General features: G+C 40.6%; 8 protein-coding genes across 9 annotated transcripts in view; 6 read left to right on the top strand and 2 right to left on the bottom strand.

Moving 5' to 3' along the window:
• The window catches only part of UBR2 (ubiquitin protein ligase E3 component n-recognin 2), a 31,012-nt gene extending 30,310 nt beyond the window's left edge, over window positions 1–702 (top strand). Inside the window, 2 exon segments of the mRNA XM_053460964.1 lie at window positions 165–266; window positions 409–702. Of these exon segments, the coding sequence (XP_053316939.1) occupies window positions 165–266; window positions 409–550 (244 nt within the window). The 3' untranslated portion in view covers window positions 551–702.
• A 4,004-nt stretch (window positions 703–4,706) lies between these two features.
• Window positions 4,707–10,420, bottom strand: PRPH2 (peripherin 2). Its single transcript, XM_053460967.1, has 3 exons — window positions 9,585–10,420; window positions 6,481–6,727; window positions 4,707–5,220 (listed from the first exon to the last, which is right to left on the bottom strand). The coding sequence occupies exons 1-3, from the start codon at window positions 10,163–10,165 to the stop codon at window positions 5,008–5,010; spliced, it is 1,041 nt and encodes a 346-aa protein (XP_053316942.1). The 5' UTR covers window positions 10,166–10,420; the 3' UTR covers window positions 4,707–5,007.
• A 4,584-nt stretch (window positions 10,421–15,004) lies between these two features.
• Window positions 15,005–16,519, bottom strand: TBCC (tubulin folding cofactor C). The gene has a single exon (XM_053460968.1). It carries the CDS (start codon window positions 16,448–16,450, stop codon window positions 15,425–15,427), a length of 1,026 nt encoding a protein of 341 aa, XP_053316943.1. The 5' UTR covers window positions 16,451–16,519; the 3' UTR covers window positions 15,005–15,424.
• A 1,847-nt stretch (window positions 16,520–18,366) lies between these two features.
• On the top strand, window positions 18,367–26,514 carry UTP25 (UTP25 small subunit processome component). Its single transcript, XM_053460965.1, has 12 exons — window positions 18,367–18,558; window positions 19,543–19,582; window positions 19,902–20,193; window positions 20,388–20,552; window positions 20,737–20,825; window positions 21,370–21,771; window positions 22,948–23,164; window positions 23,854–24,056; window positions 24,240–24,422; window positions 25,020–25,132; window positions 25,685–25,930; window positions 26,033–26,514. Exons 1-12 carry the CDS (start codon window positions 18,452–18,454, stop codon window positions 26,277–26,279), a joined length of 2,304 nt encoding a protein of 767 aa, XP_053316940.1. The 5' UTR covers window positions 18,367–18,451; the 3' UTR covers window positions 26,280–26,514.
• An 8,797-nt stretch (window positions 26,515–35,311) lies between these two features.
• Window positions 35,312–58,200, top strand: LOC128483121 (synaptotagmin-14-like). The gene is made up of 5 exons (XM_053459180.1): window positions 35,312–35,486; window positions 43,307–43,354; window positions 54,309–54,443; window positions 57,642–57,836; window positions 58,127–58,200. The coding sequence occupies exons 1-5, from the start codon at window positions 35,474–35,476 to the stop codon at window positions 58,198–58,200; spliced, it is 465 nt and encodes a 154-aa protein (XP_053315155.1). The 5' UTR covers window positions 35,312–35,473.
• Window positions 58,201–59,765: 1,565 nt separating this feature from the next.
• LOC128484551 (uncharacterized protein DDB_G0290685-like) lies at window positions 59,766–62,285 on the top strand. Its single transcript, XM_053460971.1, has 3 exons — window positions 59,766–59,969; window positions 60,663–60,743; window positions 61,965–62,285. The coding sequence occupies exons 1-3, from the start codon at window positions 59,894–59,896 to the stop codon at window positions 62,165–62,167; spliced, it is 360 nt and encodes a 119-aa protein (XP_053316946.1). The 5' UTR covers window positions 59,766–59,893; the 3' UTR covers window positions 62,168–62,285.
• Window positions 62,286–79,868: 17,583 nt separating this feature from the next.
• SYT14 (synaptotagmin 14) lies at window positions 79,869–96,237 on the top strand. The gene is made up of 5 exons (XM_053459168.1): window positions 79,869–79,896; window positions 81,212–81,492; window positions 83,181–83,603; window positions 92,650–92,839; window positions 95,545–96,237. The coding sequence occupies exons 1-5, from the start codon at window positions 79,869–79,871 to the stop codon at window positions 95,856–95,858; spliced, it is 1,236 nt and encodes a 411-aa protein (XP_053315143.1). The 3' UTR covers window positions 95,859–96,237.
• Window positions 96,238–122,164: 25,927 nt separating this feature from the next.
• SERTAD4 (SERTA domain containing 4) lies at window positions 122,165–138,372 on the top strand. 2 transcript variants are annotated; one of them, XM_053460969.1, is made up of 4 exons: window positions 122,165–122,389; window positions 129,523–129,714; window positions 133,199–133,314; window positions 137,240–138,372. In XM_053460969.1, the coding sequence occupies exons 2-4, from the start codon at window positions 129,540–129,542 to the stop codon at window positions 137,966–137,968; spliced, it is 1,020 nt and encodes a 339-aa protein (XP_053316944.1). In that variant the 5' UTR covers window positions 122,165–122,389; window positions 129,523–129,539; the 3' UTR covers window positions 137,969–138,372. The 2 variants fall into 2 exon arrangements, with proteins under 2 accessions (XP_053316944.1, XP_053316945.1); XM_053460970.1 differs by lacking the exon at window positions 122,165–122,389 and adding an exon at window positions 129,161–129,231.
• Window positions 138,373–144,179: the final 5,807 nt, after the last annotated feature.

Below are 144,179 nucleotides of genomic sequence, written 5' to 3'. Positions count from 1 at the left end.
TTACGTACAGGCTGGACTAGCCGGCTTCTCCGGTTTTTGGCATGTCCATGGGATACTGTATGCAAGTCAACGCTTATGTAGTGTGTTATGTCACAGTATATAGGACGATGTATATGCTTTCCATACGGCTCCTTCATCCATATATTGTATGCCAATATTTACAGGGTCCGGGAATGCCAGGTCCTCTTCTTAGCTGGAAAAACCAAGGGATGCTTCTACGCGCCCCCTTACCTCGATGACTATGGAGAAACAGACCAAGGACTACGGTACCCGAACTTTATACGTTTTTCTCTGTTTCGTGTTTATTGAATATTTCTATGGTTATCTTTAAGATCCAAAACGCCAACTTAACGGCATATTTCAGGAAGACTAAACAATGTGTAATAATACATTTTAACAATATTTTAGGCGTGGAAACCCTCTGCATCTCTGCAAGGAGCGCTTTAAAAAGATCCAGAAGCTTTGGCAGCAGCACAGCATAACGGAGGAAATCGGACATGCGCAGGAAGCCAACCAGTCTCTAGCTGGCATCGAATGGCAACATTTATAATGACTGGTCATTTTTTTTTTATTTTATAGCTGTTCACTTTTTCTAAAACAGAAAAAAAAAACTGTGACGGAAAACAGCGTATTGTATAAACAATGCAAATTTTTAATTTATATTTCATTGTTTAGTTTCTGAATAAATGTGGCGTTTCCCTAGAGGCAGTGCAAACATCGCCAGTAAGTCGGATCTCCTTAGTATTTGTCCCCCCCCCCTCCCCGTGCTTCCTTTAAACAGGGGAACCGTAGCTTGGAACTCACAGCACATCTTTTCAGTAGTAAGCATGGCTGCCCTTCTCATAACGTGGCTGAAAATGGCAATAGTTTGCTTGAGGACACAATGACTCGGGCGACAGCTTCAGCCAGAACAATCCGAGCTTCACTTATGAGATAATCGCTCTTTTTGCAGGTCTCCCGTGATTAATGATGTCATTGGCAGCAGTGGCTCTTGGGAGTTGTAGTTTAATGGAGAACTCTGGTCACTTGCCTCCTTTCTAGTCAATTTTGTTACCCAATTAAACTGGCAGCAGGTGGGTTTCCTCTCTCCTGCTTATTAATCGTCTCGAGGAGAACTGCGATCTAATGCAACTTATAAACGTACACTCGCAGGTGCCCATCACTCTCATCCATCCCCTTGAGTTATCACATAAGCTGTTCCACTCCGCTTTAAGAACGAGTATCTTTTATTTGCACTCTTTATATAAAAACACCATGGATTTTGGAAATATGCATAAGAAACTGATCCTGTGCGTTTAAAGCAGGGATGTACAGAGTCCGGTAGTCGGTTTGGGTCGGAACCGAAGGCGGTGGAAATATTTTAACTTCCTTCTACTGTTTGGGGGTGCGTGAAATGTTCCTTCCATGAGAAATACGAGAAATTGCTGTTTCAGTTCAGTTTATATTTTGGAAAATTGTCATGGTATAAATACAGGTCTTACCGGCGGCACGTTCCTTCATTAACATCTTCACTGCCGGATTAACTGTTTATAGCAGGGTCTCAGTTGGGGCAGTGAAGTCGTTGTAGAGACCGAAATCCCGTTGGTTGCGTCGCTATTTGATGATTACAGATATGGTATAGTTTTGTTGGGGTGAACTCCTATCGCGTTAGCGGACGGCAGGCAGTAATTGGCAGGACCCCGTTTATTGAGGGAGGGCAAAGCTTGCGATGGATCATCAGTAAGGAGCGGGCATTCGGGTATTTCATGGTCAAGAAAGCGGACCTCCGTGTGATTGCCCTAATAATGACCCCTTAGTCAATAAGCAAGACTTTTCTGGAACATGCGCGCAGCACCTCCGACTACCCGGTAGTTTGTACCATCGCCATTTGTAACAATCTAAACAGGGTCACTTTTCACTAAATTCATTAAACCCTACAGTCTGATAATTACGTGATTAGGAATATTTCCTTTTTCTGTTACATTTAGGGTTCTTGAGTTAATCGCTATTTCAATTTGGCCCAATCAAATTTGAATGTTCGAGATAATTTTGGTTCATTCCAGATATTGCGGCGGATTAACTTCTTGAGTGCTGCCGGAATGCCACAAATTCCAAAGCAAGCGATCTGATGCCCTGGGGTGGGGGTGGGGTGGTTGGGGTAGTGTAGATTTAGGCCACAAGGAGTCATTTAGTAAGTGAACTGGCCGTTTTAGGATAGACTCTCATTAATCTCTCATTAAGCAGTCCTCTTGCCACGCTCGGTTTCTTCGCATGTATTTATGTTCCATGTAGAAAGTGACTATGTAAGAGACATGTATGAACGGAAGTCTATTTGAAAGGATTTTACTTCATCTTTAATATACATGAAATTCTTGTAATATTTGAATGTAACATATGTATAAAATATACAACTTATGGAGAATAAATGCTTTAGCTGTCCTTGCCGGTGTCCTTTGTGTTATTTATGCTGTCGTGGCACCGTGTCTCCGGATTACCCGGACGCCTGCAGCGTCTGCACTCACCTGAGCGCAAAGGTGATTATGATATTAGTGCTGATGAGGGCACGGCCGAGCTTGCTCATCAGTTCAGCGGATTACACCAGGTAGGGGGTGACTTTAAAGTGAACGAGGCATTTACCTCCTGGGAATTGAGAGCAATGTTTCATAACCGCTTTAGTGAACCGAGATGTGTTTTCATGGAACCTGTTAGAATTACATATACTGTTTTTACAGATCCAACAATAATATTCATGATCTGTGTTGTTTCAAATATATTGACCATTTACCAATATTTTTTAAAGGGTATTCGTTTAAGGGAACCAGCATTAACTAATCACTTTCCTGCCGTGAAGTTAACTCCCGTCTCCCCCGGGGTGGATTTTCATAATCTATCATGAATAAAGGGTCTGAAACCACAGCTCTCCATTTAGTGAATAGACCCCTATGTCTAAGTATCGGGGCTTATTGACTATATTGCCATTAGAGAAAATGAAAGCTGACGTTATAAATTAAATTAAATAAATGGTTATTACAGGGTTAGGTTTTCAATATGTTAAGAAAATGGTTAAATGTCAGTAACTCGGATGTATACCGCAACCGCGAAGCTTTGTTCTTGCTAAAACAGCACGTTAATTAACATGTTAACCCCTTAAGGACAATGGGTTGTCCTTAAACCCATTAAAAACAATGCATTGTCAGCCTGTACATGTATAGGCTTTGTCATGAAGGGGTTAATATGGGTATATATATATATATATATATATATATATATATTTATATGTATATATATATGTATGTATATGCATATGTACACAATTTGTGGGATACATGAACGTGGCGAAGAACACATCAACAAAATCACAAGTGTAAGTATTTTAACAAGAATGTCTTGCAATATATTTTTAATGTCTGGTCCTATTTTAGCAAACAGCATATAGTGAATGTTACAGTAACACACGGTTTGTAGATCAAACTCCGGCTGAATTTTACCTTTAAATGTAACTTTTTTTTAATTTTTTTTATCTCGTTCCCCTCCGGAGACGCGTAACTCATTGCTTGGCAAGATATTAATATGTAGGTATTTTGGTTTATTCAACATACGTGATTATTATTTTAACATTTCAATGGTAAAATCCAGTAACGGCCTCCATCGTGTGGAAACGCTAACTAAGGATGGTTAAATTCACTTTCACTATTCTCTTATCGTTTAACACGGGTTTTCTCCGTAATAATGCGCAAGCGCCAACTAGAGTTCTCAGGTTCTCCCTGCATGAACACAGGTGGACCATTCGGGGTCAGTCTGTGCATGTTTGGAGAAAACAGAGAAACTCCCCAAAGCCGCTAACCAAATGGGGTTTTATTCATATTTCTGGCAGTTGTCAGATTATGGGTAATAGGTTTAACATTTTACAGGCCTACTCATAATTACTGTTATGTTGTAATTTAGAAAGGAGGTATAGATGAGCTGTGTGTAATATATATATAGAATATATATATATATATATGTATATGTGTGTGTATATATATGCGTGCACACACACTACCATTCAAAAGTTTGGGGTCATTTAGCTGTTTTCATGGAAATGAACAATTAGCCTTTTAAACCTTCATCAGCGAGCACAGGAGTGATGGGAGTGATAAAGTTCTCTGTACACCTATGAAGAGATTCCATAAAAAAATCAGCCGTTTCCAGCTATAATAGTCATTTTACAACATTAACCCCATCTGCGCTGGATTTTGGATCCGTTTCATGTTATTTTAATGGACAAAATTAGCTTTTCCTTTAAAAATAAAAACTAGGAAGTTTCTAAGTGACCCCAAACATTTGAACAATAGTGTATGTATATATAATATATAATGTGTATATATATATATATATATATATATTTATTTATTTATATATATATATATATACACACACACCTTAAGTCGTCCATTGTTTTTGCTTTGAGTATAGATGTTAAACTGAGCTGAACATGATATTTAATTGTTCCTATAAAAGCCCCTAAAATTCAGAGCCTCCACTAAGTGAAATAAATATCAACGTGGTCTGTTATAGCATTAATAATAAACTGGGACTAAACCTTAAAAAGATTGTCAGTAGCTAAATTCTGATTTGCTAATATTCACTTTTATTTGAGCTTCATTTTCCGCCATGAATTGCATGTGGCGGACGGAGTCTCTCCTGTAACCAGACTGATGATGTCGCAAATGGGTAACTGCATACTAACAGCATTTAATACATCATTATACTTGGTTTTAAATTACAGTACGTGATGTCATTGCAACAGCTTACTGAAAAGAAAAACTGTAAAAACAGGCTCATTTTTTTTTTACAAATTAAAATATTAAGCAAAGCTAACTTATATATGTACTTGTTTTACGTTAGAAATGTATAGGCTGCATTGTGTTAATGTAACCTGTTATTTGTTGACGTCACATTGGTTTTCCTTGGCTTTTTTTATGGAGTGATTAATATTCACATCAAAAGATGGCTTGGTTTTAGAAACGTCCTGATAAGCCTCGGTGTTCAGCTGACCGTGGTGACTCCCGGTGATTCCCCTTCGCTGCTCTCCACCTGGTTCCCCTTACCGAGACTTTTCAGAAAGTTCCAGAAAGAACTGACGGTCTCTTTCATGCTCTTCTCCAGCAACCAGCCCTCGCTCTCACACTCGGGGTCTTCAGGGTTTGAAATGCTCTCCAGACATGTGTGCAGATACCGCAGCCCGATCATGACCGTCATCTGTGTAACAGAAAGCGATGGGTAGGTCAGAGGCAGAAGATGTCTAAAAGCAGGAGCGTTGTCTATCTGATCTGATCGATCTCTTGTCCTTCATATACACTTGTGCTTACATTGCAAATTAATCTATTAACAAGTGAATAGGTTTATTTAATGATCTTCTTAGACTTCCAACATCCACCAATGCAAATTTGTTTGTTTCATATGATTCCTGAGTGAGTGATTATACTCATACATACACACACATACACACTCGCACTCCCCCTCTCCCTCCCGTCATTCATGGAGTCACATAGCTGTGATGGGAGCGATAAAGGGCCATTGGAACACGGGTGTGATGGGAGTGATAAAGGGCCATTGGAACACGGGCGTGATGGGAGTGATAAAGAGCCTCTGTACGCCTATGAAGATATTCCATTAAAAATCAGTTGGTTCCAGCTACAATAGTCATTTACGACATTAACCCCATGTGCGCTGGATTTACGATCCATTTCATGTTATTTTAATGGACAAAATTTGCTTTTCTTTGAAAAACATGGGCATTTCTTCTGCAGTACAGTATAACTAGATTAAGTGCAAAAGAAAGATCTGATTTTATACAGTTGCCCCTTGGTATATAGCTATTTATTACCGGGTTATCTCTTTGCTTGTTGCTTTATTTAAATGAATATAAATTCTGTGAATGCTGTTTTGTGCTTCGTTGATGAGACTGGGATCAGTCTCCAAGCCCAAAGTAGATGCCAGGTGTAATAAGGACGCTTCTGGGGGTATTATAGAATGTATACATTCAAAGAATTCATCTGAAGATGTGCACTGCTACTCTCAGGATACTTAGCCATCTCTCCCAAAGGACAGGTGTTCTGTGATCCCGAATGTTATAAATGCCCCGTTTAGCTGTATGATGCAGTAACGGGTGAGACACTGTCTGTTACATCTGCCACCTGACATCACTGGGGTTTTAACTCGGGGGCATCTGCAGCCAATTTGTTTTCAGGCTTTGACATTAAATCAACATTGAAGTTGCCTATTGTCACAAAGGCCAGAGGGGACAACCAAAGCAATGACCACCAGCAATGACCTGATGGCAGATCAGGGGCGAGACCAACACTTGGAGCAAGATAAGAGGGGCCGAGTGATCTAGTGCCCCTTTGTGTCATTCTCTGTCATGGTTTTAGCTACTTAAATCGGTAGCAGAAGTTCTGCCTTTAAGGGGATCATCATCTGGCCTGGTGCTGTATAAATAAGTGGATAACTCAGTGTTACCTCCAAGATCCAGACCAGTAGCACCAGAGCCCCCATGGTGCTCATCATGTTGGTGTAGTAATTCAGCAATGCGTCCTTGCAGCCCCTGTTCCACAGGTTCAGCTCCTCCGTCTGGTGGTCGTAGCTGTAGTGGGCCGAGTTGTTGGTCACTTGCATTTGGATGCAGGGTCTGGGGGAACTCGGGTTGCAGCAGCTGAAGGGAACTCCATCGATCAAGTACTTGCCATCCACATTGCTTTTAATCCGGCTGCGTGAAGGTAAAAGGAGAGGTTAAACGCAAAGGGAGAAGAAGTAACCCAGGCGGCTCATCACTCGAACGTTGGCCAACTTCTGGTACCATGAAAGATAAAGTCTATGTTTCCATTTTGCTGACCTGTCTGGGGTTACCGGATATCTTCAATGTCTTCATGTCCATGGCTCAATGTGAGCACTAAGACTAGTGGGGTCTTTATTTAAAATAAGGATTTGTAGATAGAGCATAGTCTGAACTTGGAAAGTGGTGAAGAGGAGAGAGCGGTGCTGCACTCAACCCCATCTCCCTTCCATGGGGCACCTAGAATAGCGGTGCTCTGAGCATATATTATACATATTTTAGATTAAAACATAGGCGCTGGTGTTTAAAAACCTACCTAAGGTATATACCATATGGAAAGGTATCAACTTCCTTTTTTAAATCAAGTTATCTCTCCCCTATTAAGTTTCTGATTGTTATTGATTGGTTCAGGCGGCCGTTCAGGACAGACAATAGATAACGTTGGCCGTACCCCAAGACACCATGTTTCTTTGGTTCATAGGGTTAGATGGTGTCCTATCCTCTGTACAAATAAAATAATACATTTTAATTATTGGCCGTGTATCGTTTCTGTGAAATAAAATTGAGGAATAGAATAAAAAAACAAGAGATTATTATGTGGGAGCGCCGCCAAAATACATTAACCCCGCTGTAACTGATTGGGAGCTTTTGGGTTTGTACATCCAAGCTCATGTAAACCATTGTGACCCCCGTATATGTATCCCCTTAAACATTTACATGTATATTCTTAACGATGCTTCTAACTGCATAAAGAATATTTTTATGATTAATAAATGGTTTTCATTTTCTTTTCTAATTTTTTTAATTCTGTTGTTCCAGCCGGTTTGGTGCGTCAGGACAACACATTCTATGTATTTATGTGAAGGTGTGGAGAATAAATCTCCGTCCCGTTATGTATCTCATGACCCTGCAGGTTATGGATCTGGCGTGCGATGCTTTATGGGAATTATTTCTCAGTTCCACTGGATTACAGAAAGGCTTCCAGTCTTTAAACGTGGATAACACTGATCTAATCGCCCTCCTGCGTACAGCTATTTATGTCTCAGAATAGCTTTTGCATACACAGCGTTTCTTAAGTAGAATGAGTTAAGTAGATAATTACCCTAGGAGGATACAGAACCTTAAATAATATATCGGTCATATGAAAAAAATATTTCATCAGTTGCTATCTGCCCATGATTGGTTAAGTAATACGTGCAGAATGTAACACGTGGCCGGTAACATCTCCTCCACACGCCTGCGTTCTATCGGAGAGAGAATCTACTCGATAAAACATAAAAGATGTGAAATGATTTTGCTTAAGTTTAGAACATCAATAGCACAGACGGGTCATGGCTGGGACACTTAATTACTGCATAATGATTTTAAATGGCAGTTAATTAGGGCCGGACTGCGAATGAAAAGCAGCCCTGGAAATATTTAGACACCAGCCCCATATATTTTACCGCATGGTCGAGCTCATGTGCCAACACGCCACACCAGGGGCATAACTAGAAATCACAGGGCCCCTGGTGTGAAAATTGCCCAGGGCACCCCAACTTTATAAGCATGTGCCACCTGTGCCCCAAACAGCTTGTTTGTGCCATCTTTTCCCCCCAAACAGCATGTCTCTGCCACCTCTGTCCTATTTCTGCCCCAAATCATTTATACATTGATTCATTCATTCATTCACCCATTTAAAGCTCCAGGCCATTGAGAGGCTGCAGACTGTGTTATTCCTGCAAGTCTTCTCCTTAGCTTGAGGTCATAGGGTTAGCCTTCAGGTTATCCTGGACATAAACAGCCACACACACACAGCTCCCAGCATTCCAAAGCAAAGACGGCCACTCGTTTATGTAATTGAATGAGGAATTTAAAGGAATGGCCTATTTTATTCACATAGTTTCATTTATGAATGAATGAATATTCGGTAATTTAATATTTAAGGATATAGAACACTGTATGCTACCGGATGGTTCACCCAATATTGTCAGTACCGTGCCCATTTTCAGCCTATGCATCACCTACAAAACCTTTTTTGTTTATTGTTTTTTTTCTAGATAACAGGGTTGGGGGCACCTGGAATGTAAATCTGGCTCTTAAATCTGCTGCCATTCATACAAGTCATAAATATACATTACCATGCTTTTGGCATAATGTTTGTTTATTACATGTTATGCTTACATCCATTTAATATAAAATAATAATAATATATGTATGTGCTCTCATTTAACCCTTTAACAGCCCGTTGTGAAATTTCTAAGTAGTGAGTCATATGTGTTAACCAAATGGCTCTAATACTGGTCCTATGGAAACTTTGACTTGTTATTATTTAAAAATACACTTAATTGGGTCACCTGCATTCAAGCAAGGATATCAAACATATAATACTAATAGCAAAAGCATCAGTATGAGTCTTATATATGATTACAGCAGTGTAGATTCAGACTGTATGACCCTGAGACCCCACTCTGACTCGAACCCTGTGAAATCTTGGGTACATGGGTAGGATCTGGTTATGCAGCAGTCAATGAGTTAAATCCCTGCTTAGTCAGGTCTTTTGAGGCCTCTGCATGACTTGGAATCAGAGCTGGGTTGTAATGGCATTACCGATTCATGCTGGAGAGCTAGACGTTGGTGAGGCTGAGAGGGGGTCTGTTTATGGTCCTCTGACTCTGTAGAGCAAGGAGTTTGTCTGCTCCCCTTCCTACCTCAGTGTAAGCAGCATGTCGTAATATGCACCCATGCCGTATCTGTACTGTAGGGTCTAACCGTGTACTCGTGTCTGGAATAACACTCAGAACCTACTCACTCTTTGACCTCCTTGGAGCTGAAGTCCAGGTAGCGGTTGCTGATCCATTGAATCTCGAACCAATCTCTGTACCCCTTGTTCCCGCAGCATTTAAACTCGATCTGCAGCAGATCAATGGTCCTTTTCATGAAGCATCTCCCAGGGGTGTCGGTGTCCTTGTAGTATCTCATTCCGTTCTTCAGCCCCTGAGCCAGGGTGCTCTCGAGAGACCCCCTTGTCACCAAGCATACCACGGCAATGAAAAAAACGAAGATGTTGAAAAGCAGACAGATGACCAGATAGGGTTTCAGCATTGGTTTCCACTTCGCAAACTTTGCAGGATCCAGGGAGTCGTAACAGATTTTTCCAGCAAATGCATTCAGAGCGCACCCCATCGCACCCATAAAAATCAAGGAATTGGGCACAAAATGGCTTTCTGCGTTATCCATGACCTCGCTTCGCTTCCTCAGCTCGATTTTAAGAAATATGCCCATGCTGAAAAGGACAATGCCGGCCAGCACACCGCACCAGTTCATCAGCCACAGCCCCTGGGCCAATTTAACCCTTTTCTTCATATTAAATTTCACCTTCATCATTGCCATTTTAGCAGCGCGATTTCTGTGGGACTGATTCCGCTATGTTCTTGATATGATTAAGATATCACTGAATTTACCATTCAGTCCTTGAAAAGCGACTGTAGTAAGTGTGGATCTTCCATAATTACCATCCAAATCTAAACGTGGATCAAGGGTATTCTGAAATGAATGTTATTAATTCCACAATCGTTAAAGGTAATTGGCAAAGCGAGCCTACACCTCGCCTGTTCCTGGTGGCCCTGTCCCACAGAAGAAGAAACAGCTTCCAAGTTTCAGCAGATTAAACCTACATTTGCAAGACGTCATCTTAATGCCTCTAAAGCTCCTTCATCCCATTTGCAAGAATCTCTGTCAACCCGATAAGCAGCAGATGTAATCCTCACTTTACTGGTTACTGCGTTCCTCTTATCACACGCTACGATGCATTCTACTCAACCGGAATAACATGGGAGAAACCCGTCCCAACCTCCAAAAACGATGAAACTTATACAATAGCATGTGATCAGTAGAACCGACAAAAGATCTCAATATACTTCTGAGGTCGGGGTCATAAAAGAACTACTGTGGCCACAAGCACTTCCTGGTGGCTGTCCGCTTAAGAATTTGGAAAGTTAGAGAACAAACACATTATATTATATTAAGTTAGAATGCTTTCAAAATAATAATAGTTTATTTTTATAATTTAACAAAATGCAAAGTGAGTGAACAGAAGGTTCCTCTAGGTTTCGGGCTCTATCACCTACCTGATGCAGCTTTGGCTCCACAATGTTACAGTTGGAAGCATTATTAGTTATGATTAGTTATTGTGTGACGAGCTGCTCCCAAAACGATGACCAAAGATTTCTATCATAATGCAGGACAAGTTTTTTCATGACAGCTAACTGTATATCCACACGTATCCGAGTGGCCATCAGGCAAATCAGTGTAAAATAAATCTTTACATATGTCCTTGTGTTGTATGTGTATATGTGTGTTTATGAGCAGGTGTGTGTAAGGGCAGTGCATATGTATATGTGTGTCTATGGGCAGGTGTGTATAAAAGCAGTGTGTATGGACAGGTGTGTGTAAGGGCAGTGTATGTGTATATGTGTGTTTATGAGAAGGTGTGTGTGTAAAGGCAGTTTGTAAGGGTCCTGCTGCTGTGGACTACTCTTCCAATGATACTCAGCCAGCATTATAGTGGACATCTGGCTGGCTGAGAATCATGGGAATTGTCACAGCTAGCATCTGCAGCTTTACTGTTGATTGCACTTCCCATGGTGCTCAGCCAGCATCATGGAAGCAGTATGTCTGGCTGAGCCTCATGTGAACTGTAGTTAACAGCAGATGATGTGACAGGTGTTAGTTGTGGATTACAACTCCTATGATGCCTAGTCATGGTGGACACCTGGCTGCCTGAGCATCATGGGAATTGTAGTTCACAGCTAACATCTGCAGCTTTATGTACTGTTAACTGCACTTCCCATGATGCTCAGCCAGCATCATGGAAGTAGTATGTCTGGCTGAGCCTCATGGGAATTGAATTCAATGTGTTGGTTATTTTTAATATGCATGACTGTGCTGACAAAATGAAGCGTGTTTTAAGTAGCGATGCAAGCGCGATATTGTAAAGTGCAATTGCTTGTATTGGTGAGTTCCAGGAGAGCAATTAAAAAAAAAAAGTGTCCCTCTTTCACATTTTGAAATGTTGGGAGGTATGATTATTATTATATAATTATATAATATAATTATACAATGATATTGGTTGCTATGGAGATAAACACACATTCTGAATATTGCCGCAGCCCCAGTGACTCCATGGCTGCGTTACCGGCAGCACTCAAAGCCTTAAATAAAAAAAAATCCACTTTTATTTTTTGTGTCCAAATCAGCATAAGGTTCTAAAAGCTGTAACTTCAGCCCAAAATGTGTGCCTGCTGCTCCGTCAGAATACATCCTAAAAAAGGGTCCGCTCCTGTGATGACCCCTTCCACTGTACCCACAGCATAACGTGTTTTATTGTGTATAACCGTCACGCAAATTAAATAATAATACCTATAATCAATGGGGAAAAGAAAATTCTTTAAAAAACGTACAATATATATTGGTAAATAAAACATTTTTACGCAGGTTGATGCAGACATTCGAAGTGTTGTCTCGAAGCCTCGAGGAGGTTAAGTTTGTAAAACCCTTTGCTCAGGATATCCTTAAGCTAACCCTGTAAACTGCGTTAAGCCTGTGACCCGGAGTAAATGGACGTGCACGGGAATTAGCTGGTCGTAGGCAGTTCACAGAGAGTTCTGAAACTCGTAAATACCGGAATAACTTACATAATCTAGTAATGTACCAAAATGTGACATTTACACTACAGATGGTGATATTTACAAACATGCTTTGGCTTTATCTAGAACCCGAGCACTGCCCAAAGCATCATGGAGGATCCAGAACCCCAAACCCAAGAACAAGAATTATCCTGCAAATGATTCTCTGTAGCATTTTGGATTTATTATTACATGTTATGGTTTCAGTAAGTTTCAGCTCAGCAGCACGTTTATTAAATATATAAATTGCGTTTTGCCATTACGTTCCGTGGGGGAGTATCCGTATTTTTGGCCAGAAAAGGGGGTTTGTGAACAGTTCTTGCTATAATTCTGCCAACAGCGAATAAACCCGGGTGTTTTAGACCCACGGAGTCAGGTTACTGTGGATTGCTCCATCGAGCGACGGCAGAGGCTCCCACAGACATTGCCAGTGCCACATGTTAAGGGTTAATGGATCTGAAAAAAATATATATATATAAATACTCAAACTGCATGTTTCTTATTAACGCTCTGCGTATGCTTTCTTGCTATTAAACATAAAATGAAAGGGAAATTCAGACGCAAAGGTCACCTTCTTCCAATCCTTGTTTCGCTCTAGCGGTGCCACCTGCTGGAAAAGCTATAACGGCTCTAGTAACCGGGAAATGGATGCAGCCCTATTGGTCGGCGGAAAGGAGATTTTTTTGTTTTTTTAGCAGAGAAAAATGTCACATATGTTTTCAGGATCTCAGGTGTCTCTTATTCAGATGGAATCAAGAGACCTCTGAGGTCCAGAAAGAAGGTTCCTAATACCCCTACTGTAAATGGAAAGCAAGCCGGTCAAACGATTGTTCTTGATAACCTTGTAGATGACTGGGAACGTTTCAGCTCATAAAATTCACTATGGGTTATGAAGAGCTTCTCCTGATTGAAAGGCTCGTCCGGCCATCTGTAATAAATGTCGGGCATTGTCTGGAAATCCGTCTCACTAAATGCATCGCGTGCGCTCAGCTCATCTTGCAGATGCCGAGGTTGGCCTCTAATAATGTATTATGAAGTTGAAATGTTCTCCTAGCCTGCAGACTTCTAGCTTCCATACTAGATTATGTACATGTCCTCCTACTGCAGCGCATGAACGGTGCGCCATGTGTTCTGGATTAAGCTGGAACGGCAGTAACTATACCCACGGATCGTTTCCTGAAACATCAAGTTTATTGTGACGCCCCAGGTTGTCAGATGATGTAAATGCTCATACCCAAAATTACCAGGGGCACTCAGACACAGAAGCACGATGATTTCCAGTAGGTGAGAGGTGCTATTTTTGCAATTTTCTTGTTTTTGGGATATGGGCAAAACTTCTCACCCACGATGTGGTCGCAGCAGGGTTCAATGTTTACACCGAGCACACGTAAAAATAATAAGTGATCATTTTAAATCCGCCTATAAAGAAGATCCCTCCCCTGGACGCTCTGGCAGCAACTAGCTTGTGGTAACCAATATTAAGAGACAGATTTCTCTGGAGGGTTTACGCTTTAACTGCTACAAATACATCGTGAATCAGATTTTTAAAACAAATTGCCCTTCTCTGTGCAGCGTTATATGTAGGAGGCGTTTTTGGGGGTGCTGTGTAAGAACTATGTAATGAATGAAAGAATTGTACAGAGTTTCACCAGCGGTACTACACGGACGTCATAAAACACTGTAGTCCGGTGTTTGGTGTCACAGACAGAAGGCTGAGGGTATAAAGGTGGCATTAAGGTGATGACATTCCTTACAACAGACGATCTACTGTTCAGCGCCTTTTCATTCATTGAGCTAGTCGGTTGCAGTTGCCACCTCTCTCTGCTGGCTTCATTTAACATTTTCCCCAGGGACACTTGTTGAAGAAATAAAGCATCTTACAAGATGCTGTGTTTTTATGTTATTAAACCTTTAAATTAAATAATTAACAAACCCGCTAAGCTTTTTTTGCTTGTCATGATAAAGCGTGCCTTTGATGTCTTGCGTAAGTGGGACACCCCATTTAAGTGAGAGTGGTCCCCACTTAATTCCGGCATGTCAAGGTAATTTTCACTAAACCACAAATTAGCAGGAGAGCTGAATATTCAGCATATATAAAGAAAGACTAATCAAAGCTCCCTTCTCCTGCATGGCTGAGATAGCTCTACATATAATAAAGAATTGACGTGGGGAGAATTCTAGGTCATCTTGCGGCATTATATATACGTTACACAGGAGTGGCTCAGATCTCCTTGGAAGACAGGCTCAATTGTGTTAGGCTAGTGAAATCAGGGAGTTAAAGTGTCTCACTCTCCGGCAAACACCAGGTTAGCGAATACAGCCCTAAGGAAGATTGCCTGAACGTGCTGCACACTAATGGTGTCCAAGCAAAGCCTATTTAACCCGATGCAGACACATACTCAGTGAGTAGGATGGAGCCAACTACTAGGAATTCAGTAGAAATCTGTTTGCAACTGAATAATAACTGAAACACAAAAGAAATCTGATGAAGCCAACAGCATATAATATTGGGTGTATGTTCAAAGAGTGAATGAAAAAACAGACATTTCATAAATCCTATTATGGGGCTGCTATATTTCCTATTATACGCAACGTTTTACAGTCACTGAACACATGATCCGGCATAACATGAATAACAACAACTAATACAGACAATTATTATTAGTTAGAAGAAGTGCGATAAACATATACACGAGACCCGAGAATACAGAACAGTAACGTTGTGTGCCATAGACACAGGGCCACAGCTCTCCACTGACTCCCTGGACCATTCTACATGGAAGCAACAAGGGAAGCATCAAAGTGCATCAGTCACAGACATCATCAGCTGTAAGATGCTGGGTGTGATGGGGGTTGTCTTGTCCTGCTCGCTGTAAAAACAATGCGAATAGATTATTTCACAATATAATGCATTTTCTGAAGGCCATCGTGTTGGCGTCGTGTCTGCCACAGTAAACCGGACCAATCAGTTCCAGTGGGTTAGCCGGTCCTCCTCGGGAATGATCTCCCAGTTTGGGGACTGCACCCCATGGGCGAGCCAGTTGAAGTCATCCACCAGCTGCCAGTTGTTTCTGGCCCGGTCCAGACCGGAGACTTGGTAGTCCTTTTCGATCCCTTCGTAGGTCCAGGTGAAGGGAGCGAAGTGCAGGTCGTGGCAGTCCTCGATGATGGCCCGGCTGGTGACGTGCAGGTAGAAGCGGGTGTCCGAGGTGCTGTGGGTGCGGAGCTGTTGGCACGAGAAGGAGAACAGGCAGCCGGTGCAGCTATCCACGAACACGGAGGAGGAGACGGGGCCGCACAGTACCCGGCAGCCGTGCAGGCCTCGCAGGTGCAGAGTGGCTGGGCTGCCGTGCAGGGTAACGGAGCAGTCCCGCAGCTGGCTCAGCAGCACGTCCTTCTGCTGGATCTCCGCGGCCTCCATGAACAGCACCTGGGAGGTGAGGCCCTGGACGCCGCATGCAAACGGGGCCTGGGTGGGAGGGTCGGCAGGAGGCTGCTGGAAGGCTGGAAGCTGCGGGGCCCCTTCCCCAGGAGTCTGGTCGGCCGAGGCCGCGGGCGCATCCTTTTTGCGGTTTTTGAAGGCAAACTTCTTCTTGGGCTGCAGCAGCTGCCGCTTCTCCTCCAGGATCTCCTGCAGCCGCCCGAGCGCCTCCTGAGCCTGCCGGATGTCGTAGGACGGCAGGAACCTCATGGAGTCGTTGAGCAGCTTGTGCAGGCGCTGCAGGCGTTCAGCTACCTCCTCCAACACACCGCGGTCATTACCGGCCAGCAGTTGCTCTATAGCCGCCCGCTCCGGACCGAAGCTGGCACTGAAGTGACTGCTCTTCTCCTCCAGCACGGAAAGGCCCTCCTTCTCTAGCTTCTTCCTCTCCACTTCCCGCTGCCGCTCCTGCTCCCTCTTTTGCAGCCTCTCCGGTAACCGGCTGAGGCGCTCCAGCGAATCATCGTCCGTCTGTGTTACCGTTCGCGGGACCTCCGCCGCGGTCTCCATGGAGCTGTGTCACTCAGGTCTGCCAAGCAGAATTTCCGGAGACTTCCCGTCCACTGTCACTGACGTCAGCGGATCATGTGAGCGGTCACGTGGTGAAAGAAACATAGTTGCCTGGATACAGGAGGGCTGGGGGGACGACGTTAATAATGTTCCTGCCGCAAACTGAGCTCTTTCTCCATCAGGCCTAGCGCGACTAATGGCAGCAGCGGCAGCCCCCCCACCCCATAACAAGCGGGTGACCCATGCTGGACGACCCCCGAATTATGGCCCTGGTGATAATCATTTGGTTTAAATGTCTTTATACAACTGATATAAAATAGTTTTTTTCTGCATTCTTGGGGTGTTCCCGGTCTCCTCCTACTATTACTGTTACTATTACTTCTGTTATGCACCCATATGTAAACAGAGGTGGGCTTCCATACAGCTTAGGGCCTCTAATAATTGTTTGAATGGTCTTGGAGGATGGGGACACGGTGGGACTGGTTCCTCAAAAGATTATTACATCATATCGTATCGTATCACATCGTATCTGATGAGGTCATCCCAAAGACTTTCCTTAAGGCCGCCTAAAACCCAGAGATGCCTCTGTCTGCAAGCACACAGATGTTACATACATGATGTAACGTCCAATGAAAAAATGCCATGTTAATTATATTCAATATGATGCTAAAATGAATAAACATGCACTCTCGCCCAACCAGCTGTCACTGTTGGGAGGCACCTCTAACCCCTGGGGGTATACAAGCGCATAGCCTCAAATATTTGGGATAATGATGGCGGGTACAGGATGATGACCATGGGTTGATGATGATGGGTAGAGGATGATAATGGTGGGTACAGGATGATGATGAGTACAAAGTGATAATGGCGGGTACAGAGTGATGATGATGAGTATAGGATGATGATGATGAGTGCAGAGTGATGACGGTGGGTACATAGTGATGACGGTGGGTACAGGATGATGACAGTGGGTACCGGATGATGATGATGATGATGAGTACAGCGTGATGACGGTGAGTACAGCGTGATGACGGTGAGTACAGCGTGATGACGGTGAGTACAGAGTGATGATGGTGAGTACAGAGTGATGATGGTGGGTACAGGATGATGATGAGTACAGAGTGATGACGTTCGGTACAGAGTGATGATGGTGGGTACAGGGTGATAATGAGTACGAGTGATGACGGCGGATACAGGATGATGCGTGCGGATGGTGGGTACAGGGTGATAATGAGTGATGACGGTGGGTACAGGATGATGACGGTGGGTACAGGTTGATGACGGTGGGTACAGGTTGATGATGGTGGGTACAGGATGATGACGGTGGGTACAGGATGATGATGGTGGGTACTGGATGATGACGGTGGGTACAGGATGTTGATGGTGGGTACAGGGGGATGATGGTGGATACAGTATGATGAGCATGAGTACAGGGTGATGAGTGCTGAGTGATGACGGTGGGCACGGGATGATGACGGTGGGTACAGAGTGATGACAGCGGGTACAGGATGATGATGGGTACAGAGGGATGTGGGCGGGTACAGGATGATGATAGTGGGTATAGAGTGATGACGGCGGGTACAATGTGATGACGGCGGGTACAAATAAAATATGTAAAACCCAGATGACTAAATGTGCAGTGATGTGGATCATGCTATCTGTATACAAATCAACACGTAATCATGAATCAATATTTTCCTTTTAATGTAAAATAATAAATTCTGATGATATTTTACAAGTAAGCGGCTCACACAATAAATGGGGTTCTTCTGATGGTATTGGATATGACGCACTAGTTGCTGTAAAGCGATGTAAATGTGTAAGTTGACGCACGATGCATGGTACAAGCGGACACAGGAGTCTATGGTTCCAATACTGCCCTTCTCTATGGTTCCTTCAATGACGTCATTATACCGCGCCCCCCTCACCCGGAAGCGGCGCTGTGGTGTGGGCAGCTCACGTGGGCTGCAGACGGTGTTTGGCAGAACCTGTTGAAGAAAGATGGGAAAGAGAAGGAAGCAAAGGAGAGCGGAGGACACGAGCGCCCTGACTAAAAAACAGAAGAAGCACCTGAAGGAGTTCGGGGAGCAGCATCCTTTCCATGACGTGTAAGAAAGCGCCAAGCACGGCTGTACCGGCAGGAGGCTGGGAGCACGGTGTGCATGGCCTCTTATTACTCTTATACCGTGTATGGGAACTCCATGGGCCACACACATACTGCTCACCAGCACATGCAGAGTGAACCCTGCGACATGTGGGATGAATAACAGAAGCTCATTCACTTCAGAGTTTATACACCTCACATGTTGCAGGTTGGGATACACGATCACCCCTTAGCTTCTTACTCCCATTAGTTCATTAAAAAGTAGCTGTTTTTGATGAGCTTTGCAGGAAAATGCCACTTTGGGAGAAGCCGATCTTTATTTGAGTGGCTAGTGACTTAATAAGGTTAAGCAATAGATTGGGGGTTCTGCAGCATGGGCTGTATCTTTTTTTTCTTCTTCCATTAGACACAAATTCCATCTATGAAGTGTCTTATTTTTTGTACGCACCCAGCTGTTTGGACAGGCAACATTTACACAATTTTGTGAAAACATCGTACAAGAATATGAATTGCATCAGGCGATGGGTTTTGTGATAATCCGTTTGAGTGCAAATACATCAAAGTATGTTTTTAATGCCCTGTTTGTATTTTTGCCCCGGGTTGTGGCTGAAGCATAACGTGTGTATGTGTCACTGAATGACAAGACGTAGAACCTCAATAGTTCATTATTATTGTTACCTTTTATTTATTATGCGCCAACAAATTACGCAGTGCTGTACAATTTAATTGGGACAGTTAACACCCGCATAACAAATATACATTAATACTCATCGGGTGTTGAGAACCCGGACCGTGAGTATCTAGCCTTATGATACTTTTACACAAAGTTCCTGGCTTTGAGCGCCCCGCTCTTGAGCTTACGATCTCCCTAAAGGGAATAGCAGGGAGAATTGAAACAAATGAAAGCTATTCTTGAAATAATCAGTCTCTGAACTGCTAAGCTGTGTGTTCTGAAAATAATCACATTTACATACTGTCTCCGATGCAGAGTTTCCAGCAGAGGAGAGAGGACTCAGGTAGTCGAGCTGGTAAGTGGTTTTGGAAAGCATTTATCCTTTTATGTTTCTATTATGTCTCCTATCCCTTTATTATTAAAAGCAACGTATGACATTTATAAATATATGTACTACAGAGTTACACGTCTATTAGTAACTACCACAAAGATATCACTGTGGAGCTCTTCCTCTGTGCTTTTGCTCTCGGTGTTAGAAGTAAGACGAGTAGTATAACTAGTAATAACGTGGACGTGGTTCTTTTAAATCTTTCATATAAATGTCTTTTGTTTTGCGCCATTCAAAGCGCCTGCGTAATCTTTTGGGTCCTTAAAATCTTTGTGTTTCTGGGCAGCCTGATAGCACGGAGGATGAGTTAAGCTCTGCCAGTGAGCCAGAGAGTGAACCAGAGACTGTCAATATGTATCAGAAGTTGTTGGCCACATTCAGAACAGTCTCAGATGATGATGATGATGACGACGATGATGATGATGAAGAAGTAGTAGAAGAGGATGGTGGTGAAGAAGTAGAAGAAGAGGATGAGGAAGGAGAGGAGTCTGAAGGAGAAAATGGAAATAGTGAAGATGAAAGTGATACCGTTGGTGATGATAAAGTGCAGAACGTAGATGCCAATGCTGAGGAAAATGGTAAGTTTCTGTGTTTGTCCTATATGCGTCTACAAGGTGAATACTAACTCTGCCAAATCAGTCACACGCATTCTGTATATGAATTGTTTGAGTCTAGAAGAGGTAGGACTTTCAGTGCTGCTAACGAACGCTTCTTCTACCGGCTACTGTTGTATGTTCTGTATGTAAGAGAGATTTATTTATTTTTTTCCTAGACAAAACGGGTGATGCCGCTAAGCTTGAAGGCGATGATGGAGATGGAAATCCTACAGAAGAATTCACTGATGTAAAGCACGAGTCGAAGTTCAGCTTGGAAACAAATTACGATGAAGATGATAACAAGAACATAACCATACTTTCCTCCAAGACTTCATCAGATGGTAGTCATTTTGCCAAACACATGTCCTGCCCTGAAAATGGTTGGGGAAAGGGGCAAAGTTATATGGGGTGGGGGCTGCATTAAAGTGCCTGTGATGGCTGGAGTGTCCCTTTAATGAAATGTTCTTCCCTGCTTTGCGCCTCGAAATGAACAGCAGAAGTCTGAAATATCCCTTCTAATTCTAGATCCATATACAAAGCATATTTACAAAGAACTAGAAGAACAAGACATTGACCAAATTGCAGCAAATCTAAAAACGAATGTATCATTAAAGGTATAGTATTTTTATAGTCGCCTGATAAATGGAAAGCATTGTGAAGAAAATATCCTCTTACACTTTCCACACTATTTCATACTTTATATTGTATTTCATTGCTTTGCATTTTGGGACTTTTGCTGCTTGGGCTAGTGGATTGTCCTCATCATATTATTTATAAGGGGTAATATGGCTTTAAAGAGATGGCCTAGTGTCCCTTACAGCCCCGATACTTTAAGCATTATTTCATGTAGGATTAAACAATTAAGCAACTTAATACCTCTCTGTTCAGTCCCCACTCCACTGGTAACTTTCTGTTCTCCCCTTTATTGTAATGGTGCTACGGAGTCTGCTGGCACTCTCTAATTAACACGTGCAGCCAGCCATGCCCTGACCAATCATAGAACAAGCAATCTTATAACGAGAGAACGAAAGTTCTGCATCAATGTTTTACAGAGGCTGCATTGCAAAATGTGAAATACCACATTTAGATTACTCTGAATATGGTAATCCAATTTGGTATTAATTTTACTTTTTTAAATATATTTTTATTCTTTTCTAGTGGCCAGTCCTGGGTCCGCTGACCTTTTCATCCAAATATCAGAAGGCTGAGCCCCTGAAATCCGAGAAGGAGACTGATTTAAAGAACCTGTCTCTCCACAAGCCTCTGGATGCTACTTGGCCCAAAGTGAACAGTACTTTCCTCTCAGGCCAACATGATCAGACCTTCACCTTTCTTCAGAGGGAACTTTTCAGCATCATGAATTCATACAAGGACTTGTTTTATCCATCGCGGATGGCGACCGGTCAAGGGGAGGAAATCAGACACGTGTACTGCCTGCATGCCCTGAACCACGTCCTAAAAGCGAACGCCCAGGTTTTGAACAATAACGCCAGGAAGAGGGATGCAAGTTCTGCAGTCGATGAAGACGAACTTAGGGACCAAGGTCTAACCAGACCCAAGGTATGTCACCATGGATTAAACAAATTAGGGCCTGGTCTCGTGGCTGCCAGAATCTCACAAGATGTGTGCGTGTGCGTGTGCAGTGACAGGGCCAATCTCATTTGCAAGCATGTGGTCTTGATATATGAATGATCCAAGAGGAACGGGAAGGCATTCCCACAAGAAAATGTCTAGTGTAGAATTCTGGGTGCGATGCTAAAGGTTAATTGTATGTATTGGTTTCAAACACTAAGGATTACCACCTAAAAAATGCATTCATAGATAGAAAAGTTAGCTTGCAGAAGCTGAAATTCAAGAGAGTATAATAGAAATCCACAGTTAGATCCATTGTAAGGGCCACGCACATGCTGTCCATATACTATACTATACTGTGAATAAACCCCCTATGGAGTTATGTGAAACAGAGAGGTGATCCTAGAAAAAGGTCCTTTCTTTCAGGGCATTCTGCCAGTTCTGTATTTCTTGTTGTCTTTGATGGGTTGAACCTTATGGATTTTTGGCTTAGGTCAAATGCGCCCTCTGTGGGGCAGGCAGGGGGGCTCTCTTCTTTTCCCTTTCCACCACATTGTGGCACGTTCCCATTGTGGCTGTTTGAATTACCCGTGGGGTTATGCACTTGCACCGATTTTGCTTTTTGTGATGATTCTTTCATTCCATCTGGTCTGGCTGAAATAATTGTTATAATGCCAGACCAGTGCCTTCTATGTTCAGTTATTTATTAATTGTGAATGCACTGTTGACCACTGAAGTTTGGAAAGTCCTATTTTTGTTTCTTTTTCTGCTGAAAACATGAGTGGGTTTGGGTCTCGGGTTAATAGCCTGACGATTATGTGATTTTTGGTGGGGAATGGGATTCCGTCAATTGTATCGGACCTTTATCAATGGATCGCAAGCCGGGTACAGGACACAAATCTTCTCATAGAAATAAATTCCTGCTATGTGTTTTCTCTCATGAGTCCTTATTCTTTTCATGTGTGATCCGATAACTTGCGGAATGCAGTTGAGATGCTGACGTTTCTGCTATATCTTGCTGGAAGCCATGATACTATAGAAAAGCAATCAATCATTCGTATTCGTTACGTTTGTTTGAATAAAAAGGCAATGGTTTCATTGAGAAGACGTGTAGACACGTCTGTAAAATGATTTCAGTACTGATAGATGCTCTGTTGCATGCAGGTCCTCATCGTTGTTCCGTTCCGGGAATCTGCCTTGCGTGTGGTACAGATTCTAATCAGTCTGATGGAAGTTCTTGGTAGAAAGGTGGATGTAAGTAATAAGAAGAGATTCAAAGATGAGTATGGATCGGAACCTGAAGACAAGCCTCCAAACCTGAAAAGACCAGAAGATTATGAAGCCGTGTTTGCAGGAAACATTGATGATCATTTCAGGATAGGTGGGCTGTACTTCTTGTTGCCGTTTACTCTTTGATCCGGTCATTACATAGATATTCACACTTCTTGTTCCTAATACTTGGGAGCTTTTACTCCTTTCGTTGACAAAGTACTTACGTGTGAACTGTGGCAGCTTCCTTCACAATATATAATAAAATAAACGCACAGCATTGTCTATTATGTAAAGAGAGGTGGCGGAAGAGTCTACAGGAGAGCTGTGGTTTCCACTTCACTATGCATTGCACAATTCAAACACTGGCAAGTTTCTCCAGCTAGAAGGGCTGAGCCGGCCCTGAATGTTGCATAATTCAATGAATGAGATGACTCCCACTCATTGAACTATACATTATAAAGGGCCAGCAAAGATCTTCCTGCACCAAAGCGGGATGAGCCTTCATCATGTATAATATGGTCGAAGAGCTCAATCACAACGCTACCTTTAGTGAAGAAACCTCATTATGACGTCCCAGACACCTTTCCTATCAAATGTAAATAGTTCTGTAAGGCACTTAGCTTCCGATATTAATTAGATGCATAAAAAGCAGTGCATATTTTGTATGAATATTTAACGTTTTTGCCCCCGGGTAAATTGCGTGGAAGTACGGCATCTGTGTGTTTAGAGGCCGGCATTGCCGTTTATATACACCGTCGTGTTGCACGTCTTCATTCCGTTTTAATGTCTGTTGAACAGGAGTAGCCATTCTGCAGAAGAGCATGCGCCTGTACTCTCCTTTCTACTCCTCGGACATCATTATCGCGTCTCCTCTTGGCCTGCGGACTATCATTGGTACCGAGGGGGAGAAGAAACGGGACTTTGATTTCCTTTCTTCCATAGAGGTTCTTATCATCGACCAGGCTGATATTTATCTGATGCAGAACTGGGAACACATGCTGGTAAGTGCTTTTAGACGTATGTTTTACTTGTCCATGGTTGTTTTAGTTTTGTTCCAGATCATATTTCTAGCTCTGTAAAGCAGGAGTATGCATAAAAGCTTTCACCATGCAGTTTATTCTTTTGGGGACTAATTCACGATCCATTTCACTCATATTTTTCATTGTTTTTTTTTTTATATTTAGCATATGATGAATCACCTTAATCTGCAGCCGACCGAGTCCCACGGTGTTGACTTCTCCCGTGTGCGCATGTGGAACCTCAGCAACTGGGCCAAGTTCTTCCGGCAGACGCTCCTGTTCAGTGCGCTGCAGGAACCGCAGATCAACTCCATTTTTAATAAGCATTGCTTCAATTACTCTGGGCAGGTGTGTTCAGGGGCAATGGGTATTATATGGGAATATCTGGAAGTGGTAATTTATTTTCCATTTAAATGTGCAGTTGGATTGAACACTTGATTTTCTAATGGACAACTGAATTATTTGTAGAGATCCAACACACATTTTCAGAGTGATACACAAGTTCAGATTCAGTGCAGGCATGTACATCCCTACGATATGCTGCGATAATGCTTCATAGGGTAGCCGGTGATGCACACCGTGGCACAGATTAAAGCTTTTAGAATTCAATAGGAGCTTTTTATATATTTATAATCAATTTCTCTGTTACTGCCAGACTGTTACTATATGAAATATATAATATTCCTGGAGTTTATTTGAAAACCTCATTGATTGTGTTAAATTACATCATTTGCAATATAGGCCCTACAGCCTAAACATCTCAATGGTATACAGCCCATTTCATTGAAAGCGATGCGAGAAATAACCCCGGCAGCCGCTCGTCTTTGGGCAACAGGTCCAGGTTTAGCCCTTTAATCAGCTGGTAGAACGCTGGTGTGATCACTTTTTGTACCAGTAATGTAACGAGTGGATCAGATGGGTCAGCATGCCGTGGTTCTCTTCTAGGTGTCCGTGAAGAGCATGCCCGCGACGGGTTCCATTTGTCATGTGGTGGTGCAGCTTCCGCATGTGTTCCAGAGACTAGAGGCAGACAGCTCCCTCTCTGTGATCGATGCCAGGTAATATTGGCTGTTACACGATGTATTATACCAGTGTTGCCCTGTACGTGAATATAAAGACTGGAGTTTCATAGCTGTGTGGTCAGTTTTGCGAATGCATTGGGGGATTTTGCTGTGCGGGAGATGAATTCAGTGGAATGCATCTCCCCGGACGTGATGTGCCCCCTTCAGTCAGCTCCAGCACGGTTCTGCTGAATGCTGAGTGCGGGGTTTGTTCGGACCCCAGTCCTTCTATTAATCTCAGTGGGGAGCACTTTCCTGCCACTGATTGGCTATATGAAGCTGTCAATCAGTGACAATAAAAGTTTGATCATGGAGGAAGAAGGCAGCTGTTGCAGCATGGTGCTTTATTTTGCAAAGATTTTTTTTTCTGTTCTGGAGGAATACATATTAAAGTACTCACTGATGGTGAGTTACTCAGAGTACTTTAATATGAATTCTCCTATAGTGTTGGGGATATTAGACTGTCCATTGAGGGGAAACTCCTTGCTTTTTAAGCTGAAATATTCACTGCTTTTAAATGGAAGATAACTAGTGTTATTTCTCGATTAGGTTCCAGTTCTTCACAGATAAGATTCTGCCGCAGTATCGAGATGCCATCATGTCGCACACGCTCATTTACATCCCTTCCTACTTTGATTACGTGCGTCTCCGAAATTACTTCAAGAAAGAGGAGCTGAACTTCACGCACATCTGTGAATACACGGACAAGCCGGGGATCTCCAGGGCCCGTCAGTTCTTCCTGAAGGGAGAGAGACAATTCCTTCTGGTTACAGAGAGATTTCATTTCTACAAGAGGTGACTATGACGGATATCTGTAGATGCCTCCCCTCCGATAACATTCTCCAGGCCTAATCGTGCCGGTCTTATTTTTATGCCTTTGTTTTTTTTTCCCTCCAGGTATACTTTGAAGGGCATCAGGAACCTGATTTTTTATGAACTGCCTACTTACCCTAATTTCTACAGCGAGGTATGTAATATGATGAAGGCCTGGAGTCGTGGGGAGGAAGCAACGTGGACCTGCACAGCTCTGTACTCCAAGTATGATGTGCAGAGGTTGGCGGCGGTGGTTGGGACGGAGCGAGCGGCACAGATGCTGCACTCAAAAAAGAACGTGCACCTTTTCGTTACGGGAGAAAGTAATTAAACGAGCGCGAGAGGACTAATTAAACCTACCGGTGAACTTTTATACGTGTAACTCGCAATTCTGCAAAGTAACTCGGAATTCTGCAGTCACAGAAGGATTGGACTGTTTGCCTATAAACGTGTATTTAATAACGTAAAAGGTACGTTGTGTAATATGAATATGTGCCCGAATTTACCATTATAAGAGCAATTGCCCCATTGAATAAAAGGGAGCTGTATTTCAGTGCCTTCCGTCATGTTTTAGCATTTTAATATATGCTGTATTGGCCCGATTATAGGCCGCAATTTCCCCCCATAATTTAAATCTTTAAAGTGGGGGTGCGACCTATAATCAGGGTTTAGCATTTTTACCTTCTCCAGGGTGTCTGGAAGACTGAATCAGAAGACTGCAGAGCGTTTTCGGCAGTGAGGTCCGGTCAAAATGTGGTCCCCCTTCAACGCGAGCAAAAACTTTAGTTCCCCCCCTGATTCTTGAGTCTCAAGTTGATGCAGATAAGGCAGACTGGTGCGGGAAGTGGAGGTCACGTCTGCCGCATCTACATCAACGTGCAAAACTAAAGTTTAGGTAAGGAAGGACCTCCTACCATACATTAAATGCAAAAAAAAAAAATATACCGTATATTCCGGCGTATAAGACGACTTTTTAACCCCCAAAAATCTTCTTAAAAGTGGGGGGTCGTCTTATACGCCGGGTACTTACCAAGCCGGAGGTTCCCACGAAGCCACCAATCTCTCTAATCACTACGCGCCGGCTATTGATCCCGAGCGCAGGGATGACGTCATGTCCCGGCGCCCGGCATCAATTGCCGGCGCGTAGTGATGAGGGAGCAGGGAAGCCCGAGGTCTGGCACTTGAGACCTCGGCTTCCCTGCTCTCTAATCACTAGGCGCCGGCTATTGATGTCGAGCGCAGGGATGACGTCATGTCCCGGCGCCCGGCATCAATAGCCGGCGCGTAGTGATTAGAGAGCAGGGAAGCCGAGGTCTCAAGTGCCAGACATCGGGCTCCCACAACTGGATGGAAGAAAGAAGACAGAAGATAAGGTAAGAGATGGGGAGAAAGGGACAAAGGGGGGAGAAATATATATATATATATATATATATATATATATATATATATATATATATATATATATATATATATATATATATATATATATATATATATATATATATATATACACACACACACACATACACACACACACTGGTGTGTATATATATATATATATATATATATATACACACACACACGTGTGTGTGTGTATATATAAATATATACATACACACACACACGTGTGTGTGTGTATATATAAATATATACATACGTGTGTGTGTGTGTATATATATATATATATATATATATATATATATATATACACATATACATGTGTGTGTAAAGGCAGGGGTGTGTGGTGAGGGCAGTGTATAAATGTGTATGTATGGACAGGCATATGTGTAGATATATATATAGATATATATATTATATATGTGTGTGTGTGTGTGTGTAAGGGCAGTGCATGTATGTATATGTCAGCAAATCAACCAGCCAATCACCGGTAAGGTACATCGCTTGCCGTGATTGGCTGGTTGTTGTACGCTGGGTAGAGGGGTAGTCTTATACGGCGAGTATAGTCCAAACTCTATATTTGGACTGTAAAAGTTGGGGGTCGTCTTATACGCCCAGTCGTCTTATACGCCGGAATATACGGTATTTTTTTTTTCTTTAACATAGCACCAAACTATGAGGGTGCGGCCTATGTTCGAGCCAAGGCGGTACGTAGAGGTCATGGTCTGTGTGGCTAATGAACACCAGATCAATTGCTGATAATAGTCGGTGACCACAGCCCGATGTCAGACCTAAACAGTATTGTTTCGTATCGTGTTTATGAAAACATTCTTTCCTAAAAAAAAAAAAAAAAAAAAAAAATTTGAAACATTAATATGATTTTTTACCTCTTGTGTTTCCAGCCACGTAGAATTAAATATTCTAATGCATGTTAACCATTTCCAGCAGTTTTACTTGACAGGAACAAGAAAAATGTTAAATGCTCTGGAAGGTGGTATACACTCCCTGTAGTTAGGGGATGGTATATGCTACCATAGTTACGGGATAGTATACAGTATTGCAGGGGCGTCCAACCTGCTGCCCTTCAGCTGCTGCAGGATTACATCTCCCATGCTCCTCAGCCAGCCCCTGAAAATGCTGAAAGAGCATTATGGGAGATGTAGTCCTGCAGCAGCTGGAGGGCAGCAGGTTGGACGCCCCTGTGCTATTGTATGGATATTGACCACAAGGCGGAGCACTGAGATTTGGGATACTTAAAGGTGATTAAAGAATTAAAGTATAAAGAAACCCTTTATTAACACAAGATTCAGGGTTTACTTCTCAGGCTTTTCTCCTATTACCGTGCCCAGGCTGATGATCAAACAGAAAAAAAATCAAGTAAGATGACCGTTTTGGTGCATGTGTAAGCATTTACTGTCACATGCGTCCTCCATTCATTTATGTGTGTATATGCGAAATTAATGTTTCTTTTTTTTTTACGTATGAGTCTCTGGCCAACCTAAGGTTTAGGTTGCTGCGAGAGACTGCTTTTAAAATGAACCATGACTGTTGAATTGCTGTGCTGTCATGTATTGGGGACTTTTATCTGTAAAAGAATAATAGTGAGGAGATGGAATCACTGTATCTTATAGGGACCTGCTTGGAATATCGTGCTTGACGTGGGAGCTGCAGCCATATTTACCTCTATTAGGAGGGGTAGTGCTGTATACATAGCTCACCTATGGCTGACCCTGGATGGGATCATTGCCACGGTCACACAATCGTATTGTGGTCTTGCTCAACGGGGGAAGGACGGGCTGACGTGCAATGGTCATACTGGTGTGTTAGTGGAATGGGCTCCTACAGTGTGGGCCAGAATTTTGACTTTGTTTTATTCATTAGTGCGCCCAGAAGGTGGAACATGTGAAAATGTATTCTAGTTTTTTTTTAAGAGGCAGCCCAACGATATAAAAGTCAGGTTAAAAGGACTGTCTGGTCACCCAAACTGTAGGTGACGCTGCGGCTCGTTCCATTAGAGCGACTTGGTGAGGCAGCAGAATTAACCATGCGTTGTGTTTCAGAAGGTATCTGGCTTGGATGTGAACAATGACTACAGAGCTTCTATTGAAGGGTCCTTTCATCGAACCGCCTCTGTCTGTCTGTGCCAGTCCTAATGCTTGTCTGTTATTACACAATGGCTCTACACGGTCACCTTACCTAAGGCTTTAGACTAAGCACGATTACCTGCGGCTAATAAAATCTGACCTAATTGCCTCTGTCATGTGAAATAACCCGCTTAACCCACTTCATTTAAATACATCTAACTAATGGTAAAGATTTGGGCTTGGATAGCGCTGTTTTATATAAATTATGGATGCAAAACAGATCAATACCTGCCAAGTGCTCATAGAAATGGAATATGCGATTGAATGACGGCAATAAAGATTCCCCAGAAAACCACAAGGCTGCTTGGAGCATATTAACAACGGGGTTATTCTGCTTCTTGTTTAAAGGGATCGTCTTTTCCTTATTGCCTCCCTGAGCCAAGACTTTTATGTTCTAAACAGAGTTTCTATAGCAAACGCAACTGCATGTGATAAGTAGGCGGATATTGATTAAAAATAATATGCAAGGCATATGATCTATAATACAGTTTTAATAAAGACTAAAGTAATATATATCTATATCTATATATATATATATATATATATATATATATATATATATATATATATATATATATATATATATATATATATATATATATATATATATATATATACACAGTTGTAGTTCCTAATCCCTCATGAATACCTGGCTCAGTGAGAGTTATAGTTGACAGCAGGACAGCTACCCCTTTCCCAACCTAATAGCTTTTTTTATTCCCTATTGAGGAAGGCAAAGTATTTTTTAGGTAAGATCATGTATGTTTAATTAAAATGTTTCAGATCTTGCTTTGATTCATCAGACCATTCCTAGACAATTTAAAGCATGAGTTCTTAATACATATATTATGTGGGTCCAGCTTCCAAATGCTTTTGTCCTGTGGAGGAATCTGCTCCTCCGCTTTTTCAGAGACTACTCCATCATTGACCATCTGGAGGAGGGGGATCGATCCCAGCCCTCGCTTCCCCCTCACCCCTTGGACCTTTGCCATATCCCTCTCCGCTTGACCCAATCGTTATTCCCTGCTGCATATCTGTTATTTCTGCGACCCTTCAACTGTCAAGTGTTCTTTACTGTAGGATGGGATTACTGTTGCTTCTTTGCATGCTGTGTGACAGTTTCAGGTGTTTTGTTATTGGCACTACACACATGCTATTGCGTTATGTATTTGTTTAGTCCCTTAAGGACCAGGCTCTTTATATTTTTGTAACCTGTGGGACCAAGGCTATTAACCCTTTTGCGTTGCTCGTGTTTAACTGTAAGTCTCTCCTCTCCCGTTTAGTGAACCCACACAAGTTATATATGTTTTTTCCAGGATACCCTTATTTAGAACATACCATCTAATTTCCTATAAAAAAAAAATATATGAAAAACTGAAAAAAAAAAATCTTACTCCTAATTTCGGGTATCTTTGAAGCCGGGCAATGCGATTTACCCCGTCAAACCATATATTTTTGAAGACTAGATACCTCAAGGAATTTCAAATGCTGGTATTTTAACCCTTTCCATGTACTAATTCTACTACCACCCTTTGTAGTAGTAATTTATTTTGTGTTTATCACACAAATTGTACCTTGGGTATGATTTTACTGCTCCTGGTATACGTAACTGTCAAACACCCCAATATGTGTTGAGCAACATCTCCCGAGTACAGCGATACCCCTCATGCATGGGTTTGTCTGCTTATTTGGGGGCTAAAAGGCGACATTTGGGAAGTGTGCCCCCCATTTTGGTCAGTCTGTGCCTATGCCCTATCTTTGCACCCGAAATGCTAGTATTTTAACTCTTTCCATGTCAGGATTTTTGGGAAGATACATTTTGCTGGAACTGGATGGTTCCCCTGATGGTGACATCACTGCATAATTTTTAAATGTTAATTTTATTTCAATGTTTTTCATTATTGTAATATTTTACTAATCACTTTCATGGTTGAATGCGGTACCTGTATTCAACCTGCAAGGGGAGCCAGAGTTCTCAGGTGGTTCTGTAGAGACCCTCTTGGAACTTTTTTTTTCGGACATCTCTCGCAGTGGCGTTTGTGACTGCTGTCCGGAGCGGTCGCAGTGCGTCCTGGAGTGGGTGTTCGGTGCCATACAGTGTATGGCAGATTCTGATGGCCTGGGGAGGGGCCCCTGCTGCTGATCTCAGTGTTGCTTAATGTCGCAACATTGAGGCATTACAGCAACACAGTTTATGCGAAGAAAGTGATCATAGATAGATCGCAGACTGCTTTCTGAGCTTGTTTAATGCTATGACGTGCCAGGCATGTCATTGGTCGTTAACTGACCCTTTTTGTGTGACGTGTTGCTTCCACTTCTGTGTCTTGCAGTGCTGCTTCCTCTCTAGCATCTTCTTCATATTCTGTCTTCCAAATGAAGAGGATGCAAGAGAAGGAGCTGTGAGACATGAAAGTGATCGGCAGAGGAGGTAGGGAGAGTAAATATGGGCATTGGTCAACAAGGTTTGTTTCCGAACTTCCGAAAGCTTGCTGTTTTTGGCTGAAACAAATGGGCACGGAATTTGCATGTCATGTTTAAGAATTGTACAGCACCGTTGCTCTATATAAAACAATAATCAAATAATAATCTGATATCTGGAAATATTTCCTGTATAAAATATATTTTCTTAACATTTCCCATAACTCATTTATAATTGGGTTTATTGTGCCACAATAGACGATTGTCCAGATCTAAGGAATGATTGAAGGTATAAGTGGGTTCCCCCCGGATCATCTGTGCAGTAAAAGCCCTTTTATCACTTATGTCTCCTACTGCGACCTCCTGGTATTTAACCCAGATGATTATTCACCTTCCTTTATGTTTCGTTACTCACTAAGCCCAACATTTAATGAGTATGTAGCAACAGTTTGCAGCTTGGTGGCTTTTCAGCCTGACAGCTTCGCCGTGAAAACAAAGACAACTAAAATTCCGATTGTCGTGAGAAGGTTTCGACAATTTGCTCTTTGTGGAGCTGTCTGATATAAAAATTAATAATCGCGTAGGTTTAACCTTAACCCAGAGCTGGCGCTCACCAGCTGCATTCGATGATCTCTCAAAGGAGTGCAGAGGGTTGGATGTGAAAAAAAAAAATCATTTCTTAAAAATAAGCCTGATTGTACAAAAGAATGAAAAATGTATTTGAACTGCGCAGAATAACAATTGCTGGTAATTTCTCAAATTATTAGGCCCTTTTATCATGGAAAGAATTTCTTTTAAATTAGGAGCTGATTTCTAAGCAATTCTTTTTTTTAAGAATGGAAAAACTGTTTTATTGTGTAGTAATTGTAGTGCGGGTATTTATGAATTTAGCTGCCTTTGCAGGCTTCTAATAGGTGGTGAAATAAAATTATTAAAAATGTAAAAAAAAAGAGGGAAAAATTCAGAAAAAGCTACATTTCCATGGTTTCACCTATAAATATATATATATACATACATACATACATACATACATATACATAGTCTGTTCAAATGAACCAAAAACCCCAATATATTTAGTTATTTGTCCCGATTTTGGAAATACTTCATATGCTGGGTATTTCCATTTATTTGGGTAGTTGCGAGGCTATATATGCCATCACTGTTTCAAAATTCAAATTCTATAAAGAAAATTACTGTGATATGATGGGAGTTTGGCCCCAGCTTTTGGTTCTCTGCTCAAGCACAACACTGAGCCGATTCTTTATGGCAATGCTAATGTCCGTTACTTCATAGACTCTAATTAGCGTGTCCCTCTGCGAGATTATTATATATGATACCGTAAGTTTAGATGCACCATATGACCAAAAGTATGAAAAGAGCTTAGGTGTTAATAACAGGTATATAAAGTGAAGCATCTCCATAGACAAATCCTGGCAGTAGAATGGGCCGTACCGAAGAACTGCTTGACTTGCAACCTGCCAAGGTAAGAATTCCAATTTGATTTGGTGTCCGTCAGGTGGAGAGAAAATACCACCAAATACCTGGGTGTTGGCAAATCACTCCAGTGGAAACATATAGCACAGGACACAACAGTTGGACCTGTCGGGAACCATTTATGATATCGCAGGTAGTGGAGAGGAACCGTACGTTGGCCGAGGATTTCAACTGCTATGAGTTGGAAAGGTAAGTGTTTAAGGGCATAAAGTGCTATTAGAGGGTTTGAATATGTTAAAGGAGAGGGGAAGGGAAGGAGACACAATACTAGTAAACCTAAACATACTAATAGAGGGTCTGCTGTCTTTTATGAACCCAACTCGGTCTGGCTGAGCAACGCTCAGTAACAGCAGGGATTGCGGACGGGCTATACTCTGAATGGTCTAGATAGAACTTTGGTTCGTCTCAGGTTGAGAAACAGCCATCACTGTCTCCATAAACATTTTCTTACAGATCACTGTGTTTTGGAGGTATAAGTTAAAATTGTGTAGTTACGTGAGGTGAGACAATACTATATATGGGGGTCCATCAGGACCTGGAGCCTTACAGGTTTGGTAAATGTGTTGGGAAGACCCTTCTTGTACAGGGACATTAACACAAAAAAGGGAAAGTAGCAGCATTTGGGGTGAGGGGGTGAAATCCTTCTCTGTACTGTGAGTATACTTCCGACAATTATATAGTAGCATAGGGTAAGATTTGGGAGCATTGATCTTAGCATATTAAGGGTTATTAAATAATGTCCAATAACATATCTACCAAGTGGCTCCTAATGTTTAGTTACAACAGAAAGAAACGTATGATGAGATGGAACTTCCTGCCACTTTTGGATATGAAACTCTGGATTCCCCCATATTTGATTGTTGGATGAGAATACAGAATGAGATACAGAATGAGACTGGGGAGAAGACATCAGGCGCTGACCTGCACCCCTCCCCCTTTATTACATAGCTCAACCAGGTATGGTATAGGAATGCCTGTGTATAGTGCGTAATACGTCAGGTAACGTCACCATGATAAAAAAGCAGTGTGCCCGTTACTCATAACATTCAACATTAGGGAGGAATGATCCCGAGTGGATCACAGCAAGCCTTCCAATAAAAAAAAGGGAATGCTGCTGATTGGTCGGCGACCAATTGGCTGTATCCCTCCAGTAGTATAATAAAACCCTTCAAACCGGCAGCTTGGCATAGTTTCCATGGCAATGTGTAAATAAATAGAATAGTGAGTGCTGGCAGTTGGTCTCATTTGATCAGCATGTAGGAGCAAAAGTCCAATTCCTGGCATCCCAGATACCCGCTTCCTGCCCATCAATAAACGGAAATATACATAATTTATAGCATTACACGTATTTATTGGTTTTAATGAATAAAAGGACGCCTGAGCTCTTCTGGGCAGTGTTACTATATAATATAGTCGTTTATATACAATATCATGTCCTGCTGTGTCTGTATACATTACTGTGACTTTAGGGCTGTAGAACCCCGACATACCCAGCAAACATCCCGAGAGAACAGAAAAGAGGGGCATCAGGGGAGGAAAAATGTTGCAGATATGTTGATAAATAGAATTCCCCATTATGGACTGATGTGTATCATCACATCGGAATCTGACAGCAGATCAGACCGGTTCGGCCCATCGAGTCTGCCTATTTTCTGTAAACACTCGGACCTTACTCAGTCCTGGTCTTGTATTGTATTCAGGAGTCATATGCCTTTGACATGCATGCTGACGGGGCACACGGCGTATGCCTCAGGGAGCCCCTCTCGCGTTCCGTGACGGTTACAAGTGTTCACGGGCACTGCCCGCCTCCCGCTACCCAGCAGCAGCCCAACGTTTCCCGCCGCCCGGATTTAAACGACGAGCACCAACCGTCGCCTTCAGCGCGTGCCGCCTCGGAACAGTCCACCCCAGACACCGCCACCGCCGCCGCCCAGTTCACGTCCCCGCTGGAAACTAGTGAAAGCAAAGCCTGCCGCTGCGTGTGGTTTATTCCTGCTACCTTGTCACTCACAGCCCAGCTGCCACCCCCTCCCCGACCTGTTTCCTTGGTACGCTCCGTCTTGGAAGCATCATGGCGATTGATGGTAAGTAGGCCAATAACCGTATGATGATCGGCTCATTAGCAACTTCTCAGCCGGCTAAGAGTCTCTGCAACCGCCTCAGGGTGAGGCACTACCCGGGCTTCGTACGCCCGCTATATACAGGCAGTTATATATATAGATACACACACATATATACATAGGGGTATGTGTGTGACTGGAAGTATAAACAGTAGGATAACGTATTCCCACACACATTAATGCATGCGCTGACACACAGGCTGTGCCTCGGTACATGTCATTGACGTATTGCTAATTTGTGTTAGTATATTGTATACATTTACTGTAGAAAATTCAGTGTTATAGTGCTGGAGAACAGTCACACCTTGTAATCAGATGTATATATCCATATATTAAGGGCAGGGGGATCAGTAACTGCCAAAGTGGACTAATATCCATACGTGATGGCAGGTAATGCCTGCGTGATGTATATGAGTGGATTATTTGGCGGGAGTTAATGGGTTTAATGTGTGGTGTATGTCCAGTGACAGTTTATGTTTATAATACATTCTGTATGTGTGGAAAATATCCGTTTGCTTGGGGTCTGTAGCCTTAGAGAGACCCTAACGACGCACTCTATCCAAATGAAGTGGTTTTCCTTCACATCTCCTTGTTTTGTGGTAAATACAAGATTTTTGTGCCGAATAAAAATTGAGTTTTTCTGAATCCGAATGACCTGGTGCTGCACCTGGTACAAACACGGCTGAACTTATTGGATCGGTTCTGAAAATGCAGTCCGGAGTCATGAGAAACGTTGCTACTACATGTCAGCTTGGGCCAGGTAAAGGTACGGACTCCCCACATCCATTGCCTTTATATCTGAACCCCCCATATATATAACACATAACATGCCTGCGGGGGGGGGGTAATGGCTGATCCTGACTCACTGAGCACTGGTGGGGCGGCTGCTCTGTGGTGCTGAAAGGACAGCTCCTCATTCAGTTATGAAGGGAGAGGATTCATGTCTGTACTGGATGGACAAGAAACCATTAGCCAGGGGACCACAGACACAGGCAATGGATGCAGGGAGTCCGAAACTTCTTACAGCCCGAGCTTACATGGCAGTAGCGCAGGGAGGGACGCATTTGGTTTGGATCTAGGAGCTAGACAAACATTTAGGAGACAGCATTGTCGACTTTTTCGTCTTCGTTTTATGTAGCGCCAACAATGTGACTTACAGAACAACAGGTGAGAAGGGCCCGGCTCAGACGAGCTTACAATCTTCTCTCTGGTTTTTATGTTTTTATTTTCATATACTACCCCCCAGGTCTGCAGTTTGAGGATGTTTGTTGGGGAAACAGACCTTTCTTCAGTGCTGCACCATTTTACAGTGCGGCAGTTAACTCCTTCGTGACAAGGGCTATTTTACACCATAAAGATTCAAACTTGTATGTCTAACCATTATTCTCACACTTACACGCTCTAACACCATACAGTAACTGACACAGGCTAATGTCATAGGCTCACAAACACTAATACCTTACAGTAACACACACGCTAACATTTTACACTCATGTACACACAACTAACACCATACACTAATACAGCATATACAGACATACACACTCATGCTAATGCCATACTGTAACATATACAACACCATACACGCTAACACCACACTCTTATGCAGATGCACGCACAATCCAGCAACATACACCCACTGACTAACACTAGACATATATAGGAATACGCTAACGCTATGCACACGTACACACTGGATCTGGCACTACAATACAGTAGACATTGACTCTGACACTATACATTTACACACACACACTGACTCTTACACTATGGTTATACAAATACACACACTGACTCCAGCACTATACACTTACACATAGTTACACAAATCCTTGTACTTCTCTTTATGTAATGGCCTTTATTCTTTGCTGGCATTCAGTAGTTTTGCCCTCATTCACCAAAATCTGCAACACCATATTGATACCCGAGTCACTAAGTTCAGAGCGTGTAATGGAATTTGCCACATTGGTTATCATCAACGCTAAAGACCCCAAGCAAAATGTTATTTTCCACCCTGTATTGTGTTATTTTGTGGTTGTGATAATAATTGTGTCAACAAGCAATGATACATCAGCAGTTTGGACATATAACACACTTCACAGTCTTTCACATTGGGGTAATTGGATGTTAAATGGAAACTGTCTCTGTCACAGCATAGTTCTAATGTAAAGAACTGTAAGATATGATATTTGGTGACAGATCCGCTTTCATTTCCGTGCCGAGTGCTTAAACACGCATTCTTTAAAATGTAAAAATAATTAAAAAAATCACCTTATGGAAAAGCAGCAGCTCCAGAGCCGTCATAGAATATTTCCTCTATAATCTTACCACACTCGTCACTAATTGGTTGCTTGAAGTAGCCAATCACTGGCAAGAAAGTACATTCATTAAAATGAATGGGAGCACTTTCCACACACAGTCCCCATCATCGCTCGCCAATCCAGCGCTGCAGCTGCCTAGCAGTAAGTCTATCACGTGGCAGGAGACGCGTTTGGCTGAATACATCGCCTGCAACGCCAATAGCTGGGGGTGTGGAAAGGGACAAAATGCGTATACATTTTGGATTTTACATATGATGGCTGGAGTGTCCCTTTAAAATCAGTAACATGGTCTTTATGTTGAAATGCATTCCATAATAATTCTTACCATTAATCAGTTATTCTTATTTATAATTATAATTGGCAGTCAGTATAGACTGCTTACAGCATTTTTCTAGCTTTGCAGTGAATATTGTTACTTCCGAAGGAAATGAGGATAATTATTTTATTTGTATAAATATTGCCCTTAATTACACAATTGTCGTTGGCAAAAGTGACTCTTAAAACCACTAACAGGGTGACTAGCGGTAAACGAGAAATTTAATATCATTTTAAATGATTCAATGTTCATGTTGTTCGGGAGGTTTTAGAAGCTCGTTTTGCTGGTGATCGGGGCAGTTTAGTTTAAATATTTTAGCTTTGCCGTACGAAAGTCTGATTTTTAAAAATTAAGGAAAACATTTGCAAGTTTGTAATATTTTTTTTAATATATACAAACAATGCATTCGATTTTTTTGGTGACAGAACATGTGTTTATCTCCTCAGTTGTTGATCCCATCATTTTTTTAAGCTGCTTATATCATTGCGAATATTATGAACAGATCCAGAAGACTTGGTTTTGCCGAGCGTGGCTTTGTGTATAATACAGGTTTTCATGGTTAAAAATAGAACGAGTCAATAATAGAAAACATCTGATGTGGGTGAACAAGATGAGTAATTTTATTGAACTTAATACATAGGTCTGTAACCAGTTGCCGGAGGCTGTTTTTACTCAATATGTTAAAGGGACAGTCTAATGCCGAAAACAGCCTTAGCAAACATGAATGCAGGTTAAATTACCGGTGCGTTTTAAGTGCTTTAATATGCTTTCAAGACTTCTTATCAAATATAGTGCTTACCTGTGTGTGCGTGCATGGACAGTCTGGGTGTGTGTGTGTATGTGTGCGTACATGGACAGTCTGTGTGTCTGTGTGCATGGACAGTCTGTGTGTGTGTGTGTGTGTGTGTGCGTGCGTGCGTGCATGGACAGTCTGTGTGTGTGTGCGTGCGTGCATGGACAGTCTGTGTGTGTGTGTGTGTGTGTGTGCATGCATACATGGACAGTCTGTGTGTGTGTGTGTGTGTATGTGTGTGTGTGTGTGAATGGGCAGTGCGTGTGTGACTCTCATTAGAATTAGAGTCTGATGAGGCCCTCTATGTGTTTTGAAAACCCAATTTTTTTTACATTTTATTGGCTATGTTAATATTTAAAGTGCCCCTGATGGCTGAGGTGTCCGGTGGGGCAAGCAGAGCAGATCCTCTGCTAGTCATTATCTTTGGTAGCTTGCGTACAAAAAAGGTAAAAATAATGAAGCGTTAGAAATGTCTTGCTTAATATCATATGGAAAAGATTCGGCAAACGCACGAGTAGTGCCATCTTTAGAGTTTATTCATAAGCTATGTGAATTCACCATCAGTCCACCAAGCCCTGGCTAGACCAACCTCACACTAGCTTAGTCTACTAGATTACAATAGGGGCTAAACTCAGGAGTACTAATCACACAAACCTCTGTTTTTTGGGGGGGCTTACCTGTCTCAGGTAGCGAGGGACCCCAAACTGATATAGTCCCTCGGATCCCTTTGAGCTTGGTTTTATAGTTTTAACAATGCAGACAGGTAGATAAACCAGTGTTTGTTTTTCAGATCTTCATTGGAGGTTAGTTACAGGTTTATGTAGCGACATCATATTCTGTAGCACAGTACAATGGGACGCGTGAAGAGAAAAAGAAAACCTGCCCTGATGGAGAGAGATTATGACTGAGATGAAGAAAAATATGAGAGTAGCCATATTAGTCCAGTAATGTAGATGTAAAGTAACAGTATTTTGTAATTTAGTCCACTAAAAAAACATTCACACGAATCTGCAACATTCTGTTACTTTGCATCTCTCTATATATTAGGTTACGGTAAAGAAAGGGATTATTGAATGCATTATATGAGGGATACCAGGCCTCTTCCATTGCAGCCGCCTATAAAGCTGCGGACGTGTTGTGATGGCGCACATCGTTGCATGTACATGCACTTAGCTTATCGATCAGGAAGATCATAAATTCTAATGTACAATATTTAACATGGCAGCCGAGTTGTTGTAAATATCAGCGATTGCCGTTAGTGGTGGGTCCACGGAGCGCCGTGTGCTCAGCTTTCACATTATAATCCATGTCGTATTTTTGTAAGCAGGCTGTTATATTCCGTGCGGTGGTACAGGAGCGCCAGCTGCCGGTATGTGACGGTAATCACTTATTTATAAGGCATTTTATTTATCTATGAGACATCATCTCGAGGCTTGGTGCACTTTCTTAAATAATACAAAGTGAATGTTTCACAGGAGCTCAATAACATCATTGTGACTGTTGTAAAAGAAGGCTATGGAGGCTCCGCAGCCGCGTGCTTCTGCGAGAATCTTAACGAATGATCAAAGAGGAACAGTCAGTGTTTGAAAAAATTGAGTTATTTCTGGTTGAAATTAATTTGACTTTTCACATAAAATAATGTTTTTGACAGCTTGATATTTCGTGTTCTAGCTCTATTATGTTAGCCAAGTCTACTAGACTCCTGGCTCCTTATACTGCCTTGTATAATAGAATGACTCTGTCTTAATCACCCTGAGAGACCCTCTGATTCATGAAAGAGGAAAGGGCTTTAGATACACCAGACCTCATTAGCATTGCCATAAAGAATCCGCTCCGTGTGGCGATTGAACAGAGAAAGTGACCCCAAATATCACATGAGTGACAGCAATGGCCGCCTCCAGGTCTGCGGATAAAGGGAGTTAATCGGAACGCAATTAAATAAAACCCTGTTTTATTGTCAATGCTAAATTGCCTTGCTGTAAAGTGCACTGTATTTCATTATTTTTCCACCCCAGTAATCAATATTGTTTATTGTAGAATTATGATATGCATCCAGTACTTTCTTTTCGTTCCTTATTCTTTGACTCCAAGGGACTTGTTTGCCACCAAGCTTTAGGCTCCTAATCAAAACACTCTTACTGGAGTACTAACCAAACTAATGAGACTCCATGCGAATGCGTTGGAGACCCAATGTGTTTATCCTCAGCGCAGCTAAAAGCCCTGGTGGGAAAGGTTACGTACCTGGCCGGAGCTTTGAGTTTCCCATTGAGATGGCAGATTCTCTGCGCTGCTCAGCAGCAAATGAGCTCTCTCGTGAGCTGTCTATAAAGTTACTTATTAATCCATAGCCTCGACGAGTCTGTAGGTGAAGCTTAAAGAAAAGAGCGCGTTGAACATACGGGGTGCAGGTATCTACCTGCCTTGACTGCTTTAGGTGAGAGAAGAATCAGTGACGAGTAACCCTGAAAATCACCCGCTACCCAGAAACTGTACACCCCCTAAAACAAAAAATGATTTAACCCGCGCTAATTCCAGATTCTCAAAACGTATTTAACCAAAAAACTTGCATGATCACATGATCGCTTTGTATTGACATTCAGGTGGTCACTAATGTCAGTATCGGTTCCTTCAGAGCTTAGTGAGACAGAAATCTCATTCCAGTAATGAAGGAATGGGTTATTCAGTTTGCTTTAAAGTGCGTTACTGCCGGATATACATTTAACATGAAAATAGTGCCGGAGGAGACCTTTAACATTTTGTGCCTTATATTGATTTTAAGGCATCAAGGGAGAAAGAGCACCTGGGCTTATGAGTAAGTGGCCACTCCAGCCATCATGGCCACTCCAGCCATCATGACCACTCCAGCCTAACGCATTCTTGTACACATGATATACTAGCGCTGGCTGAGAAAACCCATGTGTGGATGCATGTAAAGCACTCCTATTCATTTCAGTGGCTTTGCTTTTCTGCCACAGGCTGCCAATCAGAGGCACTGAATGTTGGGACACACAGGGGGTGAGGAGCTGCAGCTCCACAGCTGCAGTTTCTCCCTAAGGTAAGTACCATTTTATGTAGTGAGTGTACACTCGGGCTTCACATTGCTCAACACCCAAGATCCTCCTATATAATAAAATATATATAACTCAGAGCTCTTTGAAATCTAACTTTCCGCATATCAAGATGTATTCAAAGTAGTATAAATATTGATAAATCTTATGATTATTGGGGATGGTAGTAAACTATTACCTTGCAAATGGTTTTGATCCACATGAAAGAAAAGGATTAATAAACCTTTGGCTGCCAGAAGGTTAATTTCTGATGGGGGGGCATTTTCATTGGTTCTCAATAAAGAGGCTATAATGTTTTAGGATCAGACAAGCCAAGCGTAATGCTTTCACTGATCCCCTCTTTCAGCTAAACAAGCAGTTTCTCAATCAGCGTTATTGGGTATCTGCGCATGGAGAAGACTGGTTCTATGCCCAGTTCCTTATAGATTGTTATACTGTATATCTATGGCCCGATAACAGAAAAGCAGAAGGTACCCAGTGTGATGGAGAGAGAAGACCCGTATAATGAATGGGTGAGATTTTGTTTGACATTCGCAGTGACCGATGACCCGTAAAGTTTATGAGGTCACCGCATGCTGTAGAGGTAATTAAAAATCAATAAGCACACGCTTGCCTTTTCTTTCTTCTTAATTACGGTTTCCGCGTACTTTATTCATGCAAGGTGCCCTAGAAAGATGACAGCAGAGCACAATTCTTATCAAATGATTTGTTGTGAACCATGCTAATTTATCAAGTCGATGCAACTCCGTGGGCTTTGAGTCGGTAATCTTTTTATCTTATTAGAGCGTAACTAGATTCACTGAATCTGATCCTGCAAAATAGATTTCAATGCATATTAAAGTACTCACTACTGTATATATAACAAACATGACATGGTATATATATATATATATATATATATATATATATATATATAAAACATAGTTGTTCTAGTGATCGGTCATGCTAAGTTAGACACGTGTACCAGAATGTGTTGCCTAATCGGAGTTGAGATTTTTGTTTGGATGCTGTGATGTTTTTGTGGATTGGGTGTCTTTCACAGATCTTGTATTTTTTACTTGGCTAGTTGAAAATGCCTTGTGGCTGACTGCACATGGCGGAAATCATGCGCAACCGTGACTGTGCTAGTGGCCACCTGCGTTAAACATGCCCCATATAGCTGGGTGACAAGCGACATATTCCAGAACGTGATGTATCTCAGTATTAAGAAGGGACTCACCGTCGGTAAAAGTTACACGTGCCATAACCTAAAATGTGTTAATCATGCTTCCCGTATGCCTTTACAGGTGGAGAGCGAACCTGTGGAGTCCACGAACTTATCTGCATTAGAAAAGGTAGGAACGCTTTATTTTAACTTTAATTCTGCTAACACACGGCGGACCTGTGATCAATCAACCTGTAATGGAAACAGAACGACCCGTCAAAGGTTCTGCTATAGATAAAATAATGTTTTAATTATACAGCATGCGATGATGTTTGTCAGATCTGTTTTTTTATTATAAAACAATAATGTCCGTCTTTTGGCACGAGAACGTATTACTGTGGGTTCTATGTTTTGTCCAACATGGCGCTGAAATCTCACAAATGCATTCAACCCACCCCCTAATTCAATGATCGCATATGAGAATTCCTGGTTTATGGGATCTTTTTCCTCCCCTTTCCGATGCAGGAAATGTGCTTACTGTAGGTATGGCGCATGCTCTGTAGCGCATCAGCCGAACTTGCATGCGCGAGCATTGAGTGGCAACTCAAGTATGTCAGTTGAAGACCTATTGACTTCCATGTCTGCATTCAGCTCACGTAATTGCAAGGGGGCTGCTGCTCAAAACACGTGTGATCACCTAGAGACCCCTTTTTTTTTTCTTTCGGAAAGGTATATTTGGGCCAGGGGTTCTGTAACGCTGCGGACTACTGAAAACCATCGATATTATTTTAACTAGAGAAGATAATGCATTTCTAAAAAAATACTGCGTGGCTAGTTATTTGTAGTATTCGGATAAACTCTCTGCAAGCATTATTCTATGTTTATTCATTTACCTGTTTGTGAACTGAATTAATGTGATTTCTAGCCTTTTTGTGGCCCCAAAAAGCCAGATATAATTACCAGCGCATTATCCCGATGCCTTGAAAATGATGCCGCGGAGCTGAGTTTAGCTGCACAATGGATTCTCTGTAATTGAGGCGATGAGTGACCCGAGGGCTCTGGGCTATGAGCCAGGTCTGTCCGTTTAAATGATCCGAGTAGAACACTTCATCACCTGAATATTTTGGGTGATTATGAGGCATTCCTCCATCCTACATTTTTTTTTTATTAGGCAGATTTACAATGAATCTCTACAGAGACCAGTTTGGTTTGAGTATCTGCTCTAAGATTCTGTGTGATCTTTCTATATGTTTTATATGTTGTTTTAATCTTAGTAGGCCGTGACACACAGATCGGTCTGCGTGTACTCCAAGCATCAGGCTAGTCTCTGTTGTTAACGATGGACGTTCTGTTTAGTGAACGTGCCCCACACCCTGCTGCTAAGCTATTCTTTATGGTGTGCTTAATGGCGTAGCCCTTTCTCATTACCTCGTGACAAGGGGCTCCAGATCCGTGATAAAAGCTGAGCGTTACATTCTGCTTTGTGTAATGAAGCGGAAGATTATAAAGGAAGCATATGAAGTGTAGCAAGTACCCACAAACCAGAAGAAAATCTTCTTGGCTTTGCATCCTTGGCCGACCAAGCAAGAAATCGAACTTACTTCACATAACTGGGTTTTTGTTTCTTTTTTTTTTGGCCGACTTTTTACTGTTAGACGGAAACATTAGTTATGTCTTATGACCAGTAATGATTTCTTTAGTTAGAAACATAACATTTGACCACAAATAAGGCCCATTCGGCCCATCTACTCCTACACCAGTCCTTGGTCCCACGCATGTCGAAATCCCCTTACTGTATTAACCTCTACTACCTCTTCCCAGAGGCAGTTCCACTTATTCACCACCCTCTCAGTAAAGTAAAACCTTTTTACATTACATCTAAGCCAGTGGCTTTTTCATTTCTGCCCCCATATACGTCCCTCTTATGATATTGTGAATTTGTGAGCAATTACGGGGTGGATTCCATTTAGAAAGAGATCATTTTTGGGGGCTTGTGGATCTGGTCGCATCGGTACATCAGAGTGCCATTCACGGGATTAGACAATTAAATTATCTGGATACAATTTCTCTTCATGTTTGTTCTCCAAAAGCAAAAATTCAGTTTCACAGCAACATAGGCTTTCCCATCACAAAGTTGTCAGATGTCCCGGAAAGCTTGAAAGATTGATTGCCGGCCAGCAAGACATAAATACCGCTGTCAAGACTGTATCAACAACATTAGTATTGTTGTCAACTCTGCATGTTGTGAATAATCTCGTGGCTCGGTGTGAATGAATGGAGCTCATTTGCAGATGTTCTCTGGGATTTTATCCTGAAGTCATGTAAGACTTTCATTGGCTGGGGATTCAAGTATGGCTGTTGCAGCCGGTTAAGCATGCGCAGCTAAACTGAGACGCATTGATTGTTCTCGAATTAATGGCAGTAGCTTATTACTTGTATTTTCTCTTGTTTTGTGAATAAGCAGGCAGTGGAGGGACAGCCAAGGGTGGTGGAACTTTGGGTCAAAATATGGGATACCCTTCATTCCATTTAGAAAGATCTTTATTTAATATACAGCGCAACTTAATTAGGCAAGAGATCTAATGAGCTTCAGTGTGAAGCCAACCAATAATATGACTACACTACACATGGTCTTCTGAAGAGCTCTTGCAGAAATATATTCACACCGTACTATTTTTTAGTAAAGACAGAAGCCTATGGAGGTATCTAGCTGGCTGTCTAGCATTTATGCCATGCCTGGAACGCGGGCTCCTACCTACAGCTACATTATCCGTCTCTGCGGCTGGAAAGCAGTTGCTTACTTTAAAACAACAAAGAATACTCTTAAAAAGTCCTGAAGACAGGGTAGGTTGGAACGCCAGTGCGAGGAGATTGTTTTCAGGTGCAGGTTGGTAGTTATCAAGACGAGGTTGGCTCTACAATAGCATGTAGAATGTTATATATTTGTAAATCATTAGCACAGGGGAAGCCATCACCGTGATCTCCATCCACTTTACAGCTTCCATGATTCTCCTCCAGAATTTCACAACCATTAGGTGAATTGTTCTTCAATGACAACCAGAGATATGCCGCTGAAAGTATGTAAATAGTGTTTTTACTTCTTGAGAAATGAAGAGAGAACAATCTGGAATTCAGTATTAGAAGCATTTAAAGTTCAGGGAGAAAGGATCAGTTAAATAAGCTTTCTTTGTTTCACAATTTCTAAAAGAAAAATAACCCCCCAAAAAATACATCTCATGAAGCATCCTCTAAAACATAACACCAGGGTGCTGAGAAGGCGCCGTTAACTCAGAGAAACAGATTTTTCGAATCAGAAAAATCAATCCTTTGGTAAACATGCCATGCTAAAATTAATCAGCGATCACAAGTACACCGATAAATGCCATCTGCTATCCACATGGCAGAAGTGAAGTCAGCTCGCTGAGATGCCAAACAGAGTTGGGGCGAACCCTCCGTGCCAAACAGTCTAGAAAAACACCAAATAGGTCCAATCTACCCCAAATACACTGATAAGCTTTAAATTCATGACCGTACTCTCTGTATTTAATCATACTTTTCAACAAACATGCGATTGTTCTTCTAGCAACAAATGCCATTAATACAAGGAAAGGGGTTATTAAAGGTTACGTGCGAGAACAAGGACCAAAAGTAACTGCAGAGTAGTCACTTCTCTGTCCAGAGCTCTGGAGTTAAGTTCTGGACCTGGGTAGCCAACACGTAGCCAACTTTTTGTTGGGATGGTAGATGAGATCCGGGGAATTGTGATTCCACAGTAAACTGGGAGATGGTTAGAGATAAAGACAACTTGTCCATAGCCCTAGGTAGGCTTCATAGAAATTCACGTAAGTACTTTATATATAGAGATAGATTTGCTGATGATTTTACAGAAGTTTCCTGGGATATCTTTGACATGACCAATGAATGTTCAACACAGCAACTTTTCTTTTGCTTCATAGTTATTTAAGCTTCCGCTAGAGATAGTGCGAGCAAAGGAAACATACTATGGATGACGATGATGAAGACACCCCTACAGGTAATTATAGAAGATAAGTGAGGGGGGTGTTAAATAGTGCAGGGGTTTCTTAGTCTCTTAGTTGGTGTGCTTCCAGTTTGGTTGTCCAGTTACACCAGTCCATTTGATGGACAGAGACCAGTATCTGTTGGAGCCATAATAGCTCTTTTGTATAGTACATTACAATTGTGCAAAGCTTTTATTCTAACTACAACCAAATCTCTTTAATTTTGTTACAAATCCAAACATGGTACATCATATGATAAGGATTTAGTAATATTTTTGGGGGAAATAAGAAAGGAGGGAGGGATAACCCTTTTTTCTAGAATAGCTGACCTCCAAGCATGTTAGATACTTCACGGTCTTTGTTTGAGGGAAAGGTCTGTTATCATGTACCTGATCACATTAGTTTCACAGACTACATAGAAATCCTACAAATGGACCGCACCAAGGACCCAGTTGTGGTGGAAATGCATTATACTATTTTAGACACCTTTGTGGACATACGGTGATCCTAAGTAAAACAAAAAGTTGGGGCTACTGGCCCCAGCTCTTTATATCAGAGCAGAATGCTTCACTGGCTTATGTGCCAACATACCCCCGTGGCAAATAGTGTAAGAGCCAAGAGGTCACAGGCAAAAAGGTGGGGCAAACAAAATCCATGGTTCATGAAACAATGAGGAGTCCAGGAACCATACATTTAAGACGCCACATATAGCAGGAGAAATGCTTGTTCAGGCCTTGACTTAGATCAAATGGCAGCTTGGCACAACTACTCCTACCTTCCATCTTGCTAGGGATGAGTTAATTAGTGTCCTTGGTTGTCAGCCATCTTGGTTGAGGTACATTAGGTCTACCTTTTCATTGTCCTGCTCTGAGTCTTGAATTAGAAGGGTTCACCACAAATGTCCAGGAAACACAGCCCTTTTTGCTCCACGTTCTTTGTACACCAAACATGACCATTTAGAAGACTATGGCATGGGCCGGTTGATGACATGTTTGGACAAGCTGTTGAAGGAATTTCTGCGTGTTTTAGAAGCAGCCAAAGGAGAAATAATAAGCCGGATATATTAATGGGAAACGTTAACGTAATTGTGTACTATTGATGTCATCACTGTATTTGAATGATCTTAATCTGATCCATAAAAGCAAACCTGTGGTATAGGTTTTTCATACACAACTACACACAATAACCCCGCAACCAGCAGTTTTCATCACACTCTTTGTAACAATCATACGGTTTAGAAAGCTGACAAACCAAGCTGTTAATAAGGACTGCGCACTCAAATAATAACCAGCCTGTCACGTGGCTGCCTCAATTCTACATCAGGCGGATAGTGTTGCAGCACAGAAATGAATAATTCAAACATCGCTGACATATAGGCAGGTAGCCATATGGTGTCAGGCCACACCGGACTACCTGGCAGTACCTGCAGGACACCGCAGCAGCAGCCACCGGGATAGGGGGGATTTGGACTGGCGGTTTTCCATTTTAAATGATAAACCTTTTAACTCCAGTTACTGTGTAAGGCGACTATATGGACATCTGCATACCCCTATGAGACAGGTAAGTACAGTATGATTGCTCATTCCAAAGCAGCATCACTGCAGTCCTTCACTCCCATTACCCTCAGGCAGGTGAGAGTAATGAAAGTAGGGGTCCAGCTACACCTGCCCTAAGTCTGCTCTGCCTACCAGACTCTTACTAAGTCCCATAACCTTACTATTCTGATGGCTTTAGGCTTGTTAGCTGGTTCTAATTTGGGTTGCATTCCAACAAACGCTGGTCCAGTTTACTTTACTTTCCGAAGGTCCGTTACCGAATGTACATTTAATAATACCGTATTGGCTCGAATATAGGCCGCACTTTTTTCCCCCACTTTAAGTTTTTAAAGTGGGGGTGCGGCCTATATTCGGGCTCTAGCGCCCGACGCCCGGGACATGCAGTCCCGGGCGCCGGGCAGGCAGCGGGGTTAAGATACAGATCCCCCGCAGCGGTGTAGGGGACCTGCATCCTTCTCCCCGATACGCTCAGACAGCCTCCCCTGCCAGCACTTCCCACGGGGGGGGGGTGCCGGCACGGGAGGTTATCTAAGCGTTTTACCTCTGCCCACCCCCGACTTACCGGAGCAGACTCCCGGGTGTCTTGCGGGGCCGGCGGGAGACATTTACGCAATACGCGCATGCAACTTCCGGTACCGGAAGTTGCATACGCGTATTGCGTAGATGTCCCTCGCCGGCCCCGCAAGACACCCGGGAGTCTGCTCCGGTAAGTCGAGGAGGGGGGGGCAGAGGAGGACAGCGGCAGCGTATCGCGGGGAGGGAGGACAGCGGCAGCGTATCGCGGGGAGGGAGGACAGCGGCAGCGTATCGCGGGGAGGGAGGACAGCGGCAGCGTATCGCGGGGAGGGAGGACAGCGGCAGTGGATCTCGGGGAGGGAGGACAGCGGCAGCGTATCGCGGGGAGGGAGGACAGCGGCAGCGTATCTCGGGGAGGGAGGACAGTGGCAGCATATCTCGGGGGGGGGGGACAGAGTGGCAGCATGTTTTTTTTGGTGCTTTTTTAAAGAAAAAAAACTTTTTCTTTAAAAAAGCACCAAACTTTTAGGGTGCGGCCTATATACGGGGGCGGCCTATATCCGAGCCAATACGGTAATAATAATAATGTAAGAATAATAGCATGGATTTTAAATGTCTCATACTTTAAAGGTTCTTTTTTAAATTGACTTTATTTTGTGTCATTACTGCAGTAAAGGTTAATAACTTGAATTCCAAAGAATCTGATTGTATTTTAGATTTTATTATTCTAGCTAAGTTATCGTACAGTGAAATTACTTAATAACGTAAACCGATAGTACTTAATGGAGCAAAACATTTACAATCAGTACAGGATGAGGCTTTTGTTTATATGCCTTTTTATGTAAGTAAGTAAAGGTTTTTATTGTCCTAGAAGTTCATAGACAAAGTTATATAGCATTTTAAGCTTCCGAGACCTCCGAGGTTTAGGTTTATATTGAAAATACATCAGAAAAAGAAATCTCAAAAGTCTGGAAAGCTTATAAATATGTTGTCCCTTAAGGGTGTCATTAACTTCCATAGATTCAACATGCTTTTTAACATACGATATCCTATTATAACGTCATGTGTAGCGCTACCTCATTAGCTTTTGTATATTAACTTTTTTCCATTTTGACTAAGTTTAGCAGCTCTTATTTCCTATACTTTCTATACATTTCATAATACTAACCGATGTGGCAATTCCTTTTAGTAATGAGAATGTAGACTAAGAATTTAAAATTAGAGGAGGAGGAGGAATCCATAAAGTGATGCAGTATTTTAAGGCAAGAGACACCGGACTTGGCTCCTAACATGTGTAATAAATACCTGTGCCTTTTAATGTCATGCTGTATGTTGCCTTTAAAGGGGGGGGGGGCATCACCTTTATGGTGATATCGTATAGCCATGAAGATACTTGTTTGAAAGTGGACTGTTTGATCTTATGGAAGCTGAGATCGGTGGCAAATGATGGCAAAACCAGCATATCGATTCCTTTCATGCCACCGGCTCCTTTTCCCTAATCCAACATTTCAAGGACTGTAACTTGACAACAGGGGAGAGATTCCAGAATGGGAAAGAACAATTATACAAGACCTGGGAACGGGCATTAAAGGCTGCTCCCGTAATACGTTCATAATGTTGGTTTCTAATAAATACATATCATTTATTTCAATCTGTAAACATAATCACATAGGTTTATTTACAGTGCTTTATGTATGTAAAATGTACTGGCATGCTACTTTAAGGGTATGGGCAGATACTTGGATAGATTTTACCATTCATTTACTCTTCTATACGCAGCCAATTTCACAAACAAGCCACGAGTCTGCATTCCGGTCTAACTAACTTATACAACCACACACAATAACACCGCGGCCAGCAGTTTCCATCACACCCCTTATAACAACCATAAGATCATTATGAAAGCTAACATTCTCTGCAAATTATAATTCAGATGCAAATTAACAAATGTTACTTGAAAACCATCTAGATGGAAACCGGGAACAGGGATCTCGGTTGGTCTCGGCACTTCATGGCCAGTGGCTGCTAAACGATTGCACACGTGTAACGACCGGGACTGCCGCGTGAGCCCATATTTTGCACCGGCACGGTTTGCCAGATGGCCAGTCCGGGCCTGATAGAAAAACATTTTGAAGCCATGTACATGCCGATGATAACATTATGTGTTACAACACATTCTCTGCGTTATAGCAGAATAAGCACAAAAGCCTTTTCCATTAAACATGTTAAAAAAGAATGGCAGATACGACATGTGGGTGTAATAATGGATTCCTGTGGTAGGGGACAGACGTCGCGGGACACGTGCTGCATGTACTGACACCGTACACCCCCTTTAAATACAGAGCCGCGTGTGTAGATTAATGGGTTACTCATCCATTCATTGCCGGGTTGGGTTGCCATATTATGTTTCCCCTAAGTAAGTACGTTTTGCCCTAGTGTTACGTTCTTCCTGAAACAAGCGCGTTTGTAATCGAAGGCAAGATACAGTGATGTATAATAAAGGATAACGCCTTCTCTATGATGATGTGCTTTTATGTGAAACGAGAATATTGTCTTAAAGTTTGCCTATCCCACGCATGTTTTCATTCCGTCAGTGTTTTGACGTTAAAGCATCATGCGATATATATAGAATTACCAGGTTTATTATTTGCGCCCTCATTGGGAAAAAAAAAACATGCACATTTCTTAGCGCTATGTAATTATTTTTATTTTGATATGTGTTTTTAGACTGTGTTACATTTATTTTAAAATACAAGAGCTCTTATCACCATAGCAACTAATGGAATGATACAGTCAGTATGACTATCCCACTGGTTGTCATGGTGATAAGAACACTTTGCACCAGCATTGCTTTTTACAAAGAATTTTACTGCCCCCTAAAGATACTCTATGTTGAGAAGATAAATGATTTCTCAGAACGCCACCTCTCATTATAACCAGCCAGTGATAGTCCGGCTGAGTGTATGGGAGTTGTAGTAGCAGCTGTTTTTTCCTCATAGAACAGAACACATTGCATTGATAATGCTGCCTGAAGACGGTAACAAGAACGTTTGTATAAATGTACTGGCCATGCCATGTTTGTGATATAATCATGGCGTAGTAGGGGATTGGAACGATTAGTAATTAGGTCACTCGGTGATGTCATGCTGGGGTTGGTGCTATATGTTCCAGTTTAGGCAGGAGATTTTCTTCACTGTATGTGATCCTGTAAGCTGCCTGCGAGATGGATCTTCAGTGAACTAGAATGAGATACACGGTGCTTATACCTGCTAATTCCTGTAGTCATCAATATTTAATTCTGTGCTCCAATTCATTTCACTCCAATCGAGGTCGTCGTGGGCTCTCCGGTGAATCGGAGCCCATATCCTACCAGCTCTGTAGCCTGAAACTCAATGAACGTTTACCAAGAATGATGTCTAATGAGCATCTAGTCAATTCTTTAAAAGCTGGTTGTGCATATTTATTGGCAGTTACACATAACATAGACGTCTGTATAATGATCACAAATCCTTTTCTACGCAACCATTACCTGCCAGTCTGTCTTTTGAAATACCAGGCACATAATTGCCTTTAATAATAGAGCGTGTCGTAGAGCATAGGTGATATAATTAAAGAGTTTAAGGAAGGCTTCAAGAAACATGCCTTAATAATCCTCTGCAGAGCTCATTTACATTACCACCTTTAAGAGTTTTTCTTTAAAGCACTTGGGGGAAAAAACGATGAGACCATTTTTGGGATATTTTCCGCCACGTTAAGGATTGTGTTAGTAACATAAAAAAAAAGCACTAAATAACGACATATAGTTACAAAAGATTCCCCAGCCGCCACTGTAACTGCATATGAGATCATTCTGGTATCATTTAAGAATATCAAACATCTTTCATTATTTTTCTATATGTACAGACCACAGAAAAAATGAAAGCGATCACACGGTGAGGTCTTTGTCTTTATGAAATACTAGTTCTGTGAGTGCATCACATGGATCACCTCTTATCACAGAGGTTAAATCTGATCTGATATTGTGGTCTGACTGGACACCGGCAGATACAGCTACAAAATAGATAGTGAAGGAGGATATTTATTATATTTCCTTATTTCCACAATATGTCAGTTTTTGGGTTATATAAAAGGGTAAATGTTCTGATCCTGAAAATGCAAAATATGGAGTTCTATTATAAATATTATCTTTCATAAGACTGTGATGGGACAATTAAAGATTTCAACAATTTTATTAATTAAGAAAAATGTAAATAGACGTTGACACCCGAGTTAGTAGAATAACCTTAAAATATGCCCACCATTTTATAATGTAATGGTCATGGGGATCTATCACTCAACAACCTGAAAATGTTCTGTCTATGGGGTTAACATTCAAGTCTGTCACTTGAGTTGTGATTGTGTTGGTTGCCAGGTCTTCCAGTCCTCTTGAGTTTAATGGACTTTTGGGTTAACTCACCTCCTCCTTAGCTGTCAAATGTATTTTGTTTTGGAAGACGTGAAAAGCCAAGTGGCTCCATTTCAGCCCACTTGTCTCCAAGGCAAGTCATCTCTGGCCAACTCGAATGCCAGCTCAAGACACATCGCGCCTTTATAAACAGGGCCAAAGACATACGTACGGCTCGGAATCAAACTATCCGCAGTCAGTGGAGTATGTTCAGTATATGTTTTCATAAAATTTCAATAACTATTATAATTCTGACACAAGCTGGCAGCGGTCCACAAGTGTTGGGGTGTCCAGAAGCTACTGGTACAGCACAGACATGGAGTGATTGCAGGGAAACCCTGAGGAGACCTAAATGGCGAAACAGCAGCAGTGCTTTCAGTCCAATTCTGGATTTGGAATCGCTATTGCACAATGAACTTTCCCTAATTTAGTGTTGGCCTGCAGTCCCATGCAAGAGGTCTAGGCGATTTAGTTTTTCAATGCAACCTATAGTAGGAATGATGTCTATGCTGTGTTAGAGCAGATCTCTGTAGTGTTTATTGTTCATGGCTTATGGAATTGGTTTGATCGTAAAACGATTTTTCCGACTGGCTGTTTTTCCTTCCGTAGTATCTCCAGAGGCTATCGGATTCCTTTCAGCAATTGGGGTATCTGTTGTTCTCGTTTTGTTCCTCTTTTACTACATCAACAGGAAAATGTGGCCGGGAAGAGATGGAGGGTTCCATTGTGCAAAACCTCATCGAGGTAAGATTGCAATTTGTATTTGAAGATGAGTAACATGATCAATTCAGATTGGAGCAAGGAAACCATTACTTGCTTCAGAACTTTTTCCTTGTGAATACAGAGGCTTTCTGATCTAAAAAAAAAAAACGAATTCTTGTTTTCCACCAATTTCAATAAGATTGAAGTTCAGAGGCAAAAAACAATGGTCACCTATCTTTTATAAAATGCAAAAAAAAACAAAATAAGGAAGATCTGTTTTTTACATAAATGTCTGAACGTCTCTTAATTTTAGTTTTTTTTTTATTAATATCTGAACATGTCATACATTCTAATGCTTCAGTATATAAAACATTTTATGTGGTGCAATATAGAAACGCAAGATCTTATTATATACAAAATGTTTTGCCTTGTTTAAGGTATATGCTTTATTGATCAGTAATTGGTTGTTTTTATAATAATAATAATAATTTTATGGAAATAGTATTCATGTAAATATTTGCAAAGGTACATTTTGAAGTCATAGCACCAGTCGCCAAGGAACTGATGGTATTTAATGCTTAAAATGACAACACAGTGAGGGCTATGCATAAAAACGTGTTCATAGTGCATTGTTAGTCAGCATATACTGTTATCACCATAGCAACAAATAGAATGTTCCTTGTGATTGCACTATTCCTTTGGTTATAATGGTGATAAGGCCACTTAAAAATTTGCACCAATATCACATTTTATACATAATTCCCAATGTGGCAGGAATCTGCTGGGGGGATATACACGAATATTGATGGGTCAAATAATACAGCAAAAATATATTAATAAATATATGGGATATTTATATTACAACATCTCATGCATTACATTTATTTACAGCGGCTTTCTGAATGTTAGTATTGCTGCAAGTATGTGTTTTGAAATCTTTATTTTACAGGTAAAGCTCTAAATTCTTGAAATTATTACATTATTTATTAGAGACCGTTACAAATCGACCAAGAGGTACTGCATCTGATTGCTATTATGTAGGACCCCCGGTTTAAGCTACAAAAACATACACTCTCTGTGGATTCTTTTTCTTTTTTAACTGAGTACATTTATAAAACCAGATGACTCCGGGTGATATTTTATTTCAGAAAATCATTACCCCATAAAACGCTTGATTAACCTGTGACTTTATGTACATTTTTTTTCTTTATATGAGCACCTGATTTTTTTTCTTTGAAAGATGGCATTTTTCAGGAGCTTTCAGCAAAATATAAGCCTTCCATCCATGTCGTCTATTGTTGACTCGTTGAGCAGTGCTGTTGACGGCATCACCAGTGCTGTTGAAGAGGTCAGCTACTGTGTGGCTGATTCTGTCACCGAGCAGGTCACAAACATCATACATGGTTTGCGTTCAGAGGAGGAACCAAACCTCACGGCATCAGAAGAGAAGTCTGCAGAGAATGCAGCTTCTGAAGATCCTAGCCAAAATGCCTATGGAGAGTATTCATCTCCCAAATACACTCACGGGGAACGTGTGGGGAATACAGACGCAGACTACCCAAGTTTAAATGGTAGTAGACCTTCTGATAGGTCATGGGATCATAGAAAGGAAAGAAATCAGAGAGCTCATGCTTCTATGGAACATTCCCGCGATGTCAACAGTTCCGCTGTATATCATCAGGATGCTGAGTATTTTCCCGACACAAACAACGGCAACCTGTCCGGGGCATTCAGAGAGAGGGGGCAACAGTTTGACCATTCAAGAGACCTATCAGCTGGTAATGTGCAAAGCAATCAAAATAAACACCAACATGCCTCCAACAATACACACAAAAATGAGCACAAATCCAGTGGTGTTGCAGAGAAAAGAGGTAAACCTAAGCACATGGGACACATACCAAGCGACCACAGATCTAATGATAATGAAGCCCGATTACATAAAGATTCAAATAATCTTAGGGATCAGCAAGCAAACCGAGTTAGGCATAGTTCGCAGGGTTTTAAAAATGTACAGACATATAATAAAGAGTCTGCTGAATTCCCTGTGTCCAGTCCGTTAAATAATTCCAATGAAGGAGCCGACAGTGATCGGGAACAAAGACTTCACAGCTCCCATCAGATGCATGGTGCAAAAACTGTGCCTCCCAGGAAAGCCAAAAATCAGCTTCGCAATGGTGGAGAAGACCCAGTCCATCGTGAAGTCAATAATACAAATCAGGGTTTAAGACAAACCAGGAATAAGAGTAAGGGTAAGGATAGGTCAGTATCCAGGGTTAGGGGAAAATGCTCAGATGACAAAGGTGAAAAAACCAGGAGAACGTCGACCAAAGGTAAAGAACTTTGGTGTGAAGACTTCAAATTCTACTCTTGGCTCATTCTCTCTTCTTTTGTTTGGTGTGTGCTTTTCAACTAGGTCCTCTATTTACTATGTATCCAGATTCTATCATCGTTTTTATTATTCCCAAATCGGCTCTCGCCTCTGAACGTAGATATTATTATATCACCTTACATAAACTAAACCGAAGCTACAAACAAATTATCTCCCCTCTTTTTATTATATAAAAAAAAGAATAAGCCTTAATTTTTATGAATTGGTGCCCCCTGGCTATGTTTCCAATCGATTCAAAAAAGCTCATTTAAAATTCAGGGGAGAGGAAAAATATGTTATGGACGTGCTTTTTAGCCGAATGGGGGCTATTAAAAACTGCCATTTTAATGAATATAAATATTTTATACATTAATTAAAGGTCCAGATTTAGAGGTGGTAGCTGCTTTCGTGTTTGGAGAGGAACAAAAATTCTGGCTTTTTTCATACTGCTTTTCTGCACGATTCTTTCTTGTTTTTGGATATTATCTTATAAAGCTATCTCAGAAAGAAAAATCTGTATCAGGGAAAAAATTTCTGCCAAGAGATATGCAAAGGAGAGTGAATCACAAAATGTGAAGTCGCCCGCCAAATATGATCCCGTTGCAACATTGCGATATTAAACAATGTATTTGATCACCACTTGAAATGTTATTTTTCTTCTTAGACTTTAATATGGCAGTCCAGTATTACAGGTATTACATAGTTGCTAGCTGCCCTGATTTTATCAGGACAATCCCAAGTACACACAAAACACTGAAATAGGCTTTTATCACACACTGAATATATTGTATTAATTCCTATGGTTGATATGAGTGCTGTCTTGCCTTTTAGTGCATTTCCATTAAAGTTATGGATTTGTTTTCCCCAAATAGACCCAGATCTTCATGGTTCGTCATCTGAAAGTGAAGATGAAGCCGTGGGTAAATACCACGAAGCAATGACACGGCTACACGGCACCCGGCCTGGACCTGATAAACAACCCAATTATATGTGGGAAACCAGGCAGAAGTACAGCCCGCTGTCTGCAGAGTATGATGGTTATAGCAGCGAAGTATCTGCAGATGAAGGTAAGTGATAAGTGGATCTTATGTCCTATGCCATGTGGTGACAAATCTGAAATGTATTGAGTGTAATAATGAATGCAAAAGCTACTCAACTCAACCTAATCTGAACTCTTCCGATCGACTATTAGCCAGACAGTGCAAATACCCGTCCATGTTCACATTAACGAGCTGTGTTCTGCTGGAATGCAGCAATATAATTGGTAATTCAAATAAAAGGTTAACAAACACTTCCGTCATAGATTTATAGTTTAGTTAATAATCAGGTTAATTTGACTAATATCCATGCCTAACAGTGCTGCCTAAAGGATTGCGGGCTCCCAAGGTGGGTTCTGTCTCATGTGCCCCTCCTGCAAAACTCGCTTGCTAACCTTGTGGCGGTACCTTCTACCGACCCCAGTGGTAGCTGCCCAGGTGACGTACTATACATTATAGGGGAAACCCAAAGATTCCGTAACTATATTTGCGAATTGACGGTGGACAGTGCTTATATATTCTAATTAAATTTGAAAAAAATACCATTTTTGTACATCATTTATAGTGAAGTGTTAAGCCCTATGTTTGACTATGGTTCCAGATTTAACTTAAACTCTAATGTTGCCATTCCTTGCACCAGTTTTATTGTTTTCAACAGGAATTAACACAAAACTAATTGACTGTTTTGTCCATAAAATGTGCTGCAGTATGCCAATATTCTGCTACCCTATCGATGATAGGGAATGTATGCACAGTGTAAAATATCCAGTGTGTTTAAACCATACATTGCCTTATTACATGTCTAGGACCTTATGTGGTTTCATAGCTGCTGACTTAAGGAGATGCCTGCAAGGCTGACAGATGAGCCAAATGATCCCAACTCCTTCTCCTGGGGAGCTTATTCCCACTAAACCCGGGTGTATTAAGTAGAGATGCCAGCCATGGGGTGATCACACATAACAGATGGATTGAGATCAGCTGGACATGGGGCAACAATGTGTGTGTTTTCCCTGTCCAAAGTATAATGTTTTTACACCAAAGTATCAATGTTTATCACACTAATATAAAAAGCTTGCTCTGCTGTATGGAAGTTGGCCCCTGGGTGGCATTGGCTGGCTGTTTTCTGGTACAATTTGTTTGTTTACTGGGCATTGGGTACTCACAGCCTCAGGAATGGACTGGGGATAAAAATAGTGTCCCTGGCACTTTTATTTTCCATTAAGTTGGGCGTTATGTATATTTTTACCAGTATACGGGTAGGTTCGGCCTATAGGCATATATAAATGCGTTTTGGGATGTTTGCTCTCTAACACTAGTAAATCAGTCTTGTATGCTTCTTGCAGTAAAAGCAATAGTTAAGTGCCTGTAAATATAAAACATGCTATAAACCTGAAATTCCAATTGACTCAAGTGATGTAAACAGACTAAAAGCTCTGTGTATCTTTGCCTTTAAAAACAATTAGTTTAATCGCCTGTGCTTAATCTGCAACATCCAGTATATGCTACCTTGAGGTCCTCGAGGACTGGAGTTGCTCACCCCTGTTATTTACCTACATTTTCATGACCAGAAATCTTGTTTTTTTATTATTTTATAGTTTTATTCTCTGAGCGTGGTAGGTTTTACGGTTATAGAAGGGTCATGAGCAACAAACTTTCACGACCAGTAGAATACAGAATTTGATGCCAGATAATCAGCCCACCTAGTTTGCCCATTTAATGCTGTAAACATTTTAAATCTTGTTCAGATTGCTGTACATTCAGGATAGTCATGATCCTACCAATGCGTGTTTTTACACTGGTAGGGTTTGTCTGGTGGTTTATATTGGTCAAGACCTACTAGGCCTGGGTTGGCTGGTCCAGGTGGCCCAAAAATTAGGGCAGATCCCCTCTTACATATCCAAGCCTCTCGGTGGGTCCGTTAAAAGGACGATCACCCCATGCAGCAGATTTACACCGTGGAGGACGGTGCCAAGCGGGCTCGGCCTCCATAGCATAGCAAATGTTCTCAATGATTTATATAATGACTTCAATAGAATGAAAGTTTTGTTATATCAGTTAAAATATGAGGTATTAAACTGCTATGAAATATGTTTGCAGGAAAGGAAAAAACAGGTACAGGTGAAAACGCCAAAGAAGGTGATATTGATAATACCCAGGCTGCAGGTGAGACAAGTATATGACAGGAGAAAGAAAAGCCACATGGGAAGTTGTGAATGGGAATGTATAGTAATGCGGCTATTAGGACTGGGTTATTCGAATTTCAGCTAGAGCAGCATTTAGGACATTCATCTCTGGAAGATGATCCGGCCAGATCACCTTTATTTAAACCTGTACATGTGTGGTGAGAACATATTGGGCACTTATAGTGGGTCATATATCTCTATTTGTCTGATGGGGTACTGGTAGCAGCGGCATATACTGGCCACAGTAATCCCTATGCTGCAACCCCCTTAGTTCTCTCAACCAACCCATTTGCACTATGGACATCTGCGCATAGCTGACACAACCTCCTTAGTATGCTCTACCCGGGGCTTCAACTCCTGAGACTCTTCATGTTATTTTAATAGACAAAATGTGCTTTTCTGTCAAAAACAAGGACGGTTCTAAGTGACCCCAAACTTTTGATAGTGTGTATATATAAAATAATAAAAGGTTTAACATACCAGAACTGTTACTCTGCAAATCTGCAAGTGGTAAAAACCTTATATTAGGTGCATCCAAATGGAGTGAATGTCCTACTCAACGAATGAGTAGATTCAATGATTTATATAGATACATTTCCTTTAGTTAGGTAAAATATTTTTGTTAGAGCCATTATAATATATGTTATAAAACTGCCATGAAATATATTTGCAGGGGATGAACACATGGCGACAGGTACAGGTGAAAATACAGATGAAGGTGATATGGGTAATGCCCATGATACAGATGAGGCAGGTAAATAGCAAAAGAAAGATAAGCAAGGTAGTTTTACCTGAACACAAGGACAGTCCTGACTGTCAGACACTGTTCTGTTTTACCACTTTTGTGGGTGGTGGAGCTCATGGGTTGACTGGTGAGATGGTCTGATCTCCCCTGACTGGCCCAGGGAGCTGTATATTCCATGGGTGGTGTGAAGGTGGTTGTTTGGATAAGGTAGTTGGGCAGACTCCCCCTACCACCTACCTTGCATCTGACTCTGCCCCAACAAAGAGATCCCGCTGTGGACATATTTAGAAATGTTGAGGTGTCTGAGGTGGCAGGCCCGAACCAAATCTTTGGCTTTTAGTTTGAGGAGTATGAGTCAAGCTGGAACCTATGATGCCCCCTATGAGCAGACGTCTTACCTGCTAAGACCACAAGCCCGGCTACATCCCATTTCCCCCAGCTATCTGGCTTCTACTATTCTTGTATTCCACTATAGTGAGCTGCAAAGAATGCCTTGGGCAGCCCAGTATAATGCATACTCAATTTAAGCACTAATGAGTTGAATCTGCGGTATCCTGCAAACATTGCATTGCTTATTAAATGTAAAATTTTATATTTTTTAATTATTTGCCTGAGGTGGCTGCATCGGAATAGCATTCAGAATTAGTGGCCATAAAGAAGATGGCAGCAATATACAGGCATTTTAGTGTTTGCCTTGATACTGTTTAAACTGCCAACTCTAATGTTTTCATAGAAAAGACAATATGCAAAAAATAATATATGTTGAAGAAATGTAAAATATAAGAAAAAAGAATATTTGCATATTTAGTCATCCCACTAATAGATTATCACAAAGTCTATATGTGCCTAAAACCATGAAGCTTAAATTTGAGTGTATGGATTATGTGGGAAAGATGTGTATTTAGATAATAAATGCCCCCTGAACTCACTGGCATCCGATGTACTCCTTTTAGTGAGCAGATGCCACCTAAATACATGTGGCACATTCTTGTGATTTATTGGCTACTGCCGGTCCAGATACAATTAAAATGTTATTAAGAGACCTATCTCATCAACCTATGTCAGACGTCCCTGGTCCCTCAGAACAGGCGAGCAGACCAAGTTCCACCCTCCATGTGATAAAAGGTGCGCATGAGAGGAAGGTCACTTAATCAGGGTGGAGAGTAGAAGTTGGCTTCACAGTTAACAAAAATTGGTAGTGAAAGTGTGTGTTCCATTCCATGTTTGCAGAACCACAGGAAGGTGAGGAAGATAATGCAGACAAATCTGCCACTCTAGGAACAGGCCACGAGGATAACAATAAAACAACTGCAGGCAAAAAAGAGAAGTCAGGGAAGGTGAAGAGGAAAGAGAAAAAGAAAACTAAGTCTCTGAAAAAAGATAAACCAAAGAAAAGATTCTGCGTAGGTCTGAAGACCAAAAACCCAAAGTAGAGAAGAGTTCTTTATTGGATACGTGGTTTATGCTCAATTAATCTGTATGACTAACCTCTAAACCACAGCTATGCATCTAAAAGAAACAATAGTTCACTATTAAATAATATTGTTCGGATTTCTAAAGTCTCCTTTGTTCATTTTCCAGTTTTTCATGGACAATAGTAACATAAAAGAAAATAATGACTAAAGTGAAATTCTATGCTCAGTGTCGTTAAAGCGTTGTTCCCATCTCTACATAGATACATAGATAAAGCCAGCAGGAGATAACCAACCGGCCCGTCTTTCCTGCACTTTTTATCTGTTCATAATGATAGCTTCATGCACATCCCAATGTTTCTTCACTCCTTTACTTCCACCTGTACTTCCCTTACTGTAACATTTCCTCACATTATGCCTCAGTCTTCCATCCCTAACTATAATAATGCCGTCACGTTCTGGCACTCCTATTTTTATTATTATTGACATATTTGAATGTTTCTATGGTGTCTCACTTCTCGTTTTTGGTATATACATTAAGGCCCTCTTTAATGCATATGATAGCTTTAAATTTCAGTGGTTGCAAATGCATGTGAGGGGTAGAGGTGCATCTGCCCCTTCCACTACCCCCTCCATGCGCATCATATACTCTTCTCCTCCAGTCATCTCCGGCGCTGGCTTGTGAACACTGCTCGTGGAGGTCTGTTCAGATGACCTGCGCTGAAGGGGCTCCCGACCCTTTCCTACCACTGATTAGATGCAAGTAGTGTTTTTTATAAGCCCAGTCCAAACATATATATATATATATATATATATATATATATATATATATATATATATACACTCATCAAAGCTGCCCATAGTCTGATGCTTTATTCTTATCCTGAAAAACGCATGTCCTGTACCTCAGAAACATATGTAAGATGTATTCACTCCAGTTAAATATAAAATATGATGGATATGACATTATAATCGGACAGCATACTTTTAAACGAATTGCTTGTTCCGAGTGGATTGATCAGTCTTATTATGGATATTAGGCAGCATTGTATAAAGCGCCTCGATACCTGCTGTTTTAAGACTTGAGAGCAGTTATTATCAATAGCCATGGTTTAGGTAACCATGGCAACCAAGAGTTGGTTCTCCTCTCTCCAGAAACAATTTCTTACATGCAACAAAATTTGACAACAGACGACCAGCCTAGTCTGCCTGTTACTTCTGCCGGTCCTTAAATCATCGTGTAACCGCCGCATATATATGAAACGGGATTCTAACGTCATATTGACGAAGATCAGCCATAACCATAGCGTTTATTTGAGATACCAAAGTAAATCTCCTGAATCCGGCAGGAACGGGAAGTAATAGGCAGACTGATGGCATTCTTGGCGGCATTTGAAATTCCGTCGCCGCGTTGTCTCCATCCAATTCCGTCGTCCGCTTCAGGGTTCTGCGTCTTTTGTTGTTCTCCCCTTTCTAGGCTAGAGTTGAAATTTCAAGTGGCTTCTGGCAGCTTTCGTAATGATGCATATTATCCAAAAGTCGTTCCTGGGCTTTGTTTCGTGTTTTTGTATTTCCCCCACTGGATCTGCTGTTAGCGTTTGTATTTGTGAATGACTGATTCCAGCAAATCCGCTAATAATATGACGTGCGTTTCATTTCTGTACGTTTCTGATTACCAGCGGATTGATACACATTCTATTTCTACTCTTTTTGGCAGTGTTTTGTTATCGGGCTTCATTGCGCACGGGCAGCTCACGTCAAAGAATCAGAGAACCGCTGTGGCAGAAATAACAACATTTTAGGAATTTATTGACTAAATTGTGAGTTTGCCGCTAAACTGTTGTTTCAGCTCACAGAGCATTATGAAAGGTAAACTCTTCCTGTAAGAAAAGGGCCTACATAGTTCAGTGAGCGAGAATCCTTTAAAGTAATCTCACTGACTTAATTATACATTATACAGGGCCAGCCAAGCTCTTCCAGCAGCGAAGGCTCACCAGGGTTCACTCTTCATAATATACAAAGAGGTCGCAGAGCTGAGACCACAACTCTCCTGTCAACTATCCCTGCAGTGAATAGACCCCAATGGTTTAAGCATGCAGTATGCGGGGCTGATCTGGCCCTTCTTGCAGGGGAAGCTGGTGAACTGAAGCTTTAACTTACCTGCAAACTCACACCTTAACGAAAAAGCCCTCCTCGTGTTCATCCGCCGTAGTCATCCTCACCGTGTATTACATGTACCGGTGTACAACTAAATGGATAGTAGTCTTTTTAACTCTTTCATCACCAGCGAGACATGCCCACTTCGCATAGAGCTAAAAATACGTCTGCTAGAAAGCATAGGAGCTGTCACTTTAATTTGGGAACTTAAAAAATGTCATGCTTCTTTATGGTGGAATGTCAATTCCTCTTTTGAGTTTCATTTAATCTAAAGGTTTCCACACTATAGACTCATTTTCATAGTCTTTCTGCGTGATGCATACAGAAACGTTTGAAGTTTTGATTCACAGGTTCTATGGCTAGAGGCGACTGAGCAAGCTGGTACATGAAAAGGAAAACTGGAGAAAAATGCTTTATTATATTCCAATCCCAACTGCTTCATAGCTAAAAGTCTATGTCAAGCCCCCATATTTGTGTCTGAAAAATACGCTGTTCTGTTATTTAATGTTATCACTAATTAATGCCGCTAATGTTGAAGTTAAATGACGTTTATAGCCAGGATTGGATTAACAATCAAATTTTAGAGTCAAAATGGGCAAGATTCAGAGTTAGCTGCTGGCTGGGGGATCCTGACATGATAACAGTCACAGAAGCAGAGAGACCCCGTGCAGGTAGGAGCTTGGTTCTGTGTTTATGGAGGTCGGTGTATATTATTATTTATTGATTCATATAGCGCCATCATATTCCGCAGCGCTGTACAATGGGTAACGAATAATAAATAACAATTTTCATTTTCAGAAATAAAAGGTAGCTTGCTCAAACAAGCATAAGATCTAGAAGTATGTGTGTATGTATTTATATAGGTATGTCTATATGAATGCATGGGGTTGTGTCTCTTAGTTATACGCGTTATGCCTTCATCAGTATAGAATATCTTTTCATGTGCTCACACAATGACTATACTGCCTGACTGCGGCATTGCCCATGAAAACTCAGGGCGGAAATATATTTTTCCCTTTTTTATTTGGGCAAATCTTTGTACCCTCCTCTAGAGGTTATCATTAATTTAAGTCTTTCTTGACTGATGACCGCTACACAACAAGACAACGCAATATGTCGGCTTTACTGTTCCCTTAAGGTATAATGTTAGTTTCTATCCTAAACACCTTGCATTGTGCAGGAAAATGAGTTGTATTTGAATCCTTGATCGTTTTCCCAGCGTGAATCATGGTTATTCAACATTTGATGTCGTGCTGTCAGTTTGTTAGTGTTGGGGAATCGTAGTACAGATGGGTTGCTGTGTTTCTGAATCCAGACTGGAAGCTGTTTACCTGCTGCAATCTGTGCAGTAATTCCCAGAACGGCTTCAAATCAGTCTGGATTCCTTCTCTTCCGAATGTTTGTCCTCCAGATGGTTAGATAGAGTAACATTTGCCACTGCATTCTAGATTCTGGTCTGTGCGGTAATGCACCCGGTGCTGGCGACCATCTCTCTGTCTCTAGTATCTATAGCCTTTCCCACAAAGTCACTGATTGCCAGGAAAAAATTATATCCCTGTTATATACAGAAACATCTAAAATATGTTAAAAGGAACTTTTGGTTAATAAATATAGATATTTGATTTTCAGTATCTCGGCTGGGACAGTTCCCCTTCTACTATATAGTATACAGAACACTTCTTTCAGGAGAACCATTCCAGCCAAAACTTCTATTTGGTGGTTGTATCTATATCCCGAGAGGTCAGAAGTCTCCGTTGTTTCTGTTTTCTAGGTCACTGTATTATCGGCATGCGATCACACTGCATGTTCCCTTCCTACTGTGGGATGCAGCACTAGATCGGTCCTCTAGATGGCCATGTCTAGCTTCGTAATGATGGAGATACGTCCTCATGCTCTCTATATATACAGTAATGTAATTTACTGTTTCTCTATAAAATGTTGTTTCTTGTATGTTGAAACGATCTCCTTAAGATTAGAACATTGTAACATCCATATAGATATGAACATATTTGATGACTTGGACCCCATCTCACATCAGTAATCAGGGCATGTGTTCTGTCCAGTTGAGTAGATAAACACGTTGTTATGTGATCTGGTACAGAGCCGCTGTAATGTTGGAATGTTATATGCACCCTCCAGTAAATTCCAGCGAGCGGGAAAAGGAAATCTTCTGAAGTGTTTATATTTTGTGGTTACAATGCTCGTCTCTCATGATAGTAGGTGGAGAGAGCCAAACAACACCCTCCTGTCCCAGGAGATCCTGGGAAGCAGGGCTTTCCCCACAGCCTCCAGGTCAAACCCAGACAGTCCCTAAATATTATGACATCCATTATCTACCAACATTTACTCGAATTCTTCTTCCTGATTTGCTGGTGATTTCAAATGAAACATGCTTTTTCTGGGAAAGCCTTCCTTGGACTGGGTATTAGTGTGTGTGTGTGTATATGTGTGTATATATGTGTATATACATACTATATGGACAAAAGTATATGGGACACGTGACCATTACACCAGCAGGGACTTTAATGACATCACATTCTAAAAAGGAAGTTGGTCCCCTTTTGCAGCCATAACAGCTTCCACTCTTCTGGGACGGGTTTCCACAAGATTTTGGGAAGTTTCTGTGAGAATTTTTGCCCATTCATCTAGTAGAGCGTTTGTGAGGTCAGGCACTGATGTTGGACGAGACGCCCGGCTCACAATCTCTGTTTCAGTTAATCCCAAAGGGGTTCGATGGGGTTGAGGTCAGAGCTCTTAAACCAGCATATACTATGCGAGGTGAGATATTATTACGTATGAGAAAAATGCACTTCCAGAATTTGCTTTCATAGTGAAGTTTCCGCTCCTATAAGAAGAATATTTGGCTTTATTGCTATATAGGGTGTATATTACCATCTTCGTGCTTTTCAGTTCTGGACATCCATGGGTTCTCACATGCCATGTGTTTGAATAGTATCATTAAGAGCTTGGAAATGGTAATGAATCAGTCATAATGCATCATTAAATCAAAAGTAAAAGGCACATGTTTTAAACTAATCTTTTATTCTCGTCATAACTCCAAATGCCACCTTTTCACAGCTTAATAAGTAGTTCTTACAATTTTTTTCCATCTTTATAAATGAATGTCAATCACGCAGCAGTCACATATATTAAAGAGCAATTTCTCTCCAAATTCTTTTGTAACCCCAAATGCAAGCTGAGTTCTTGAACACAATGTATTATTTCATACATGTTTTTTTATATAATCTACTATATGAAATAAAGATATATATATTGTGTATAAATAGATATAAATATGTTTTTGTTCTAACCTATAGAAATGACAAGTTCTAAATGCTAATGCATGTGCTGTATATTCCACTCATGAGAATCATCTTGCCGTCTAATGACTACCTGTGTGGGTCTTCCTGATCAGACAGCCCCACGCAATTGCTGATCATGATGAACTCTACAAGGGCTTTTGAATGTTCCAAATCGTGATGGAATTAATTAATGAAGACTTGGCACCTTCTAGAATTCAAGTTCAGTATTAGATCTTTTGTCAAATAACATTTAATTTATTATTGCAAAAGTCAGCCTTATGCCTTTGAGCACCCTTACGTCTCCTAAAATAAATTAACCATGAAAATGAGGTAATCTTGAGTGCCTCCAGTAAGCTGAGTTTTAGGAAGGTGATGGACTCGTGAACGTTGGGGTAAATCACCAGGTGCTACTAAACTTGCCCTTATACCCAGCTTGCTGTTCTGTTTCCAAGCGAAAACCCCTCTCTGAGACATTTCAGTGCTCCATATCAACGTTTCATGGCTCATTAGATACAATCCAGACACAAAAATGGAAGACTGTCTTGACTGTAGATGGGCAACATTTACGTAGCTAGCCCACGGACGAGTCCCTACTATGAAGAGTCACAAACCTTAAATCTCTCATTAAGCACATCGGACTTACTCCAAGGCTGCCATCACACTGAGTGCTGGGATATGACATCATATCCAGACACCTCTCTTTTATCTGCCTTCAAGGATTCGTTTCAGAGATTACCAGATCTAGAAAATGGACCTTTTCGGTGTCTTTAACTCTTAACATCAGCCTCCTCTCCTAATGTACACTGATTTCCATACGCAGCGTAAATGACTTAGTTTGAATTAGCGGTATTATGACTTGTTTCCTATTTGTTGGGGACGAGGACTAGCTGGACGTGTATGCCAATCACTTTATTCTATTTTAGTGCTTTAACAGCTGGAGTCATTGACACTTTTAGCATCAATGCATGTATTGACACTTAACTGACACCGCCAAGCTGAGACAAGCTGCTGTCTTGGCTCCAGTAACTCATTGCATATCTTCTCAATGTCAAAAGTATTGTGCTGCAGTTAGACTGTAAAAAAAGGGGGGAAACTGGCAAAAAAATTCAAATAGAGTTAAGAAGTGATTTTATTTAACCAAAGTTTGCTCTTATAAAAGACACAATGGAACTTAAAGCAAAACATAATATATTCCAGCGAATAGTCTGATGTCCACCACAGCTAGAACGAGGTATATTCCAGCAAACAGTCTGATGTTCACCACAGCTAGAACGTGCTATATTCCAGCAATAGTCTGATGTCCACCACAGCTAGAACGTGCTATATTCCAGCGATCAGTCTGATGTCCACCACAGCTAGAACGTGCTATATTCCAGCGATCAGTCTGATGTCCACCACAGCTAGAACGTGCTATATTCCAGCGATCAGTCTGATGTCCACCACAGCTAGAACGAGCTATATTCCAGAAAATAGTCTGATGTCCACCACAGCTAGAACGTGCAAGGAAATGGTTGCATTTCTAGATCAGCGGAGTCATACATATTGACCCAAGGACTGATTTGACCCATTAGTAGACACGGTAGTTGTCCAGATCATTGGTTGTTTAATTTTTTTGCGTCCAAGTATTTTTTATACCTCTCTCTGCTGGTTTCTACGTTCATGCAAATGAACAAATTGGTAATCAAGTTTAATATCGGGTGATTTGATAATAGTTGAAATTCAGAAGGAACTTTCACATTTCGGTCTATCACCAATCATTATACCAAGATTTATATTCAACATTCCTTGGACTATTACTTTTATTTTCAGTTGTGCTCCCATCTTACTGCCCAATCTCATGTTTTAAATTGCGGATTGGCGTAAAATATTTTTGTGGGAACGACGAGGTTATAACCAATCTATATCGGTAGAGACTCATGCGCAGTCTGGTAAAACGATGCTGGTAGAGTCCAGGAAGTGCGCCACAACTTCCTGCTCCGCCTCCTAGTTGGATTAACACACAGCGTGGCCAGAGGGATCATGGGAAATTATGGAAAATGTGCAAATTGGACATTGGTGGAACATATGATGATGTCAGAAATGAATATATATATATATAGGTAGATAGATAACATAAATAATAATAAAGCACAAACAATAGATTATTTTAAAGATGGATTTAGTTTTATCTCAGATGTTAAACATCCTCTTTAAATTAATTATTTTATGTATAAGGCCGTTAAAAACCCCTGAGCCCCGCACCGTTACAATACATTGCATTTTATTACTCGCATGTATTGTTCATACTCTCACTTATACTTACACTGTTACATAGGGAATTGTCTGCGGTCACCCATGCGCAACCAGCATATTGTGTCGCTGAAAGAGCTTCTGTAACGGGAGCCCTGAACCATCACAATACGGCGATTGTCTGCCTGCCTGCCTTCACCTTAACTCTCCACATGTCTGCCAGTAGCATTTGGAACGTATTTATTTTATAAATGGCTGACGTACTCGATATTGTAAAACGTCCTGCCTTACGAAGCTAAAGCTTCAATGTCCTGCGTTTGAAATCCTAGTTTAGAAATTTTCTGGCCGACAAGAAGTTAAATAATTTGTGGTCTTTCATTAGCTTTAGAGAGTGTGGCACATTTGGGTTAATTTAGTAATAAACAACTACATTTAGTATGTTTGGGTAGATATGGGCTTATTAATACACGTATGTGTAAACGGGTGTCCCTTAGTGTTTTTCCATGTGATTTACATAGAAACATAACATAGAATGCGATGGCAGATAAGAACCATTCGGCCCATCTCGTCTGCCCATTTTTCCTGATGTAAGGGGTTCAAACCCCTATCAGCCTTAGATCACTGTATTAACCTCCACCACTTCTGCTGGAAGACTTTTCCATTTATCTACTACCCTCTCAGTAAAGTAGAACTCACTTACATTAAGTTTGCCTGTAGAATACCCAGTGTTCGGTGCGGTTGAGTGTCGCCGTTTCAGATGATCTACCCAACCAGCCTGTGCTCCTCACCGCCTGCAAAAGCCGGACAGTGGTGCAGCTACTTGGGACAGAAGGACACTTCCCAAATAAAATCAGGACAGTCCTGCCAGAACTGGGACTGTTGGGAGGTATCCTTTACCGTTATATGTAGGACTTCCATGGACACAATAGTTATGCAACGACTGTGCATAATTTGTTAAAAGATTTTCCGACTCTTAACTTGCTCCTTACCGGAGTTTAATCCCTTTTTAAAGAGGATAAATATTCTGATCTTAAAAAAAGAAAGTTAATTTTAATTTTATACATGAGTTTGTCTTTCAGTAACAATGCAAAGGCAGACATAGAACAGGGTTCTTATAATTAACCCCTTACTACTTACCATACATCTCACATAAAGAAGTTTTTATTATTTTTATTTTACTGTATAATTAACAATTTTGCCAACTACCATTAAAATGAATGTATTTGGGGAAAAAGTGATGTTTCTTGGTTAGGTATTGACTTGAAATCTTCTATTCATGTATTATTTTGTGCTTATATTTTCCTTTCTGTGGGATACCCCCGTAATAATGTCTATATGTAAAACCAGGGTCAGGAAGTCACTTTTGTACAAATGTACACTTGCGACTGCTGTGTATTCGACAAGAAGTCACACCTCAGCTAATTTGAAGGCAGATTCGACTCTGGTTTGGAAGCCTGAGGATAGTAATTTGAATAATGCATGAGTGTCTGGTGCGTTCTTCCATTAGCCGGCTAGATCGTAATGTTAACATGTTCTGAATTTTAAGTAATCGTGTACAAAAATAGAACTTGTGGCTCTTCGTGGGGCTAAACTGCGTATAAGAAAAGTTACATATGTGTGTTCATTAATGAATGAAGATCATCGTATCTCGTTTGGTGCGACCGGTCAATGCCACCATATTGACCTTTCCTCCTCGATCACCTGGTCTTTCCCAAGCTGTAACCCTGATCAATAAAAGGAATACTAGCTGAGGAGATTAATAAAGAGATGTCTGGCTGAGAGTGATTTAATAGTACATATACTATATAGGGGATAGTACATATACTATATAGGGGATAGTACATATACTATATAGGGGATAGTTCATATACTATATAGGGGATAGTACATATACTATATAGGGGATAGTACATATACTATATAGGGGATAGTTCATATACTATATAGGGGATAATACATATACTATATAGGGGATAGTACATATACTATATAGGGGATAGTACATATACTATATAGGGGATAGTACATATACTATATAGGGGATAGCAGATATACTATATAGGGGATAGTTCATATACTATATAGGGGATAGTACATATACTATATAGGGGATAGTACATATACACTTTTCAAGTAGATAAATCATTTAAGGGACAGTAATGACTAGTAATTGTTTGCCTCGCTCACGCAATCCTCTAAACAAATGGATTTCCACTTCTACTTTTAGATTATGACCTCTTTTTCCTCTAACATTTCTCCTCCTTTGAAATAAACTTCCCTCCTCTACTTGGTAAATCCTTTTAAGTATTTCAATGATCTCCTCTTTCTCTTATGGTACCCAGACAGTCATGGCCTTATTAGTGGCACCATATTGGTGCGTGTGTATATGTGTATGTATGTATATGCATACATATATATATATATATATATATATATACATATTATATATATATATATATAACAGTTTAATCTCAATTATTGAGATATCTTGATATATTATATATATATATATATATATATATATATATATATACTGTGACAGATCTACGTTCACAAAGAAGAAACAAAGGCAAATACAGTTTTGTTTTATATTTCAATGCTTGCGACGTTACAGTTTGAGCTACGGTTTAACTTGAAAATTCCTATTTGCAAGTTAATGAATTATTTTGCATGGTGTATATATATAAAAGTACAATGTTTACATTTTATCACAGGGAATTAATGTGATTTTGCCCAATAAAAGTGACTTATATTTTATTAGATATTACAACATGATTTGATATTGGTTACTAAAAAAACTCAAACAAACATAAACCAAATTGATAATTTTGCAATGTCATACTTTCCAAAACAATGTATTACTTTTATTTCAAGGTGATTATCTTTCAAATAAATTGTGGTTTAACGTTAACGCAGACAAGATAAAGGTTCTATTGTTGTGTTCCGTACCGTTAGCACCCTGTATATAATTGTTATATATATAACTTATTACTGAATGTGTTTGTTTTTTACAGTTCATTATATTCACAAACTCTTTAATAACTTGCGTGAACTATCATTGAGTCCTATTGTAAAGCACAATACTTAAGCCTAGTGTTATGGAAGCCAGCCTGAGTTTAAACCGCGGTCTGCTTAGTTGAGTTATGGCGGCTCGTAGGCCAGCGTCTCTTCTTCCAGTACAATTCCTATCATCCTTACTATCTAAGCTATATCAGCTGAGGAGTTTAGTGCATCTCCAGTGTAATTATTTGTGGTCAACATCAAATAAGCATCAAATAAGCCCTTTTCTGCATTAATTATTCTTAAAAAAAAATTATTCTTAAAATGTGATCTCATCTACGTCTAAGCCACCAGTATAGACAAACAATGCCCTGCCCCATTTAAGTCTGTTTAGGACTACCGTGTTTCCCCGATAGTAAGACACCCCCGATTGTAAGACGTATCGGGAGTTTCAGAGGGGTCAGCTAATATAAGCCGTACCCCGAAAGTAAGACATATGTCTTACTTTCGGGGAAACACGGGGGATTTGCCGGGTCCGCCACTCTAAGGGGCCGGGAAGTCCCCACCAAGGCCGGCCTTACGTGTCTGCGGCCGCACAGGATTTAAATTAAAACATCGGGGTTTTTTTTTAACTTTATTTAACATCCTCCATGTTAAATAAAGTTAAAAAAAACTTTATTTAACATGGAGGATGTTAAATAAAGTTTTTTTAACTTTATTTAACATGGAGGATGTTAAATAAAGTTGAAAAAAACCCCCGATGTTTTTATTTAAACCCTGTGCGGCCGCAGACCCCTAAGGCCGGCCCCTTAGAGCAGGGCCGACCTTTGGGGTGTGCGACCGCACAGGGCGCCACACTCCAGGGGGTGCCAACCTGCGGCACCCGGCACCCCTCCAGAGACCGACAGTAATGTCCGCCGCTGGAGGAGCAGGCTCGCAAGGGAGCGGTATCGGAGGTCTTTAACAGACCTCCGGCTCCCTTGAGTGATTTTAAGCCGGGTTCAACCCGGCTTAAAATCACTCAAGGGAGCCGGAGGTCTGTTAATGACCTCCGATACCGCTCCCTTGTGATCTGCGCGGCAACAGCTGTTGTGCGCCGGGGTTTCTTGTCAGATCCCGGCGCACAACACTGAAGCCGCGCCCACCGCTGTCCGTGCCCTCTGACCCGGAAGGAGACAAGAACTGAAGAAGAGGAGCGAAGAGGAGGAAAAGAAGCTGAAAGAAGAAAGGAAAGGTAGGAAAGCATTAAGTGAGAGTGGATTGGTGTATGTGTGTGTGGATTGGTGTATGTGTGTGTGGATTGGTGTATGTGTGTGTGGATTGGTGTATATGTGTGTGGATTGGTGTATATGTGTGTGGATTGGTGTATATGTGTGTGGATTGGTATATGTGTGGATTAGTGTATATGTGTGTGGATTTGTGTATACGTGTGGATTGGTGTATGTGTGTGGATTGGTATACGTGTGGATTGGTAGGTGTGTTGATTGGTAAGTGTGTGAGAGTGATGGGTGTTATGCTGTACCATTTCCAATGTCTTTTTCATGATCTAATTATGCTCTAAAAGTACATCATAACTCCCATCACTCTCAATTTTTTCCCAATATAAGACATACCCCGAAAGTAAGACATAGTGGGGCTTTTAGGGATAAAAAGAAAGTAAGACACTGTCTTACTTTCGGGGAAACACGGTAGCACTGCCCCTAAGCATGGCTATTCCTTTCATCTTATTGAGGGCCAATGTATAGGTAAAATGGTAGGCTGTGGAATGCAGGGGTCTCATTAGCCACACAAGATCTGTGACCCAATCTATAAGGATTAACCACAGAACCATATACAAAAACAGTATATGTCCCTAGCACATACATAGTATCGAGATCACTCACATGCCCCATACATACATTCAACATCCTATAGGTACACACAATACATCCCATAAACCCACATTATTGTTGGAGGTAGAGCCCCCTGTACCCAATATACTGTCTTGTCTGTCTTCTATTCTCGCCTTTGACCTTTCTTTAATAAATTTGAGCTTCACTCGGAGTACAATAAAGGGCAAATGGCTATTATTAATTCAAACGTGTATTATTTATTATAGCCAAGGAGTTTTTTTTTTTTTTTTTTGTTTTTTTTTACAAAATTGTGAACTAATCCATATTAGTGTTAAATAATTTTATTAAATCTTCAAGTGCTACACACAGCAATGACTTTCATATCCCTTTTGGCACCGGAAGGGTTAAACCGGAGACTCTTTTGCTGCTATTCTCTGATGCCTTACAGCAGCGAAAATACTGTGCACAGTAATTAACTTGACATTTGTTCAGAGTACCTTCCTAAATTAGATGAATACTACCGAGGAATACAAATACATTTTATTATGGTTTCTTAATCATTCTAGGTGAGCAGTAGAACACAATGATATCTCAACAAATCACGCTTGAAAGTTGCTCGTTGCTTCACTGGTAGATATGGGATCAAATGTGTGTTTCCCAGAGATGATTGTTGAGTGTCTGTAGTAATGGAGAACAGGTTATCTTGCGTGCCCATGTGTCTGTTACATACATGTATATTGTTGTAATCTAGACGTCATGTCATTAATATTTTCAGATCCGTTTTGTCTCAGATGTGCTATTCTCCATATCATGTGTAGGGATTTCAGAGTAGTTTTTGTAGTTGCCTCAATCCGAGGTGGAAACTTGTTGTCCACTACTGCTTCTAGGTTCCCTGTTGAGATGGGGGTAGAGCAGACGTGGGGGGCTTCCTATGTTGGGGAGTTCTGCTGCTTGTTGGGATGTAGTGCTTGATAGGCGAGATTTAGATTCAAGCTCCATCAGTTCGGTTTGATCTGGGTTGAGTTGCGGTAGGTTAGTCGTCATCCAGTCCTGAATGTCTGTGAGGAATGGTGTGATGACATTGGTGTGCTTTCTGCGCTGCTCTGATGCTCCAAGGTATATCCATGTGTTATACAAAGAAGTCCTCTTGATCGGATGAGGTCTGGGAGAGGTATATCATGTCCAGAATCTGTCACTTCTGTGAGGTCTTTGATCAACTCGGTGCCAGTTAGGAACCAAAATTCAGCCTGGGTACTGAGCCTAATCCTTTTACCCCAAATATGCAACCTCTAGTTGTAGGTTCCTAGCGTGAGCTGGGCAGAGGTAAAAAGGTGTGCTGGTACATATACAACCAATGCTCTCTTCTTTAGGAGTTTGAGAGTTTAGTTGGCCAACATGATCACAGGATGACTTGTAGAGTCCTGTAAGATTTCAGTACCTTGGAGGTCCTTCTCGGAATGGTATTTGTTGACTAAAAGCAACAGTATTTGCGTAAAATCCTTGTGTTTTCTTGTATTGCCTTTAACTATTTCTGACAGCTTTAAATAATATGTAATCTGTGATTCGTGTCAATCAACCATCATCAGGTACTGCCATTTTTATATTTATGGTACAACTCAGTGTGAGACATTATACACAGTTTAATTGATGTTATCTAAGCAGCTGATTAATTACAATTAGACGCCACATAAAATAATCTGCAACACACTCAAGTGGTTTATCGAGTGTTAAAGTTTTCCACTTCATTGCCTGTAAGTGTTTAAAATGCTTGTGTAATTTGTGGTTCTAATTTCTATAGCTATACTAATTTTTCCGAGTAATATCTTCTTGTTTTGGCTTAAACTTTCTCCAGGTGCAGTATTAATCACGGTTCTTACAGATGCAATTTTAATTTCTGAGAACCACAAATACTTCAGACATCTATCACATCTGTAAAGAATTTTCTGTTTAGGTCATTAGCTGCGTTCTTCCAAGGTCATAACAAGTGACATGCTATTTAACGGTGCCTTCTTTTATACATTTGTGGCCAACAAATTGTAAGGAAAAACCCTAACTTACCTTAATTAATTAAACAGAACTCGGCATACATGTATTTGGAAGTTTGAATAGACAGCATTTTCTCACAAAAGTCTTTAATTAAAAATGATTTCCTGGCTGCCATGATACTGATAGACAGTCTTCCACGCAGCCGCTCTGTCAGCAGTCGGAGTCCTCACTCCTCATATTCATGGACGAGTCGTTCAAACATGGAGCACCATCATACAACACCATAGCCAACCCTAGCGGAATGGTTCCTGAACGATTTCAAAAGAGTTCTCTAATAGCTTTGTATCCAGAGAGAGAAACTGGGAGCCCATGGCTGTGATCTTTAAAGATCCATAATGACTTAACTCAAGGCCACTCACAGACGTTGGTAGATGCTCTGAGAATGGTGGCTTTGGTGGACAGCCTTGTAGTGATTATGAAATGAAACGGGAGCCCGCAGGTTTCCAGAATGTTATAATAATTGATTGTGAATAGAACAACAGACTAGACTTCTGTAGAGTTGACAATGGAATCCCTTATCGAACCTTGTCTCTGATGGGAACGCAGTGCATTGGCACAACGTTTTGGCCCAAGAAAATGTAACACGATTGATGACAGAAGAAAACATGGAGAGCAAGGCTTTAAGTATTACCCTTCGTTTATTTATAGTTAATTAACGAGGCATTTGTATTCTTACCTCATTGTGTCTTGTTTGCAGATTGATCCACACGTTGGGCCTTAATTGTTGTTTATTTTTTAAAATAATTTCTTAATTTACAGCATGTAGAAATACAATAGAACAAGCACAGGCAAAATATCATCACATTTCATAAGCCAAAAATCCAAATCTCTCCAATACTTAGTGTAATGTAATGTCTGTCTATTACTGAGAAGAGATAGAAAGGAAAACAATCTAAAATTTCTCACACACATTCCCACCAGACGCAGAAAAAAGGCCTTAATTGGTTTCAACAGAGATAAAAAAAAAAATTAAAAAGTAGTTTATAATTAACCCTTGCATTGTGGCAACAGAATAAAATGTTTATTAATAACCCTTTCAAAGCTGGTATCTATTTAATTTTTAGCCAAGCCCTACATGAACCACTAAATATGAAACCAAACTATTCCTCGATATTGGGTTTCCAGTCAGAATTTCCAGCACTGGTATTTATTAACTTTTTTTTATTAACTTTTTTTACTTGGGGATTTTTTTTTGGAATTATTATTTTAATTATTATTTACAAATTAATTGCTCACTCATGTATGCAAAATGGCGAAAACACCAATTTGATGATGTACGTTTTAAAATGTAAAGGTTGTTTTAGGTTTTAACCTTCTTGTTTAGTGTCAGTTTCAATTCATATCAAGGGGATCTGGACAGCTAGGTTAGCTTAATTGAACCTAATTGTTCCATTACTTTCATCTCAATTGGCTGCCTGGAGGTTTGCTTTGATCTGCCTTGACAAGCATTTAAATAACGTTTGTTGTGAAGTCTTTCCGAGTTACGTGTTCTAAGCGTGTTGGTGTGAGTGAGCAGTTAGCGTTTATTTCTTTGTGCCAATGGAGTGGAATTGCTTACTAGTTTGTATGGTCTTTATTTTGCATTATACTGGATTTTGGAAGGGTCATTGGATCAAGCACACTGTACCGATAAGAAAGTCAAGCTGTCCTTTTATTATTATTATTATTATTATTATCTTTATCTTTTATCTATATAGCTCCTACAATTTACGCAGCTCTTCTTACAATACATATATTCAAGTATGACAAGACTAGACAGTCTCATCGCTTTGTGTTTGTTACTCATAAACAGACCTCAGGATCTATGATAACTCCGTACCTTAATACTAACTCAATGCATTATGTATCTTATGACTGTCCCCCATGGAACAAATTCCAAAATATTGCCAGACATAATGAACTTACTGTAGCAAATACTTAGAAAGAAAATAATAATTGCTCCCCAATAGAGTTCATGCACCATATGTGATTAATTTGACTGTTACCATCTGTCTCGGTCTAGAATATCTGTTTGGCTGCCTTGCAGGACTTCCACATCCATGTCTTTGTACCGGGGATTGCACTATTGGGATCTCTGGGGTGATTGCACCATAGAACTGTCATATCGCTTAGGGGCAGAACGAGACGTTTGGAATGTCACAGTAACAGTCGTTTAAATTATAACGTATTTAAGGAAGCACTTCGTTAAATCCTAATACAGAATAACACTTGTCAATGTTTTACTGCGCCGCTTTGTTACTGTCTGAAAAGACCACACGGAATTACAATGCCTGTATATCTTGGTTATCTTATAGTTTTAGATGAGGCCATAAAATTACCCTTGGGGTTCATTTCCTTATATTGTAGCTTGGCCCGATAACAGACTGACAGGCAAAAATATATTTTAAAAAAAACTATATACCTATGCACTATAAGGACAAAAGTATTGGGACACCTGACCATTACACGAACAGGGACTTTATAACATGGCATTCTAAATACATAGACATTAAAATGTAGTCGGTCTTCATTGCCCCCACTCTTCCCCTGGACCTTGCTTTGTGCACCATTATATGGACAAAAGTATCCATACTTATGGACATAATCAGGTTTTTGGCCCCTTATTTCCACTGAAGGAAAACCCTAATACGTCAGCATATCAAGACATTTTGGACAATGCTATGCTTCCAACTATGTGGGGGCAGTTTGGGGAAGACCCTTTTCTATTCCAGCATGTCTGTGCCCCAGTTCACAAACCAAGCTCCATAAAGACATGGCTGGATGGGTTTGGTGAGGAAGAACTTGACCTGCGACACAGAGCCCTGACCTCAACCCCACCGAACACCTTTGGGATGAGCTGGAACGGAGATTGCACAGAATGCACTCTATTGATTTCAACTGCAGTGATATATATATATATATATATATATATATATATATATATACATACACAATATAATGCATCTTTTACATATCTATGTCTCCAATAATTCAGCAGTCCTGGTATCTTACAGTCACCAGCTTTTATGTTCTTCTCTCTTGGTTCAGCGATAATCAATAAAATTTAAACCTGTTGGCTTCTTGTTTTATTCCTTGCTGTAGCAAAACTCTCCCTTGAAAGGGAGCTAATTCCGTGCCGTCTTTATCTGTCCCCAGTGCAACGATTAAGTGACTGAGATGTCGCTGCTTTTAGCTAATTCTGCATGTGAGATGTGACAGCCGGCATGTGGGACTCAAGTATCCAGTAACCATCTCCTCTTCTTTCATTGTTTTTGGAAACATCCGCAGTTGATCATTTGTCCAATTCTGCTTAATAAAAAAAGAGAGCCTATAAAATTCTACAAAGCTGCATTCATTTATGACGTTCACTTTGTATTAAGTGGCACACAAGAGAGTTTCCTGTCAAAGTCACAAAAATATGCATTTAATAATTATATATTATGTCGAACAGAAGGGAAACGTTGACATCCGGTTTCAATTGAATGCTTGTTATCGTTGGACCAGAATTTGTCACAGGGGTTAAAATGACACGAGTTGGTAACACTGGCCTGGCAGAACATAAACTCCAATACAACAGGCGCTGCTTCGTTTCAATCCAGAGCAAAAGGCAGCAAGGCCCTGTAGAAAACTTCCAGCCACTAAGGCCAGAGGACACAAAAAATCCAGAAAGCCTGACACACGTGGACATTCTGCATAGAAGCCCCTCAGATAAGGAGGTCCATCTAAAATAACGGAAAATGAGGTTCAAACTAAGAGATGTAATATAAATCTTAACATGCTGACTTGTCTCATAAAGTACTGTATATTATTGTGATGTAGCACTGATATATTTAGGTCTGTTCCTTTACCCTCTGATGGGATTCCCAACAATTAATGGAAACCCCGGTCAAATGACTACTGAAATCAGTCCCTGGGGTGTCACAACCATGATCGGAGTCCTCAACTTTTTTACTTTCCTTGGATCAGCCTAATTTGTAGGATTGGGGTGCCATCGGGATTCTTAAAGGGGCACCAAGAGCGCATCCTACTTTCCCGAAAAGTGAGACTCTACACGATCAAATATAGAATATTGTTTGTAGCTGTAAAGTTATGAGAGTTCTAAAAGAACGGTCACATGCGTATAACGGCATATATTCGCTATACTGCAAGGTATACTATCTTAGAATCTTTGTTAGAATCCCTTTATATCAGTTAAAATAATACATACAGCATTCTTTTCAAACCTCCAGTTATTTCCATTTTGTCACGTATGGATGTACACCTGATGTGAGCTTTTTATGGGCTCCAAGGTTCTTTAAAATTACAATAATATAACCTCACAGAAATTATTTACATTAAGAGATATTACTAGGCATCCTTCCAGATGTTCCAGATCTATAAATGCACAGCCTGAGAGATGTAGTTCTTGACAAGCAACTTGACGGCTACCCTTGATAAGACCCCAACAAGGAAGTTCACTATTCTAGGAAACGAGATGATTATGCATACAATATCTGACAAATAATGTTTCATGTTTGCAGCAAACTGCATCCAGAGAATGAGGAGGACTCCGCCACTGGATGAGCTTCAGCCCCCACCGTACCAAGATGACAGCGGCTCTCTCCACCTTTCCTGCACTCCTTCTGATATCGGGGACAGTAAATGTGAACTTTCTCATTGTAGCAACAGTCCCAGGTACTCGTACAATAAGTGCCCAAGTGAGGGAAGCACAGGGCACGAGGTTGAAAGCTTCCAGAACAAAGTATATGAAGAGGATGTACCAAGTGACAGCACGGCTGTTCTAAGCCCAGAGGTAGGTCCCGTACGTAGATGATTAGAGGGTGATGGCGGAAAAGAACCAAATGGGAGTCCATACTGATCTATTAAAGTCATGAGCCATAGTATGATTCTACTCAACACTAGCTGAAACTAGTTAATAGCAAAATCACAACTTTGCCAAGCTGTAGTACCAGATAATGTAATATGTGTGGCCTTTCCCATGGGGGTTGTCTTCTATACTCTTTCGCTCTTTCCATTTCTTTTGACAAAGGTTCAAAGTTGTAATGTGTTAGTCATGGAAACATATCTGCTTACATTCTTCTCATTTTTACCTTTGACGTATAATCTCGTTTTAGCGTTATTTCTCCATCCTGCATCTGTAGACACTGTTGCATTGAGTCAGAGATGCCCCTGTCGACCTGCTGGGCCACCATTTAGCAAATTCGCCCAAGCTCTACAGACTCTGCTTTCCAGGACATATCCCGCTCAGTCCCAGGTTGCTTCCGCGCCTCCCGCTCAGCCTGAACCTGTGTTAATCTAGTCTTTACGTCTGCCTCATCCTCCTCGTTATGGGGGAGATCCAGCTGACTATAGAGGTTTCCTGAACCAATGCTCTATCCAACGTCTCATCACCGCTTTCCCACCGACAGGGCTGGAGCGGGGTACATCATTTCCCTGTTAACTGACTGGGGCTTGGCTTTTGTGTCTCCATTATGGAAAGGAACTGTTCTGCTTGTTTAATAGCTATTCAGACTTGGCTCTGATGCTCTGGTCCCTGTTCTGGTTCCTACTCCAGTTCCAGTTTCTGCCACTGGGTTCCAGTCCTCCCGTCATATTCGTTACACCGACACACTCGTTATAAAGACAAAAGAATGAAACCATTCACAATAATTTTTAATATCCCATTAATTCTATATTTTTCCAGCTGTAGAAGCAACAGGTTTGGAGGAGAAAATGTCTTTCTGAGGATATTTCTTTCTTGAGGACAGTGTCTGGAAGGGGCTAACTGTGTTAAAACGTAAAAAAAACAGTATATTAAACTTCTCTTTGCGTTAACTTCTCTAAACTAATCTTATTATCTGACCAGAGATGCCTACAAAAACATATCACGAAGGACACCAACGCAGTCCTGTAGTGTACATTTTTTTTAATTTGGAGTTTCAAATGAATTTATGATTTTTGTTCCATTTAATTTAGTAAATATTCAGTAAAAGAAGCTATCTGGTCTTTTTCTCTACCACACTGTAACCTGTGAAATGGCTCCTTAGTATTTACTTTCACTCTCATACTTTTTAAAAAAAATAATAATTTCCCATTAATTTACCCTCGCTGTTCCACCGCACGGTGCCGGATCCTTCCCGATATCCCAAGTGACGTCGAATGTCCTGAGGCGAATAACACTAATTCAGAGTCTGCTTCCCAGTCAGTCCTGACAGCTTCTTAGCTGAGGGAGAACGGATCTAATGTATTCTATGAGCCTCCATCTTTTCTTAAGATGCACAATCAGGTCATTATTATTTTGAGGATACGCACCGATATTTTATCTAATAAACCGTATATTCCTAATCTTCGTCTTAATTGCAAACCTCTAAATAATAAGCTTTAATTAATCACTCATATTTCATGAATGTCCCCAAACTCTCCATTTGCTAAAAGATCGGGGAATAAATCATTTCACTTTATTTTTTATTTTTTTTCCAGGATATGTCAGCCAGAGGATCATCTTCACAGCTTCCTAAATCTTTTGATCAGGAGCCAGTAGCTAAATACGGCACGTTGGATGTAACTTTTGACTATGATTCACAAGAACAGAAACTTCTTGTGACGGTGACAGCTGTCACCGACTTGCCCACACACAGCAGGGCTGGGAATAGCAGCTCCTGGCAAGTCCACCTTGTACTCCTACCTGTGAAAAAGCAGAGGGCCAAGACTGCTCTCCAGAGGGGGCCTAATCCGACGTTCACAGAGACCTTCAGGTTTAATCACATCGAGTCTGAGATGATTGCAAATTACGCGGTGCGGTTTCGACTGTATCTAGTGCGGCGGATGAAGAAAGAAAGGGTGGTTGGGGAAAAAGTGTTTTACTTAACAAAGTTGAATCTCCAAGGGAAGCTGTCCATTCCGGTGGTGTTAGAGCCAGCGTACAATTTATCTGTGAGTATTAAATAGAAACGCAAAACACATCAATGGCCGTTAAATCTTTTTCTCACGTCCTAGCCTTAAATGTGCTTTTCCACCTGCTCCTGGCTTTAATGCTTAGAACTAAACCAATAATTCCTCGCACTGTTGATTGCTGAAATCCTTTCATGGATATAATTCTTTAATCTTGTAAAATGTTGTCTCATTCATGTTTTTGCTGGGAACTCTTAATTGTCACATGACACAAAATCAAGCACAGATTGTACAGGTGACTATGAGGGATACACCGGTTTCTTTTGGAAATTGAAAAGTTTTTTATAATTATATTTCATACCATCCAAATCTTGTTACCTGATGGTGATATATATATATACTGTATATATATATATAGTCATACCTGGGACCTCTCCAGTTTTGCTCCGGAGTCTCGGGGTGAAGTGCTGCTTCCCCGCATCTCCGGGTGAGTTTATTTACTCCTCATCCTTTTCCACCTACCCTCCCGGTTTCTTCCCGTTAAAGCATTTTTGGGGCTGTTTCTACCCTATGTGCTGCTAGCCCCGCTCTCGCACACAACTAGCCCAACCGCTACATGCAGCCAGCTCGGCCCCTACGCAAAGCTGATCCCCCAGAAGAGGGAGAGCCGCGGAGGTTCCCAGGTATGTGTATAGGAACTGGAAGATGGAGTCATTGCTTTTGTGAAGTGTTGGCTCGTACCTGCTCCTGACATTGTCCGTCTGTGTGCGTATAATGTCTTGTATCTGTGTGTACCCAGCCTGCGGCACTTTCTCCGACACGCAGTATGTATCACAATCATACACTTTATTTAACACACAAGATGGACTGGTACAGAAAGAAAAGAGGGCCCTGTCCTTGTGAGCTTACAATCTGTTAAGGAGGGTGAGGAGGGAATGAGACAGAAGACAAGAGACTGCTTGGGTGACGGTGGGTTGATTTCGGCGAGAGCCATGTTGAGAAGTTGGTGGCCTGGAGATCTCAAAGTTGACGAAACATAAAGTTAGAATAAGTTGGGTAGAGCCGGACAGAACAGGGTAGGGAATTCCAGAAAATATGCACAAGAAAGGTAAAATCCGTGGAGAATCGATTACCGTTGTGGGGGGGAAAGCGACAGGGGGAGGTTAGAGGGGTATTTGGAGAGGAGAACCGAGATATAGGTAGTCACAAGGATATAAAGGACTCTGTAGGTCAGGCATTTACATTTTATTTTGGGGTGTATGGGGAGTACATATATATATGGGTCTTAAGACTTGATGTCTCTTAAAAGTGGTTTAAGGAAATAGGTTGTATTGGAGCATCATTTATTTTATTTAGTTGCGCCTAACGCTAGCAAATCTGACGCTTCCAGTGCCCAAAAGATGAGCAACTCATCGTCCTGCAGCGCTTTAACCTTCTGAGCCCAAACAGCTACTGGTTCCTCCGCTCTATCTTCATCCCCGATCACACAGAAGAGGAGCCACATTGCTCTATTAAATCTCTCGGCCCAGTCCGCCATTAAAAGAAATTAGAACAAAGGAGACTTAAACACCTGTTGGAGCGAAATATTATAGAATACCATACCCCGGCAGCACTGCCTCTCCCGGGGTGCATGTATTGTATATAATCAATGAGAAAACATAATATGAATATAACGTAGATAGTTAGGATGCCTAAAAGCCTTTACAGGAGGATTAACCGAAATGCAGAATGCAAAAATCCCATTACAGCCCTTCAGTAAATAAATTCTGTGTCGCTTAAGTTGCTAAGCTCATCCTCCGTCAATAAATGAAATCTCATTTGCATTTCAATATTATTACTGAGGTGAAACTGGTGTGTGACTGATTAGGGAAAAGCAAATAATATCGCCACTCATCAGCCCGTAAAGCTGCTTCATCTCAACGATCCCGCCATGTCGCCCGAACGTCGCGCTGGAGAACAGTACAAATGTAATTAATACACGAGCTGCGGTGCTGAAAGCGATAAGGTGATTATCCAGGTCCACACATTATGCCAACAATGGGCCATTTTTTTCTGTTGTTTGGTTTGAACAAAGCAACATTATCTGCAGAGGAGTACAAAGGTGCACAAAGAGAGCAATCTCAGAATGATAATATGATATACGCAGCATGCCGGGGTCGGACTAAGTGATCACAAACTGAGGGACGGATGTTGGCCTACATGATTTGTGGGGTGGAGGAGTGGTGGGGATGTCCATGACATGTTGTTGACTTGGACCCCTGGATGGTGTCCGTCAATCTATGCTGCGTGCTTTACATGAAATTTCCCTGAGATCCACATAATTCCATTCCTAATAGTCCTTGGTTCCACTGACCAAACTGCACCCCCCCCCACTGGTGCAAACTTTGGACCACTAACGCTGTTTAGCCTTCTAACGGGCAGTATAGTCCAACAACAGTGTGCATATCTTGGAACCTTCATGGATGGCCATAAGGGAGTGGTATCAACGTAAGTGGACATGGCCAAGCCATATTACATCTCAACCACGGTGAAGGGCCACGTGTCAATCCTCCACCAATAGAATAAAGAAGCTTGGGGATCATCCCTGATGCCAAGTGCTTCCAAGGAAAACCTGTAGTGTTTCCATGTACAACGGGGTCCAAAAAGTTTTCCAAACTTGTCCAGGGACTGGAGGAAATGTTCACAGTGGAAACCAATGGTAGAGAATGTTCAGCAGTCTTAGGTAGTACCATGTAAATCCCACGTTATATATTCCTCATTAAACAGTAATAAATGAATATTTAGGGAAATGTCTGCTATGAAAATCAGCATAAAAAAGTTTATACTTATCTGCAGAGCGTGTTTTCAAGAATTTGTACCTGCTTTCCCCCTGATTTTGTATACTTGAACTGCATGCGTGGAAGTGAGAATTGCCTGCCAGCCGTATTACCCACAGGATAATGAAATCGGTGTCAGAATTCAACCTACCAAAAACATACATTACCTGTGTAGTCCGACCCTTCTTATATTAGGAGAAGTAGCTTAGGGGTCGTCATGCTCAGATGATTTTTTTCAGGGATCAGTGAACAATATTTGCTTTACTCTCCTGTTCAGGGATTGGCAAAGTGTCCGTGGCGAGGTTTGTGAAGGTCCATAGGACATCATTAAATTGTCCTCCACAGACCCCAGTAAATGTCCACCATGGGCAATGCTGGTAGGAGAGCCTAGAAGCTTCAATATTTCTCCACCCATAAATTCAAATCAGAAATTAAAACAAATACACATTTCTTTTCCTTATATCTCTATTCATGAAATTGGACGTAGGGTCTGTAGACGAGAGATGTATTAATAGGGGTTGTCCTTACTTAACGCCATCAAGAGTTTAATTATTTCTGAAAATAAAATATGAAATATAAAGAAAGGTTCTAAAAAACCAACACCAGACAGAATCTGATGGGGGTGCATCCGACACCTGCTTGGAATACAAAGATGAAGTTCACATCCCTGCGCTGTTTGTTTCCTTTAAAAAACATCTACTTTCCCAAGAGAAAAAAGCACTGGATTTTCTTACTTTTTGGCTCATGGGATTTAAGGTTTTTGTTGTAAACACAGCACTGGATTTCATTAGCTTATATATATATATATATATTTGGTTCAACTCTGAAAAATCTCAATTTTCTTTTTAACCCAGTTTCTTTTTTATACTTGGCTCTATATTTATTTCTTATGAATTTTGCATGAACCTTCCCCCCGTCCTGCTCGCTGATGTTTATCACTGGTTATCGGATTATATACAGCATATATCGGTGCGTTAAAGTGTTCCGATTTTCACAAGGCATTCCTTTATATTGCTGTAATCAAATATCCTTGCTCTCCTTTCTGCCGTCTTTGCAATAATTGATTTATATATGAATAATCTAGTGTCAGATTAGAATAAATATAAAACAAACAGTGGATCCGCATTGTAAAGCTCTTAATTCTCGTGGGCATACAGAATGCACATAGTGGGTTCTGCCGCTGCTGCCGGTCTTCAAACGCAATCATAATGGAAAAATATTATCCGTATTTGCGGTTGAACCCAACATAAAAAAAACATTAAAAAAAAACCCCTGAATCCTAAACACAGAAACATAGAATTTGACGGCAGATAAGAACCATTCTGACCATCTAGTCCAGAACTTAATCAGTCCTTGGTCTTGTTTTAGGACCCATAGGCCTGTCCCATGCATGTTTAAATCCCCTCACTGTATTAACCTCTACCACTTGTGATGGGAGGCTGTTCCATTTATCTACCACCCTCTCGGTAAAGTGAAATTTACCTACATTACAGAAAATGGTTTTAAACAATGATCAGCCAGGTTTATTGCTAAATTACCCGACGCAAAAATTGGTTTGATTCAGTAGTTTTCTTTGGCCCCCAGGTTAACTAGCAGTTTAATTGCTTAGTTACTTTATTGTTATACGGCAGCTACGGTCGCTTTTTGGAAATCATATTTTCTCGGCCAATAAACCAGACCTAGCCTTGAGGATTTCCCAGATTCCACGCAAGTTTGGGTGTCTTGAGCGTTTTGCTGGAACGTCCTCTATATGGAGAGATTCCATCATAATGCAACAATATCAATATAAATTTGTATTAATAATAATTATTATGAATACATTAAATATTAATTTCAAAAACATGCTATACAAGATAATCCTGGCTTTGAAATCTTCAATTAAGAGGCCATTACATTAATTGACATACATTGTAAAGAGTGTATTTAATTGAATTTGCTTTTTAGCGAAGGAAGATGGTTTCCAAGAAATAGAGTTTTGTGACATTCCAGTTTCTGTCTCTGAACTAAACCTGTGGGCATTTTCTGAAACAGCGGTAACGACATCAAACAGACACGGGGTCTGAATAATTTATGGAAAATGTTGATGTAAGATTAGCCAAGCACCCCGAGGACAGGTTTTTTTTTCTACCCTCCACGTGTCACTGGGTATACAATAAATTTCTTTGTTTTCAGGCTAAGGAATAAATCCAGAAGTAAAAAGAAAAAATGGAAAGAAGGTAAAACCTGAACAGATCATATTGCTGTAAAGTTAAGCTATAATTAGCAAAGCCTAAAAAATAAACATAGAATTTGATTGTTCCTGGTCCAGCATCCCGAAAAGTATCAATTACTTAAAGTAGAGGAGAGATACCACTGTCTTGGTCAGGGCTGGTCCGAGACATCTTACTGCCTGGGAGCAAGAATGAAATGCTACCTCCACCCTACAAAGAAATTCACCAAAGTCATTGCCAAACCCTCCAACCAAACCACAACCATACCTACATACTTACACACATCAACATACTAACATACTCTCACACACTTACATGCTTACTCACACACCACCTACATCTGTTGTCTCAGGAGGGGCAGTCGACAGCCGGGTCCAATGGACCATTGTAGGACCAGCCCTGGTCATAGTCAATAAGTTTTTGCATGCCAAGAATGTTTTGTAAACCAAAAAAGATATCTAGATACTCCCTGGGTTTGATATGGAGTCTCCAGCTGAAGCTCTGTTTCCCCTGGGTCTCCAGGTCATTTTCTTCTTTGTTGGGGAAGGGGAGCTGCATTCGGCCTTGGTCACTCCCCACCCAATAAAGGCTGTCTAGGGCTATTCATGAGACGTAGCAGAGCTAGCTTCTCCCCCATAAGAGGAAAGCATCTGGGTAGCCTACCCCGGGATGTTACCAGGTATGGATATATGATCTTGTTACTCGAGAGTTAATATAATATAAGGAACTTTGTTACTGCCTCTGAGTGGCATCTGTTATGAAATTCCATAAATTTCCCTAATGGCCAAACAGCAACACTTTTACATAGAGAGATAGAATTGGATGACAGATAAGAAACATTCGGCCCATCTTCGTCTGCGTGTTTTTTTCCTTCTTTAAAGATTTCTGCTGGGAGTCTGTTCTACTTATCTACCACTTCTTTATCAAAAACTGTATTAAAATAGCGTACCTCCCATGAGTCCCTCTTTAACACCCAAATCTCTCTCTTTTGTCCGACTATGCCCCTCTTTTCTGTTATCTCAGAATATGTGCTGGGTATGAGGGTATCGCAGGGGTTCTAAAGCCCTAAAATCACAATAACGTGCAAAGACACAGCAGTACGTGGCTTTATCTATTAAACTGTGCCAGTAAAATACATAATTCTTAAAAACGCCTTATAAATGGTTACTGTCTAAGCTACAGGCAACTGCTCCTGGTAACATACCCCCTCTAGAACGGCTCTAACCATGTTGGGGAAAACGGGTTAGAGCCATGGCTGGGGTGAAAGGCATGACTGTGACTTCTTATGTAACTTTATATTGTAGAATATAGAAGAATATTTCATTTTCTGGTGTTTCTATAGATATAATTGTGATATCTAGGGCTCTAGAACACTGTGACAGCCTCAGCTTCCAGGCTAGTGAGGACTCTTGCCCTCTTTTGCCCTCTGTACGCACTTTCCTCGCACCTTTCTGCCAGATTTATATATATATATATAAAAGCATCCGATCTTCCTTGGCGTAAATGAAAACATGCGATTTACGGGGTTTTTGTTGTGTCTAATATATGCCAAAACAATTAAAAGGTGTGTTAGCAGCGTGCTTAGGGGCTGACATCTTCCTCCTCGGGCCTCGCGCCCTTTCTGCGAGCGCTGTCGGAGTAAGCTGTAACCTCGGTGATATTGTCAGGATGATGACTGCATGCGGGTTGGCCGGCGTCTCCTTATTAACACACAAGACAGCATCTGACAGGTTTGCTGAGGTGCGGCAGAAGCACGGAGCTGAAAGTAGCTGGAAGTCTTCATGCCGCGTGTTGTTTGATCAACATTCCTTTACACATCTTATTTTTTCACCGTGACAAATTCAGATTTTTTTTTGGACAAACTTGCTTCAACTGACAGTGAAGCAGAAAACAAGCATACCGTTACAGTCAAAGGGGAGCCCCCACAAAATAATAATAATTATTAAAAATAAGTTTTAAAAAGTACTATTTTCTTCTTTAAAACAGGTCCAATTTTTGCGTAATATAATGTTTTCATGCAGCTGAAAATTAGCCATTTATACGTGGTCTAGCTCTGGTATCGTAGCCCAATCTACTTGATAAACACTCTTTATCGACAGATAATCACCCAGCCGGACACTCTGCCTAATGAAAGTCTATGGAGAAACAGACTTCATTACCATTGCCATAAAGAATCGGCTCAATGTGGGAAAGTCCCCCAAAATATAACATGACTAAATCAATGGCAGCCTCCAGGTCTCCAGATAAAGAAAGTTTATTGAGATAAAACCTAGTTTTTGTCAATGCAGACCTACATTACTGAATAAAAGTATACATTTACGGGACAGAAAGAACTTCTGAACCAAGTATCTATAATAAAAACTCATGTTTTAAGTAAATATATCATTGTGGATTTAATAGATAAACCTAGTCGGTTCCAGAGACAGTATGCACTTGGGCATCCCAACACTTATCCCGAGGGTGATGGGACCTGGAGATATCCCAGAATAATGTGCTTTATTAGTTAGAACATCAGCTAGCGTTGAAGAAAGACCACAATAACTTTAAAATACATTTTCTGTAATAATTCATTAAAAAAAAACAGTTTCGTTGAGATATTTTTTTCTTGCGATATTTTGGTTCCCATTATGTTCTAGTGATGACTGTATGGAAGGACCCCATTAAATGTATATATTTAAACAATATGGCCCCTAATTACCCCTGGTCAACAAGTTAAACAAATTGAGCATAGAACCTGATGTCAGATAAGAGCCATTTGGCATATACCGTATTGGCTCGGATATAGGCCGCCCCCGTATATAGGCCGCACCCTAAAAGTTTGGTGCTTTTTTAAAGAAAAAGTATTTTTCTTTAAAAAAGCACCAAAAAAACATGCTGACACTCTGCCCCCCCTCCGAGATATGCTGCCACTGTCCTCCCTCCCCGAGATACGCTACCACTGTCCTCCCTCCCCGAGATACGCTACCACTGTCCTCCCTCCCCGAGATACGCTACCACTGCCCTCCCCGAGATACGCTACCACTGCCCTCCCCGACATACGCTACCACTGCCCTCCCTCCCCGAGATACGCTACCACTGTCCTCCTCTGCCACCCCCTCCCCCGGGACTTACCGGAGCAGACTCCCGGGTGTCTTGCGAGGCCGGCGGGGGACATCTACGCAATACAACTTCCGGTGCCGGCACATCCAGGGAAGTTGTATACGCGTATTGCGTAGATGTCCCCCGCCGGCCCCGCAAGACAACCGGGAGTCTGCTCCGGTAAGTCCCGGGGGGGGCGGGGGCAGAGGTAAAACGCATCGTGCGGAGGTCCGCACGATGCGCTTAGACAACCTCCCGTGCCGGCACTCCCCCCCCCCCGTGGGAAATGCTGGCAGGGGAGGCTGTCTGAGCGTATCAGAGAGTAGGATACAGGTCCCCTGCACCGCTGCGGGGGATCTGTATCCTAACCCCGCTGCCTGCCCGGCGCCCGGGACTGCATGTCCCGGGCGTCGGGCGCTAGACCCTGAATATAGGCCGCACCCCACTTTAAAGACTTAAAGTGGGGGAAAAAAGTGCGGCCTATATTCGAGCCAATACGGTATTTAGTTTCTACTGTAAAAACAGCAAACCTTATTTTGGCCTCTTATGTTCAAAATAGACTTAATATTTCTTGTCAAATGGTTCTAATTAACTGTCAGAGCTAAGGAAAAAGAAAAAAGAAAATAAGCTTTGTACAGTTATCATCTAAAACTGTTATTGCTAATTAATATTAATTTTTAATATCCACGTGATTATTTTTTGGAGTGAAATACTTTGATTATCTTACCTAGGGTATAAAAGATCTTTTTTGGAAGAATTATATTATTACACCACAGCCCTTACAATGTATACCAACACTTTTTGTTATTGGCCTGAGAATATAAATGTGTTATATGAAGAGGTGCGGAATTAATTCCCCCCCCCCCCCGTGTCTACAGCAAGCAACATGGTCCCTTTATAACCCTTCTCAATTAAACATTATAACCGTAACTGTGTTTATTTTACGGGAGAACGCGTAATAAAGGTTTGTTATCCCGCTTGCAGGGCTGCGATTCCCAGCTGAGCATGTCTGAAATGTCGTGTTCGGAGAGCACCTCGTCCTGTCAGTCGCTGGTCCACAGCTCCGCTCCTGAAATCCTCGTCGGTTTGCTGTACAATCCAACAACTGGAAGGCTTTCGGCAGAAGTGATTAAAGGAAGCCACTTCAAGAACCTGTCAGTCAACAGACCTCCCAGTGAGTCAGAACCTTTGTGTTTCCTTTTTTCTTATTAAGTGTGAACGCTCCAAGGAATGCCTCCAATTCTCATTCTAATCCCACACATCTGTAAACCTAACCGATAAACAACCGGGGCTCGTCTTCCAGATGTTACAAACTCCTTAAAGGACTGTGCAAGGTGGACTCATAAAAGTCATTTTCTCTGCATTAGAGTACCTACTGTATGAAGAACAAAAAGATCTTTAATAAAGAGTTTCATTACAGGAACAAGGCAGAGGTCTTAGATAAATGACTCATTTCAAAATACCTTTATTGGCAAATTTTGAACTTTGGTGCCAAATAAAAGTCAAACTCACATCATCTATATAGACACACATATTACATTGTTGCCAAATGCGTTTGGCACCAGAATGTGGCACGTCCGGTTATGTGGCCATTGGGAGGGCTGCGTACGTGACGAAAGAGAAGATTATTTAGAAATCATACACACACACCTATTTCATAAATACCTAATTCAGTACATTTTCTATAATATAATTATAGTTTTATATATATATATATATTATATTCTATACTGTTTTATTTACAACCAGGTTTTTATCAGACCTCAGTAGACAGACTCTCAAGCCCAATAACTGATGAACCTATATTAAAAAGTGAATTACAATGTGTGTTCTGGAAGAAGGTAGAAGACATATATATATATTTTCAGCAATTATACTAAAAACTAGTTTGTACTTTGGATTGGTACCTAATAGCGGCCCAAATATACCGGTAGCTGGGGTTTGCAGGTACTGAACCCAGTCCTAAGGAGCGCGTTCTTCCATATAATCACGAGGTGTAGTAATATTACCACTGAGTATATAATAAAATGCTGCACAATTTCTATACATGTCTCCAGAATATCACAGATGCTGCCCTACAAAACATACGCTTACACTGCAAAATTTTCTACGCTCTCTGTGAGGTCATGTCGGCCCTGCGTTGGTTAAAAAAGCTACATCATCGGAGCCGCTGGATTTTAAACCTACTCTTATGTTTCTTCCAACTTCTGCTATTCGATAGATATGGTCCATGTCTTTAGTAATTCTTTACTATTATTGACCATTACTGCAATATTTCTACATGGTGCCGTAAGTTAACCTTTTGACTGCCAGAAGATCAGCAATCATCTTCTCGGTCCTTCTGCCATTCAAAGGGTTCTAGTTTACTGATAATTCTTCCCTTTGAAGACGATTCTCTGTCAGTTATGTCTCTTTATCCCACTCAGCCACAAAGTAGCCTGTATAGAATGTCTGCTGAAGGCTCCTTTGATACTGAATGGGTTAAACTCTAACCTTTAACCCTTCTCTCACCCAACTATTGTCATTATTTCTTTTCCTGCTTCCCACCCTCTGTTGTCAGATGGACTGTTCTGTTGTCTTAAACACTTGATAGGTGGACAGGTTTATATAATTCGAGGTGAGTCCCATAGAGGCTAACTTGGATGTTGTCTTTTCCTCATGCTGAAGAAAACTTGCTGGTATTAAAGCTGTCCACCATATTGGTTTGTTTTGTTGTTTTTTTTTGTCCACCCCAGATACGTCACGGTGTTACCCATGGTCTAGTATTAGTGGGGCAGATCTCTGAGAATGGATGATGGTTTGTAGGGCACAGGATCATCGAGGTAATTGGGGCAGTAAGACAAACGGCACATAATATCTAAAAAATGGTGGTTCAGTTTCCACAAAGGGAAACTTTGCCAACTAACGCCAGGGTATTGGTTTCCCTTGGTGTATTATTAGAAGGCTTTACCTGATAATTTGTAAGAGGACTGTAGGGAACAAACATTACCAACTGAGCATTAAAGTTTATTTCTTTTTAGGGTGATAACAATGAAACTCAACCTGTCCCGGGTGCCAATAGATTGCCTTTGAGATATTGAGAGATGATCCTCGGTTTCCAGCCCTAGAATCCCATTCCCGGCTTAGAGGGGAAATGCGCAAAATTATCCTTAGACCTTATAAATTGGGCCCACAGAGGATGTAAAATATTAGTTTTTTAATGTCCATTTCTCTCTGCTGCTGACTCTTTTTAGCATAAATACAATAGCAGTCGATTTACAACCCCTCTATGAAAGGGTTAACCGATAAAAACTCCTAGCATCACAACCTGTTGCGGTGCCATGCTGCCCTGATAGGGTTAACCTGAGATCTGTGGTTAGTAGCCACATCCATGCTGAGATTGCCTTTATAGCCTCCTTATTTAGTGCGTCATACTCATATGTGTTTTATTGTCGCCATTTCTCTTCCCCCCCCTCATTTTTGTCTCTCCTCCACGTTTTCTCATTCCCTCGTCTTTTCTTTTTTTCTTTCTTAATACTTTCTTTCTAAACTCAGTGGTACGCTTCAAGTGTTGTGGCTAGACAAAGCTTGCTCAGTGTTAGCTATATTATTTGGCTTAGTGCAAAAAGATTAAGAAAATGCTGAGGGATTATGTGGTATACCTTTTATGCAAATCCATCCTGCAGATTAAAACATGCAAAAACCCAAGATTTTTATAATATACGGATCAATTCTGATCTTCATGCTGACATTGAGAATTCCAAATCTGGTTACAGTCGGCCCCAAATACAATGTATCAAATTCAGGCAATTGGTATACTCCATATCCTTCAACTCTGTTGCATTGATTGTACCCAGCGCATGCATGATCTTATTCTAAACTCTGTTGTTCGTTTCGTAGATACCTATGTAAAGTTAACTTTGATGAACTCTATGGGACAGGAAATGTCAAAATGTAAGACTTCCATCCGCCGGGGCCAGCCCAATCCGCTGTACAAGGAGACGTTCATATTTCAAGTTGCGCTGTTTCAGCTCTCTGATGTGACCCTCATATTAGCCGTCTATAACAAACGCAGCATGAAACGTAAGGAAATGATAGGCTGGATATCGCTTGGCCTGAACAGCTCAGGTGATGAAGAGCTTAGCCATTGGACTGAGATGAAGGAATCCAAGGGACAGCAAATATGTAGATGGCACGCGCTTCTGGAATCGTAACTGCCACCTGAAGGTCTATCTCGTGACTCCAGGGCAATCAAAAGGACTGGATCTGATTGAGTCACCTGGAAGAGATCGGTCCTCGCAGGTAAAAGGTTTGACATGCGGCGGATGGCTCAGTATACACCGGCGAAGGCGTCTCATACCGCCGTGCGCGTCTGAGCGTAGCTGAGAAGCGGTACGTCAGACGCATCAGATAAGAAGAGTTGCAGGTTCTAGAATTCCAAACAATTCCTTGGGTGCTTTTCTAATTTTTGTGCTATTAAACTGTTTTATAATACCAGGTTTACCGATTAACCCCTTCTGCGTAGGGGAGCCAGGAACATGCTTGAGAAGAAAAAATAGAGGTTATATCTTTAAGAGGTCCAGAGGAAAATAAGCAACGATGTAGAAGACGCATGATAGTAAAAGTGTCCACACAGCCCTACAGTGATACAGAGTTTTCTGTTGAATAGATTCGATGAATCTTAGCATTTTAGTGAATTTAATGCATTATTACTTTTAGTGAGTTTTAGTTTCCTTGCCCCAGAAGAGTTTAAAACGATCAGCGGAGAGGGATCAGTCCTAACTGTCCAATAGGATGATGAATAGGCCTCACATTCATTTAGACTGCATAGTTGTTGATTGTGACAAAAAATGTGAACTAGAAAGATAATCTTTCTCCGAAAATGTCTATTGGAGATAAGAATTACTGATGGGTACAAAAATACTGTTTTGCTCACTTTATTCGATGTAAGGTGTGTGACATCATCAAGTTAACATTTTTTGATAATAAAGATTTTATATTGCCTTTACAGAAATTTTCAAAAATAATTTGTTTGTGCTTGCCACATACAAAAATGAATAAAGGAGTGAATATAATGTAATGATAAGGTATAATAATATGTCACCAGCAACTTGTACATTGTGAGATTAGCACACTTTAATCACTTATCCATAAAATTCCCTTTGTCATACCTGTAATGTTTCCCAAAATTGATATGTCCCCAGTCTGCGTTTGATAGCTTTAACCCTTGGTGCAAGAGGATGGAATATATATCCCTTCTGGCACCCGGATTGTCAAGCTAAGGTCATTGTCAAGAGTTGTGCTTCAGTTAAAGGTAAATTGTAAAGGTATATTGTGTAAGTGCCGTCTGTATGGTTTGTGTGATGAAACTACAGAACTCATTTTTTTTCACTAGATTGATAACTTGTTTTACAGGGGAAGTCTTTGTTTGGTTGAAAATTAAGGTGCACAATAAAACCGTTTTGAATATAGCTAAAGCCCTGCAGCCTTACTTGCACCCTCTTTAACTGCATTGAGTTATTTTCAACCAGTGAAAGATTAGTTCCCACTAGTCATACCTGGGAACTCTCTGGCTTCGACCTGGAGTCTCTGGTTTAATCGCTGCTTTCTTGGGTCTCCAGGTCACGTTCCTCTTTTCCAGGCAGGGGAGTGGTGTTTAGCCCCGCCCACCTCACCTCCTACTCCCAGCCAATTTAAGGCTGTCTGGGGCTAGTCCTGCCACACCCCCTCAAAAAGAAACTCCCCTAGAATAGGAAGAGCTCTGGGTAGCCTCCCCTTTGGAAGTTCATAGAGATGCCACTAGAGTCCAAAGTCTATCCCGAGCCGACACACTGTTTCTAGATGCAATAGCAAAACTGTGACACACATACCCTTTAAGGTTCATTCCGGCTTCATTTTTAAGCCACAGAATGATTTAATAATGCCCACCCCACCATAATATTTACCCTCAATGTATGATGCTATTCATTATATAGAGAAACGTCTGTTTACCGCATCAAACGTATAGAAACCAAAGACCTCACATTTAAGCCACAAACTTTCTCACTGACCCTTTAAACAAAATCGATACAGAAATGCCCCGAAGTTAATGGGGTTTAAATCTAGTTGTTGAAGAGTCATTTTTATTCTATAAAACCAAAATAATCTCGGATCTCCTCAATGTATTTGTCAATCAGATCCCAATTCTTGAACTTATATGGCTACATCCTTATGTGTATATGCATAAATATGACTTTTGGGGGTCTACAACCCTTCCCACGCATGACATAGTTAAAACGGTAAACGCCAGTTACATTAAAAACTTTGAGGGCAGGGTGAGTGAAATTGGAGTGAGTATGGGCTGGACGGGGATGTTACTAAACCCGTCCCACTCTTATTATCTACTATTATTGATGGACAAATGTCGTGCATGTGCTGCAGGTTCTATTCCTCACAGCTGGGTTCCGTCAAACAGCAGCTTGGCACAGGAGTCCAAAATCAGCATAGGGACCATATATTACCCAACCCTGGGCTAAGTAATTTATTGCAAATCAATGTTTACAGGGCATGTGTGTCCGGACACATGCCACCAACATACTGAAACTATCACTTTTCCACCGTTTCTTCATAACCATGTACTTACTCTGTAAGTGTCTTCTCCAAACTCACATTATATAAAAGATATATAGATTATTGTCATATTGAGAAGATCTCTTATAATGATACAGCTTTCAACATCTGTTCTCTTCAATGCCTTTTGTGCCTACAAGATCCAAATGGGTTTTGGACCAAAGCACGTTAGTGATACATTGGTGATACGTTAGTGATACGTTGGTGATACGTTGGTGATACATTGGTGATACGTTAGTGATACGTTGGTGATACGTTGGTGATACGTTGGGACAAAGACCCTCGATAATGGTAAATGAAGATGAGTGAAAATAGGAAATCTTTACCCATTCACTTCTTGTGGATCCTCAAGCGATCATCTCATTCATTTTTAACCCCTTAAGGACAAATGGGCGGTCCCTAAACCCATTGAAAACAATGCATTTTGAGCCCGTACATGTACGGGCTTTGTCATTAAGGGGTTAAATAAGGAAACCATTGTTTGGAAGTTCCCCTTCCCTTATTTTACTTGATAATGCCTGTTTTGTAATCTAATCACAAATATTAGAAACAAACCGCACAAAACTTGAAGTAGAGCAGAGACGAGTTCTGTGTGGGATACGTAATGTGTGTGTTTTCCTCATTCAGACAAAACAGCTGTAATTATCCATGTTTTTGTTTTTTTTAACCCTCCTCGATATCGTTGGTTAATGTACTGACTCTTAACAAGGATGGTATTTGTACGACACAAATTGTTCGTGTCAAAACATTACAACTCGAGTTAATTAGAAGCATTAAAATTGCATTCACTGTTGCTTGTGGCACAATAAAAGCCAGCATTAAATAAATTCACGTACGTTGCGCATTACCGATTAGAAAGGGACGAGTTTGCTAATTTCTATTAGTTTATGCAACGTCTCCCCTGTGTGTAACATTGCATTTTGAAATGGTATTAAGGTTGTATTCACTAAACAATTAGACAATTATGCGTTATAAAGGGCCAACCCTGGAGAATTTCTCCTGCAAGATCTCCCACCAATGTTTTGTTTTTTTTTAATTATAAGTACTGCGTTAAATATGAGATTTCACAAATATTGTGCTTTGTTAACTTTAAGTATTTTTAAGTTTAAGTGTGTATATATATATTTGTGTGTTTTTGGGCAGCAGCATATAAGCCATTTAAACATTTCTAGCTCTGTTATCTGAGCCATATCCAGCACACACACACATCTGACTCCTTATCATACAGCCTGTGGAATTGTTCAGTCTTAATCACCCAGCTTGACACTATGACTCATTAAAGTCTATGGAGTAACGGACTTCATTAGCATTGCCATAAAGCATCAGCTCAGTGTTGTGTTTGAGCAAGGAAAGTCATCAAAGTTTGATGGCCTCCTGGTCTACAGATAAAGGAAGTTTATCGGAGCAAACAGAGATAAAAGCTCTCTTTAGCTCTTTTTTTAAAGCTTTTTTTGTTGATGTTAACCATATAAACACTGGATTTTATGTTCAAGGAGAAAATAATATCTTTGGGACTTCCCATTTAAATATGTGATTTCTTGAGTGCATTATGTAGCTGTTGCCCTTCTTGCAGAAGAAATGAACCCAAGGATGGCCCTTCATACTAATGTACTTTTTGTGGAAAATATGAGGTTTACTTTTATAATAAATATAATAAATACGCTATAAATTAAAATAAAGGCAAGTATCTTTCTAGAAACCTTCAGGAGACCATACATAAAAATGATGGATAAGCAAATTAAAATATATTCATTAACTAATCAAATCACAAAAATGATGCATTGAGATTGCATTCTGGATTTGCCTGAATGTAGAGCATTATCAGAAAAAATATTAAATAAAATTACATTTTTAGTTAGCAATATTTCAAGATAATTACAGAACATTATGAATGGTGACACCATCACCTTATTTATTTATATTTATGTGTAGTATGGTGTGGTATCTTTTGGAAAGGTTTTAAATTTATATATATTAGTATATAGTCCGTACTATTATCAAGACGTGTCGTTATATTGTAAGACGTTAAATTAAATGGTGTAGTACCCGTTGCATCTCAATTTCAATCCATGTCGATGACCTGGTTCCTTATAGGTACAGATTTTCAGGATTAACAGTTTAAAGACACACTTGTCTTCTCATGAGCACTGCCACAACTTGAGCACATGGGCCATATGTGACATCGTGTTGGGTAACACTCATGAGTCAGGGGTCTACACATAGCTGAGCGATAGCCTCTGATTATGGTAACCCTGTACCCTTTAGCTTTAGAAAACAAAACCCAATTGCATGCTTCTAACGGTACCAAAATACCCGAAACTGTGTCCAGTTAATACTCTTTTGACAAGGAAACAAAGAAGTGAAGCACTTGGCTCTATTGTCTAACCTAAGTATTGAGGCATTTGTAAACGGGACCACCATATGTGAGGTCGTGGATCATGTTTGATCTTGATAGAGTCTTTCCTTATATAAGTGTAAGGAAACTTAAGTCAGCATGACCAGACAATAGGCTCTATGATAGCGGGTGCGACCCTCATTCCCTAACCACATTGCTTAATGGCAGAGCGTGTGGCAAAGTCCTTTCCATGTAGACATCTTTTAGTAAGATGCTCCTCCAGGGGAACAGAGATCCAGGGATGCTATTATATACCACAGAGAAATATGATAAGGTGATGCTCAAAATAAATAATATGGTTTCACGGGCTGCACATTTATTTCAGCTTCATTATGCTGTCAACAAACACTCCAGATTCTAATAATTATTAGCTGATGAAGCGCAAGCATCCAGGGCTAGAGCATAAGAGTCAGGCGAAACTTCTGGTGTAGATATACTAGAATAAGAGGTGACAATGGGCTCCATGGCTCACATTTATTAACCCCTTTGTCATGAAGGGGTTAAAAAAAGTGAGAAAAGAATACATCTAATACATACTAGGTTGCATCTTTGTGCCACCATTATGTTAACTTGTTCCTTGTGCCCATCATGCATGTAAAAGGTGGGCATTACCCCAACATCAGTCGGTCAGTAACCAGTCTTTGTGAAGCAGCAGCGGTTAACATTTTAACTTGTAATCGCTTTTATGTCAGCCCTTAATAACATGTTTATTAGAAATACATCTCGATGAAGACTGGGGAAACTGTTCTACTGCACAAATGCTTCCCCCTGGCTGACAATGGGTTAAGTACTCTAGCACTTTGCAAGCTGATAAGTGCCTTAGAGTGAATGTTTACAAATCTACAGCCATTTTAACAAATTTACACTCATGAATTTATCCCAATTTGCAGAATTGCCGGTGTCAGATTTATGTAACAATTTGTATCTTTTAAGTTGTTTAAAATGCTTTTCTGAAGGAACAGGTTGTTACGAGGCATTAAAGATGTAGCGAGGAATCTAATTTTGTAGGGAAAAAAAAATTGAATCTTGGTTGAAGAAGATCAGAAATCAGAGAGTTTTTCCGCAGTCGGCACCTAAGCTTTTTGGGTAATAATATGTGCATTATAGCTACACTTAGAATACATTAACTGAGTTATACATACTCCAAAGTGCGGAGTAGGACATTTAGAGAAACTGTAAACAAAAAGAAAGGGTTAAATGTTTTATTTGCTGTAAAGTAGTTTTTTTTTTACAGTATTTTAATTGTTACTTTTTGTATTAATATTAAGTAACAATTATAATATTACACAGAGACACATTTAACAAACCAAAATGGGCCGAATGGCTCTTATCTGCCATCAAATTCTATGTTTCTCTGTTCTATAGAATTACAAGAAAAATACTTTTTAGACTTTTTAATGGAACTGGTAGAAGCTAAAATGTTTCTAGAGAAATGACCAACACGACATCATTGACATCATTCCACAAATGGTACCCAGACGCTACCGTCTGTTAACAGGGCCGGCCCAAGGCAAAATGCTGCCTGGGGCGAATTTTAACTTGTACTTACCTTTCAGCAGTCCTGCGGCGAGTCTCGCTGTTCGGTCTCGGTGCCGGCTTGTAATGCTGAGCGCCGGAAATCTTCCGACACTCAGCATTACAAGCCGGGACCGAGACCGAACAGCGAGACTCGCCGCAGAGGAGAGAGAGAGGGGCGCCAAGCGGGTACTGACAGCTTGGTAAGCGAAAACCACTCGACGCCCCTTTCTCTCTCTTTCGCTTTAAAAAAAAAAAAAGGGCTTGGGGCGGCAAAGTGCCGCCCCTTCAAAAGTGCCACCTGGAGCGGTTGCCCGACTCGGCTCCATTGTCGGGCCGGCCCTGTCTGTTAACACAGCTGCCCGGCAATAGAAACCAACTCAACTGCAATAAAAAATACCAGAGAGGGAAAACACTATTTATGTGGAACAAACTCCTTGCAGAAGCGGTAGAGGTTAATGTATTGAGGGAATTTAACCATACGTGGGATAGGCATGTGGCACCAAGGACTGGTTAAGGTCTGAGTCTTTACATCTGGAAAAATGAGCAGGCTAGATGGGCCAAATGGTTCTTATTTGCCTTCAAATTCTGTTTCTATAAGGTGGCGCCCAACTCAACATGCACAACATGGCACAAACATGCAAACATGGTAGCCCTGTTTTGATCTATACACTCCCTAGCAAATTGGCCCATCTACATGAAAGAACAATGGCCTCTTTAAACATATCTATACTATTGATGTCAGTATGCAATGTTATACCCAGGGGTTCAATAATGATATTGTTTGTTGAATCTCTAACATCTTTACTGTGTTTTTATTAACCAATTACACAAATTGATATTCAATATTCTCTACAATGAAATGTAAGTGGAAAGAAGGTATGTCGTTAATGTCAGGCGAACACAGAACCCCTTATTCTTTACGCAAACTCTGGTTGTATGTATGGTTTCAATGTCAATATACTGCCAACAATGTGCGAATATATATATATATACGAGGAAAGGCGGGTTTGCACGCAGCTAATGTTTGCTTTGTGGGGGGGATTTTTCACATTATCATATTCTAAAGTCTGATTGTTTAACATGAGAAAGAATTCTACATAGCGGAGACTTTGTATGTGGCTGCAACTTTAATAGTTTTCTAATCTGGAAGTGGTTTCTCCATTTTTGTGCACATCTAATAAAAAAACGTTATATTTATTTCTATAGAAAATATTCATTTGTAATTTGACAAAATGCAATATGCTGGTCAAACACACCATTTTATCTTTCCTTGTATACTAAATGTTTAACATTTCCTTTATGGAACACACATCCTTAGCTGTAATGTTTGATACACAAAAAAGAACAATGTTTTAATAAACTGAATTTTTAACGCTCCTGACTGCTGTATTTATTTTTCTTACGTACATCATATGATAAAAGTGTAGGTCTAGGATGGAAAATCACTTATATTATTCCCAAGTTCCAATTTTACCATTTTGGTTAACATTGATCATCTTAAGTATTATTATTATTATAGAAATTATAATAGATCATTTGTTACAAAGTCATAGATCCGATGAGATGTCAAATCTTCATATACATTTCCTTCAAATCTTCTCTATCAAACTAATAGAAAGACATCATGATGAGTCTTTCAGCAATATCGCTGTGAAATCGCAGTATGGAGGCAGTGGCATATGCTTGCATATGCCTGGGGGGTGGTCAGGAGAAGCGGACCCTCTTCTCCAAAACCAGAGGCAGATCACTCAGTTGGGCGATCGCTGTTCAATGGGCCCGAGATCTCTCTTCCAAATGACCCATTTACACGATGGGGATCTGTGCATAGGTGGCACAGCCTTAATGGCATCATGTGCTGGAATATGACATCATATCCTGTAAGTCAGCAGAAAGGAGCGTAGTGCCCAAAAAAAACATCCTGTTCAGTTATAAAAATAAACTTTTCTTTAAACATCACTTGTTATTTATTCTTTTCTTGAGATGGGTAATCTATGCTGTCCCCCCAGGGCCCTGTCAAACCCCAATATTGCTGACAATTACAGCCTACAGATCACGAGATTTTGAGGGAGACATACTATTTTGACAGATTAGATTTTTGACTTTTTAGCCAGTAATTAAGTTTCATTTAAAATGATAAAAATAATGTTTTAATATTAGTCACATTTTAGTGCATCATTTAAATTGTATAGTGATTTATATTGCTCTTATTCACTTGGAAAATCTTCATGTATTACTGATACCCATGTGGAGTTCACATCCTCTTGGTAGGTATTATAAACACGCGATCATACCAGTAACATGCCTCCGGGGCTTCCCTTTGACATCTGGGTATGTGTTGAGGGTATTTAGTAAAAAACGCATTACACAATTAATTTGGGAAAACCAATATTTTAAACAGCAAATCAAGGGGATTATAAAATATATATATTATAAAATATATATAAAATCAAATTATTAAATTCTGGTTGAGTTAAATATTAGTCCCTTTATAATTTAGGACCTTCGGGGCCTTAGTTTACGGTTGAAGAATTAATTTCAGGCTGCCAAGCATTTCTTTCATCATCCAGCTTGGATTTGTCAGTACCTTGGACAGAGACGCATATAATATCACTGCTCTCGCATTGTAAAAATAAAATCAGGGAAACACTGACGTGTGAAAGTGGAGCGGAGCTTTTATTAACTATGAAAATGTCTGTTTTTCACCGTCGCTCCATTATTTGAAAAATGGATACCATAATGGTACAATTAAGTGCCCGGTACAAAGGCCATATTCTGAAATTTTTTTTAGCAATATACCTTAAATTAGATCAGTTAGACAAGGCCTAGCCAGAACTAAATGTTTACTCTCCCTGGACTCCAAGGCAACCAGTTATGCTTAGAATATATATATATTATTCAGTGCTGTGAAAAGGTAATTTTTTTTTGCGCATTTGTCATGTGTCAGACCATCCAACTAATTTTAATATAAGACTAAAATGATGTGATTAAACAAAAAAATGTAGCTTTTTAATGACCATTTCATTTATTGAAGGTAAAGATTTAATCGAAACCTGTATCACCCATGTGAAAAAGTAATTGCCCCCTAAACCCAATAACTGGTTGTGCCCCCCTTGGCGGCAACAACTGCAATGAAACATTTGCAATAACTGGTAATGAGTCTTTTCCATCGCTGTGGAGGAATTTTGGCCGCTCTTTTTGGGGGAATTTTTTTTATTCGGCCACATTGGAGGGTTTCCGAGCATCAACTATCTTTTTAAGGTCATGTCACAGCATTTCAATCGGATCCAAGTGAGGACACCCAACTGTGCTTGAGCTTTAGGTCACAAACCGATGGCCGGACATTCTCCTTCCGTTTTTTTTTTTTTTGGTATAGAGTAGAAATCCTTGCTCCATCGGTTCTGGCAAACGTGAGACAAGGCTTTGCGTTCTTTTTGGTCAGCAGTGGTTTTTGCCTTCCAGCTGTAACATGGATGCCATTTCTATGCTCTTTCTTATTGTTGAATTGTGAATATTGACCTTAACCGTGGAATTTGAGGCCTGCAGTTCTTTACATGTTAGTCCGGGTTCTTTTTTGACCACCTGGATGAGTCGTCTACAGTATGATCTCTTGGGAGGAATTTTGGTTGGCCGGCCACTCCTGGGAAGGTTCACCACTGTTCCAAGCTTTCTCCGTTTATAAATAACGGTTTCTATTTACCGTATTTGCTCGATTATAAGACGACCCCGATTATAAGACGACCCCCCAAAATCAAAATATTAATTTAGGAAAAAAACAAAAAGCCTGAATATAAGACGACCCTATAGGAAAAAAGTTTTACCAGTTAATATTAATTCATGTAAATTATTTTTTCATGTTTAATAAAAGCTATGATTGAGAAAAATATATTTTTTAAATTTCCTTTTATTTGCCAACCTGCCCCCCCCCAGTTATGCCACTCTGCCCCCAGAAATGCTTTATACCCCCCTATTTGCCACTCTGCCCCATGATATGCCTTATACCCCTATATGCCACTCTGGCATATAGGGGGTTAAAAGGCATATCATGGGGCTGAGTGGCATATAGGGGGTTAAAATGCATTTCTGGAGGTATATAGGCATATCATGGGGCTGAGTGGCATATAGGGGGTTAAAATGCATTTCTGGAGGTCCAGAAATGCATTTTAACCCCCTATATGCCACTCAGCCCCATGATATGCCTTTTAACCCAGCATGTACTGGCTGCCTTGGCTTGATAGGAGTGTGATTGCTGTTAGCAGTTTGATATATATATATATATATATATATATATCAAACTGCTAACAGCAATCACACTCCTATCAAGCCAAGGCAGCCAGTACATGCTGGAACCTGGGGATGATAGTAGTGGGATTACAGCCTCCCTATGCCATGCTACAACCCCCACCCCCCTTACACATCCATGCTATCACACACAAACACATTTAAATACTCATTCATTCCATTAATCACACATACTTCACACATTAAACACACATTAATCACACATACTTACCCAAAAACCCTCCCCCACCCCCTTACCTGAACTGCAGATCTCTCACTCGAAGGACCGGCTGTAGAGCAACTTCTCTGGCCCCGCCCCCAGAGGAGGGAGGGGGAGATAGAGCTCTGTGAGGACGCTGCAAGCTTCCTGTCCTCCTGCTTCTAACAGAAGAGACGCTGCTCGCGACCGGTAAGCAGCATGGCCCCAGCAGACATTTTTTGGGGGGTCTGAGAAGACGACCCCGATTATAAGACGAGGGGTATTTTTCAGAGCATTTGCTCTGGAAAAAACCTCGTCTTATAATCGAGCAAATACGGTAATTAATTGATTAAGCAGGACTGGCAGTAACCATGCCCAGGTGTGTCTAATGAAATTTAACCCAGCTATTAATTAAGTTTGGTTAATTGGTTGATTTAGTAACTTAGGGGGAAATTACTTTTTCACATAGAGCCTGGTAGGGTAGGATAGCTTTTTTCCTTCTATACATGAAATCATTTAAAAACTGCATTTTGTGTTTACTTGCGTTATTTTTAAATATTAAAATTAGTTTGATGAGCTGAAAAAACGTAGAAAGGAGTGAAGTTCCACACGTGAAAGTAATTACTTTGTATCCAGATTTCTCTTCTGTCATTGAACTCAGATTTACCAACACAAATTAGTCTCTTTAACCCCTTAATGACAAAGCCCGTACATGTAATGCTCAAAATGCATTGTTTTCAATGGGTTTAGGGACCGCCCATTGTCCTTAAGGGATTAAAAAAAACACCAATAAAAGGGAGCACACAAGGTACAGGCTGTTTTAAATATTAATTTACTGAACTATCCCTAAACGTTGGGAACAGCTCGATAAATGACTGTTCCCTGTACCCTACAGGAGTTCAGTAGTTGTTTTGATATTATTTGCTAGCAGTGGAGGTAATTTCTATGTATAATGGAGAAGTAATAACAGATTGGGATAGTGTAATTACGCTCTAATGGCAGTACCCCAAATGTTCTGCTTGTCGCATACAAGCTGTTGATAAAAGCAAATTGTGCGTTGGTTTGGAACAGTCGGACGCAGACAAAGCGGCATATCCATCTCTAAGGCATTCAAAGATTCCGATATATAATGGGTTTATTCTTATCATGGGCATCGACTTCATTTCATCAATGCATTCTGGTAGAAAAAAAGGTTAATAATGATTTGTTGGGTATTTACCTATCTACAATTCACGGGATCCCAGCAAATTCATTTGACATGATATCTGAGCAGCACACACACACATGGCCATTCTATATGTTGAAAGAAATCTAATGTAGCTGAATGTCTGAAGTCAGTGAAGACTCATTTGCGCAGGATTCAGCAGAGCATATGGCAACAGCCATGCTTGGTTGGACCGTGATCAAATTGGCTAGCTAAAAATCAAGGGGGTTATAAAATCAAATTATACAATTTTGGTTGAGTTGAATATTAGTCCCTTTATAATTTAGGACCTTCGGGTTTACCACTGAAATCTAAATCTTGGTTTCTTTGGGGCCCCTGCGCCCCCTATTTTGTCTGGTTTTCTAATATGTCAGGGGTTGACAACTTTGGTTTGGATCTAGGAGCCAGCTAAAAAACATATGCTTACACACTGCAGCATCATACAATAACAGACACATGCATGCTAAAATCATATGCTCACAAACACACACATCTCACAGTCACACACGCTAACATCATACGCTAATATAGACACTCTAACACTAATGCCATACTGTAACCCACATACAACACGGTGCGCTCTTACATGCTAACACCACACTCTGATACACATGCACACACTACCCAACAACATACACTACTACTACTACTACTACACTACTACACACACTGTGGCACTATATACATGCTGGTTAACAGTATACACACACATTGACAATACAGTACATGCACCAACACTATACATACTCACACTGACTAATACTACAGCACACACACACATACACACTGACTGGCACTTTACATGCACACACACACTATAGCACTGTACATAAACACACATACACATTGACTTTAACACTATACATACACACACACACAAATATACAGTGCCCCCTCTCTCCTGTTGACCTGTCTACCACCGTGGGGGTCACATAATGCGGTTGCCTGGATACCGTGTAACTGTAGCTCTCGCCTCATCACCAGCCTGTAGCCAAACAGGGACACCTTCCCTGCTTCCCGGGCACCAGGACGTATCGCCATGGTGACCTGGAGGCCGGGACTGGGTAATATGTAAGGACCTAGACAACTGCTGACTCTCTAGCTCTTCTGGAGCTACAGGCTTTATGCTGATCAGACAACACCTGTGGCTGGCTAGGATTATTGAGACTTGCAGTTCTTAAACAGCTCAATATTTACCATTTGGCTAGCCTTAATGCATAATATGGTCTGGACTGGGGAAGAAAAGCAGCCTTGGTACTTTAGCGCAGTGGCCTTTAAATGACATACGTGTGGCCACTGGCTAAATATGCCAGCTGCATGTTACGCTCTTACAATTATAGCAGCATGTGGCCTCGTGTATCCAGCCTGTGGCTACAAACCCAAGAACCCAATGTGATGCCGGAGCGGCAGTAACAATAAGTATGTGACGCCAATAGCCCCCAGTCCAGGCCTTGTATCCATACTATGTTCTCTGGCCAAAGTACATCAGGCTCTGCAGCAATGAGAAACGTGAAATGCTCTGATTCGGAAAATGGAAACTCACCATCATGCGTTACTTTACAGCACATCTATAACGTGACCTTCCAGATCTCAAGGAGTTAAAAGAGGGAAGAACAAAACCAATCAATAAAATAATTATGCCCAACAGTAACCTTTAATTCCTATTGAGCATCCTATGAACTGTGCCGATCTGATAATTGTCCTAATTACTAAATTATTACACAAAAATATGTTCATCCAAATAATAATAATACTAATAATTGGATAATTGTCTACATGTCTAAAAATTTCGTGAAAACATGCCCACTCGGCAGATACAACAAGCAGATTAACACGTAACTTGGCAAAAGGAGTTGGACTCAGACTTGTGGCAGAACTGCCAATTTTTATCCTGGTTTGATGAGAATTGCAAATAGAATTTCAATATAGATTTATGAAGCGCGTGACTATCGTACCCAGAGCAGCAGGACACTCCAGGCCATGTGTCGTAATGTAGGTTTCATGTAATAGTGAATTTAGGCCAACACTACTTATAAAAACAACCTATATAACAAAAAAAGCATTTCATTTTTACTTGACAAATCTAAGATCGCGTTAAAAGTGTTGATATACGATCTCATGCAATTCACACCGTTACTTGTAAAGTTTCAACCTCGAACTCATTGCTCTGTACATTAAGAATAATTAAATTTGGCTTTGTGTCTTTTATTATGGGGGTTTAGAAAAAGGGTCACTGTGATGTCACAATCCCTAATTTTTGGTAACAGGGATCATGCATTTTTACCACAATAGATGAGCTGTACCATGCTGGCACTTCAGAATTGGTTACCATGGTAACAATGAATATTATTCATATTACTTATGTGGTTAGGTTTTGGGGTGCACTTATGTGGTTGGCATTGAAAGGGTATATAAAAAAAAATAAGAATTTTGTTTTCAGTTGCTATGGTGAAAAGCAGATTCCACCTATCCTTGGCTGGCCTTTCCTTGTGCCGTGGGAACTTTAGCAATGGAAGTGGACGTTCTTGTCTGATTTTGCTCATGAACTCCCCACTAAAACATTCAAACCCGTTATTTCTATCCCCACAGACAAAAAATACTGTCACCCCATTAGAAAATTTTAAAAATATGTCTAGGTGGGGCAAGTAAAGATAATAGCGTTATTATTGTGGGAGCAAACGTAAAAGTTTTCTGGAACAGGTTCTAAATTGGGGGCGCATGTGATAAAGGGGGGTGCAAGAGTGAGTGGAGCTACTACAACTCCCCTACCCCCTCTTTTTCCAACCTTAGTTATTATGTGCCTTCTTAATTGCTTAGTATATTTCTGTGAACTATGGACTTCTTGATAACATGAATAAAATCTGAAACAGGTTCATTACATGACTATATATATATATATATATACACACCGGTATATATATATATATATATATATATATATATATATATATATATATATATACACTTTAGATCATTAGTCAGTCCCGGCATAATTTCCAGGAAACACATTTATGTCATCTACACTTCATCCATGAAAAGGAATATTAAATGAAACCACCTCAGCTTGTCACATATCAAAGAATTACATTCATTTAACGTCAATTACAGTCTCTCAATCATATTCTGTGAATTAATCAGATGTCTTCTTGCTTCATTTTTTTTTTATCTAATTGATATTTTTGGAGTAAAAAAAATCTGCAATGCAAAATTAAGACATTTAATTAAAAAAATTAATCCAATTTACTGTCAGGTTTCTCCATTTTACCCTTTTAACCACACATTATTAAATATATTCTCCATTCCACTGACAAATTAATTTGTGAAGAATCCCTAAAATTATTCAATTAAAATGGCAAATGCATAATATTTTGTTTAAATTTCATTGTAAGCAGTGATTTGGACTGTTAAATGAATAAGAGGAAATTACCCTTGCTTTTTTATTTTTTACAATGTTTCTAATAAATCAGCAACATAGGACTTTGTTTCCAATGGATGCATTTCTACCAACTAATAACCAAAGAGGTGACCAACTGCTTCAAGCAGCCAATCAGTGGCATGCGTACAGGGGACCCCCGTGACAATCACCAAGCCAGCGCTGGAGCCGACTGGTGGAAGGTATATCATGTGCCACGAGCGCATATGATGGCTGGAGTGTCCCTTTAAAACTTTAGGATGCTGTACACTAGAAAGCAAGATGTTTTCACGGGTACCTACAGAAACATCACCAGGCACATGTTTGATAAAGGGTTCTGCCTTAGGTGTTCTTCATGATATTGAAGACCACATCAGACCCTGTACAACAGACAAGGGTCCACCTAAGTACTTAAATGCTATCGAAGAATTGAGCAATGGAGGTGCTGGTGGAATTCCAGAACACTCTCTATTTAGTCTTTCAGTGGACATTTCCTTTTCTCTTTCTCTATTCTTGAGAGGCCTTTTCTGGTCTGGAAGTTCATTACAGCTGCACCTGTTTCAAATATTTGACATGGCTGGGTGGCCTTTCTAGGCACAGATAAGACTGTCCTCTTCTACTAGACTTCCAGGGTTTGCAGCTTCACGACCAACCCCACCAATACAGAAAAGGACATTCTTCCCATCTTATCTGCCCAGGTGTCCTACTGTAAAGAGGCAGATCTTAGTCAGTTCCTGGTCTCCTCTTAGATCCATAAGTCTATCCCACACGTTTTTAAACTCCCTCACTGTATTAGCCTCCACATTACATCTGAGCTTCTGGCCTTCTAGTTTTAGATAATGACGTCTTCTCAGTCGCATTAACTCTTTTCTAATCTAATCAAGACCTCACACTTGTTTTCACGTAGAACCTCACAAGCAGAATCTTACCTTTTCTAGAGAAAAGGGAGATATCTGTAACTCCCGATAAAAAAATATAGATCTCCAGAATATCTCCATCGGCATCAAAATTGCTGTTCTTCAACAGACGCTGCCCGACTCATAGCCCATACATACAGAAACGAGCGTACGCAGCTTTCCGTGACATTCCTAACGCAGAGACTGTACTACATCTTTCAACACAGACAGACAATACCCGTCCCCACTCCGCTGCCTGCTTTCTTTTTATATCTTACAATAGCACAGATGCTTAATGCGTGAAGAAACTAAAGTAAACAGGTATCTTTGATAAACTGTATCCTGAAAATCACTTGTCACACTACAGCAAGAAAACGTCTTTTTTTTGTTGTTTTTGCAGCGCGACGTCTAAACCCAGAAATACATTAAGGGTGAAATGCTTTAACAGTCTCTTGTGAATGAAGAAGCAGCCAAGCTTCTCTTTAACAGCTGTCATGCATTCCTTATTTTCCTCCTTTTTCTAGACATATTGCAATTAACATCCCACTCACTTATTTTTTATTTTTTTTTTTGCCTGAAATTCTCTACAGTACCACCGTCGTGCAGTATAGTAGGGAATAATGGAGAGAATTAATGCAGGCTTTTAACTCCAGGGGAGTGGAGGGAAGCCTGGAAGATTGGCTTTCACGATGCTTTGTGCGACTGGCAGGTACCCGAGCGGTACTCGCGGCTCCGAACAGGACATGTCTCGAAAACCTGTGCCGCGGGGCCACTTAAAGCCAGCAGTGTGTCTTTAGTCACTTGAGATGCGTGGTATTGTAAGTGGTGTAAAAACAAAAACCCACCGAGAAATCACGAAGGCAGTTATACCATCGGGTTTGTTGCACGCAGTCATGCTGTTCATTGTGGACCTAGAAGACACTAAAAAAAAATCGTTTTCCTTATCCCCAGTTGCTAAAGGGTTTTTCAATGAACCGCAGCGTTCTTTAGACCTGTGCTTGGGTCTGTAAAATGAGTGTACACACATATTAATGCCTTTGTGAAGGCTTCCTGGTTTTATAGGAATTAAGCATTTAGTTCTGCTTGGTTTGCCGCTAACAGACCATGTGAAGCGGTGTTTCCCCAAGTAACGGCGACGCAGTATACATCCTACAGACTCTGGCTATAGACACGACGGGTCAGACATCTGATAAAATGAGTCAAACTGCACGCAGTACTTATCACAGAGGGCAGGAACTTTGCACAGGTCTCTGAATCCAATAATACAGAATTTACAGAGGTGGCGCTATCATATTACCTCCATCACCAAAGATCAAGCATAGAATGGAAGAAAATAGAGGGATGACACACAGATTCCGCACGCATGTATACAACTATTATGTATCTTTTTTCTTGTCATAAGCATTGTGTTCTTAGTTAACATACAGTTATTCTTTTTATCCTTTTGAGGCAGAGCTTCTCCAAACCTTTTATTCATCTCCTCCAAACCATTGAGTCCTAAGAACCTAAAGTCACTCTATCTATCTATCTATCTATCTATCTATCTATCTATCTATCTATCTATCATTATCTATCTATCTATCTATCTATCTATCTATCTATCTATCATTATCTGTCTATCATTATCTATCAATCTATCTATCTATCTATCTATCTATCTATCTATCTATCTATCTATCTATCTATCTATCTATCATTATCTATCTATCAGTATCTGTCTATCATTATCTATCTATCTATGTATCGTTATCTGTCTATCATTATCTATCTATCAATCAATCTATCTATCTATCTATCTATCTATCTATCTATCTATCTATCTATCTGTACTAGAGTGCTGGAGCTGACTCTTTAATATTTTATTCTCATGTATCTGTGCATTCTATTTGGTGCCTTTCTCTCTGGTATATCACAACATTACATCACCTCTTGACGAATAATAGGTTTTTCTAAGATCTGCTATGGTTGCTGCCAAATGTGATGTAGAATTAAAGGGTTAATGTTTGATGAGTCTCAGGATACACTGAAGTTTCCAGTTCTGATGATGACTTATCTTAATTATTTACAAAATCATTGGATACGACTACAGCTGGGGAATAAAACATCTTCCATCTCCAAATATATTGGTGCAAAGTAGCATTATCTGCAGATTCTGCACCAGTGAAGCTCTTGCAGGTAAAGCCTTGTTGGTGCATCTGAGTTTCTGTCAATATAAATGTCACAAATCATGCGATTTATAGGTTAAACCCCAAGAGCTCCCGGGAATCCAGCTGCCCACACAAAGCTTTACTAATTACCCCTTTTTATAATGGTTTCCTACAGGGCCCGTCTTATGTGTTCTGTGCATCCTGCGCTGGCACACGTATTAATGTCATTATCTTTCATCTTCCTCATTGTCTCTGACTTTTCTGTCCCTTTCCCCCCAATCTCTCTTATTTCTCTTTATATCATCTCTCCATTTCTCTTTACCTCTCTTCTTTGTCTATCTACTCTTTATCACTATTGTTATCACTCTCTCTCCTCTCTCTCCCATTTGTCCCCATCTCTCCTCCTTCTCATTATCTCTTCCCCCTTTTCCCATCTCTTTGTTATCATTATCACCCCGTTCTCACAATCTCTCCACTTTCTCACCTTTCTCATCATCTTTCCCATCCCTTTTAACTATCCCCATTCTCTCTCCTCCTCATTATGAAAAAGACCTCACAATTAACCTCACTTTAATTTGGGATGAGAGACTCCCCAAGCGGCCCTGCTTCTGTGGCAGGCAATCCAGTCTGCCTCTGGAGAGAGCTTGCAGGGTGGAAGAGACTGCTGTGGTGGAGACCACACAAACTTACATTAACGCACATACTTACATGCTTGTTTACACATACTAACACTAGCATACACTTAGTCATACTCACTAATGCACAATTAAACACTCATGCTAACACACATTCCCCTCAAACATCTCTACTAACACACATACAGATCCATGTTAACACACAAACACTGATACATCCATGCCCACACATTCACACTCATGGTCACACACACATCCCTCACTCGCTCCCTCCTTTCATCTTGTACTCCCTTAGCTCAGGACCCCGCAGGGTCATGACGTAACCATGCATTATGTGATCCCGCTGCAATTCTGCCTTCCCATGCCGGTCCTAAATTGTTCACAAAGGGTCTGTGGAGTCGCACAACCCTATGGCCGGCCCTGGTTTCCTATCAAATACCCTTAACTTTAAAAATTCAAATATTTTGAGCAGCGCTGCTGGAAACAAAGCAAGACAAACTTTCTGACGAGAGTAAAAATGATTATTTCCTGCACATCATAATGCAAAAGATTGCTAATGACAAGTTAAAGTGGCCTTTTGTGACTTTTGTTGTACAATACGCTACAAATTACAAGCTATCCATGTACGACTAAGATTGCAAACACTTTTTTTTTTTTGGATCCGTAAAATTATCCAGCTCTTATCTCAAGGTATAAAACCTGTATATGACATTTATGACATGCATCACTTTAAGAGCACTTAAATAATGGGTAGCATTATATTCACTTAGTCTGTACGAAACCTTTGATAATGTCCTCAAAAAGGTTTCTAGTGCTGGTTTTTAACCACTCGAGATGTGCAATGGCAGTATTTTATCCCTGCATTATAATACCGGATCTACGTGGAACGTTCCATTATCTTGTCAATCATTCTGGAGTGTCTCTCGTCTGCGCCTGCCATTAGGATTGAATCAAGAGGTCTACAACTTTTTTCTTGAAGTGGGAACAATACATTTGCGAATCTAAATGTGAAAGAAGATTTAAAACTATCTATCTATCTATCTATCTATCTATCTATCTATCTATCTATCTATCATCTGTCTATCTATCTATCTATCTATCTATCTATCTATCTATCTATCATCTATCTATCTATCCATCTATCTATCCATCTATCTATCTATCTATCTATCTATCATTTATCTATCATGTATTTATCCATCTATATTAGAAGCTGCTTACGAATTCTCTAGGTCTTGGGTAATATTCCAATCCAGGGCTGCCATCAGAAATCTTGGGGCCCAGTACTGGCTTAACGCTAGGTCCTCATGGCCATTCCATCAGCATGTCCATCCCATTGCCCAACTCATCAGTCCGTCTCATGATCCTCCCATAAGCACACCTTACAGACCAGAGACGTGCCTAGGGTTATGGTGCCTGGGTGCAGTATTTCTTCCGTGCCCCTATTCCTAACACTGTTCACTTATAATTTCTCCTGCTCCTCCTGTTCCTCTCCCTTGTGTCCCCTGATGGTGGCCCTGGTCCAATCTGATCAATAATGAAAATATTTGTAACAACTGAAAGCAATGTTCAAACTGCCTGGTGTCCCGCTGCTTAGATCTTTGATCTTCTCAGCCAGCCCATTTACACCAGCCTAAAAAAACACTGCTTTAAACGGCTCTTTGGGCCTTTAAGGTAGGGAGTGCTAGGATACATATCTCGGCGCTCCATAAAACACAATGGCCGTCATAAATTTAAAAAAAGATTAAATGTCTATAAAATCAATGCACCTCAGACGTTACTGACTAGATGCTGGCAATATGACCATGTTACTGGAGCCAAAATAAACAGGAGATTTTAAAAGACAGCCAACAGTGGGGATATAAGCCTGTTTGTTGGGACTGTCCAGGTAAATTCTGGACTGTTGGCAGCTAGGGAGGAGTTTCAAGAATGGATGGTTTTAGGAATCAGTGGATTTAACCCCTTAATGACAATTGCCGGTCCTGGCACGGCACGGAAAAGCATGTGCTTTACGACAATTGACGTGCCAGGACCGGCACGTCTTTAAACGGGTGCAGAAAGCGATCTACTATCGCTTTCTGCACCCAAAAAGCGTTGCTGAATGCCTCGACCTCGAGGCATTCAGCAACGCCGCGATCGGCACGAAGGGGCCATCTCTGGCCCCTCCACGGGGCGTCAACATCCGCCATACTTTGTATGGCGGCGGACGCCCGTTTTAAAAGCGTTTAGGAGGCGATCGACGATCGCCTCCTAAACTTAAATGGTGTCGCTGGAATGCCTCGATCAGGAGGCATCCAGCGACACCAAACACTAACCTTTTGATGGGCTGTGACCGCTCCGGAGAGCGGTCATAGCCGCAGCTACCGGCAATCTTCGCCATCAAGGAAGATGGCCGCCGTCCTGTAACAGGAACCAACAAATTTTAAAATTTAGCTAGATGGTCCAGACCATCTAGAGAACTTTGGCTCCACTTGCAGGTTGAATACAGGTACTGCATTCACCATGCAAGTCAATGGAGCCCAGCTTTCTAATCACAGTGTGATTAGTAAAAATAAATTAAAAAATAAAATAAAATTAATAATAATTAGAAAAAAATAGTAAAAAAACAGTAAAATGTAAAAATCATTTCCCACTGATGTCACTATCAGGGGAACCTCCAAGTTGAAAAAAATGTTAAAATTTTTTTTAAAAAAAATAATAAAAAAAATATATATATATATAAAAAATATATTTTTGTGAGCAAGTCCTAAAGTTAGCATATTAGCTTAAAACAATTCTCGCATGGAAAGAGTTAAAATACTGGCATATTAAATGCCCGTGGGGTGTCTACTTTTAAAAAATGTATGATTTGATGGGGTAAATTGAATGGGCCAGGTTCAACAACGTCCCAATTAACACGGGGGGAAGGATGGCCACACATCTAATTTCCAATTAGAAAAATGCACACGTACCAAATGTGGCCTTTTAGTTCCCCCAAAAAATGACAAACCCATGCATGTGGGGTATCACTGCACTCAGGAGATGTTGCTGAACACATTATGGGGTGTCGTGTGACAGCGGCATATACCAGGAGCTGTAAATTCATACATAAAGTAGGTGTGTGGGGGAAAAATACACACACAAAAATATTACTGCAAACTTTGAAAAAATGCTGGTGGTAAAATGTGTGCATGCAAAGAGTTAAAATACCAGCATTTAAAATACCCTGTGGTGTCTAGTTTTGAAAAATATATGGTTTTGTTGGGCACACTGAAATGGCCTGGCTCAAAGATGTACCAAATAGGGCATGGGCAGTGGATCCAAATGCCAAAGTTCAACATTGAAAAAAGCGCATGCCCCAAATGTGGCCCTTTTGCCCCAAAACAGCCAGGCAAAATCATTCATGTGAGGTATCTCTGTACTCAGGAGATGTTGCTGAACACATATTGGGGTGTTTTGTGATAGTGACATATACGAGAACATTTTAATTCATACCTGAATTAAAATGTGTGTGGAAAACCAAATGCAAAAAAATGACTACCACAAAGTTTGACAAAGACTGGTGGTAGATATGGTGCATGGAAAGAGTTAAAATACTAGCATTTGAAATACCCTGGGGTGTCTAGTTTTCAAAAATATATGGGTTTATTGGGCACACTGAAATGGCCCGGCTCAAAGATGTACCAAATAGGGCATGGGCAGTGGATCCCCAAATGCCAAAGTTCAACATTGAAAAATGCGCATGCACCAAATGTGGCCCTTTTGCCCCCAAACAGCCAGGCAAAATCATTCATGTGGGGTATCGCTGCGCTCAGGAGATGTTGCTGAACACATATTGGGGTGTTTTGTGATAGTGACATAAACGAGAACATTTTAATTCATACCTGAAGTAAAATGTGTATGACAAAACAAATGCAAAAAAATGACTACCATAAAGTTTGACAAAGACTGGTGGTAGATATGGTGCATGGAAAGAGTTAAAATACTAGCATTTGGAATACCCTGGGCTGTCTAGTTTTCAAAAATATATGACTTGATGGGGTAAATTGCATTGGCCGGGTTCAAAGATACCCGAAATGGCACAAGGGGGGAAGAATTACCAGATTTGGAAAAAATGGCTTTGAAATAGCAAAACGCTACCTGTACTTATTGCCCCATAATGGGTAGAAAAAAGCAAAAAAACATAAAAACATTGGGTATTTCTAAACTCAGGACAAATAGTAGAATCTATTTAGCAGGTTTTTTCATTACCTTTTATAGATGAGTAAAAGATTTTTCAACTAAAAGTTAGAAACAGTCATTTTTTTCTAAATTTTTCACCATATTTTATAATTTTTTTAATAGTAAATAATATGATACAATCAAAACAATGTCATCTAAAGAAAGCCCTTCTTGTCCCGAAAAAAACAATATCTAATGTGTGTGGGTTCAGTAAACGGGAAAGAAGAAAATTACAGCTAAACACAAGCAGCGCAGAAATGTTAAAAAGGCCATTGTCACAAAGGGTACAAAAAGTAAAATCAGCCTTTGTCTCGAAGGGGTTAAGGAAGATCCTGCAGTTCACGTAACTGACCACTAGATGGCTAGGATTTTGGACATAGGATTTAGATAGATTGGAGGAAGTGCCTATAATATATAATTAATATGATTATGGTGCTTACTGTACTATTCAAAAATACCCTCTACAGGGCAAGCATATTTAAATATGAATAATGATAAGTTACGTTTAAAAGGTTATATCGCATAAATAAGGAATCCGTACACGATAAAATAAGTATCTGCATCTTATCTTGAAAAATGCCATGCACCAGACCCGGCAAGAATCCCCTCTATCCTCAGTTAGGCGCTATTTTTAAACTGGATTCCTGATTTAGCTCTAAAATGTTCAGTTTTAATATTCACAGTGTGATGGAAGGGCTGCCACGGGTAAAGGGCTACCCGATGTCACTTGGCTCCCCACCAGTACAGACTCAACGCAGTCATCACGGAGGGATCAAGGGAGACCAAGGAAATTCGCACGCAATGCTTGGTTAATGCGGATGTGGCCAAAAAAATCTAAATCAGAATAATTTAAAAACAGGAAATTAAAAATAAATAAAATAAAAAGTTTTTTTAGTACCTGAATTCTAATATGGTCTTATCTCAGATTCACCTTTAATGTAGAATTTATAAGAGGTTCTATCCCAGTCTATATGAATGCTCAAGTTAAGGGTTAAGAGTAAAAAAAAGTTTGACTTAATGCCCAGATTTGTGAATGTCGCCCTAATACTCATAACCTTTAACGCAAAAAAAAAAAACATTAACCAGACTGTGGCTATGTTAAAAAAGTAAGAGTTTTTACACATTTTGGGAGTATTTGACATCATAATACTGTGTATTCAAATAAACCAAAGTACTGTTTAACGAAACCCCAGTCTGCTTCATACTTCCCAATGTAAGTGTAAAAAAATATATATAATCTTTGCCAAGAATAACATCTGCAACTTTAATTACTGCCATATCACATATTATGAGAAAACACAGCCAAGAATTCAGTATCCTTATATAATTATGCAGGCTTAGTTTTTGTCCGGTGCTGAACAAAATGGTTTAAAAAAACGTACTTTTTCTACAGGAGAGATCCAATAATAATAAAAAAAACACTTTAAGAAAAATAAAAATTAATTTTTTTAACCCATTTGCACGCAGCCTACCATATCTGTAATATATATATATATAGATATACTTGTTGAAATGTCTCAACAGATGGGTTTGTGAGAAATATGCATCAATCCGTTATATATTTTCTGGTACACATTTTTATTAACCCTTTGAGACAAAGGAGTCAACACAATAGTACCGGGCACTCTTATGGGTGCATGTCGTGCCACGTGGTAGAACTTCCCAAGGTTGGCTGCCTGGAGCTCCCACTCTCTAGCGGTTGTGGCAATGATCAGGATGGCAAGACTTTAAAGGGTGGGAAGTAGGTGGAGAGACTGGGTAGAACCTGGGCAGAGAGTGGTGGCAACCAAGTAGGTTGAGACTGAAGACACTAACCTGTAGCCCAGGAGAAGCAGATCTTTACCTGGAGACAATGGTGGAACCCACCAGATTCACAGGGATGGAGATCAGGGCATAGTAAACGTTCTAGATCATTAGAAAGAAGGGCAAGACTAGCGATGACTAGGCGGCCTTGACACTTTAAGGCCAGCGGATGACTGATGACGTAAGTCCGGCCGGCGGCTGGATATGAGTGGCAGCACACTATATTTCTATTTTTACGTGCGCAGGGCATTTGCAACTGTTGGCTGCGCTGCAGCACCTGATCAACCAGCGGCCCACCGGGCAACTTACCGGGCAGTGTGCCAGATGGCCAGTCTGGGCCTGAAAGGGACAATAACATATACGACACTGAACATCTCTTTTACAAATTTAAAATTAGACAAATCTATGTATTTAGAATGCATTGTCATTAAAGACCCTGTTGGTGTGATGGTCAGGTGTCCCAATACTTTTGTCCACATAGTGTGTGTATGTATATATATATATATATATATATATGTGTGTGTGTGTGTGTAAAGTAACATGTAACATAAGGTGGACCGGCCCACTAACGGAGGCAGATAAGGGTCCTGGCAAGGTAAGGGTGTGAGGTGTGATGGAGGAGTGAGGTGTAAGTATGTTAGTGTGTGAGACTGGTTGTGTATGTTTGTTAATGTAAGTGTGTGTTATAGCGAGTGTGTGTGCTGGTTCATATGTTAACCAGCGTAGGGGGTTATGAGGGCCACTCTGGGAGGGATAAGCTCAGGCAGAGCCCTGGGGGCAGCATTATTAAAGGGGTCCCCTGCAAAATACACCCACATACATACATGTGCATCAGCAATCCGTTTTATATACATGTGCTGGCAGACCACCAGGTTCAGTTAACCCTTTCTGCACAAGGCTTAAGATAGCAGCAGGTAGGAGTAAATTGGGGACATGGATATTGAAACTGATCTCTCCTAAATTACTGTTTCTGGAACCAGTAGCATCTATACCCGTATAATGTGTACATTATGTATTGATGACATCACGGCAATCATTACTCCCAGATTTTAGAGTTTCATGCAATCCCAGAGGCTTGCAGACTCCAACTCCCATCATGCTCCAAATGGAAATGAGTCCAGGTGCTAACCTGGAGAGACTGAAAGTTCAGGGCTGAGCCGTCAGCAGTCGCCACTGGCTTGGCGTGGAGGGGGAGTGGAAATCAGTGTGCGTGGAGTGGAGCTGCAGACACGCGCTTGTCACATTCTCTAGCTAACCCTGGGGGCATTTGCTGCAAACTCTGCCCTGAGATCCACGGGGAATGGAGAACAGGATTTACTGGTTTCACACTCGCTAAACCCATCATTACCATAACCGCCTGCTGGAATCCCAGTCACAGCTTCTGGACTCCCCCAGATGCCAGCGAGGGACCCGGGCTACCTAACCTCCAAGCACCCCCCTCACTCACAGGTAAGGGCTGCCCTGGCCACTTGCCCCAGGGGCAGGTTTATTGCCACCCCTGGATCCTTTACATCACTTGCACGATTGCTTTTATAATGCGTTGGATGGAGGGCAGTACGCAGAGTAGAAGGGGCACAAAAGCCTCCTGGATCTCATGGGTTAATGGTAGAAGCCGAGAAGCTGCTGGATGCAGGCATTGTATGAGATTTTAATGTTTTTGGGGAGGAAGAAGTGGGGTGCGTGGAAGGTTTAGACAGCTGTGCATGGTGTGCATAATCACAGCAGACAATGCCTTGTGATCCATGTATCCAGTTCACCAAGGGTTAATGCGAAGCCTCTGTCACAGGGCTCAAATGGTTACTGCGAGCTGAATCCTTCGTCCAAAGGGTTAATGCCCCTGGCTTCTGCTGCTGAGGATATGGGGCGGCATGTGATCTCGGAGCTGGGGTGAGATCAGGTCAGAAGACTGCCCCAGGCGCACCGGGATCAGCCCCTCCGGGGTATCAGAGCTGCCGGGAGGGCGACCCTGAGTTAAATATCGAGCAGTAACGGGTTAAACACGGGCTTTATAGCTTTATAGCACAGGCTTAACACCGGCGGTGCCAAGTGCGAGAGATCCGAGTTACGGTTAACTAACTAATCGAACTAACTCTAGGCATGTGTGTGATTGTGTGTGTGTCTGTATGTGTGTGTGTTTCTGTATATGTGTCTGTGTCATTGTGTGTGTATGCGTTTGTTTTGTGTGTGTGTGATTGTGTGTGTATGTTTGTCTCTCTGTGTGTATGTGTGTGTGTCTGTCTCTGTGTGTGTTTGTTTCTGAGTGATTGTGTGTATGTGTTTGTCTCTCTGCGTGTATGTGTTTGTCTCTGTTTGTCTCTGTGTGTGTATGTGTGTGTGTGTGTGTAATACAAATTTCCAAAGTAGGTTCCAAGTTGTTGAGGGTAATGAGCCAGGGAAGCTGTGTATATAATGCAATTAGTGGATGTAACCCCGGGGAATCTGGAATGGGAAAATATAAAGCGATGTAAGTGGAGTCAGCTGACATCACGCCGTGTGTCACACAGACAGTGCCCGGTACACCCGCCCCGCGTGATTCCTTTTACTACACAATACGGGTCACAGTTAGTTTGGTAGTAATGAGACGCTGTATGTGGGATACCTGCCGGCACACCTGTTCACATGAATTATCTCCTGCTTTATCTCAGTCTGCACAATATTTTTGTATATATATATATATGTGTGTATGTATGTGTCTGTGAATATGTGTGAATCTATTTGTGTATAAATGTGTATATACATATGTGTGTGTGTATATATACATATGTGTGTTTATATGTGTGTGTATGTTCATATGTGTGTGTTATTACTCCTATGATCAGGAGTGGAGTGTACATGGAAAGTGGTGCGTGTTATAATAACTGCTCCAGTTGGAGTTAATCCGGATTATGGCAGTTGATTGCTAGGAGGCAGACATTTGCCGGTATGTGGAAATAATGTCGCGGGGTACAGATGTTTGGGGTCCGGGGGAGGCTGGGGATTTGGCGGCAGGGTCTGTATCCCGGGTCAGAGAAATGATTGAAGAGGCAGACAGTAAACAAAACAAAAGTCACATTTCGGGAGCCGTGGCCTGCTGGTCTGTGGGATTTCTCCATCACCGTCACTACCCCACTGGCTGCTAGTTGCCCCTCTCTCTGTCACAGTGTGGGGTAAATTGGCTTCCGGAGGAGCTGGGCCTCCATGTAGCATGATGCGGAAACAGAACCCCGGAGAGGCAGTTTGTATGCAGAGTAGCCGACTTCATTCCCCGAGCCGGCTGTAAAACCTGCGGGGCACCCGGGGCGGTTAGACGGTCTCCGGATCAACAACCCCATTGCCACTCCATTAACCATTTCACTGCCAGAGGACAGCTCTTTACAGGGAGAAAGGGTTAGTGTTTATCTTTTTCTGGAAGATGAACCATTTAAGTGCCGGTGGGACAATTATTCCAATGAGTTGGAGCATCATCTTGCACACAAAGGGTTAAGAAGCTCCATAATTCCTGCTTTTATTTTTTGTATTTTCTGAAATACAAAAAATAAAGGCAGGAATTATCTGTTTATGGAATATTACTCTTCATTAATCATCTGTCTGTCGATCGATTTTTATCAATCATCAACCTATCATTATCTGTCTATCATTATCTATCGATCGTTATCTATATCTATCTTTCTATCATTATCTATCTATCTATATCTATCTATCTATCTATCTATCTATCTATCTATCTATCTATCTATCTATCTATCTATCTATCTATCTATCTATCTTTCTTTGCATTTGTTTTTGTGTCTTGATAAATAATATCGTAAGTGTGGCTTCTGTGTGTCCGGATATATATATAAATATGTATAAATATGTATGTATATGTATATATATATATATATATGTTACACAGATCCGGAGAAAAGACTTAATAACCCCATAGTGGCTGCACATGTTTTTCGCTGGAACCCCGAGGCGCTGATATTTTATGAGCAGATCCGCACGGATGTATAAATGGTCGCGCACGCTGTGAGCCATGCCTTTTCCCCCCACTTGCCTTCCTTCCTAGTCGCCCCGCACCGTGGTAGGAAATTTGTAACCCTTCGTGTGTCAGAAAGGACCACACACCACATCACTACTTGTGGCCCTTAAATGTTTCGATGTGAATAAACGTAGGGAGCCCCGGACCCTCCGCCGTTCCCGGGGTGTTTTCAGTCTAGTGCAGCAGTAAAAAGGGGGTTTTTAAGTCAATTTCCATTACTTAAAAAGAAACATTTTTAAGGGTTTTGTAGAATTTTAGCACCCTTCCCGCTCCTCTTGATGCGCGTATTAATCACGGCAGACGACGCATCCATTGATTTTATCACCGCTTACCTATCATTTATGTATAAAGTGGCAGCTTATAGAGCACATACATAACTAATTGAGAGTCATATTACCAAGGCGCTTTTGGAGCAAACCTAGTGCAATTACTAGCTTTGGAGCCGTTACCATGGAAACTAATGGGATGTTTCCTTTCATTGCTCCAAAAGTACTATTTTTCTTTCAAAATTTCTCCAAATCTACAGGTTTGAAACCTCGGATCCCGGGGGCTCCTCCTCGCTGTAGATCTGATTGTGATTAGGAAACGGACGGACATCAGTAACTGCGGCACAGCCTGTGGCCCCTGGGTAATATTGCTTTACGACCCCTGTTTACTATCGCCTCCGACAGTGCCAGGTAGAAGGAAGCAGTTACTAAACTTAGCAAGGCTCTAACTTTGCCCCAAAAGCTTGCAATTATTTTTGGATTGCCGCAAAGTCTTTTGTTTTCCTTTCTATCTGGCGCTGAAGCTCTCCAGGCATAATATAACACAACTGTCATGGGTGATGTTAATTGGGACCATTAGTAAGCCGATACAACAGGATATTGTGGTTATTGTAAATTATTATTATTAATTCAATTATTTTTACCAAAGTTGTGCCAAACAACTCACATCACGCTCAGCTCGAGTGTTTCAGAACATTTTTTCTCAGCTGTCGGAACACCAAAGGCTTATTTATTATTTTTTTTACTTGTTAAACGGTTACCATTTTGAATATAAAGAGAAACATTACCGACTTCATAAAACAAACACATGCCCGGCTATACGTAATATTGATGCCATTGTTGCCGGATTACCGCTACTGGCTTTCGAGGGGTTAATACATCGATTTTAAACCCCCGCCGGCCGGTGCCGCTGCATCGCTCGCTCCGTTGACAGTGAAAAAGGTTGATTTCCATGCGTTGATGGTGAACACGCAGCGGCGCTTGGCATTCGTCCCGCTCGATGTGTCTGGATTTCTCACAGACGTGCGGCACGCAGACTGAACTCCCACTAATCCCTCTGAGAAGCTCCTTTCGCAATGAGAAGGGCCCATTCTTCTCACCGCTCCTGCGAAGCTGGGCTCGCTTTCTCCGCCGCGCTGCCAACATCTCTGACTCATTTCCATGGAATCCTACCTCTGGTTTTTCCTTCCCCTAGAAGGAAACTTCTTAAAGAAATGAAAAGAAACGAAAAGAAACCCTCTACTGCCTCCCCGAAACCCCTTTCTTTCTATTTACCAACCACGCCGTCTTTTTTCTATAATGATCGCTGATAATCATTAAAATCTGATAATAATAATAATAATATAATAATGTCTAATTTTTTTTAAGAGTGAAACGGGTGTTTTTGGAATAACTGCTCCTCTCCCTAATTTTATTGAACGTTACAGGAAAAAATATAAAACAACTTATTCTGTAAATCCAATAATATGAATGAAAACGTGCAGTGAGCTCCAAGCTGCGTGATAACATTGGCTGATGAACTATTACTTATCTATAGTTTTTAACTTAAAATATTAGTTGAAGTGTTGATTGCGACGAGCAGTAACAATACTGGAGTGAAATGTTTGTATTATTCAGCATTCATTTACTGCTCTCGTTGCCAGATTCATTACTTAATTTGTGATAGTATTATTATTTATTTATTTCAATAACGCCATCATATTCTGCAGCGGTGCAGAGGTAAACAGAACAGAAAAAAAGTAGTGTTTCACATAATAATTTGGATTTACAGAAACAAAAGGAGGGATCTGCTCAAAGAGCTTACAATCTATGTATATTAAGACCATTCTTAACATCTGTTGACTAATTCTCCCCTGTATACCGGTATATTCCTGACTCTGAGTATATATATATATATACTGAAAAGAGAGCGTTGGGGATCTGTGATCCAGTTAGTGCCTCGGAGTGATAGGAGCAGGTCATGCGGCACTATGCAATGTACAAAAAATAAATACTTTATTGGCCAGCGTATAGACCTCCCTGATCACAAGCAGCGTCCGCCGCGTTAAATAAATGAAATTGGCTTCCCACCCAAACCCCCCGCTGGCAGAAAGAGAAGAGGAGAAACAGTCATATATAATATGGCTAATTGTTCTTAGCGTGAAGCATGCTCATAGCTTTTCCTGTCAATGCCTATCAATCAATCTATCTATCTATCTATCTATCTATCTATCTATCTATCTATCTATCTATCTATCTATCATTATCTATATCTATCTATCTATCCATCTATCATTATCTATCTATCTATCTATCTATCTATCTATCTATCTATCTATCTATCTATCTATCATTATCTATATCTATCTATCTATCTATCTATCCATCTATCATTATCTATCTATCTATCTATCTATCATTATCTATATCTATCTATCTATCTATCTATCATTATCTATCTATCTATCTATCATTATCTATATCTATCTATCTATCTATCTATCTATCCTTATCCATCTATCGATCGTTATCTATCATTATCTATCATTATCTATCTATTTTATATCTTTTTATCGACCATTAAATCTATCTATCTATCTATCTATCTATCTATCTATCTATCTATCTATCTATCATCTATCTATATACATCTATCCATCCATCCATCAGACTACAAGTTTACAAGAGCAGGTCCCTATTCTTCTTCTTTCCCAGTATTTTTTCTGTCCATATTATTCATTTTGTAGATTGTTTTATTGCTCATTTGTTGTTCTCCAAAGCGCTATTGAATCTGTTAATGAAACGTAATCTCTGGATTCATCTATCCCATTATCCTTTATGTTTAGTAGAATGTACTATACGTGTTTTTTGTTTCTACATTAAGGTTTTTTTTCTCTTCAGTTTTCTTTTATTAATAAGCTTCCCATTCCTTCTCCAGCTTTAATTAAAAGGCTCTGTGATAATAATCACATTAAGCAATTTGGCTTTACAAAATAACAATAAAAGCCCTTCTTTTAGAGGGTTATTAAATAACAGTAGGGGGATAAAATCCCTTTCAGATTAAGTGACTATTCAGGCCAGCACTTATTTCACAAATCAATAGAGAAGCAGAGGGCGCCTGCATCAAGCAGTTCTACTGCAACTCCTATAATCCTCAGTGAGCCATAAAGTTGACTAAAGATAATGGGACTTACAGTCAAACACGACAGTTGCCGTCCTCCGGCTGTTCACTACAACCCCCATCATTCCCCGCTGCTGTTGGTTCATAGATTCTATATTTGAGTTGAGGGTTTCCTGAAATGAGAGTAATGAGAGTTGTCGTCTAGCAACAGCCACCTGTTAGCCGTTCCATAACTTCACTCTCTGATTTCCATGTTTATTCTAAAACCCATTGCCCCAGAAACAGTGATTTCTGGCACCCCAACGGGTACACGGTCTACAGTCGCGTAAAGGATTATCAAAGCAGTGCAGGGTAATGAGTAGCGGTGCGAAAGTGAGAGCAGAACAATGCGCGTCGGGGAAGCGATTAAGATGAGAAGGATAGGACAAAAGATGAGAGTAATGAGAGATGGAGAGACCGAGAGCAGATGAGAGATGGATTCCTGGCTCCGAAAGCTCTGCTCCTGTTTAATATTCTGCCCGCTCTCCCGTGTTCTGTTTGGCTCCTGTGGGACTGAAACTCACATCTCGAAACTGAAGCCAATTTTCTGTCTTAATCTCACAATGTTTTGACTGGAGGCAGATCCAGTTTAGTCCGAGTGGAAACTACTAAGCTTCTCTCTGGTTTTCATAAAGACGACGGCGGGGTCACTGGTTGCTCGGATAAAATGACACCAAGTGACTGAATGGAAAGAAAGAGGACTAGCGAGTAAATCCTGATTTTTTTTTTCTTCTTTATTGTTAGAGGAAGGCTTTTTTGTTATTTACATATTCTGTGGAAGAAATCTCTTTTTTTTTTTCTTCTTCTGGTTCAGTCAATTGGTCTTTGTTAGAATTCGGCAAGAAGCTTTTCTCTTTGGCATAAGATCTGGCGTTTCCGAGAGGTTAGTGGCTATATCAGATGAACAGATATCCTCATTACTGTTCATGGAATCCGATGTTTGCTCTGAAAACACGGGAAATTCACAGTGCTTCAGTCTTCCACCTTTAGTGTGTCTGCTTTGGATTACAACTTCCATTAATCTCAGCCACCCTTGAAAGCAAGCAATATCACAGTTGCAATAGGAGACTCGTGGCTCCTGCTGTGGACTATAATTCCCATCATGCTGAAGATGATAGCATGCAATGTTTTATAGACTAGTGTTGATGTGTACATTTTTTTTTCTTTTTTTCAGATTGGTGGCTATAAGAGATGACTGTGGTTCTGTCCATGAATAGGTTCTGTAACCCTGTTGCTTCTGAAGGTACTCCTGAGATCCCTGATTATCGGAGCGTCTGGGAGTCGGAGCATCAGGGTAGAACAAGAAGCTTACCAAGCCATATCCATGCCCAGCACCAGGAACACGGATTATGTGACTCACCTGCAGGTATCCATATCCTTCTTCATGTCTAGAATTTAAATCACAAGATCATCTCTGAATGTTTACGCTCTAATGTCGCTAAGAAAAATAGCTCCTCACGGCTTATTTACTATCAAGTATGATTATTACAAACCCTTTGAACAGTGTTCCGGCACAGGAATGGTTAATTGTATTCTATCCAGTGATCTGTCACACCACTACTGGAATCTAGCTTTGCGAATTTGCATTTTTGATTGTAGATGCATATTGGGGTTATTAAAAACTACTGCGTTTAATGTCATGGATAGAGGGGTATGTAGTAGACATGTGCTAGTGGGGCAAAAACAAAAAGATTTTGGTTTGTTTTTGGCCCATTCATTTTCGGGAAACGAATTACGTTCCCTGCGTATTCACTTTGTACAAAAATTGGTGGGCATTTTAAATTCGGGAACAAAATTGGTTGCATTCACGTTCACTCTCATTCACTCTCTCACGCTGTCATCACTCTCTCACACACACCCATTCACGTTCACTCTCTCTCACGCTCTCTAAATGTTTCCCTACCTTCTCTGCTTACCACTTCGGCTTCTGCTTCCATTTCCGCTTCTTCTTGTTTTTCTTCCTCTCTCTTTTAGTTTTTATCTTCTATCATTGTCCGGATCTCTGCGGGCATTACCTGGTGCGAACTTTCACATATATCACGTAGGTTTCTGTGACATCCTCTCCTTTGGGTGATGGGGGGAGAGGTCGTCACTGGAAGCGCCTCCATTCTTGGCGTAAATTTGCACCAGATTATGTCGGCAGAGATGGAGATAGAAGATAAAAGAGAGAAGATGAAAGATAGAAGATGAAGAACAAGAAGATGCGGAGTGAAAGCAGAAGCTAACGGCAGGTAAGGCAGGGAAACATTTAGAGAGCATGAGACAGAGAGACAGAATGAGAGTGTGAATGAAATTGTGAGAGAGCGAGTGAAAGGGCCCACACATTTCAGATGAAAATTGTCTGTTCTCTTGGGAACCTATTAGAACACTATTATTTACTTGGTAGAAGATATCCCTGCTTTACTACAGGTGAACAACATTTACCGCTAACAGTTACCAGCCAAGATGTTTCACGTCTGACTACAGCCTAAATCAGATACCTGTAGTGTAATACAAGCAAATACCTACAGCACAGCAAAACTATGAATATGAACCGAGAAGCTAAGAGAGTTCCCTGGAATGTTTATATTCTTGGTAAATAATAGACCAGGCATGAGAACATGCAAATACTTCAATCAGATATGTATGATATCTGATTAAATTATTTCAAGGACAGAGATTGGGCCCCTCGGGAAGTTACAGTAAATACAGAAATGTACACTATAATAAGTTTGGGGTAGATTTCTTAAAAAATGAGGGATGAGGGAGACGTTGTCCCCATGGTCTGTGCCGATGCTGCACCCTGTTGCAAACTACTACACCAGGCCAGAATAATGCAGACAAATCCGCGGAGAAAAATAAGTGTTTAGTACTGGTGTAATACTTCCGCAACTGCGTGGAGCCTCTCTCCCATCCCTCCAGTGAGAGGAGAGGGTGCGCGTCGAGGCATCGACAGATCCGAGGAGAGAGAAGTGTATAAAAGTATTCAGGTCTGGTGAAGTACTTTGGCAATACGGGGGAGCCCTGTCTCGGAACTACTACACCAGGCCGGATCACGCGGGGACGAGCAGAGCGAAGAAGACAGAAGACATGGGGAAGATAGGAAGACATTGACAGAAAGCATTCAATGAGCATGTGAGAGAAAGAAGGTGAGTGAGGGCGTGTAAGAGTGAAGAAAAAAAAACTAACGAAATGCAAACGAAAATTTGGAGCTCCCTGTTTCATATGAATGCACAAGTCTACTATATCTCTACTATATCTCTACTATATCTCTACTATATCTCTACATCTCTACTATATCTCTACTATATCTCTACATCTCTACATCTCTACTATATCTCTACTATATCTCTACTATATCTCTACATCTCTACATCTCTACTATATCTCTACTATATCTCTACTATATCTCTACATCTCTACATCTCTACTATATCTCTACTATATCTCTACTATATCTCTACTATATCTCTATGTCATGTAGAATCCTGAAAACAGTGGTAAATTTGTTAAAAAAATGTACATTATTTTGTGTAACAATGGGGTTTAATATTTCTATAGAATGGGGGGTGATGTCCTTTCAGTTTGTTGCTATGGTGATAACACCACTTTTCAAAATATGTCACTTTCTACACATATCGCCCACCGAGTCTTTCCAAGATCATGCCATTAAGTGACCAAACATGTTGGTTATTTTATCCACAAACACCTTTACAGTTACATGTTTTAGGTATACTGAACTGTAAAATGTAAGATTTGGGAAAATAATATACGATAATATTTATTCCAAAATAAAATTCAATGTTTTGAATAGCCGTGTTATTGGAAGGCAGATCTTCTGCTGGCAGACTTTACCAATGACAAATGAGTACAATCAATGGCAATTAGCCCTACGGTACGACAATAATCATAACATGAAATGAATATCGTAACAAAACACGTAAAACACAGACCCTGTATGCTGCATTTTAAGGGAAACTCCAGCCATCACATGCACTTTAATGTAAAGACTTTCCTGACATAGAAGTTGCGGCGCTCTTGGCGAAGTGGCCCTATTCTTCTGTGGTTTGACATTTCTTCCCACTGATTGGCTGCTTCACACAGCCAATCGGTGGCTGTAAAATCCAATCCGATAGAATTAGCCGGTTCGAAAAGTTACCTCAACCCACTAAACCTTTCAAATTTCTGCATAGGTAGCTAAGGTACAAAATATTTGTTAAAAAAAAGTTGAAAATCCTCAACTCAAGAGAGACAGCCAGTTCCCACCTTCTGCTCTCACAACTCAATCTGGAATTCCTCGGTTTTGCTAACGCGCAGCATCACACGCAGTGTTACTTCTGTTGCTTTTTGCATCCCCCCGACACTGATGTCTTCTTTTGTTTATTTAATTATCTCATTCATACGGGATAATATCATGTTTTTGTAGGAATGTACTGTGTATCATGACCACGACGGGACTGTCAATGTGTAAAACATATGTGTAATCTGCATTGCTTTAGGGAAAGGCAACCTCGCACTCCAGCTGCTGTGGATTACGAATGCTATGATGTTGCCTCCTGGGAAGCTAAAGCTGTAGACTAACTACATAGCTCCAAAGTGTCCCTGTTTAGTGTATTACAGTGTCCCGCAGCGCTGAAAGGAACTGTGTCCCTTTCAGCGCCTATCCAAAGGCACAGCCAGGGCTTAATATGCTAATATATTGTAATTTCCCATGATCCTTCATTTATATTGATACTTGATGCGTATGTATAGGTGAAAGAATTAAGGTGACAGATAATCTGGAATGTGAGAGTGACCCTTTATTTAAACCTTTATTGTGTTTAACTGAAACAAGTCAAAAATGTCAATGCCATCTGTTGTTATTGTCACAGAAACACATTACAGGGGAAAATCAAATCCAATCACAACACCCAAGATCACATACTTTAAAAGGAAATATGTAGAAGAAGAGGATTATCACCCGCCGCTCGGCAGCTGTAGTCCTAAAGTATGTTTTTATTTTATTTCACTTTTATTTATTTGCAATCTTTACCTGCTACTTTATTAAGATTATTTTATTGGTTTGTACATTTTGGTTTCAATGTAAAAAAAAATAAAAGGGTTTTAAAACTGGGAAAATTGACATTATCCTCAATGAAAGATATATAGAATGTTTAATATCTGAAATATATTTAATTGTATATTTTTCCCTAATCTGTTCTAGGATTTTCAGTTAAAATGACATATATTGAATGAATTATTGCTTACATTATTCAATACTTGAATAATACAAACTTTTAAAATGAAACAATGTTGGTACCTTCATCAGTATTTATTTTATTAATTATAATTATTATTATTAATTATTATTATTATTATTATTATTATTATTATACATAAAAAGTCTCAGTATTGCTTGCAGGCATCAATGCATGGGGGTACCAGTACTCTTTATCATGTCCAGCCGGGGATACATTGGATGTTAGTATCTTCTACTGCAATTATTCTTCTTCTGTGGGAGATCCCATGGCATGCTCTTAAAAATTTCTTAAAAATTGCTCTCAGAAAGGTGACACATGCTTAACAGATCGTATACATTTCAATATCACGCTTTTTTTGTGCTTTTTAAGTATAAATTAGAATTTCACATGCAAACCCTATAATCTGGTTTTTAACCCTTTAATGCGACGAGGGCTGAATAAGGCAAACGCGGAACTATGTGTTGCACACATCCCCGGCACAGGAAGGGTTAACGCATACTTGACGGCTGAATGCTTATGCAAGGCTGTAATAAGTGTTACGAGTGCTGAGTGTAATTTATTCAGCGGTGAATGCGAAAGAAACAGGCGGTAGGACTTTATGTAAGGGAGAACAATGGGTCTAATGTCAGCTCAGTGATCTGCCGTAGATTTTCTCTCTTGTGTAATAGTCATTAAAATCCATTAGCAAACAGTTTCCGACGCGGACTGCAACATACTTTCTTACACGGATAATGGAATGATGCTGTTCTGGGGTGGACTGTTGGCTGTTTGCATTGAACGGACAATATAATAATGTCCCAGAGAGCCTTACCAAAAAAAAAAGAATGCATGTTTAGGTTCTTCGCGGGTACTTTAATATCCATTCTTTAAAGATTCAGAAAAAAAAACCACTAGCCTTAGGGATAAGCTGCAGCTACAGAGCTGCAGTTTCCATCCTAATCTGTGATCTGACAATTCTCCCCACTGAATGGGGGGGTTATGGAAAGGAGCATATGAGGGATTTTCCTGCGGAATCCCCCCCCTATGCATTTGCAGATGGGACACCCCCTAACTTTAAAGGGCAAATGATAACCTGAGGGTCCTGTTTAAAAAAAAAAACAATCTATGTCACTGGAATTATGCTAATCGTGAATGTCTCAGATAGGGCTATGTGAGCATACCTGGGAACTTTCTAAGTGAGATGCTAGAAATATTAACCCTTTAACAGCCCATTGTGAAGATTCGATTTAATGACTCAACAAATGTGTTACCCAAATGGCTCTAAAACCGGTCTTCCATTATTTAAAGATACACTTAATTGAGTCACTTGCATTCAAACAGGGAAATCAACCATCATATTCTGGTAGAGTCTTGTATAGGATCACAGCACTGTAGAATAAAGTCAGCTCCAGACTGTATGACCTTAAGAATCTGCCCCTTCACCATGAGATTGGGGTAAAAACCCTGAGACTCAGGCCAGACCCTGAGAGTTTCCAGGTGTGCTGATGAAGTATAGTCAGAGGCAGCTTTTTACATAAAGGGTATTTTTGCATATCATTCCTAAAATGCACCTGCTGCACAAAAAAGTTATAAAAAGACCTATATTTTAAACATTGATTTTCTCATTGATGTAACTTTATACCCCGAATGATCCAAGACCTTCTCCAGGCCTTGTCATGGACACCTATGTCCTGTATGGACCTTGTTCTGGTCCCAGGAATCACTGCCAGCCCTAGGGTTTCTGCCTCCCTCAATTAAATAAAAACTCCCTGCATTCTCCCCAGTCAACCATCCAGCATGCTCCTGCTTACTTATATTACAAGAAAAGCCCTCATGACAGCGCCCCCTAGTGACTCAGCTCAGTAGGCAACCACCTAGCCTGTATGGTCAGGACGCAATAAGTGTGAGCCCTGGCCCATAAACTCTTCATTTCTGGCTCCCAGATCTGTCCGACCCTTGCCTGGAGATCCCTGCCGGCCATTTATAAGGCTTAGTGCAGGAGAGGCCAGAAATGGATTTCCCTGCTCTGGTCCCAAAATGAAGTGTTTTATCCAAATATAGGGCCAATGTTAAGACTGAAATAAGAACAGGGGCCCAACGTAAGTATTGGTAAAAGTATAAAATTAGATTGTGTCATATTTGGCCTCACTCTAATGTATCCTTAATATTTTCCAGAAGTAGTTTCGCAATTTGATTTTTTTGCAGAAAACAGTGGTTATTCACATTTAGCCCTGATGTGCTCTGACTGTATTTGCTTATTTTAATGGAGTACATGTTCGTTCAAACCATTTCAAGGAAAAAAAGATGGCGTCTCGCTGTGTGTTACTGCTTGCTATTGCAAAGGCTTGTTGAAAGATACTTTAATGCCAACCCTGGTACTCAACTGGTTACCCCGACCCTTTATCACTTAGCAAGACAACACAAACCAGTTCATGCTTAAAAGAACCATTAAAAAGATTAGAATGAGGGACTCATTTAAAAAGTGGTTCGATTAATTCAAATCAGATTCTCTTGAATTTAGTCTATATCTCCCAAAGAACCATATGGGCATATTCAATAAGAATGAACTTCAGTAAGAGTTAGGGGTTAACTCAACAGACCAGACTTGACCGAGGTTGCATGCCCTTTGCACGCTCACAAAACAAACCACAGATTCACTAATCTCTGAGTCGTTTGCCAGCGCTTGTGACTTTTCAGGCGAGGGCATGTGAGTTGAATACAAACTAGAATGTTTTTGCCAAATGCTTGCAAAATTTGTTAAAGCATCACCCCCACAAAATGACTCAATGAAAAAGAATAATGGAATCTAAAATATACGGTAATTGAGAAATAAAAATGATAAAAAATGACAGGAATTTGTGCAGCTGCAAACGCACATTCTTTTGCCAACAGCAGTGACAGAATTTGCATTTCTGGGTGCAGATCAGTAACAAGTACACTTATCCAGTGGTTTTCTTGTGATGAAAGACCACAGATAACGTGCGCCTTCATATTTTGGGGTCCCCATGGGTACTCATGTGTAACAGAGATGTCACATCGTTTCTATGCTATTACCAGAGGGAGGTATGCTAAGTGTTAATGAATCCGACAGATGAGTTGGTGAGATAATGGATTAACCCCTTCCATTTGTGTTGAGTTTTAGTACTGTAGGTGTGTAGGTACAAAACTAAAGAGCCATGTAAACCGAGAAAGGGTTGTCTGATGCTATTACTTACTGCGTATAGACATAGATGTATTATCAGTGGAAGTGAGGTCGGGCGAAGCCACGTCTTTTAACCCCGGAAGGTGACCGCACTATAAAACTGTCGTTTTTGCAGTCAGCGTAAGAAATATGACAGTGGAAAAGACATCAATTCATATTATGGTCAAAGTGGCACTAAAAATATGAATTAATCCTTCACAAGGGACAACATGGGTCAGAATAAATAGGCCTACAATTAGTCCATAATTACCTATTTATGTAATTACACGTTTTAGAATACCGGCTGGAATGTAATTTTAAATCCATGCTAATTTTATACGATTTGGTGATCGTATCTTCCGGTGCACAGAACAATGCAGTTTCCTGTAATGTTGCAAGTTGCTGTAAATATTATTATGTTACTTTTTGTGTGAACCTGTTACATTTATATAATTAGTTGCTTATTTCATTAAGATTTTTCCCTTCAACTTTTTTTCCCCTCCTTGATTCAGAATATTTCCATCTTTGAAGAGAGGGCCCATGTACTCTACATGTCCTTGGAGAAGCTAAAATTCATTGACGACCCCGAAGTGTTCCTGCGCCGATCTGTCCTCATCAACAATCTGATGAAAAGGATCCATGGGGAGATTTTATTGCAGAATAATTGGTGTTTCTCGGCTTGTTCTCTGGGAGGACCTTCGGCACATGAATGGTTTGTCCCTCAGGATTGTCCATACAGAAAACGCCTGCGGGTAGCCAAGGAAGAGACTCATAGTCTACAGACCTGCTGCTTTTACCAAGACTGTGGCAGCCATTATCTAAACATGCCTTTCTCTGTTACACCAAACGGAGGCAATGCGGCTGCCTCTACCTCATCTGGTAGCCTTACGTCTTTGCCCGGTTGCTCCCAAAGTGTGGATTACAGTATGGGCGATGTTACATTTTACCGGAACGGTGTCCAAATGCCTTCGTGTGTTGGCACTGCGGCTCATTCCAGACCCCAAGGACTTCAACAAAAGGCAAACGGAGACGATGGAAACCCAGCAGACGAAAAGAGAGGTGGCCTTAGCTTTGGGTGCGATGTCGCCAACGGAGGCAGCGCCCCGGAACATCGAGGGAGATTCTACGATTTTTTAGCCACCGGTTGCAATGACAAGAGCAGCGTTAGTGACCCGTGGAAAAAATCTATAAGGAAAAAAGAGTTGCCTGCACTTTGTTGCAGTAAAGGAAGCAAGGCTTGAGAGCGGCACTTAACAGAAAGAAAGTTAAGCGGAGTTTGTGTTGTCAGTATATGTGAGATTCTGCAGTTTAAAGGGGTTTTGTAGTTTTATATGGTGATTCTGATCTAATCCAGACATTCCAACAGGGTAACGTTACGTAGACGTCGTCGATCTTTTAACTAAGAACTATTAGCTAAAATTGATTTTCTACATTGCTCCTACGTGTATTATTCACAGAGGTGCCAAACAAGCGTGCGATGATTTCAAGTGGTGTTAACGTAACCAGATCCAAACAACAATGGCACCCGGCTTCTGTTAACTTATTCTCAATATAAGCAAATATGTTTTTTTGTCCCCTTGTAAGGTTAAAGGTGTTTTGATTGCAGAAGGCCTGTTATTAAATGTTTTTTCTCTTCTGTTGTAAAGTTCTGTACGGTTTGCCATGGTTATTTTTTTACGCCCTAACAATGAAGCTAATGGTAACTATGTAACAGAGACAGGTTTGGTTCAAAAGAGTCATATTAAAACAAAGGAAAAAAATCTGCTTTTAAATAAATAGTTTAACCCATTCTAATACCAGGCTGGGTCATGAATCGAATGGTAAATATTCATATATATATATATATACACACACACATATCTATAGATATATATACATATCTATCTATATATATATATATATATATATATATGTTAGCAAGAGTCCCGAAATATGGAGAAATAAGTTGGCTTCTTATCATCTGGGAGGGGAGAAATAATTTTTTTTTCTTTCTAGGACAAAAAAAAAGTTTCAGAACTTCTCCGGTTCATTTTGGTTTTCTAGACTGAAACTTAAACCAGCCGCCCTGCTATCCTCACGCACTCGCATGCACTTTCTGCTACATTCCTTGGAATTTAATAGAATCGGTTTCCAAATACTGAGCATTAACCCCAGCTCGGCATGCCCATCCAGCAGCAGACAGTTGGAAGTGATCGTAAGTGTCAGGCGTCGGCTTTTTCTACCATATAAAGCCCGTGTCGGTGCTATGGCTTTCCAGATAATACACTGTAAGTCAGTCTGGTGCTGATTTGCGGCTATTGGTATGTTTTTTTTCTTCTCTTTTTTCTAATTTGTATAATTTTGTCCAGATGCGCGGTCGGCCTCGATACGCACGCACACACACAAAACCTTTTTGTTACTTGCCTAGAAACCGGCGTGCTGTTATCATAGAAACCACATATCTGTTTTATATCTGTAACGTGTTTAAATAGCTCACAAGTCATTCCAGACCTGCACGATGCATGTTTTAAAGCTGACCTGTCTAATGCCGCTCACACAAACCGCTTTGGCTTCATGCAAGGCTTCACCAGGTAATTGACTTGGGATAATTTAACCTAAAAAACCCCCCGTAATAAGACCGAAGAATGAAGCACTTAAGAGCCTATGTTTTTCCTTGAAATGTTTAAGATTTTTACATGCTAAATTTTTTTTCTTCTAAAAATAGCTTTCTAAATTAAAAGGGCAGTAGCACCTATTTTCAAATTGCAAGAAATTGGCAAATATGACTTAAAAGCACAGTTTAGAGAAAGGGTACTTATTTGCAAAGACATAAGAAGGATAAAAAGGTTTGTTCCCCGTCGATACGCAACTGCATTCTGATTGGCTCCTTGGTGGAGCCAATCGGAGTAGAGTTAGAATTGTGATAATGGTCACTGACCGGTACGTACGCAGCTGAGAATAACCTAATAATAGGTTAATAACTTTTAAAGTACAAGCTGCTTCCTCGAAACTTTGGGGGGCATTGCAACAATGGCGTTTGGTTTCTTCAAAAGAAACCAAAGTTTTTTTTAAGTATACTAGCACTTGAAATGGTTAAGTAAGTTGTTGGTAAAGAGTATAATTTCTTACGTAAGGAACTCGATTTTGGATTGTTTTGCACCTTGAAAGCGTGCGACATTGACCTTTGTTAGAAATCAATAAAACGATTCCCTTGGGTGATATTTCTTAGTCTGTTACCCAGAAGATGAGGCTAACGAGGACCAGGAGTAATCACTAAGATTTCAGTGAATATTAAGTTAGATGAAATATTTCACGGCACAGTCCTAACAATACATTAAGAAGGGCCACACTGCCCCTGTTGCCCCGCGTAACCCATTGTTGTTCAGATGAGAGGGAATCCATCTTATGATATATTATTAACCCTTTATAGATGTCTCGGCAGTTGGAAGGCTTATTACGCCTGCATACTGTTTAATCGTGTACATTAATACGTTTAAAGCTTATTAACAGAAACAATAGTTTATTGGCGCTGAAAGGAGCTCTCACTCCATTGTAATTCGGCTTCCGTAGGCCTGCATTTTAATTACATAGTCAGGTTTCCCGATCATATGCCACCTAGGAAGATTTGATACCTTTTGGTGTTGCTGTGGCAACGGAAATTCTACAGAATCCCTACCATGTTCAGACACCATGCGAATCACACGATGGGAGTGGGGGCAGATAAGCCAAATTCATAGGATCCTGAAAAATAAGCAAAAAGAAACATTTTTCATAAATATTATTCTGTAAAAGGGCTCTGAATATCAGAAAAGCTTCTCTTTACCACAAAGCTGACTATCGGTAGAATGTTTTTTAGTATATGGAACATAACGCTGCGTTTAATATGAAAGCACTCAGTGCTATGGATTTATTGATAAGCCACATATTCTCGTTCTATAACGTTATCCTTCTGAGAGGCTCTCTGGATGAGTGTAGGAGTACTGGCCGCCATCTTTGATGTGGCAGCCAACACGGCTTTGTACCTACTGATATAACATGCACCAAGAAAGCAGGCTGTGTTATAGTATAGCTCTGGAAGCATAATAAACTGCTTATAACAGACCAGACATTACTGAGAAAAAAGTTACCTGGAGAGGGATGTAATATGTTAACTAAAATGCCACCACCTGTTTGTTGGATCTGTGTGGGTCTGCCACCCATTGAGTTATTGCTCCCATATTCTTTAGTTTAGTTTCTGATCATTGTTGATTAGTTAAAGCGGACATTGGAAGGGCTGGGGAGGGATGACGAAAAGGTAATGGCTTCAGGAGAGGAAATGTATTAGATAAATGCTGGCTGTGCCACAGGCTGCCACTCACCTCAGCTTCCATAAGTTCAATTTTCGAAACTCCAAAACTATTCAGTTGATTGACAAACAAAAACCAGCAGGTTTTTTAATGTAGCTTTGAGAAATGGATTTCGTTATACTGAAATATGTTCTAATAGTTCCCCTTTGGTGTGGTGACTTGAAATGTTTCCTCTGTTTCCACTCCCGACCCATAAAATCAGCCCCCTTACTGCATCATGTAGTAAGTAAATGTCCTTTCCTTGACCGTTCAGGTGTTATAAGCTGGTAAAAGTAAAGTGTAGGAGCGTTACACCTATACTGTACAAAAACTATGGCAGGCAGTCCAGTAATACAGCACTTTAATACACATTCTTTGAACCTTCCCCAAAATAAATAACAAAAACTTTGGGGAGAAGCTACAGCTCCAACGCTACAGCAGAACACCTTCACCATGGTCTATCATTAAGCCGCACTGATTGGCTACTTGTAATCAATAGGGGGTCTCGTTAAACCCTCATGGGCAAGTATATCACATGACAGGAGAAGTGCTCCGTTGAACGCATCTCCTGCAAGCCAAGTAGCTGGGGTATGGGGATGCACATGGGGGGGGGTTGCAGAATTCCTCCATGCATTTGCAATGAGGACCATGAAAAAAATGCATATGATGGCTGGGTGTTAAATAGAATTTAACAGGAATTGATAGCTTTCCTATTTGTAATCCAGGCTTATTGCAAAGTAGATCATGACTTTCAGGAATCTAGTATGCGAAGCAAATACATTAAAATCATCTGTTGTTCTATGTCCTCATAGGATTTAATAAAAAATGCAAACACACAAAAAAAAACACAGAAATGTTTTCTGCTGCTATGGCAAGCCTCTTGACCTGTCAGTACCCTCCCTGCACCATGTGACTACAAGCTAGAATTTAGCAATCCCTGACCAAAAAAAATGAATTTAAAAAAATTTGGTGAGAATTTTCTTTGCACTTGGTTTATGGGTTCAGATATAATAGGTACGATATTTCTAATGATATATTTACTTATAAAAGCGTCATATTCAGCTGAGTGTACGAGCAGCTTTAATACGTTATATATTCACATCTTTCAACATGTTTTCAGGGTTGAAAAGAGGTTTTCATTATATGTTTGTTCATATTTATCCTAAAATATATATTTTATCCCAAATTTCCATAATATACGGTACTCAAAAGGTACTCAAAAGGTACTCAAAGGTTACTTTAGCATTGCATTAAGCAAATAGGCTGAATCGTTTGGGTATTGTTATCAAACTGTTCCTTTTTATCTATTTTATCTAAATCACAATGTTCATTTTTTTTTTAGTCCGCGTAATAAAAGGATTAAAGGGACACCGTACGGATGTCTCATAAACATGCACTCTCTGGATCTCTATGGCAACTGGAGGCTGCCGGAGATACTTTGTATAATGAGGTTCTTATGACAAGGGGATCACTTTCTGACTTTCCCCCAAAAAACTATTTTTTTTTCTTGTTAATTTGTTTAACCCTTTGGCTACAGGAGGAGCTGACACTATGCGCAGGGTTGCGTTAAACCCTTTGTCCAGCTTGAAGGTTGGCGCTGGACGACCATCTATGTAACCAGAGCATCCTTTTTATATAAAAACTCATGTTATTTGTTAATAAGCGCATTGTAAATAGGTAGTATTGCCATTTGGAAAACAATTTGAACGTTACAATGTGATAGATTGAAATTAGTGCACATATATTTATAAATAGGTCTAAAGAAACCCCATTAATGTTATACAGATACATTGTAAAACGCAAAGAGCACATTTTGACCTATACATGGAGCAAACATACTAGGAAATATAATACTAGCAGATATATAGATCAAATGTTTTTGGACATAGAGCTAAAAAAGGCAGGAAACATCTTCTCTTGCTGTGGTCACGTACAGTCTTTAGACGCATGACCATATGCTCCTCGGCATGTGTCTATTAAGGCAACTTTCCAAGGGGATATATTAATGGAACATGCGCAAACAATCTTTTCCCAGATGGTATTTGGCACCTTGCGGTCTTGGGTTTTTCATTCATGCAACAAAAAATGAGACCTTTTTGGCTTTTTCTGCCCCTTTTGCTGCCCCATAACACACAGCATGTATTCATGTTCTACATCAGAGAACGTAACAGGTCCAGATAAGCAAAACCTCTTCCTAACATGAAATTTAGTGGTTTCATTCTATTTTTACCGGCATTTAATACTAATGTTAACTTGTTTTGTCAAACTCATTGTACTGGATTATAGCGCTTAGGGATAGGGTTATGCCAGATCTCTCCCATAACCCTAAAATGACAAGAAAAACATTTTTTTCAAAACTTGATATACTTTATTCAACTTTATGTTATTTTTCCTGATGTATATAGAATAATGTTTTTTTCAGTAAATATGGAGAATTGTTTGATGCGATATCTGATTCGCTACGTTTTTGTTACTCGGTTTAGAAACTTAAAGGAACAGCCAACCTTCTTTTTTCTAAAGTTATTTTCTTTAAATAATTTTGATGTCCCCAGCTCTCTTAAGGACCACATTAAGAAAATAGGGAAATTTGTTAGTATTCTTAAAAAGTGAGTTAAATGTATAGAAATATTTAGTTACAGACCCCTCCATCATTGTATAAATCAGAATTGAGTTAACTTAATGAACTTGTTTTAATTATAGTATAATTATCAGGGCACATTAAACTTTCACTGCACAATATGTATAAATGTTTTAGATTATTTTACATTAAATTACAGTTATTTTGGCTATTTCTTCCTCTTTTACCCCCGATTCTCAGAAGGTTTTTGGGAAGTTCTGCTATTAACAAGTTGCTGACAAAGAAAGGGTTCATGCAAAACTGTTGTAAAACTACAATATAATTCCAAATATATAAAAATCTATCAATAATTAATAAAGTGATGAAAACATATTTGTTAATAAGAAATTCTCCTTTATGCAGAAGCACATTTAAGTATAGTTACCCCTGGAAACCATTCTTGTTGTTACAATGTGTTGTATTTTGTATTATATGATTTATTCTTTAAAATATGGGTAAGGTGTTAAAAAAGGGTGTGCGTCAGTTCCCCATCCTTCTTATGTAAATGTTCTCAATATGAAGGTGGGTAAT

The sequence above is a fragment of the Spea bombifrons genome, chromosome 3 (assembly GCF_027358695.1).
Source record: "Spea bombifrons isolate aSpeBom1 chromosome 3, aSpeBom1.2.pri, whole genome shotgun sequence".
Classification (NCBI taxonomy): Eukaryota; Metazoa; Chordata; class Amphibia; order Anura; family Pelobatidae; genus Spea; species Spea bombifrons.
The sequence above is the reverse complement of the archived record's forward strand: the minus strand, read 5'-3'. Positions and strand labels throughout refer to the sequence as shown.

Bases quoted from the DNA above. Each gene is read 5' to 3' on its own strand.
- LOC128484551 (XM_053460971.1), top strand. From the start codon at position 59,894: ATGTTTGCAGGAAAGGAAAAAACAGGTACAGGTGAAAACGCCAAAGAA. The intron at 59,970-60,662 runs GTGAGACAAGTA...ATATATTTGCAG, and splicing joins TGATAATACCCAGGCTGCAG to GGGATGAACACATGGCGACA. The intron at 60,744-61,964 runs GTAAATAGCAAA...CCATGTTTGCAG, and splicing joins CCATGATACAGATGAGGCAG to AACCACAGGAAGGTGAGGAA.
- UTP25 (XM_053460965.1), top strand. From the start codon at position 18,452: ATGGGAAAGAGAAGGAAGCAAAGGAGAGCGGAGGACACGAGCGCCCTG. The intron at 19,583-19,901 runs GTAAGTGGTTTT...GTTTCTGGGCAG, and splicing joins GGACTCAGGTAGTCGAGCTG to CCTGATAGCACGGAGGATGA. The intron at 25,133-25,684 runs GTAATATTGGCT...TTTCTCGATTAG, and splicing joins CTCTCTGTGATCGATGCCAG to GTTCCAGTTCTTCACAGATA.
- SERTAD4 (XM_053460969.1), top strand. From the start codon at position 129,540: ATGACTGTGGTTCTGTCCATGAATAGGTTCTGTAACCCTGTTGCTTCT. The intron at 129,715-133,198 runs GTATCCATATCC...TTATTGTCACAG, and splicing joins ATTATGTGACTCACCTGCAG to AAACACATTACAGGGGAAAA. The intron at 133,315-137,239 runs GTATGTTTTTAT...TCCTTGATTCAG, and splicing joins TCGGCAGCTGTAGTCCTAAA to AATATTTCCATCTTTGAAGA.
- SYT14 (XM_053459168.1), top strand. From the start codon at position 79,869: ATGTCGCTGCTTTTAGCTAATTCTGCAT. The intron at 81,493-83,180 runs GTACGTAGATGA...TCATCTTCACAG, and splicing joins TAAGCCCAGAGGTAGGTCCC to CTTCCTAAATCTTTTGATCA. The intron at 92,840-95,544 runs GTGAGTCAGAAC...TTCGTTTCGTAG, and splicing joins GTCAGTCAACAGACCTCCCA to ATACCTATGTAAAGTTAACT.
- PRPH2 (XM_053460967.1), bottom strand. From the start codon at position 10,165: ATGGCAATGATGAAGGTGAAATTTAATATGAAGAAAAGGGTTAAATTG. The intron at 6,728-9,584 runs GTGAGTAGGTTC...ACCTTCACGCAG, and splicing joins AGCTCCAAGGAGGTCAAAGA to CCGGATTAAAAGCAATGTGG. The intron at 5,221-6,480 runs GTAACACTGAGT...TCTGTTACACAG, and splicing joins TACTGGTCTGGATCTTGGAG to ATGACGGTCATGATCGGGCT.
- TBCC (XM_053460968.1), bottom strand. From the start codon at position 16,450: ATGGAGACCGCGGCGGAGGTCCCGCGAACGGTAACACAGACGGACGAT.
- LOC128483121 (XM_053459180.1), top strand. The intron at 54,444-57,641 runs GTAAGATTGCAA...TTCCCCAAATAG, and splicing joins TTGTGCAAAACCTCATCGAG to ACCCAGATCTTCATGGTTCG. The intron at 57,837-58,126 runs GTAAGTGATAAG...CATGCCTAACAG, and splicing joins CGAAGTATCTGCAGATGAAG to TGCTGCCTAAAGGATTGCGG.